At 43.8% G+C, this 144,179-nt stretch overlaps 1 protein-coding gene across 1 annotated transcript; it reads left to right on the top strand.

Annotated features, from left to right (window-relative positions):
• Positions 1–30,285: 30,285 nt before the first annotated feature.
• Positions 30,286–114,534, top strand: suclg2 (succinate-CoA ligase GDP-forming subunit beta). Its single transcript, XM_012841243.3, has 11 exons — positions 30,286–30,415; positions 50,200–50,341; positions 66,854–66,953; positions 68,529–68,619; positions 70,249–70,401; positions 70,858–70,947; positions 72,491–72,587; positions 76,293–76,454; positions 77,710–77,852; positions 104,783–104,903; positions 113,199–114,534. Exons 1-11 carry the CDS (start codon positions 30,332–30,334, stop codon positions 113,309–113,311), a joined length of 1,296 nt encoding a protein of 431 aa, XP_012696697.1. The 5' UTR covers positions 30,286–30,331; the 3' UTR covers positions 113,312–114,534.
• Positions 114,535–144,179: the final 29,645 nt, after the last annotated feature.

The raw sequence follows: 144,179 nt of genomic DNA on the forward strand, positions 1-144,179 counted from the left end.
AGTGAGCGTTGGTCGCGCGTGTGATGTGGTTGGTAAGACCAGAAGAAGACTGCAGTAGCTAATTTGGTGGTTTTTATGTCATTAGCAGAATTGTAATCAGGTGTGTTTGATTAGGACTGAAATGAAATCCTGCAGTCCACTGCTCTGGAGCAAGGTAATGGAATGAACATTAGCATAGCTTTATTCTGCAGTTTTTTTTTGTATTTGTGTTTTTTTTCTTTTGGGGGTTGTAGAGTGTGACCTTTGGTTTGCATATTTGATTAGCATTTACACATTAGTGAATATGGGTACATTATGGAGATCCCTGCGTAAATGACCAGTGTGTACCCTGTTTCTGTATGCCAACAGTATGGTTCTTGGACAAACATGAACTATTTGATTTCTTGAAGATATTTGATGGCAAAAATGTACTGCATTGAACTGCATGGATTTGCATTAAATGAAGAAATCCGCTGGTGTAACTCCCCCCCAACACACAAAATACTTGCATGTATCCTGACCCTGTTTATTTATAGAAAATGTTGAGACATAAGTTGTAAAATGGTGAAAGAACAAAATGTGATGAATATGATCAATAGACAACGCTTTCATTTAATCTGGGACATTTTCAGTTGTTAACAGTGTACAGTTTACAGTGTAGTTTTGTGTACAGTACCTCATTATTATGGGGAAAAAAAACAAGTACCCTCACACACTCACAAGACACTTAACTGATTCCATTGCCGTTGGAAGGAGTATGACAGCATAGTGAAATACCTCTCCACGGGTCCCTTTGGCTCATCTCTAATGTATCAAGGCCTTTTAACAGACTTCTGCCTCTGTGGTCGCTCATCATTTCTGTATCATTTGAGCTGAAATGTCAGAGGACTAATTTGACACTTTTGCCTGCCACATCAGACGCACACAATGCACACAAGTCCCACAAAGTTCCTGAACAAGCAGGTTTATTACTTGGTGGTGAGAGAGGTGTTGACTATTGCTTAAATATTCCTAATAGTCTAAATTTAAAGCATTTTCATAATAATAATACAAATAATAACAATAATGTCTTATTCACTTGGTATGCTCAGATAAGAAGAGTTATATCCACAGTATTTCCCTCAAAGTTGTACATGATAAAAATATAAGTTTTTCAGCGAAGCTTAGAATGATGAACTCACACTGAAGCATAAATCCCACTTCAGACATAACATCACCAATGGGTAAATAACAAAGCTGGCAAGGTTTTAGGAGGGAATGTAAGATGTGTTAAAGATCATCATTACTAAATGCATGCTCCGAGGACGCTCTTTTTCTCTCTTCTTGCTCATTTTCGTGCAAACATGAATTACATTTCCCATCAACCACTGCATGAACAGTGGGTGTACCCCCTCCCGTCGCCTATAAAGATGAGCTCACTGAAAGTGGGAAAATCCCAGAGCCCCTGAAACTGAAACTAAGTCATATACCTCCTGCTGAATTCTTCACCACTGGATTGCTCATTTCCCTCCCTTAATTTCAGTTATAGGTTACTAACACACCGGGTACCCCCCCCCCCCCCCCCCCCCCCCCTATGTACCTTTTAGCATATGGCGAGAGACCAGGAATAGTTCTGACCTAGTTGGAGCTTTGCGAGTTCACAAACAAACTTCTGTCTCCTTCCAGTTTCTTGGGCCTGATCTGGGCAGTGATGGAGCGGAGCGTTCTTCCGGATCTCACCCAGTAAATCTTGCTGTCATCCTCAAGTCAGACTCATTTTTCATCGCGCTATGGTTAAGCTGCCACCACTTAGTTAAATTACATTCCGTGGCTCTTGTTTCTGTAAGATTGCACCCAAATATAATAGTATCATAAATAAACGATTTCATTATAGAACGACAACATGTGAGGACATATAGGAGGAAACAACAGAATGACTTGATGCATTAACATAGAGATGGTAAATGGGAATGGTGGTACCCTGTGACTAAACCTCAAAAACTCAATTATTATTGCCGTCAGTTCTGTAAAACAGAACCTGTGAATGTGAATGCCCAGTGAATTTCAGAATATAACAGTTTTGATGTACGGTACTGATGATCTTATTTGTGATTAGAGAGTGGTCCTGATTAATGCACTTTGGTCCCCCATCACTGAGTTGAAGAAAAAATCTCTAAATACCACAGACGTGACTGTTAAGCACTGATACACATGCACAGTAAATTAGTTAGAATTGGAGATAATTAGTTTTGAGACTTAGCAAGCAAGGTTCATTGCATACACTACTCATAATTGCAGTAATAATGGACTCTTGCTCTCACTCTTTCTCACTTTCTCACTTTCACAGAAACTTTCTCACAAACAAGCAACAAGCATAGCAACGAGCAAAGTCAGCCACACATGAACTGAAGCTATCGTGTGGCATGTGGGAGCATTGCGCTGACCTATCCAGGTTTGAGCTTAGGATCTTGCTCATGGTATTGAATTTGCAAAAATATTATTTAATGTTATTAAATTAGTTTAAGTTCATGTGCGGTGGACTTTGCTCATTGCTATGCTCATTGCCAGATGCCAGTCAATTAAATTAGGTCCCCCCCTGTGTGTGTGTGTGTGTGTGTGTGTGTGTGTGTGTGTGTGTGTGTGTATGTGTGTGTGTGTGTGTGTGTGTGTGTGTGTGTGTGTGTGTGTGTGTGTATGTGTGTGTGTGTGTGTGTGTATGTGTGTGTTGGCTCCTACTTTTGGACACCTCTGCACTTAATCATCGTTTATTCTTTCTGATGTGGATCGAAGAATCTTAGCTGGAGTTTTGTGTATTGATTGACAGGGTGGGACAGGTTGAGAGCTCAAACTTGCAGATATAAGTGGAAATAATCAATTTCCTCTCCATTTGCAAGACTTCTCCATTTGTATAAATGAAGGTCAGACAATCAATGCGTGGCAATAAAAAAAGGCACCACAAGGTGTTACATTTTTGGATCAATGTGTTTACAATCTCAGTGCCTAACAACCTATTTAGAGAGAGCACCAATTTTTCATGCTAATAATAGAGTCTATCATTTTAGGGCTTTGCTATCTGTGATGATGACCCCTTCCAAGGATTCAAACTAAGTCTTAGCAATAATCTTAAAATGGATAATATATGTTTTTTGTAATTGCTCATACTTTAACACATTAAAACACATTTTTTTATTTCCGTCATAGAATTTCACACAGGATTCTCTGCACATCTTCATTTGCGTTGCTATGATAGCTCACATTTTAATAAATTAAAAAAGCACAGATTTTATTGGCTGAGAACAGGGTCTGACACAGGATTCTCTGCACATCTTGTGTCTGACACAAGACTTTTGCAGTAGGCATTTGGTGGTATAAATAAAGAACAGTGGTACAACCTCAGAGGTAGGACTCAGTCTCTGTGACCGACTGAGGTCAGCAGGGGGTCGGGCCTCATGGAGACGCTCAGCCGGATGGAACTGAGTTGATGTTGGCCCCCTGCCAGAAAAGAAAAAAAAACATGACCCCCCTGCTCTCAATTAGGTCTCGGCACAGCACAGTCTCAGCACAGTCTGTAGCACACCTCTCCTGAGCTGTCAAACAGAATTTACGGCTAGCAACCGGATCCTGCTTGACAGGGTGTTTGCATTTTGTATGTAGTTTGTGCTTGTGCTGTCTATCAGGTTAGCATATCTGATAAGTCAAGAGGAGGCATAGGTACACAAGGCTATGGTGTGCTCTGAGAAGATCTCACGATCCCTTATTTGCAGAATTGTCCAATCAACTTCCTCTAGTCTCTGGCTTAGAATAGGCTTAAACAATAGCAAGGCTTCATTTCATGATTCAGCTAACTCTGATACTAAGAATGAATGTGAAAAAAAAATGATCCTTTGTTACATCTTTGATCTTTTATCTTTAGTTTAATTTGCTTGGCAGTTCGGAAATGTTTGAGAAATGATAGTCATGAGGTGTGTCCTCACCACCAATCCTTCCTCGTATGGGGACAGCAGGTTGTTGTACTGGAACAGTGGGAGCAACACATGCCAACACAGGATCAGAGACTGCTCCAGTTAAAAACCTCCTGTGTTTCTGGTTTAAGTGTTTTAAGAGACCATTTAAGTTAAGTTATAGCCCCATGTTTATTTCTTCCACTTAGCTCCAATGACCTTTCATGACACACACCAACGCTACTAATGCTGACAGCCTTCACACTTTGAAGACACATTTGCTACATTAACCTGTCTTTCAGATAGAACAACAGTTTTTGTAATGATACCTGCTCTTTTTTTCTTGCCTCTACACTCCCTAGTTGTTAATTAGCTCCTCTTTTGGAATAGAGACAAACATCTTTCAAACCTCCTTCATGAAGGTGCATCCTGTGTTTTCAGTCCCTAATGGAAGTAGGGAAGGGGTGTTCTATTGTTTATTGTGATTTATCTTGTTGCAAAGATTTGTTGTCTAAAGAATCAATCTATCATGAAATGTCCTGGCCTAGCAGTAGCAAAGCCTCAACTTAGCATTTCTCTCTTGCCTATTCTCTCTCTTTCATTTATGTCTAGTTATTTCATTTGATATCATCTGTATGGTAAAAATCAGACATTAATGTAAAATCATTACATTAAATTCATACCATTACATTACGTAACTATTCCTATTACATTCCGATCATCCTATCATTACTAAAACCTCTCAACTCAAAATGACACTGGGGAATAAAATGTTGCAATGAAATCCGTTCCACTATTTTGGAACTCTGGACGAAGACTGATGACACTGGTGTAGTGGCTGTCAGGCCTTGGTCAGCTGCATCTGATAATCCTGAAGGTGACATGTCAAAGCTGGACTGATGACTCTGCGTTGGCTGGTGCCATTAGATAAGGTCCAGTACTCTCAGCTCCTTCCTACTCCATGCTCTGCCTGTTTAAATGTGATTGATCCTAGGCCCTAACCCATCACAGGACAAAGGGGAGCTATCTCTTATAGAAGCTTTTAATTATGAGGTTTAAGTTCAGCGAGGTGACTAGGGAGTGTAATTATTTCTGGCTCAACTGATGGTGGACACCTCTGGGAAGTTGAGCACCAAATGCAGTATAATTTGCCTCGGGTCATCTCCTTGCAGTTTTCCATTTTGCACCTGTAAATATCAATGGCTAGTTCTTCACAATTTGGGGGAGTGTGACAACAGACAAAAATATACCAGAACACGTGACCGGACATATTACAGGCCCGGTAGCTGATAAAAGTGATTGAAAATGTCCAAGTTTTGTGTCACAGATGCAATGTTACATTATACTGTATGTTATGCAGTAAAACACAACAATCAGGCAACATGTGCCAAGGAGGCAACCCCACCATTTTCCGAGGCATTAGATTTTGGCAGTAGTAGACTGGAACAACAGTGTTCTGCGGTTAACTGAAGCCTTTGCGACGTAGTTTGTCTTTGCACCCAGAGGTCAGAGGGTAACAATTAAGCTCCTGTACCCTGACAGGACCAAAGGGTTGTTAAGTCAATTTCATTTCTGAAAGCTTTTCATTTATTAACTTACCTGAAAGCAAAGCCATGTAATATCACTGACTTGATTGTGACTCCTCATTGTATTGGGACATCCCTTAGATATCAACTAGTCTCTTTATCTTTGTCACAATCTTTTTTTTTACCACCTCTGTAAGTCACTATAAAGGTAACAGCTAGGTAATGACACAGTACCAAATGCAGTTTTTGCATCTGACTATAATTTTGCTCTCATACCTCTGACCTCATTCTATGCAAGGGAAAGCAAAGCTATCATGTCACAACTTGATTCATAATCTGGTGCAAACAACAAACAACAACACATCAACACAACAACACACACTGTACTGTCTCAAAGTTTGTGATGTGCTGGGTGGAAGACTATGAACTGGTGTCTAATGCAAACCTCCCCATTGCCTAAGTTCCTTCTGAAAAACTTAAAATGAGCTAGTTTAGAGTTGTGTGATGAACAAAAAACACGCAATGACCAAGGCCCCTCAGCTCATGAGAACACACAGACACATAAATGAAATAGACTTTCACAGGTATGACTTTGTGGTGATTGTGGTTTCTGTGTAGTTTGCCTGTTTGGTCTGCTATTTGTGTTGCATTCTATGATTGTCTACATTAGGTGCTGCTGCAATCCACACTCTCTTGGCCTCTATGACATGTGACTGCAGAAGACTTTTCGCTCCAATTAACAAACTGCCAGCATGTAAGTATTAATGGAACATTGGGATGCCAACATAGAGCTAAAAATACACAGAGATGGATAATTTGTTAGACTCATTTCATCTGGAGCATTAAAATGAATTTATTCCTGAAGGTTCCAGTTTTGGTTTCACGATGACTATTTACCATTGTATGAACAAATAAGACAAACAAAACATCAGACACTCATATTCGTCAACTGTCAACTTTGTACTTTTCCAGACAATGTCTGTTGTAGTCGTGCCAGGAGGAAGGCGTCCTCCTAATCCCACACGTGCCTCTAGATAAGTCCTAAGTAGCCCTCTTCAGCAGCCTCCCTTCCTCTCCTGTGAGAGGGGGAGGAAGAAAAAGATCATCTCGGACCATCCCTCCCCTCAGAGCCCCATAAAGCACATCATGTTTTATGGCTTCTGATACACAGTGACTCATAATGAGCCCACTAATGACGGCTCCATAAAGTGTGAGTGGAGGAGACAGGCTCAAGGTCGCGGGGCCCACCTGTGCCACCAGCACACGCTCCTCCGGCTGCTTCCCCAATCCACGCACCAGTCTGCCTCTCCTTTTTCCTTCTCCTCCGTGGTTGAACCAGACGTGCATGAGAAGTGACCTTTCTGAGGAGGGGCTTTTGTTTGGTCTTGCGTGTAAAAGCGACACAAACACAAATGACAAAGTCTCACAGCAGGGATTTGCATCCCACCTCCTCGGCGAAGGGGTATTGGTGTTTTGACAAAGAAGAGCGGCACCCCGGATTAATGACCTTTTGATGCAGCAAGTCAATGAATCATGTCGAACCACGACTACAGCATGGTCGATCTTTTGGCCTCTTACTGACTGCAGAATCCTTCACAGCGTGTGAAGATTTATACTTCCTTTCTGCCCCACAGAGCAAATATGAAAAATGAAATCTGACAATGAAAGCTGAATAGTGAAAATCCTCCAAAAGCACTGTAGCACTATATCAATGGTAATCAATATAGATAGTACAGACGGTACCGTATAACCTGCAGATCTATCCATGAAAACAGAAGCAGTTTTAGATGTGCATGTATTGTCATTGTAATACAGTCATAGCATTGTATTGCACAGTTATTGCAGTGTACACTATCTAAATAGAGTGAGACATTTATGAGTAACAGCACATTAATATTTAGTTCTTTCATAAACTAAGGAAAGGATTACTAAACATATCATACTCAACTGGTGAGGTCTGTACTCCATGCAGTTGCAGGCAACAGTCTTCTTGCACATTAGTACATTAAACAAAAGGGCATTGAAATATCAGCACTGAATTATGCCTTAACAGCCACTTTCAAAGTGTACGTGAGGCTCATATATGGCTGAATTCTCACGTTGTTCTGAGGTTTCATGGTGAAATATGTACTTATTAATATCTCATGAAACAAGCTGTGAAGCACAATACACTTAAGTACTGCTGAGAGGGTGAAAAACATAATGTGAAAGGAAAAATGAACGTCAGCGGATTTTGCAGGGGGCTTTCTCAGGGACCACACATAGAATTAGTCATTTTATGGCGTCGCCTCACACCGAAACACTACGGCAATGTAATTGCAATACATGGTTAATGACCTGCCATGATCCACACAGCCAATTTCCGAACAACTGCGAAGACTTGCACTCCGTGTTCTATTTACATTTCAATCGCTAGTTCCTCTGGGTAACGGCTTGCCGAGCAGGAGGTGTGGGCGGAGCCAGCTGCTCCTCATTGACAGCACAGATTTGAATCAGAGGTCCTTAGCCGCCAAAAGAGTTTCCCTTTGTTGCTTTTGGTCTGCCCCTCACAGCAGCATTGATTTATGTGGAGGTTCTGTGTTCTGTGTTCTGTGTTCTGTGTTCTGTGTTCCGGCTCCTTCAGGGATTGCCTCTCGCCTCTCCACGACTCAATTGCAATTTCATCTCGATGTGGGCGCTTGTGATGAATTATGATGAATGTGATGAATTCCCATTTACTTTACAAGCTTCCTGTTCAAATTTGTTTTATTTATTTTTTCAATCTCACCATCTCTCCACACTCTCCATACATTGAAATGAGTTTGGATCGCTAACAGTATTAGCACACAACAATTTCATCTTAAATCGATTCATCCATGCATGTTGTAGCCAGCAAGGGGCCGTTTGAAGCCATTAAAGGCGCTCACTTGAAATATTGTTCACATATTGAAATATGCATATCCTGTCAGCGAGGGAGTGAAGTGAGATGGTTTTAGCGGAGCATCTTTGTCTGTTATAGTTGGTTTCTGTGCGGGCTACAGATAGCAGCCTTTGTTGAGCCACTCATGCAGCTCTTGCAGGCTGTACGTAGGCTGCACTAATGTACACTGACATAAATAGGTCTCACGCATTTGGCAAAGCTTGGTAAAGATATATCTGGATGAGTTGAAATAAAACATCTATTCGCTCTCTCCTTCTCTCTCTCTCTCCATCTCACCAGACACACACACACATACACACACACACGCACACACACACACACACACACACTCACACACACTCCACACAAGCTTTCTCTCTCTTCCCGACTGCTGTTTCTCTCTCTCTCTCTCTCTCTCTCTCTCTCTCTCTCTCTCTCTCTCTCATCTCCGATGGTGTTACTTGAATGTTTTGTCATGTGTTCATACGCAGGCAGAAAACCCACAGGTCTGCACACACACGTCGAGTTGCATCGTGTTTCACCAAGTACCCAGAGACAGCTGTTGTAGAGCGCAGGCTCCTGACCTGGTATTTATGTTAGGAAGTGGCGAGGGTAGGTCAGCAGCAGTCCCATGATACTCGTATCTTCTGTCAATATTGTAATATCTGGGAGCGGCGTGGCTGAAATATAATAGAGATATTTTGGCCCGGGAAGGATGTAATCAATGGGTCTTCTGGCATGTTTTCCAGTAATGTGCATCAGTAACATGACATAAATGATTGGTTAATCATAATGATTTTCCCTCCCCCATCTGGACTCATTGGTATGTGTCAGGCATATTATGGGAAGCGTATTATATTGCCCCCTTAAAATGTGCTGCTTGATCATCATAGTTTATCTGCTGCTTTCAAGCCCAGTAAACAGGCACAGGAATCATTGAAATTTATAATGATCTGCATACAGATTTTTTTATCTGACTTCCCAGCAAGCATGGCTAATGTCAGTGAAACAGTTCACTCACTTCTGAAATATCATATTAACATGTAAGCAGGCCACAGTGTGACATTACAGGTTCAGTCCGGTAACTCAGAGACATTTGAATCATTTACCTGTTTTAATGTTGATTTTATTCACAGATCAAATAGTGAGGGAAGTCTAACCGAATGTCTTGGTATTTACAAATGGGCATCAATAATGCATCTAACTTCTCCAGAGAGAACAGTAGGACAAATGTTGGAAGACCAATGTGCACAGTATAGTATATTCTGATGTTAATGAAAAGACAACATCGGAGACATTTTCTTGTAAAACACCCCCAAAAGGGCCCGGACCCATCTATTTTCACAGTCTCACAGGTCATTGCATGTATCCTCATAAACAGAGTTTATCGAAATCAAACACAAACAGTCGGCTGGACTGAATACAGCAGGGAGGGATTCTCTGGAAGTCAAACTTTGCTTTTAACTTAGTCGTATGCTATTTAAGCTTTTATGTCAGTCGTATGCTATTTAAGTGAATATTTAAAGCCAAGCAATGTTTTAGTTTGTGAAATTCTTCATGATCCAGACCCAGATTTTCACCTGACATTTAGAATACTAACCCATACTTCATCCTTTAGCGTGCTAGAATACTAACCCATACTTCCTCCTTTAGCGTGCTAGAATACTAACCCATACTTCCTCCTTTAGCGTGCTAGAATACTAACCCATACTTCATCCTTTGGCGTGCCAGTATTCCTTCCGTAAAAGAGTATCAAGTACAATAACCCTGAGACTTCCCTTGTGAAATATGACATCAGAACTGATCTTGTATGATGCCGTGTGTTTCTTACGTCAAATCCTTTGACTGTAAAAAAACAACTGCAGGGCTGTTTACATTTTCCAGTGTGACTGTACCTCTAGTAGTACTAGACACGATGGACATGACTGATTATACAGAGAAATAAATTATTAGTGCCATTTCTACCACTAGAATTTCTTTTAACAAACATTTGTTTTCAAAGTGAACTGCTCACCAAGTGTATTCTTCAACTGTATTGCCATTAATACAATATAGACCACAGCACTTATGAGTTTTAAAATGCAACTGTCATTGTTATCAGACTGTTACAAGACACTGAAACAACTGCACAAATGCATCTCCTAAAAATAATATTTTCCCTTGTTGTTTATTCACACGGCACTTTATTCACGTTGACTTCCCTCACTTAGCAGTCACCCACTGGATGAAAGTGTCACGAACTGTTCTGTGATAATTGGCAAGACATTTCACACGTTCAGTTTCACCTTTTAAATGTACTGCGATCAATTTAGCAGCAAATTAACAACTAACTATACATTCAATTAACTGTTATTCACTGCAGTATGGTTAGTACTACAAGGCTTCCAAGGAATGTTGGCATGTGACAGTATGTATAATGATATTGTGTCATGTATGTATTATGATATTGTTTTTTTTTTCATATTTTAAAAACACCACATTATCCTTCTATTCAGAAAATCCATATAGCTGACGTTTGGATGGTTGCCCAATATGGTTCCAGGAAAACAGCGAACTGGGATTGTCAACCCCATCTGGACACAAAGATTAAGTCCATGTTAAAAAGAGGCATGAATGAAACATTTGCCATTGCTGATAGCCCACAGGGCAAATCCACTGTCATTTACATCAATGAGCCACTGGAACAGACAAAGCAAACACATCCTGGCAGGGATGAAACAGTGCTTTTGTAGCTCAGGCTGCAGAGCACTTCATGGTTTAAGGGTCTGCTGTACCGAGGATTCAAAGCTCTGATCTAAACCCTCACATGAATAGAGGGAGCCAGAAACTCATTGCTGCTGCTTACACACACACACACACACACACACACACACACACACACACACACACACACACACACACACACACACACACACACACACACACACACACACACACACACACACACACTCACACTCACACGTACACATCCATAAACACACACATTTGAGTGCTTTAATTTGGATTGACAAAATCCAAATAATGCTTTGAGCCATAATGCAAGCCAAGAATCAACTCAAACGGGCCAAGACACATTATGTTTTCTCTGACGCTTTGCCTTTTGTCATCACTAAAAACACCCAGCCTATAGTTTGTTGACTCCCAAATTCACATAAACGGACACAACGGCTTACACAAACCAATGCGCAGACACACTACCCAGCACACACTCGTCCGTCCCTCACAAGACACAGCCAGTAATACTACAAGAATGACACTGTAAAGGATAAAAGAAAGAGAGAGAGGGAGATGTATGGAGAATGATTCTTGCGAGTTTACATAAAGCACATAAGAATAGCACACCAATCACTTGACCAACCTTTTTCATTATTTCAGCGATAGCTCTACAGATGAAACCATCATTAGAGCAGCGCAGTGCCATACAGTACAAAAGGGAGAAGTGCCCTTTGATCCAGCACTCTCATCCATGTCCACTGGCCCTTTCAAGACTGATTGATACTTTTCAAAAAGATGAGGGGAACACTTCTTCTAAAGACACACTGCTGAAAGAGTGGCATGCTAATGTTCTGTTTTTTTCTTCAGAGCAATGTTGTCAAAAAGTGAAAAAAAAATGTTAAGAAAAAAGAGTCTGTCACAAACATTTTGTGCTGCAGGTGAGGCAATATTGGTCAGAATCACACTATAAAACGTGTTTGTTCAAATCTTTACAAGTTACTAGCCCTTGGTCAAACCACCAGTTGGGCAAGGAAGGGCAGTATGCATAGGTCAATAGATTCCTTGCATCCGGAGCATTGGGGTCTCTTGTCAGAGACAGCTTATGATCAGAAGTCAAATGCAGACTCCGTGATCATAGGTCTACTTACACCATCACCTGGAACGTTTGTACATTCCATTGGTGGCTCTTAGCCGAACAAAACATCCCTGAGATATTTATCCCCATGACTTCTAATCTTACCACCTCCTTATTAAATATGCATGATGAGATTCGTGGCTTTAGGGATGTCAGATCACAGCTTTACTCTGCTCTTCAAATGGAAATTAAAACTTGCCATCATAAACGGTTTGTAAGACCAGATTTGCATACACATTGGGTATAATACTTCTTCCACAAACTAATTACAGTGAGCTGTTTACCAACAGATTTGCTCGACTTTTACAACTTTGATTTGGATTTTTCTTTTTCATTTTGGTCATAATTAACTGTTTGTCTTGTCTAATGACAAGAAATAATTGCAATAAGTTAGTCAAATAAATGCATAACACAATTAATTTCTTAACACATCTATATCTGCATTTATGTGCATGCTGCAAACTTTACATTCTATGATTGTATCTACATGAAGCAAAGTATATACCCACATTCCATTCAGATGAAGACTCTTACTTGAAAGCTGTCCGTGAATGCCTCACTCTCTGGGTTTAGTGCTGATTAAAAGAAGGTTCAAATTACGGCACCAAAATGTCTAAGGCCTTCAAGAAATGTCCCCTTGGCACTAGTAAAGCTTAAACTAACATGGACCAAGGCACCCTCTGTCTCAGTCGATGACTCCTCACCTTAATTGTTGGGGAAGCTTTGCAGCATCACACGCAGGTGAAAATCCATTGCCTTTGACACCATCCAGATACGGATATCCCGCAAGTACCCCTCACCCTGAGGCAACTGTAAAAGGAATCTAGTAGCTGTGGTTTCTTCCAGTCAGCAAATAGATTTTTGACCATCAGGCCATGACCACATGTTCAAAAATTAATCAACAGGACTGAAAACCATTGCCTTTACACTTGCCGTGTTCAACCATTCATAATTTAGTAGTTGCGATTGTAAAAGACGGCACTTTGTTAGGAGGGATGAAAACAATGGCACTTTTTGATTGCAGTGAAATTGTGATGTATATTTCAGCTTTTTGTCCTTGCAAGACGATAGCTTTGCTTACCTAAAAGGAGTTATCCGTCTAAAAGATTCTTTTGGTTTTCTTCTCCACTTTCTTTAATCTAAGTTTTAAAGTGCCTCATCAAAATTGCATGATCTGCTGTCCTCTTGTCTTTGTGTGATGCCTTTGAAGTCTGCTGGCACATCTACTACCTGAATCCTATGTATTTTTCATTTTTCCCAAACCTCCATTTTTCTCAGAAGATTTTAGGTCACCACTGGGCAGTTTTTTCCACTATAGTCAAGAAAGACTTTGTCTTCACTAAAGTAAAAATAGATGTTTATTAATACTTCAAAAACTGTTTTGTATGTAGTTCAAATTCACGGACTCATTGAATGTCCAATATACATTCATTTCAAGAGAATATGTCTAAACATGGATGGAATACATAAACATAACTGGAAGAAAGGACAAAGGCCAACAAGTGGCCAACTTGCCCTTGTCTGATTTCACAGTAAACTAAAGGTAGGTTAGAGAATATATAATATGTCCAGGGCAGTTCGGGGAGACCGGGGGGGGGGGGGTCCTTGGCTATGTGTGGGCCTCAAAGCGCAGAGGGTCATTAATTAAATGCATGCACTCCACTGAAGTGCCTGCCCGCCATGTGATAAAACACGTTTATGGCACATTGCTGTCTGGCCTCTTTTTCCTCTTTTCATCAGCTTGACAAAGTGCACCTCCCCGGGACCGAGCGTAACTCTTCACCCACAGACAGCTTTGGGGAGTACAAGTGTGAGGCTAAGAAGAGGCTGGAAAGCAATGAGTCTTTTTTTCAAGTCATAATGGCACATAGTAATGTCTCTCTCTTTCTAACCAGACTCTCTGTGTGTGTGTCTCTCTCTCTCTCTCTCTTACTCTCTCTCTCTCTCTCTCTCTCTCTCTATTTCTCTCTCTCTCTCTCTCTCTCTCATAGATGTCCTATAGAGCCGGGGAAATTAGCCTGACTGGCCAGGATCGGATGGCCCAGACCTGGCCTGCAGCTACCTGATCCTGGGCTCTCTCCGGAGACACAGGCGCCTCTCCCTCATTAACAGGCTGAGGAGACGCTGTGGAGGGCTGAGACTGCTGATCACCCGAATCTAGCTGTGGCTGCAGTGCCCTGCTATTCTCTTCCCACTCTCTCTCTCTCCCTCCCTCTCTTCTTGCTCCTCTCTTGCTCCCTCTGAACATGTTTACCTCTTCTCCACTCTCTTTATCCCTCTCCTTTCTCTCCCTCTCTCTTTTTCATATCTCTCTCTCTCTATCTCCCTAACTTTCTCTCTTCTTTCTCTTCTCTGACACTGAATTACCACTTATGCTCCCTCTATCCTCATTCTTTCCCTCCCTTCCTTTTTATTCAAATTTCTTTCGGTCTGTCTATCCCCCTCTCTCTCTCACCTTCTATCTTCAGTTCTCTCCAAAACTGTGACTTCATTTGTCACCTCCTTCCTTTTTTATCCACCCTAAAACCAGCCAATTCACAACCCCTCTTCATCCTGTTCCGTTGTTAGTCACATGAAACAGAAACAATATGATGCCACAGTGAACAGAGAGCTAGTGCCCTGGAATTCCCAGAGGTCACAACAGAGCCAACGCCACATCCAGAAAATCCTATTGGTGGGACGCCAGTGCCATAGCACTCCATTCATTTGCGCTACGATGAGACACAGGTGTTACTTTTAGATTACATTGTGCGCTTGTATGAGCTGGGAAATGGTGGTAATCAGGTTAGCTGAATAAAAAGACATGGCTGTCCTCTTCATGAAATTACATCCACTGCAGACACTCAGTAGCTCTTATCCCCGAGTCGGCCCAACAACGACTGTCTCGTCCCTTAATTGAACTGGCAATAGAGAGGCTGTTGTCAAGGGTGACTAGCTGGCCATATCGTTCTGATTATTTCTGCTATACATCACCATCCTGGTCCATTTCTCTCTGGAGGAATTTTACCTCGCTGTAAATACATTCAGCCAAGAAGGAAAAGCACCTGCCATTTACTCCAAATCTATTTATGATCCCTGGAGTAGCTGTCATCTCTATGGCTGCCTGTACTTCACCTTTTTATGTGAAGACCCCTGAGTACATGTTAACTGAGCCTACGTGTTAGCCTCTCAACACAGGAAATTAATAGATACATAGAAGGAAGCGACATCTAGTCCTCATCCCGATATTGTGACGAGAAGTCTATTAGAGTTCAGACGGGAGGTAGAAAAAGAGCAGGCTGTGGCAGTAAATATTGTGTCTGGTGTGCATGTGGAAAGAGTTCAATCAATCTGAAAAATGAAGGTGGCTTAATTGTATCATTGCATATTAAGTCAGACCTGAGGACAATTTACCCTGACACGCACATCTCTCATTCAGTCTGCCCTCTTTCACATGTGGAATTAAAATATTGATGTTTGCCATGAGCAGTTTCTCAAAACTACACACACAGCTTTGCAATCATAATGAGTCATTCAGTGTGAAAGCCCACCACATAAATGCCATGCGATAGGTAGAGATCACTGAGATAATCTTCTTTAAAATAGAATAATGTCTCAGATTTCTTACATAGGTACTACATTATGTACGTACAGATTTAACATGGGTGTGCTCACATCTGTCAGATTGTAAAAGCTGTACATTCAATGTCTGCATGTGTGTGTGCGTGTGTGTGTGCGTGTGTGTGTGTGTGTGTGTGTGTGTGTGTGTGTGTAGGTGTGTGCGTGTGTAGGTGTGTGTGTGTGTGTGTTTCGGTGGCAACCCCCTCTACTCAGATAATCTTGTACATAAGCGCACAGGCTCAGCACATGTTCTACTGATGGTACAGGAACAGAGGAACAATCCCTATGGGATTTCAAGTGACCACAAGCAGAGCCTGCTGGCATTTGATGCTTCCAGGAAGATTCATGGAGTTCACTCGATATTCTTTTTTAACTCATCTTGCATATGTGCAGCACACACCTGCGCTCACGTGCGCAACCAGCGCGTTGTGGTTTTGAAGTAAGGGGGGCGCCATGCTGTGTTTGGCATACATCTGTCACAACATGGCCCGTCCGTGTCAGATTTCTCTTGAGGCTTCTTTGAAATCTCCACTTTGATGTAACACAAATATCAGGCTATCGTAGATACCGTAGGCATTGTCCCTGATGCCCATGCAAAAGACATACAGGAAGGGGAAAAGCAATGGACAATTTTACTCAAAATGGCTGATAAATTTAAAAAAGTACATATTTTGTCAGCCTATGCAATTATGTGGGATTTCTGCTAAATGAAAGACTGAATGAATGAATGGTTCAATTGGCAATAAACAATCAAGTTCTTACATTACTTTACAAAGGACTCAGTCATCCTCACTAACTTCTATAGATGCACAATAGAGAGCATCTGGACTGGTTGCATCACAGGGTGGTATGGGAGCTGCACAGCCAAGGACCGCAAGGTCCTACCCAGTGTGGTCAGGACTGCTGAGTTCATCATCGGCAGGGAGCTCCCAGCCCTGCAGGATACCTACCATACACGATGCCTCAGGAAAGCTGGCAGGATTTTAAAAGACTGCTACCACCCATCCTTCAGACTTTTTACCCCGTTGCCTTCTGGTAGGCGTTACCGAAGCATTCGGTCTCGTACCCGGAGACTGGAGAACAATTTCTTTCCAAGGGCCATCAGGCTTCTAAATGGACAATGATACACTCTCGCCACTTTCTCACTCGTCACTTTACACACTGCCACTTTCAACTACTGTTTGCACTACCAGTAAAATTGCACTACCTGTTACTCCCACACTTGATTTGTCTTTAGGTTAGTATAGGTTTATTAGGTTAGTATAGGTTATTATATGTGTATTTATGTTTAGCATATTGTATTGTGTATATATATTTTGTATATTTAGTAGGTTTAATAGATGTTTATCATAAGTGTAATTTATGTCCAGAGTACTTAAATGTTATGTTATGTTATATTATGATATGTTATGATATGTTATGTTAGGTTGCTTTGCGCTGTCTTGTCTTAAGAATTTCAGTGCCCAGTCTGACTCTGTGTTGTTCTGTGCATCTGACAATAAAAGACTTGAAACTTGAAACAATGAGTGTGAGAGTCAGAACGAATGGACTAACAATTTGATTTTCAAATCTTGCTCATAAATGTAAGGTTTCAGCCGTTCACGTATAAAGGAGAAGAATACTTTCCTGATGCAACCAAAACCACCAGGCTTGAACTCAATCAGAGACCCTGTCAGTTAAAACCAAACAAGGCATTGATTTTAGAGGAATGAGTTTTAACCTCAGAAGAATAGAGGTCCTGAGTTATGCCTCAACAATAGGCTATTACGAATGACACAACCTTTTTCTTTCCTCTGTGGCCAACAGGTTTTGATGACCTTGGTTACTCACTGAACACTCTGCCTTGGCAATCTGTAACTGTTAGCTTCAACACCCTTTCACTGAGCGCTCTCTCTCACCCATCTCATTGTTTCAACTCTGCATGGACTTGTCTTGGCGTAAGCAAAAACAAGATATTGCTGTGATTTCGAATATTTACTGCAAGAGCTTCCCTGTGGATCCAGAAGTGTGTCTGTGTGTCTGAGGTCTATCATTACCTTCCTCTCACATCATGTATGAGGGCATGGATTAACACGAACACGGACAGACATGTCATCACCCATGCACACCATGCTCTTGTAGACAAGAAGGCACTCAGACAGACAGACAGACAGACAGACAGACAGACAGCTCGGCAGCGCCACGCTTATGGAACAGCCTCCCTGACCACCTAAGGGCAACGCAGACGCTGGACTCCTTTAAAGCTGGACTAAAAACATTTTTATTCAGGAAGGCATTTCTGGCCTTGTGTTAAATCGTATGTTAAAATGTTAAAAAGTTTTCTATTATGCTTAAGTTAATTCATTTTTATTTTATTGTATTATTATAGTTCGTTTTTAATATGTTGGCACTCTGAGATTATTTTGAATGAAGGGTGCATTACAAATAAAATAAATAAATAAATAAATAAATAAATAAATAAGACAGACAGACAGACAGACAGACAGACAGACAGACAGACAGACAGACAGACAGACAGACAGACAGACAGACAGACAGACAGACACACACACACACACACACACACACACACACACACACACACACACACACACACACACACATACAGAGAGTGACAGAACTAGACAGAAAGAGTAAGAAGACAAATATTATGGTACAGTAGCTTCAGTGTAGGATTCCTTGCGGTACCCTGGTCGTGTTACAATAATGGAGCGTACCTTGGCCTATGGAGGTCGTTTGGAGGTGAAATTCTTCTTCCCCCTCTCAATCCAAGGCACTAAAATGAGTACCTGTCCTCAGAGGATTTCTGCCATAAACACACTGAAGGAATAGACGAAGGCCTCCTTTACAAAGAGACACCCAAAAATCGGAGAAAAGAAGGTATGCTACACAGACCAAAAGATGTAGCTATGCAGAACAAGGGCCTTACATGCTTCAGTGGGGAAAATAAAGGATTGCTGTCACCAGAAATGACTTTCGATTTTGAAGAATTAAACAGAAGGACTATCAAATATTTCAGACTTTTTTTTTGCCAAGCAAGTAATGTATTACCTTCAACTTCAAACTCTCCATCTGATGTGTTGAAAGAAAAAGAATGTCAATTACACACCTGAGGAACTTGCAGCTACCAATCAGTAAACACTAATTAAATGCAATGAGACTCCTGAAGAATCTAAATTGGAAAAAATGAAGCCTCGAAGAAAAAGAGAAACTGACAAGGCATGCATTCAAACCCACACAAAAATGATACGCAGCCTCAAAGCAATCGCTGCAGAATTTCATTTAACTCCATTCATTTATGTCATTACAGCACAGAATGGGCAGTTATTATGGTATAAGCATCTGTGCTTTCCCACTGGGGCACACCAAATGTCATGCACGTGTAACATGATTAAGGATAGCAATATGGGTCAAAGTAAATAGATTGATACCTTAAGGGTTATACATGAAAAAAACATAATATTGATTTTTTAAATGTCTAGAATTTGACATCCAAACACACATGCATAACCATATGGGCCACTTTGGTACAGCTGGTTCTCTTTTTTTTTTAACATGGATGTTGTGTCCTCCATTTCCTGTTCTTAAGAAGAAGAAGAAAATACAACCAGTCCCTTTGGTCTTCTTCTGTTCTGACATGTCTTTCTCATCTGGAGGTGCAAGGTCGGGAGGAATGTGCTCCTTCCCACATCTAAGAGGGCAGTGCTGGGGATGGTGAGGAGCTGACAATATGCCCGGCTCGTTTCCCAGAGACTCCGGAGTAAATCAGTTATTTCTTGCTCCAGGTGCTTTTTCCTGAAAACAATGGGGCCTCATATATGAGGCCAATACACCTTTCCACTCTGACTCTGTGCTTATAAAAGCATTGTGATGACATGACTTTATACATACACACTGAGGCGGGTGAAGGATGATTGTGTCGCAGGTGCATTTACACAGCGGCATTTCAACACACCTCCCACAGACAAATGGGGGGATTTGTCTTTCTTCGGTATTTGTTCGGTTGCATCTGGTGGTGGAAATCTCTCTGGCCTCTGCAAGGGAAAACAAACACAATATCAGCATCAGCTGCATGGAAATGACGCAATACCAATGCAATATGCACAGATGTGTGCATGCATGTGATTCAGGGTGGTGAACCGACTGTTTTCTCATTACATTGTTTTAAAATGAAGTGATAAAACCCAGTGCAGTGGGTCTCAACTCTCAAGGCTTCTACCCCTGGGGGGAGGAGGGTTCTCGTCCAGAAATGACTCACTGTTTTATTGTGCTGCTCACCGTTTCCATTAACAAATGCAATCAGAGTTTCTTTCGGCACGCCGCAGACTCTGATGGAATATATTCATGAGCGCTGAAAAATGAATGGGCCACACTTATGTGATCACATTAGGGTAAAAGCCCACACCATGGTGGTGCATCCAGGTTTGGACACACTGTGACTCCCACATGCATGGTCCTCGAAAAGGCTCGCGGGACGAGCTCCATCGGAATTTGCTCAAAGCAAAGGTCGAAAGAGGGAGCGAGCATGTCTCCAGTGAGCCTGAGGTTCTCTGGTGCGGTGCATGGAAGTATGGAGTGAACACTGTGTGCTATGTGCCAACATGTGGTAGTGCTAGTGTTAGTGCTAGGAAGAACAAATGTGATGAACTTTTAAGTGAGCACTTCCATCAAGTGTAGGGTAGAGTCAGGTGAGGAGATGAGGGTGACTGTGGGAGAGGAGTCTTGGGTGCTGCTTATTAAATCAGAGTTCTGTGAGTTATGGTCCAATCAGCAAGCTTGGAAATAAAAAAAAACGTAGCAGTTTGTAACCTTGTAATCTGTTTAGTCACATGGATTATAAACTTCACTTACAACCACACTTAGAAAATGAATGTGAATAAGTATGTTTTTTATATGCATAATTACATACATATGTAACAAATATAATGTAGGAGTCATCTGGAGATACAAAAAGTAATTTGTATTCCTGCTTCCTGTTTCTCTTTTTTTTTCATTTTTTCCCTTCTCTTTGTAATTCTACTTTTTTTCTTCACAGTCACCATGTGCTTGCTCTCAGGAGGTGCGACCGCAGACCCTGTGCAGTGCCTTGACAGAATGTTCAGAATAATTGATTTTGATAACACTTTATTTGGAGAGTCTGCCTGCAGAGCGTAGACAGAGTATTTGTAACATTTCAACAGTTTATTAGTTGATATTCAACAATTTAGCTGTTTTGCTTTGTCTATAGATGTACCACAGATAAAAATGTTAATTAAAATCTCCAAATAAAGTGTGATCATATCATATAAATAAGTAACGTTGAAAGTTTGAAATGTAATTACATGGGAATGGTTAAGGAATTGTGAAAGGTTGCATCACATGTAAACAGAGACCTCAAAATGATGCCCTTGAACTGGAATCCAAACTGAGTGAGAATAATGAGGCCATTTTGAAAGACTCGGGCTGCTGGTGGGAATTGAATCATGTTTACCCTCATGCTGAAAGCAGAAATCCAAATGAGACCAGTGAGCCTCTGCGTGATGATTAGGACACTGAAGACTTTCCATGTGGATAGGTTACAGACAGAAAGCACACAAGACACAAATTGACTACCTATGTTTTTTTTTTTAAGCCTTACCATCTTTATTTTGTACTTAAAAAAAAAAGTATTTATAATTGTCTACATTTGCCATTGTGAAAACAAAGGCAGGAACCTAAAAGGACTGCTTTGAAATCAGGACTCAACAACCATCTGAGGTATGAGGACACTTGTGCTTTTCCACCACAAATTCTCTCCTAACATCCACTCAGGCAATAAGTCACATTTCCCACTTCGCCTTTTTTTTTTCCATTTCTGTGCCAGCGCTCCTGAATTCATAATGGCCTGTGATTTACACCAGGGGCTGCTGACTTTCATATTCCTGTAATTTATGTTTCGCTAATCTTCACGAAGGATGCTCATCAAGTGCTTATACCTTGCAGAGGCACGGTAGGTAAGAGCCCTATTGGTATGTGTCCCTTGCACGACACAACAGGGATCCGTTCTCTCCGAAACGGGGGGGGGGGGGGTTAGGACCGGGTGTGCCAAGACCTTGGCCGGTCTTGTCCCCTCTCCCCCCATTACTGTGCTGCAGGGGTTGAGGGGTGGATAGGACCCACCTTTAGGAGCACCCTGGCCCTTCCCTTCCTCGCAGTCTCCTCTGTGTAGATGGTTCTCAGTGGGCTCTGTTGGCTTGACTGCATGGGCCGGTGTTTTGGTGGACTCTCTTGTTTTCTCTCATGTAATTTGCACATCAGGGAGAAGTCTCCTGCTGTGATGAAAGGGAAATGATTCATAATTCATGTGGTTGTAAATGTGGGCACACGGGCTAATAGGCTATGTGGCATTATGTAATAAAATAGAGTGTAATGATATTTAAGCATATTTTATTGCCCATTATAGAAGCCAAGCCTCACTAATGAGATACAGACTTATTTCTACACACGGCTTGGCAAAGACTTTACACCCTCTTCTGGGGAGCAAGAATAATCTTCCTTTGGACCTCTTTAAAAACGGAGTGCTTAACGCTGACTTAAAGCAGTCCAGCTCTCCAGACAGACAGAAGGGTGGTTTTGAATAGCCAGTGAGTTATTCAGAATTTGACGTTTTGTTCTACCCTGCAAAACCTTGCGTTTCATTTAAAGATGGGATGTTGTGTTCAGTGTTAACAGACACAGATCGTCAGATACAGCCGACTCCTGCCTGCCTCTGCCCTGACTGGAGATATTTTATTTGATTAACGTTGGATGAAACAACTTCACAATATCTTGCAAGAAAATTAAAGGAGACATCAGGGTAAATATGAAACTGTGCGCGTCCAGGGGGCAAAAACACCTTCGCATCTGATGCCGCCAGAGGTACAGTAATTAAATTGCCCCCCCAACATCCCACCTCATGGCTCCACCTCCCACCCCCCCCACCCCCCCAAAGATGCAAGCAACCCTTTTGTGATTCTGAAGCAGTGTGCTGCTCTTGTCAGCTAGGCCATCTCCTTAGTGAAGGCACAAAGAGCATTATGCATGAGGCCCAGAAGGTCTTTGAGCGCGCTCAATGCTGTCACCCTGCTCCCTGATGCAATGTCACCAATCCATCCTTTACGGATCATATTCAATACATTTAACCCACATCAAAGTAAAGCAATTAACATGTAATTAGAAGGTGAGTCTGCAACTACTGCAACAGCTGCCACTTCTGAATTTAACCTCTCTCAGGTAAACTTCTGTTATGTTCATGTTCGTGTTTATGATTCTTTTGAAGCATCAAAGATGGACATTGAAAATCCATCCCTTTCTGCAAGAGGTTCCTGAGGAAAAAAAGGGAGAAAATTCATGAAGGGGACATGAATAGGCTATTTTGAAAGTATAAGCCGGGTGCATTCTGCAGATATGTCAAGATGGAGAGAGAAAGGCCAGGAAACACAGTGACACATAAATGGTGCTTTCATTCCAGCAGAGAATTCACTTAGATGGTTGTTCCTGATTAAAAAATTGAAAAGAGGCTGCCCATGAGGGTGCACCATGGTAGTCTTTTGCACAGACAGCCAATAATTTATATCAACACGGAGAGCACACTGTGGACAAGCAGTCTGCACCGAATGCTAACACATGTGGTGACCTGTACTATATGTATTTAATATTCTGCTTATAAGGAATGCACAAAATGTCATTCAAGATGAGGACGTGATGAAGACCGTACCAAATCACCATGACACTCACAGATCACAAACGCAACATGCAACACTGTAATGAATTAGCTCAAAAATAGCTTTACGATTTATGTTGTTTCAACAAGAACAACGAGACTGTCACTCAGGATTCAAGAGAGACAGAAAGGCAATAGTGAGAGTTCGGACAAGTATCGGTTTTGTGTCAAAAAGCCACTTGGAAGTTAGATGTCTTAATCTTCCAGCTAATGGCCCTCCAAACAGTTCCTTAATATTCTCTCCCCATTCGCCAGCAACAGGGGGTGTCTCTACAAGGTTAATTATTTGCAGATCTCCTGAGGTTCCTTAACTGATGTTCGCATAAGATAGCCAATGAGGTGCCATCACACAAGGCTTCAGAACAAGGTGAATGGGTCCTCAACATCAAACTTGCTTTCCCATGATCATGTATATATGTTGCTTCTTCTGGGAATTACTGGACATAGAAATGGGTTGTACCAAGCTTTGTGGATGCAGAAAGCAAATGTATATTATTTTATTTTAACCACTGGGGATAAAAAAACATTGTTGAAGTAACTAAGTGTGCGAAAGCACTGATCCTCATGAAATTGTAGAAAATACAAAAAAATCCATTTGTATTTTCATTGTGTCTGTGCTGGCTTGAAAAATGTAATGTTCTTTCTTCAAGAGCACCACAGAGGCTTCACTTGCCTTTGCTCCTTAAAGAAAAACAAACATTTACACTCTAATGTATTTCTCAGCAGTAAAATTCACTCTTGAAATCACACTCCATACAAGGCCCATTTTCTGCAGTTCCAGTGCACTCATGGTCACAGCAGTGGATGTCATGTGACTCCGTGCCTCCCAGCATGCATCCTGCCTCCCATCCAGAGACCCGGCGCGTTAGAAATTTCATGATTTATCACACCAATATCCCCCTAACCACCTTTCTGACTGCTCTGATACCTTTATTGACATCTCCCCAGATCCTATGGACTTGTGCGGCCCATGCATTTTTCATTTCTGCCCTGGGACAACACAGCTCGCATATAGTAATCATAATAATAAAGATTCCTCCTAAAGCATTTGCTCAACGGTTTTACATGGTGCCATTACCTTTAATGCTAACGCTTTGAGCAGAGCAGGGGGGGGGGGTTGTCTTCTCTATCTTTCAGCTCCATGTTAAAGGGTGATTTTCCCCCCTGGCACACTGAAAGACGACAGGATTCCAGCTACGGTCACGGAGGGTACTGAGAACAGGTTTATTATGACCGCCCAACCCAACCAGACAAGCACTGGGAGATAAATAATGTTTAAAGTGTGACCCTCTCTGCCCCCGGGGTGGTGGCATGGCAAGCGATGGAGGGGCATGAGAAGTGGGTTTTGCTGCATGAGGTGCAGCCTCATATGCACATTTAAGCAGCCCACCACACATTCCCCCTCTGTGTACTTGTCCATGGAGGGTGCAGAAGCGGCAGATGTTGTGTTTTATATTAGCCCATACATCTCACGCAGCATAGTGTGGCAAAGCAGAGAGAATCTAAAAGGAAACAGAGTCCTGCAGTCAAGAAATTCACTTTGAGAAGTTGCACAAGTACAAGAGACCATACCTTGTTTTCTCATCCACTGAAAGACATCTGAAAGATGCAGGGTATTGATTTGAGGGTTGTTCAAGCAGCGAGCTGAACGACAATTCAATCTCCAATGAAATTAGCTGCAGCTTCTCTCCTAAGCTTTTGCCGTGTGTGTGTGTGTATGTGTGTGTCTGTGTGGTAGCACTTTCATTTCCCCAACATTTTTTTGTACAGTGTTTTCTAAATTCCATTACATTCCCTGTAAACACAACCAAAATTATTCAGCTGTGTTGAAGGCCAATAAGACTCAAATCTCCATCGTTGTGTATGCAGTATGATGACATATGCAAAGTTTGTGATACCTCTATCAGGGGTCTTAATAGTATCTTTTCTTCCATTTTAATTTTCCCTCTAGGCAGCAAGTTTGCTCTCTGTGCAACTAAGCTCTGGGATTCCCAGGTTGTTGACTCAGCAGTTAAGTGTATTAATTTCCCAGCTGCTGAGTTATTTCATATTCCTCTGGATAGACAACAACACCTTCTAGTGACTGCCTAATACCACACAAATCTGCAAGCAAACATATAATAAGATTGAACTTGAATCCATTGCTTTGATGTGGATAATGGTCTTTGTAACAAGGCCCACATGGCTCACCTTGTGCGATGTACAATGTGATGATCACATGCTGTCCGCCATCCATGAAGCAATGACTTGAAAACTGTCCATCAAAAAAACCTATTGTGAAGTGAGTGAGTGCAGAGCCAAGAACACTGAAACAAATCTACTCGCATGAAGCACTGAGAGATCTTTAACACGAGAGATAGGAAGGGCCGCCAATACTGAGCTCCTTGCAGGATAGACAGGCTTTGCCGGGGATACCCCTAGGCTGAGGGCTTGTTTTGTGAGTCAGTCTACAGGAAAAGGCAATAGGATTAGGGCCCTGTCTTTCTTCTGCACCATGCTATGCTAGGGAAGCTAGCTAATGAGACGGCTACCTCCTTGCTGTCAATGTTTCATTGACTTCTGAGGAAGGGGGTCTGTGGCTACAGGGTCTAGTCTATGGGCTCACGCTGGTGCCGGAGGAGCGAGGTTAAACAAGTTGATCAGAGGACGTGTCGAGGTCCTCCTGGCAAACCCACGCCCATGCGGTAAACTCTCAGGGTCGATAGTCTAGCTTCCTACTGGGCTGAGAGCAAGACCACCACACCATCATGAAAGATCTGTCACTCCAGTGCTCTTGGTGCACATCGCCTGCTGAGGAGAAATTGACTGTAGGTTATAAAAAAGAAAACAAGAAAAAAAAGTCACTCTGCCTTTAACCGAGCGTTGGTACTAGAGAATGGTAGGTGGAATTACAACAATAAGCCAAAAACAGTTTTGTTTCCCAGTAAGTGTATTCTAGAACCAGTGCTGAAAAAGAAAGTACTTACAGTGTCCCCACATCAAAGTTAAAAGACCTCCAGGTAGTTAGTTTCTAAAGGCTATTTAATGAGCTTTTAGAATAATAGCTGTTGCTCTTACACAGTCTTGGTGAGAGAAGGTTTGATGAGCCAGTAGATTAATAGTTCTGTCTAATGAGTTCTGTCAGAAATGTTTTATTTAAAACATTCTGATCCATTGATACCTTTCTGTCATAAACCAGGACTCAGTCAGCTCAAATTTCAAGTAAAAGACTCATCTGTAACTAAATGCAACTTAAGAGTTTTCCATGACATCCGTAAGAAAAACAGATGTGACCTCTGGCACTCTGTTATTATTAAAACATCACTCTACTGAAACATCTTCAATAGCTGCAATATTTTCCTTCCATTTATAAAGACTGACTAAACTAAGCTTACAGATGTCAAAGTCAACCTGGTGAATTTTGCTATTATATTACTGTTAGTGTGCAGTGTGTGATCCGTGTCCCAATATCAAAAGGTAAAACAGAAGATTGACGGATTGACATTCATCAGGCTGTCACTTCGCTGCAGTTCCACTCTCCACTTTGCTCCAGCAGTTATTCAGAGATTACTGTATTTAATATGCTATTAACATTTTTTGATCCAGTGCATGTATAAGATATTCTAAAAAGACCACAAAAAAATATGACTGCTATTGTCTCTATAAGTCTGTGTATTGCTATGAACAGTTGATGTCAAAAGGACAAATGTATTTACTCCTAAACCACAAGAAGAGAAACACAACTGAGCATATGGACAGGAAGATCAAAAGGGTAGGAGAAGGAGAACTACATGAACTGTCTAATGTCAATGATCCATAACACCTCCTTCTCTGTCTCAGTTCCAAGTGCCTTTTGCTGACACTGATAATTTTGAAGCAAATCTCTCTCTCTCTCTCTCTCTCTCTCACACACACACACACACACGCGTGCACACACACACACTCTCTCTCTTACTCTTTCTGTCATAATCTCCTCTTTTATGATCACTTTGCCCTCTCTGCCCTTTGAAGATGTCAGGGTAATGAGAGCTTTAGAGGATTGGTCGAGTGGGTTATTTACTTATTCAGTGGAGCTCACATCCCACTCAGTCGTGCCCCCTACACAGAGGACTGAGGCATGCCTGCATGCGTGCAAGGTCAAAGGTGAACAATGAGGATACTGAGCCATATGTATTAGCTAATATCAAAAGCTTTGGCTTGCAATGTATGTTCTCTTCTCTCCAGCTCCAACAATACACAGCACACCACACAGCAGAAGTGCTCTACTATATCATCAATTGTAGGCTTCAAGGATAACACAACATTCTGTATCTAGCTATGTGTTGTCCACATGCTTCTGTGGTACCGACCTAAAATAATTGGAAATGTATTTGTGACAGAAAGAGCTGATTCAATCCACCTATATCGTTCATGTATTGTAAGCCTTTCAAGCCTCCACGGTCTCTTCAACAGTCTCTTTTCAACATGTCATATGGCAAAGCTTCCAGTTTGGTCAGGCCACTCTTTTTGCTGAAGGAAATTCGTCTTTTTTTTTTTCGTATTTGACATCTTTTTAACTTCTGTTTGGTCTGCTGAAGAGGAGCAGAGATTCTGCAAGTATTTTGAGCAACCTTCTGTCAGAAAAAAGGTAGGCTTTTCCTTCAAAGAAATATTTTGGATTTCCTCACTAACATCCACACTGCTGAATTGCTATTGTGAACTGCCACTTGACTCAAACAATAATTTCAAGGTTTTTCCATTTAGTCATGCTGACACTCATATTGAAGCATTACATGAAATTCATAGCAGTAGTGGTCCTTATTCACTTAGGGCACTTGTTGAAATTGAGTTGGGAGGTACCCTTTGTAACACTATGACCCAACCACTGAATATTACCTGTGTAGCCTATACCAGGAATCGGTGTTGGTTGTAAGAACAAATTATAAAGCTTTAGATTATGGACAATAATAGTTAATAATATGGACAGGAATTTATTCAAGCCCTCTTAAAATGTGCATATTTGTAGTATTTGACTTATGGTTACTGAAACATTTTGCAATATGTCTTTGAAGACTAGTCTTTTTTAACAGAGGAAAGCAGGCATCATTTACTACACTGCATGACCCTACTTGCCATTTATTATATAACAACTTAAGTATACGTTTTGTTACATATCGTAAAATGTACGATTATTAGTTGAAGGCATATGTTTTAAAACAATGCTTAATGTAGTATTAACATTTATAACAGGACAGGGGCATACACTATCATAATAATAAGTTGAAATGTAGCCGCAAGCAGCGATCAACAGGGTCCAAGCAGCTGTGCAAACTGCCCCAAGTAGCAACAGGTTGAATGATTTGACCGCTTTTGAATTATTTGATTTTCAAAATGTTACTTGAGGATTTAAAGAAAAAATACATTTAAAAGATAGACCGAACCATGTCAGGGGAACAGAAGAAAACATATTGTAGTGACATGGCTGATTTGTTTGAAATTGGGCAAGTAGGTCCTATATAGCCTACTATTGTAAATGAGCCTACAAAATGTCGTCAAAACTGGCCATTAACACAGGCATGTATTGGTTAGCTGTCGATGGCCATTTTGTTAAGTCAAATGGAAGTAATTTAATCATTCCTGGCAAAATGGTTTTCGATTTTCGAGCATACCAAGTTTCATGTGGATTGATGAAGTCTAAGTAAACTATATGGTCGACCAAAAATGGGTGAAAAAAATGGAAGAATAAAAAAACGTTGACCATGACTTCCTATGAGTAGCAGCGGTCAAAACTAGACATAGGGTGCATTACATGATCGCTGCATGAGATAATGAGTAAGAATTAAGTGAAAATACTAAATTTAAAAAAGATATTGAAAACAATATTAACCAATATTATTTTACATTTAGTCATTTAGCAGACGCTTTTATCCAAGGCGACTTACATATGTGCGACTTACAATGTATACACATTTTACATTTACACTGATGGCACACTGCACATCAGGAGCAATTAGGGGTTCAGTGCCTTGCTCAAGGACACTTCGACAGGGAATCGAACTAGCAACCTTCTGTTACTAAACGACTTCTTTACCTCCTGTACCACTGCCGCCCCTTAACCTTGTAAAAACTGACACTCTCAATGTTAGCCAAAAAATTATAATGTTTTAATTATCGAGCTATTGCCCAAAAAAGTGCTTTGCTCCTACCCCACTTCATGGGGCGCTAGCACGAATGGACATGCCCACCTAGGGACACAAACCTTACATTCTGTATCAGCCATGTGGGCCAACAATCATGCCAAGTTTCATGTGGATTAGTGCAGTATAAGTATATGATCTCGTGGACCAAAAATCTGTGAAGAAAAAAACAGAAAAACAAAAGAAAACCAAAAAAACTTTGACAATCACTATATGACCGCCCTGAGGAGTGTCAAATATGTCAAATATTCCACTGTTGCAATGAAGGCTACTGCTTGCTTGCGTATTGGCATAGATGGGTTAGATTCCTCTCCTAGATTCTCTCCACCTCAAATTCAAATAGCTGTAATGGCATGACCGTTCATGTACGGTGTTGCAAAGCAAGGTGTAACATCAAAGAAAACACACATACGCACGAATGTCACCACGAATTGCAACTGCAATTATGATTCCTAGCCCTGTCGTCATTATGTTATCGAAACCTGAGGGTCTGTATTTGAATCAGGATTTGAACTGTAAAACGATGTCAGCCTGTAAGTCTACTTGATAAAATAGTTTAGCCAACCTGCACTGTATGGACGTCTTAGGTTACGCCCTCTTCAGTGAGCCCCCCTATCAGCGTTTCACTTTGTTCCAGGATTGTACGCACGTGCGCCTTTTCTGTACACACTTCCGGCTCATCATGGCGGCATCCATGGCTTGTCAGGCTGTTGCAAAAGGTCTACGTGGAGCAAGTGCCAGTTGCTTGTTTCTTAATAAAAACAAGGTAATGCTTAATTACTTTCTATTCTCATTATAACTGCGGTTCGTACTCGAAAGTCTGACTAGTCTTCCGAGTGTCACTTAAATAAATGCCATTGCAAGCTGTGCTATCAGCTGGTTCATAGGGTTCATGTTGAAAGTTTAACCCATCGGAACATTTAAGTTATAATATCACATAACTCAGCGTCCACCACGATAGAAAGAAAATAAAAAAGCTAATGCAAGAATGTTTTGCAGTGCGTATACTTGCAGGGTAGTTCGTTAGCAACCGAGCTATTAGTTAGCTAACTTACTTGGGCAACGTTTGCTAAGTTACACAGGCAACCTTAACTTGAGGTTACCAGTCAATGTCAGATCAAGTAATAAACCATAAACTGCAGGACCAATGACGATGTGGAGAAAGGAAATGACCTTGAGAGAATCAAGCTATAGCACAAAACTCCATCATGATTTACCTGTCCTTGCCCTCTCTTCTACTAGCAACAGTGTGACAGTTAACTAGCCAAATTGATTAACTAAAGTTTGAGTGGTTTGGAGCGTTTTATAATGCAATTCACGATGTGGAGCTTGTAACTGCTCACATCAACGCAAAGACACGCTTTCCTGAACATAGTGCAGTATATGACTGTTCAATATGGTGTACTCAGGTTCGTCTTTAGTTGGTGGATCTACGAGTCCAAGGAATCTTGCACAACTGCTTTTCTAAGCTATTGAGTGGATGCAGGGAAGATATTATTAAAACATCGCTGATAATGTCGTATGTTACTACAATGTAGTTAGAGACTTCTATGAAGAATGACAATTGCTGTGAGGAACAACGTGGGATTGTTTGATTTATGGATAGCTTCATTGATTGGTTTAATTGTCAGTCAAATTGTCAGTAAAAAGTGTCAGATCCAACATTTTTAAATGACCGCCCTCTTTGTATGAACGATGTTCCTAGATTCAGATAGGCTATTTTAGCTTGCTTTGCCTAACTTTGCATAGATCTTTGGACTGGACAACCTTTGCACTGAGCTGACACACATTTATGTTTACTTGTAGTTGGTGACTGGGCTCTCAACCTTTGGCAACAGTGTAAAGGGTAACTGTGTTATCAGACTTTGAAATGTATTCTTGATAAGAGACATTGTGACATTATCAGTATTGGTGTGGTTTGTTGCTCAGAACAAGCATGTTAGCTACTGTGTTTATTTAAGAGTCTTCTATAAATCGTTGATGATTAAGAATTATAATTAAGAATCATTCTCCATCTTCCTCACCAATGCATTCTACAGACTAGATGGCATTTAATGTGCTGTGGATTTGTGATAAATGGTCATTTTAAATGGCCATCATACTGCCAGTAGACGTTTGCCCTTTGGTACCAATTTATGGTTAGGTTATTAGTGACCGTGGTTACATGGATTCGAATAACTGCCTTAGTCGGACTGAAATCGCATTATCCGTTTCATGTAAGCACCTTAGTCGGATCGTAGTCGGACCGCACATAGTCGGACTAACACCCCTGGATAACTCGATCCGATCCAGTTGATAGTTCGACTATTGCGGCATGTAACGGTGAATTGGATAAGGAACTGGACTTTGCGTCTTTGCGCATGCTCCCTCTCTCCCTGCCAGGTCGTGACCCGGAAGACGAAAGAGGGATAAGTTGTCTCAAATGTTCATACTAATGACACGGTTTTTTATGAATATCCTGCAGACTGTCTCACAAGCTTATTCTTGTTGATTATGAACAAACATAACAGAAGAGGACCGAAGATATGAGCACCTTTACAACCCCTCCTTAAACACGTATAAGGACGTTCCACATTTTATTTGCTTAAAACAACAGCAGTACTGTCAAATCAGCTGTCACTCGGCTATTACCTGACCAAGGTTCCATGGCAATGTTCCGAAAGCCCATTTTTCCGACAGCCCGCTGTTCCGAAATTGTGAGTACAGCAACGTGAACCACTATTGCCCACATGCACATCCCAATGAATCACACAATCATAAACATTTAAATGCCTTTATTTCACAAGCATTAACTTGAATTCAGAATATTATTATACACACATGCATTTGCATCGCGATGATACAAAAATATTTGTATGATTGCCAACGCATGCATGCTTTGTCAGTGCTTGACAAGATCTGCGTAATGTCCTGCGACAATCTGCCAGTGATTTCCTTCGCATGAGTGGTAGCCTACCCCATATTCAAAACCAGAGTAGGCTAAGTTAACAAATATTGCCTAGGAAAAGTTATATGCGTGATAGCCCGGTGAGCGTCTCCGCTCTGCTGTGCAAACGAAATGCTTTGAGTGTTTTGTGCCACTTAAAATATTTCTAAATTTTGCCAGGGGGACTATTTTTCGGAATATTGAGATTTCGGAATATCGGGCTTTCAGAACACTGGGCCGTCTCCCCTGACCAATACCTGTCAAACTTGGTGATACTATTCACAACTAATTTGTCCTTCATTTTATCAAATATGATGAAATTTGGTATTGTGCCCGCGAGGCACGCCTGACTTTAGTTGTGTTCAGTTATCTGGCGCTGAAAAAAACCACGAAAAGGTACTGTCAAATCAGAAAGCAAATCAGCTGTCACTCGGCTATTACCTGACCAATACCTATCAAACTCGGTGATACTATTCACAACTAATATGTCCTTCATTCTATCAAATATGATGAAATTTGGTATTGTGCCCGCGAGGCACGCCTGACTTTAGTTGTGTTCAGTTATCTGGCGCTGCCCTCTAAAGACAGAGACGTGACAGGTGGATCGAGATATTTTCCCGTAAATACCTTTACCTAAATACCTTTATAGACAACATCGATCATACACTCCCATTGCACTCAAACAACCACACTCAAACGAGGAGATATTGTATCAATTAGCCTATTAAGTACTGTATTTATTGATTGCAAAGAGTTCAACGTTACAGCAACATAACTTTGCTCCGGTCGCTAAATCTGATATATCCGTGTGCATCATCGCTCTCCCTCTCTCTCTCTGCCACACCCACCCTGTAACCTACGTGTTTATACATTATAGAAGCAAGACCATTATATTGTAACAAATCACGGAAGCGTGGTATATTTGTTATGGCTTTTTATTAAACACAACACACTGTCACAATGGCACGGGCTTTATGCCCACGAACAGACTGTGCTACCGTCACCCACCTGTATAAGCTCTGTCCCAACACAGAACAACGACATGTAATTAGAACGGTAAGGAACATATAGCCTAGGGAACGTCATGCATAACATAAAGTATAACAGTATGCGCCCGCTGCACGGCATTACGGGGCGACTATGCCGGCACGTTATAATATTCTACCTGACCAATACCTGTCAAACTCGGTCATAGAAAAATATCATGAATGCATATTTATTACGATGGGGAAACTATAAAATCGGAGTACGGACAACTAATGCCCAGCGTTGACGATGCAGATATAGAGCTGGAAACAGCTAAATGAGCTACAGCCCAAATGCAGTGAGCTTTATCAAGCCCTGGAAAGTTCGGCACATTTGCCCGTTTCCACAGCGTCTGCTGAGCGGTCATTCAGTACAATGGGACGTCTTAAGACATATCTTACGAAGTACGATGACTGACAAAAGACTGACTGGACTTGCTCTTATGAATATTCACACAGATTTGGAAATCGACAGCGAAGAAGTACTTAAGCAATTTGATGCAACTGGCAGAAGGGCAATGCGTTTTGGCTGTAACCCATTATTTGCGCGCGTGTGTGTGTGAATGTGCATGCGTTTCTCTCGCCTTTTATCTTTCACCTTTGAATAATGTAACTTATAAACACATCGGCCTGGCAGAAACAAACAAACAAACAAACAAACAACCCAAGAGGCAACACGCATTTCTGGACCGATGAACAGACGCGATTCATGCTCAATCAACTGTTGTTGTTATTGGTAGTGGTGAAGAGGTCAAGCGGAAAGGGCTGTATCACCACTAGTTGTAATAAAAACAGCGCCACCTATCGTATCGGATATGACATGCTTTCGGCCAATGATTCGATTTATTCACTGCCATGTATATTGGGATAATAGCACCTACCCTCGAAAGAAAGCATAGTCCGACTAAGCAAAGATTCGAATTATACCATCATGTAAACACACTGAGTCTGAAAGCCTGAGATTAAGGATCTCTGTGGGAACGAATGGTAGGAGGTTGCATCAGACTAATCAGATATTTAGTTATCTAGTTAACTATTCTAAACTTCTAATCAAATTGACATGCAAGAACCACAATTTAGTCAAAGCTCAGTGTTACAGATGTTTGTAGAACATAGAAACTAGTTTTGTGTGTCCTGTACGGCAAATTGTGTGTCCTGTTCTGCCATTTGTCAATCCTATTTATTGATTTATGTGTATTTGTAAGATGTTAAATAGCCATAATTCCTGAAGGCACACTCCAGTATGTGGATCTGGAGAGTAAAAACACAATTCTTCATGTTAAAGTAATAATTGTTTCAGTTTTTTCATGAAGTGACATGGCTATTTTAAATACACTACACTCTGTATTGACAGTAGCCGATATGAAAATGATGACTGGATGTATGTGCAGTATTTAGCGAGTTGCTGGATAGGTTCTGTTTGAGCTCATTAAACAACAAAGTACCTCACAGCATTCTGTATCAAGACTTTTGACTGATGCTAATGTCATAAGCCAAATACATTGACCATATCATTAACACTGTATCTCATTAATGTGACATAGCTAGTCCAGCCTGATGAGGCTTGCAAGCAGACTCTCAGGTTAGGAAGTAGGGTTAGGCACAGACACTCAAGTAATCAATGTCTTGTCATTGTATATATCAAAAAGCAGTGCATGTAAAATATTTGATTTTGTTGTATTGATGATTAATAGTAGACCTAGGCTAATTGTCCATTTTGCCTACTGGCTACAGTAAACCTACTCATTGTATACAGTTGTGCTCATAAGTTCAATTTGTAAAATATTGGTCATTTTTCATTGTAGAAAAAATGTCTTGTATTTGGGGATAGTGGTCAGGTGAAGCAATTTTTTTAATCACACTATTGATTGTAATTAGTGCCTGTATAGATAGTCATTGAGTTTCTTAGGAGAGACCCCTACACATTTCATCCAGGGATTCACTGACTTTGCTGGATACTGAGTCATGGGGAAAGCAAAATAACTGTTGAAGAACCTGCGAGAAAAGGCAGTTGAACTTTATAAATCAGGAAGAGGATATAACAAGATATAGAAAAAGATGAAAATGCCAATCAGTAGTGTTCAAACTCTGATAAAGAAGTGGGAAATGAAGGGTTCTGTTGATACCAAGCCACAGTCAGGTAGGCCAACAGATTTAAGCCCTAACTGCCAGGAAAAATGTTTTGGATGCAAAAAGAAACCCACAAGCAACTTCAGCTGAAATACGGGCTTCTCGAAAAAACAAGTGGTGTGTTCCGTTACAAGATACACAATAAGGAGATACTTGAACAAAAATGGGCTACACAGTTGAGTTGCCAGAAAAAAGGCCGTTACTGTGCCAACGCCACAAAACAGCCCACTTACAGTATGCCAAACGGCACCTAAACGAGCTTCCAAAACAAAACATCTGGAACAAAGTCATTTGGAGTGAGGAGACCAAAATTGAACTTTATGGTCATAATAAATAAATACTGTGTTTGGAGAGGAGTCAACAAGGCCTATGCAGGTGGAATTCTGATGTTTCGGGGCTGTGTAAACTACAGCGCCACAGGTCATTTAGTCAAAATTGATGGTAATGCAGCATGCATGTTATCCGAAACTGTTTAAGGGCAATTTGCATTTATCAGCCCGGAAGCTGCGCATGAGATGCACTTGGACTTTTTTAACATGACAATGATCCAAAACACAAGGCCAGGTCAACCCTTCAGTGGCTACAGCAGAAGAAAAAAGGTCACGGTTCTGGAGTGGCCATCACAGTCTCCTGAACTCAGTATCATTGAGCCACTTTGGAGAGATCTCAAACATCCCAAGAACTTAGGGACATGGACGCTTTACCACTTGACAGAATAGAGGGCCTCATCCACAACTATCGCAAAAGGCAGCAAGGCATTGGCATTGATGATAAATTGGGTCTTACAAAGTATTCGGAACTAAGGGTATTTAAACTTTTGAATGGGGACCATCTCATCATTTTTTTCATTGCTATGATTTGTTTAATGATTGCTATTCTGTGATGCCTTAGGGTTTAATTCGAATCCCACTAAAACTATAATAAATGTGTTTTGCCTGATCACTCAGGTTTTCTTTAAAGAATGGTACACATCTTACAAATTCTTCAAGGATATGTAAAACTAGGTATTTGTAAAAGCCTCTGTCAAATAATGTATTATGACATCCCAATAGCAGGGATGCCTTGCTTTATATTGAAACCTGAGGCTGTGTCATGCCAAGGGGGCATTTATGTGAAAGAGTAAGGTCACCCCTGTTAAACCCCTGTTTATGTCTGCATAATTAGGTTTAAGCTGTCATTTTGGCAGGGAAGACAGCTGTTTACTGTAAACACTACAGGGGAAGGATGCCAGTGGACCAGCTCACTCTCTTCTGAGGACCGAGTTCTAACTGGGTTTGTTGTCTTTATGGAGGAGGATGTGTTTTTCTTTGGCAGGGGAAGGACGAAAAAAAAAAAGGAATAGTCTTTACTTGATGTCCATCCTTCCATGATGCGTTTACTGCTCTCTGATGCGGAACTCAGTGCAGCATTGCAGTTGAGATCCAGCTGCAGTTGATGCTCTTTTTCCCAGAGCTTTTGCCTTGGTTCCGACTTTACAGATAATTTATAAATGAATCTGCTAGTGTCAATGTTTAATAAACAGTGCAAAGCTCTTGCCATCCTGGTTCTGGTGTATTTGTGTATCGAGGGGCGATGAGGCTAGTTGTTGCGGCTATTCATGAGTTGTATAGACTCAGAGTACAGGTGTGTTTCTTCTTTGGCTCTTCTTAGCAGGTCGTGTAGGATGGTTAAGTTAAAAAATGAAACATTCAGAAGCTGCCTGATATGTATGTGGGAGTCTTGCTCTTTTCCTCCTACTTGCAGTGCTTTAGAAATCTTCTGCCAAGACCATCTCTTCTCTCTCTCTCCCTCCTCTCAAGCCAAATACACAGACTTACACGGCAGGAAGATCCAGTCTAGTTTTGTATTCTGTACTGCTTAGTCAGCATATATTTTCATCTTGTTGGTATAATGAGACGTAGCTGTGGTAACAGGGGACCGACCTCATCTGTCTGGAAGAAGGCTTTAGATAATGAGAAAGTACACAGTGCCAAGTCATATTACAGTGCACGTCTTTATTGAAAAGTGTTTGCCAACACTTGCTTAAATTCGTATGCTACCTTTCTTGTGAGGAACTGCAGATTGTAGTACTTGATCAGTTGTGATTTAGTGTGTATTTTGTAAAGACTTTGTCCGTTTTAACCGTTAAGGGGAAATACCAAAAGTATGAAATTAGCAATTTTAGCCTAGCTAAGAAGCTGATGTTGAGCATCACTTCAGTGAGGCTTGGACATTTCCCCCCAAAACAATGATCAGGAAGATCGCTCTCAGCCACTCCTGTGCTGTTAGTCCCGGCATGTCCACCTTAGCCAGGTCCCATAAGTTTTTTGGCTGGAGTACAAGTTTTTCTCCTCTGGTCTTGCTGACAAGATAAGAGTAATGATCTAAGAACATCCAGTCCCTTGGCCAGCAGTTCATGCCGCATGACTGACAGCTAGCTATCACTATGATCCAGCCCATTGGGCGATGACAGCCCATTCCACAAGGAATTCAATTTGAGACGGTTTGTCAATAACAATGCAAAAGAGATTACAACATTTTTTTTCTTTTTTTTGGAGGAAAGATGGTTCGGAGGAAGGGAAGCTGATAAATCAAATCCTCTGGACTGCAAGTCTGGAGTGTCAGATAATCCTCAGGTTATCCGCCTCTTTTTTATCCCCCCTCCCACTCTCTGCTAATAGGAGTGCTGCACTGCGCTGCATTTTGGAAATCACTTGCAAAGTTTGAAAGTGTCAAAGCAGCCCTTCACCTCATATTGCTGCAGCAGTTGGTGCTGTGTTGAAACAGTGGAGTCGACCGAATGAATCTCTGTCTTGAATATTTTAGTGGGGGCTTGGGCGGGGGTGGGGGGCGGACGTGGGGGGAGAGGGGGGTGACTCCTCTGGTGCCTGGAACTTCAAACGGCGGTCGGCTTCCCCATCTGTCTACTGCATGAACACATTTACATTTCCTACCCGCAAGGGATACAGTAGACCAAGTTTGCTGTAACTGGATTTGAATATCATTTCGCCAAGGTTAATAGCCATTTCTGTTACTCATAAGAGGTGTTTAGAATTTTTCAATAATTTAGAAGGCCCGCGATCATTCAGAATATTTTGGCAGGCTCCAGTGCAGTGCAACTATACCCTACAGGGACTCTGGTGTTAGAAAGTATGTTTTTCAGGGTGATGAGAGCGATTTTTAGACACACTCTGAAGATGCTCTGTCAAGGACATCTGAGCACAATTAAACATTGAGGAAAGGAATGTGGTAAGTAAACTCGATTAGGCACATCTTCCACTGGGTGAACCATGGAAGCAACGCCTGCTCTACAGCTTCCAGCTCCTATGTTACTCAGTATTGTGTAGTTGGTTTTCCCAGCAGCCCTGCTTGGACAGCTGTGCAGCATTGGCCATGCGTGTACAAAGCATAGTTTTCACACTCCAAGTCTATTTTCGTCACTTGACAGAAACAGTATGCCTTTACATTCTGTGCAGTGTAATTGCTTGTGTGCCGCCTCCGTTTTGAGTCACAACGGATGGGAAAACAGCAATAGCAGTCAGGTCACAGCTCGTCATCTGTGTGTCGGTGCTTTAGCCTACAATAGCCTTTACATGGCCAGATATTATACAACATCTGTAAGGAGTGGATTCTTTTCCCCATGTGCTTCCTTTAGCAGTGTTTGGTTTATTTCTGGGTCTTAGCACCTTTTCGTCACTCATCAACCCCATTTGAATCCCACAAAATCATCTCCTAATGATATTCCTCGTTAGGTATGCTAATTGCTCAAATTGTAATCCGAGGAGAGCTGCTTTGCTTCGAGACCCTCCCTGGCTCTGTTAGATTAGGCCTCGCTCCGACTTCTCAAGGATGCAGATCGCAGTGATCTAAATCCTGCAGTACCTGCACATCTCTTCCCTGCCTGTTGTACCAGTAGCTGCTTACAGCCAGAGATGTTGCATTAATATTATATGACCTTGTAACTTGTGAACCAAGTGAAATGTTAGAGCTAATTGGCAGGGACATCATGATTTTTCCCGCTCCCTAGTGATGACATCCTGCTAGTTGCTAGTTGTGGAACTTCCATGTACCAAATTAAAAGTTTCTGTTTTGGTTGAAAGATGTTTTAAGCATTTCAAACAGTTCCGCCTTTAATAGTGTTGCCATGTCTGACTGTCTCAATGAGACAAGCTTAGTCATATTGTTTTTCAAGAAGCAAGGCTTCAGGGTAGCCGATAATTATTTGCTACAAAATTATGGAAATCACCAATTTGTAGGTTTTGATGTCAATAAATCTGTAAATCATTAGGTGCATAAATGAACAGATAGATGATTAAATGGCACTTGCAGTGAAACAAAGTTGTGTAATAGGAATTCGCCTTTCAGATTACACACACATGTGGACTGAACAAATCAATTATGCACAATCACCCACATGAAAATACATTAATTTCTTTAATTTTCGAAGAAAAATGTCCCGTAAGGATCATTCCTGTTAATTAACTTGGAGGCCATTCAGAGTTGCTAATTAAGGAGAGCTGTTTCAAAGGTTCAGGGCTTAGCTGAGATGCTGGTAATGAGGATTCTATCCCCAGAGATGCAGTAAACTGTTACTGTATAGGATTGATCCAGGGCACTTGACAGATTTTCTTTAAGAGCCATTCTAATCCATAATAACTTGGTCAAATACAAAATGGTAGGAGTCACATGCTGTGGACCACAGCTATTCAGAATAAAAAGTTTAGCTGATTATATTGTTTTTTCAAAGATTGCGTGTTTGTGTGTGCACACATGTGTGCTGATGCAGCAGACCATTAGAATTAGTGAAAGTCTTAAATAAAGTGAAACAAAAGGATGCAGACTTCATTATTGCCCTAATGCTTAACTTTTTCAGTGCTGGCTCGTGAGCGACTTTTTAAGAATGGTTTCTCAATGAATGGAATGTCAAATATTAATGTTAAAATGCAAATGGTAAATATAAATGTTAAAAGGAGACCAGAGCAAGATAATAAATACAAATTGTAGAATGTGGAGGTGGACAAAAAGGTTAGTAAAAGTAAGGCAGTAATAAAAGTAAGATGAATGGTAATAAAATGGAAAAAAGGTTTTGAGGTGGGATTTGATGAAAGTGACACAGCAGTGGACAACAAATGAAGTGAACAGCTGTTCCAGAGACTACGGATACTATAACCATAGATACTATAACCAAGAATTTGCAACAGCCAAAAGCCTTTGCCAGTACATTGTGTACTTATGGTAAACTTTGGAAGGACAAGAAAACTGGACTCAAAATTGAACTTTGAGGAAAACCACAGCTGAAGAGTTCCGTGAGTAGTTGTTAGACCCAAGATAGCGGTCTAGTGACTCCATATTCTCTTATACTGCCAATGTGCCTTCTTCAAACCTCTGGGAAGTCCTTGAGAGGTTTCATCACTTCAAACCTCTTCCTTGGAAAAGCTTCCTATTGAACATCCGTAAGCCCCCACTTCCGATTCCCAAAGAAAGACTTTAGCAGGTCAATACAGATTTGTAAATAACCTCTCATGAATATGAAAAAAGTTTTTCCCTATGGTGGAGAAGCATAAGCTTTTTTATCCTCTACCTCACAAGGACTCTTAGGAGTCGATGCTCTATTGACATATTGAGTTTTCCTCTCGCTGCCGTTTTAATGGAGATGCTTTCTTTCAACCTCTGAGACAGGCTAATGATTATAGCCTCCTCATATTAGCATGAAGTACTATACATTAGGGAGGCCATTTCCATACTTTTTTCTTTACTCACCAATCCTACAAGTACACAGCATCCATGTCATTTGTGGATCAGATGTTGATTTTCCGCTTGTACAAGGTACAGATGTTGATGCTAGTAGGAGTTGCAAATGCAAAGGCACAAAAACAACGGGTGGCGGTACAGTATGGAGCTAAAACAGAGTTTGGAGTTTGGCATTGAAAAAAAAAAGAAAAATTGAACATTGCCATTGGAACACTTGTATTGAAATTATCTTTGGGCACTGAAAATATGTTTTCTTTGTTTCTTCAGGTCAGCCTTTTACAGTGCAGGATTTTATTTTTACGCTTTTTTTCTATGTCAGTATTTTTCAGTGTTAACTTACTGTCTCTGTTTTGGCGTGGAAGGAAAATCCCACAGAAGCCATAGCCATGGAGTTCAAAGGGACTTCTCATCCACAAAGAATCTGCATCAACAATATAACACCTGATGAGAAACTACCATACCTAGCTAAACTGGACACTTTCAGGATGGATTAGTGTCCTGACATTGTGTATACTTGGTGAAATATTGCCTTAATTTTATGCTAAATACCCTTTACTCTTCATTCTAGCATTAGCTAACGTTAATGTTGCTAACTAGCTAGCTAAGTACTTGCTAAGATGGCTAATGTTAGTTTGTTTACTAGTGGCAACAGTTGCTAAGGATAGAAAAGTCATGCTTGTAACCCATAGTGCCATAGACGTTGGCTCAAATCGTTGAAGACGGTAAAAATACTTGGATTTAATTGTAGAGTAACAGTAGGCATATAAGAACACGGACGAGAGCGCTGTGAATTATATATCGTACAAGTGTTCACTCTCTCACCTTTGGTGGCGCCTGTTGTGGACTACAATACATCACCTCAATACAACATCTAATAGAAAGAGGAGCGTCTGTATTTTTGATGGTATTGAAAATCATACCTTTGGGATTTCTAAATACCCCGGTATACCGTAATACCGTGAAACAGTCCAAGTGTGTTCCCACTCGAAATGACTACTTGAGGGGGTGTTCATGTGCAACTTCCAAATGGGCAACTCTATCAGAGGCCTGCACTTCTGCAGGAGTACCGTGGGTCCAGAGTGGGACTTATTTGGAATGCGGAGTGTGGGTGCGGGTGGGAAGAAATTGAAGTGGGAGTGGGAGAAAGACATGACTCACAGGAGTCCCGCAAAATATATATATGTATAAAATGACATAAAAAGTATCTTAAACTACAGAATTGTAGAAATGTTATTAACATTTGCAGGAGAGCAGCACAAAATAACCCATGCTTTACATTAACAGGATTGGTGTATTTTTATGCACGGCACAAATTTATGGGAGTGGGCACGAGCGGAACTGAAAAATCCATCATGTGTAAATGTCCACCTGCGGAATTTTACAGGCAGGAGCGGGACAAAATATTACCTAGATTGGTGGGAGCGGGACAGGATCTATACAGGAGGGCGACTGAAAAATCCATCCCTCACAGACCTCTAACTCGTATTTTTCATAATTCCAATAACATGTGATGGCAGGCCTTTTTAACAAGTTAAGGGAGTCATTAAACCGCATGACACATTTTTTTTTTCTTGCGGTAGTCACTCTGCTTCGATTTTTTTTAGATCTACTTTGTGAGTGACAGATTAGATTAATAACAGCATTGGCAATGACACACACTTCGTTAGCCACACTCTGGCTCAGTCGAGCAGTCTTGTCGAGGCTGTTTATTGGTTGGCTGAGTGTCGGGAGCCAGGCTCTGACCTTCTCTTCAAATGGAGCACTTATTACCCCAATAAATCCCTAAGAATTAGAAGACGCCTCTCCATCAGTGTGTGGGAAGGAGCTTATGACATTGTAGTCCACTTACTGCAAAAGAAGAGGGCTAAGCACTGTGTTCGCTACAATCAAGAGCACCTCTCTTAAGCTTAACACCCAACCCTAAGCCTCACACAACGCTTACAAACAACACTCCAGGTTTATACCTATAGACTATGCATCTCTCCGTGGTGTTAATGCGTTCTCAAAGGAATTAAAGCCATAGCGTATGCCATGTCATTTACACACTGGCGTTTTGTAAGTGAGGGCGCCGCAGGTTGACTTTGGTGCAGTGAGAGGGTGGCGTTATGACTTTGGGGCCGTGGGTGAAGCACCTCTGCCATCTGCTCCCTCAGTGCAGAATGGGATGCGAGTGCTGCCTCAACTCTCCGCTGCCCTTGTCTTGGACGAGCACAAAGTCACATCCCACTGTGAGCGCGTTGGGCCATGACACGTTTTATGAAATTTACTATTCATGGTTATCATGATTTTTTTTTCCTGAGTTGAGATGGGTGGATGTCGTCTTGTTTTTTTCCCCCAATTTAGTTTTCTTTTTTCAACGTAATTGATGTGAATCTGTTTGCAATCTGTGTTAGTTGTAGGGTATTTCACTAATTAACTATTTATAAAAAACTATTCACACACATTAATAGGCAGTATGGTGCAGTATGATAAAGCTACTGTACCACAGTGCATGTGTGATGGGACTTAGCACGATCCTCACGTGCAGAGAAGCACTCCCCCCTCATGCAATTTGGAGGCATGGCCCGCAGGCAAACGCTGATAAATGTTTTTATGCTAGGAGTAATTATTATGGCTTATGTCTTACTTCCCCCACACTTTCCTTGTAATCATCTTTAGTTTCATGTAGCTCAAGACCATTTTGGCTTTGTTAACTGGTTTTTCCTTTGTTGTGCGAGTTCAGTCAGATAATTGACTCTTAAGTGTCAAGTGATAATGGACAATATGAGGATTTTGTTTTTGGAGTGTGACAGCATTGACAATGCTGAGTAATCATCAGTGACGCTGGGTGTAGCAGAAGCATTGTGTTTAGCCAGAATCTTTTATTTTTTTACATTCAGCGTTATATTTTAAGGATGAACACCATTTTGCATATGCAAGAGCAGATACTCAAGATGGTGTGTTCAAGACGGGGCGTTTCGTATTCCCCCTCACAAGTCGCTAATCTGAATGCATCATTTTGCCCCCGGTCAGTTTGCCCCGGATACAAAGCTGCCCTGGAAATGAGCGATGTTTGCGGGGTTGGCCCATAGAGATGGTGCGGTAATCAGTGTTGAAGGTTTCCCTGTTGTGTCCTATGCGAGACTGGCACAGTGTTCGAGAGAGAAAGAGAGTGAGCAAGTGAGTCTTGTGCGCACTCATGCATACCTGTGGAGGCCAACTCCTCCATTTCTAATTTCCTTCCAAGCAGGGGCTGAGTTATTGCTTTTTATGTTTTATGATTTCACTGCGAAAGAACATTCACTGTCTGTCGCTCTCTCCCATTGCCAGAATGTCTGGAAGCTTTTTGTCCTTGATAGGCTTTTCTCCCTCAGCTTATATTCTTCTCTTTCTCTCTAATTCAAATTCAAGTAGCTGTATTAGCATGGCTGCTTATGTACGGTGCTGCCAAAGTATGGTGTATTATAAAGTAAAAAAAACACTGAAAATGGGACAAAAAACAAGGTTTAAGAATGAAATGGAGTTATCAACAAATACATGCAAACCTAACTGGGAAGGAACACACAAACGTATAAACGCATAAGTGCGGATTCAAATTCTACAGACCAAATGAGCCAGATCAAACCGTAAATGGTGATACCACTCGCTGTCTATCAGGTCATGGCAGGCTGTGATAAACTGGGCAGCCAGAGGAACTGTTTACCTCTCTCTCTCTCTCTCTCTCTCTCTCTCCCTCTCAGCTGACTGTACTTTTTTAAGTAGGCTGCTGGGTGGATGGGTGGTTGGTGTATGTGTGTGTATTCATAGCTTGTATTTAGATTGTCTCCTGAGCACTGATGAAGATAATTACTGTGGAATGAGTGTCCCGAGGGACAGCTACTGTCTGCCACACGTGCCGTCCTCCAGTCTTCTGGGACCTGCCCCATCCCTCTTCTCCAGGTGCTCCCTGGCCAAGCATTCCCTTTCAATAAACCAGTAACCTACAAATGCAAACTACTCCGGAGCATTGAGGAATTACGAGTTTGACCCCCTTAAAGACTCCCCTTCCCTGAGGTGTCGAGTAATGTTTCAAATAGTTGTTTATATTGGCACGTTTTCCTCTGACTAAAACGGATACCACCATGAACAGATGACACTGGTGTTTATGGATTGCTACTGAGATTAAGCAGCTTTTACAGCTGTATTAAAAATGGAAACACTGAATAAGATGTGGACACTGGTAGCAATTCCGATGGAGTGAAACTTATGAATTTCCCTTGTAAAATTGATAACAGAAAAGCCACCAGGGGCGGAAAATGGCTGATGTCTTTATGATGGAGGAGAATTGCACTGGTTTCAGTCCCAGCTACACTTACCTCCTGGTATCCCGTAGGTGTCAGCGGACAAAAATAAAGTGCTTTTCATGTGTTGCCTCTGTTTTGCTGTGCCCCAAGGTAACTGACAGTGCCAGAAGGGACGCCAGCAGACCCATTTCTCACTCAGCATCTGCTATTTTAGGGAATTTCTCTCTCTCTCTCCCGCTGTCCCTCTCCCCCTCTCTCTTTGTTTCTCTCTACCTTCCTTTTTCTTCTGGCGACAGTAGGTTCTCCTCTGATTGGTTTAAAATGTGTCGTCAGCTCCCTCTCCAACCACTCTGCAGGTATTGTGAAGACTAAGTTAGGGTGTTATTAAGGGTGAGTTCCCACTTGACAGGAAGGAGCAAATCTGCGGAGCAGTATGTTTCTGTACTTGTCGGGTCACATTAACATCTTTCTCCCCATTTTGAAGGCCTCGCACTGTTAATTATCCACTCAGACTTGCTTAGGCTTTTTTTTGTGCATAGTGGACATCCTTCCAAGTATTTTGGACCCAGTGCCTGTTGTTGGTCTTTATCAGTCTGTTCCCAGACTGCTGGGTTGTTTTGTTGTGTTCATTATCTTTTAATGAAAGTCCTTTTTTATTTTTTTATTTATCGACATACCATTTTAATTGGTATGCAGTGATGCTCATCAAGTTATCCTCTTCAGTAAACTTGTATTTTATTTTTTTTTGCATACAGTCAAGGCCCTGGGGGTGAAACTTGACATGGACATACACACTGCGAGTCGAATCGACGTACACCCTCTTAGACCAAGCTTTGAAACAGTGTGTGCATACTATTCTTTTCTGAGCCTTGCCCGCGAAAGCGGCAATGAATTCATTACAATCAGGCTCAAGGCTTTTGTATCTAAAAAAAAAAAAAAAAGCCCTGTCCTTCTGTACTCAACGAGGCCAGCGCTAAAAAGGGAGAGAGTTGTGGAGGCCTCTCAATGACTGCTACAGTCTGGCACTTAATACGAAGATAAATGCTGCGTTTAGACTGCCGACGTATTAAGTGGGACGGCTGGAAATTTTCAATAAGGCTAGGTGAGTGGAGCAGTTCATTTTATATGCCTTTGTGTGGCTGTTTTTTAATACCTTGTGTCCCGCCACTGAACCCTTTACAAAGCTGTGAGGCTGATAATGAGAGCGAGGTGGCAGATGCGGACAACGAGCTCGCTGTGCCTCGTAGGCCTGGGAGGAAATAAAATGAGGCGACTCTGGCTCTCTAGACGCTTCTCTGATTAGCCCCAGTATCGTCTCCTTCAGGTGACTGAAGCAAGGGGAGATGGAGATCTAGTCTACAAATAATGAACTTACCAAGAAAACAAAGGCATTCACAAGCTTTCTTGGGAAGGGGGCTTCACTGGGGACAACTGAGCTTGATCAACTTACTTTTAGGTTTTACTTTCTCGCTGTAGTGAAGCTATAGAATGGCTATTTCACCCAGGCAAATAATATATCTTTGAAGACATTTTTACCTTTGCATACCTTTACCTTAATTCCTGGACACCGTAAACATATTTTTGTAATATTTGGGAATATTTTGTGATAAATCCTTCAGATGTAATTCACAATTTGGCTGTAATGTGAAAACTGAATCGGAATGAAAGCCATTGTCAGCCATATTGTGATCCCCCATAAAGGTGTCCAGTTGTTGCAGAAATGACTAAAACACACGACCAAACACAAGGAGTTAACCAGGATCTCAATGTTTTATTGCAGAGATCTGCAAACCTAAACCTTGCCCATATGCTCATATTATGTCCCATAGGCGTCAGTGTAGGCTACTGGCTACTTAGTAACACAGTAACTGACTTTTGATTGATGGACAGTGGACATTGACACTTCATGGACTACAGTGTACTGACTCTTAACAAACCATACGGTTTTAGAAATGTAGCATTGAAATGTTCTTTAAGCATATTCTATGCAGATTTATCAGACCATGTAGCTTCCCCTTTTTTGAAAGATAGGTTGTCAAAAACGTGAAGGGCTTAGTCTAAGTTGGGCCCCACCCCAACTTTTCTCTTTCAGTGGAGTCAAACGCTCTGGATCTACTTTTGTTGACTAGTTGAATAATTAGGAGGTTTGCGGAGGGTCTGTAAGAGTGTGTCTGTATTGTTGAATGAAATGGGTGGGTGGGTGTGTGGGGGTTGTGTGCTACCTCCCCGTGCTCTCTTGCTCATGCGAGGAGAGACCGCGTTCGCCACGTCTCCCCCTCTCCCACACTCATGAATGATGGAGATGCAGGAAGCTTCATTTAAAAGTCACGCTGTGGCCTTGTCAGCCCTCTACAACCACCATGTCAAATGGCACCGACCCCCCCCCCCCCCCCCCCTTTATTTTATTTTTTAAAGTGCCCCTTAGTCATTCCTCCTCCTGTCAAAATCCATTTTTTAAAAAGACTCCCAAAGAAAGGTTCCTTGTTTGATCTGCTCCGTAGACTTTGTTGTACTTGAAGAACATTGAATTATTTATCAGCTGTGCTTGTAGTTGGATTTTTTTTTTTTGTGGTGGGGATGATGCTCACAGGAGTCATTAGAAACACAGACACTGGAGCAGGGAAGAAATTATTTTAAATTACTCAAATAACCTGAAGTCCTTTTGATGCATGATTTCATCTGCTGTTCTTTCCGAGCCCGTGAGTTTGTTATGTAACTCCTCTGATGCAGGAATACGGTTCACTGTCAACTTGACACTAAGTGTTTCTACAACAGCTGCATGGTTTTGCCAAGGGAATGTATTGTCACAGATCATTAAGAAACCATGGCTATGGAGGGTTTTCTTTCTCCAAAAAAAACAGCCTGAACCTTTGCAACTCTGAAAACTCCAGTGTAAGGGGTTTTGTTGCTTGGGCCCATGCTAACGTCAGGAATCCGGGGAAGATAGCCTCTGTATTTGCATGTTAGCTTCTTACCACAGAGCCAAGAATGATTAAGTTAGGGAGGTCTGAAGGACAGCCCGAGGCTTATTTTTCATTCCGCGTCCTTTTCTCACTTTTAGTTCAATGGCTTTGTTCTCCCTTATGAAGTTGGCTTTGTTGTTCCACACCATTGGGATAATGGGGCCCCCCCTGACGGAACAAAAGGAAAAATTAACCTTACTGCCATGCATTTCATATTGGGTCCGATGTCTTTTTAATCACAACAGCAGCTGGAGTCAGCGGTAGGCTGGTTTGCTGAGCAAACAGATTGTGCCTAGATGACACCTGTCTGACCCCGTCTGTATTCTCAGAGGGTATTGAAAGACAAAGATGAGAGAGGCTTGGGGGGGCGCACTGTGTGCCAAGATGGGTGGTTCAGAAGTTCAACTTTATCAAGTCTGCTTCACTTCATACACCACGCCACATCCTGTGTTTGAAGCCCACCCTCAGTTTATATCCAAGCACTAAAGAGCATTCATTTGCAGTGTGGCAAATTTAGTAGATGTAACAAGTTTATGTGATGTCCTCACCAGAAGGGACAAGAACTGCATTCTGTGGTTTATTAATAAATAACACTGTGGTCAGTGTAAATGAGCTGTGAACTCGCAGTCCTGTAGTTGTAGCCATGAACATCTTGTTGTTGTTGTTGTTGTTGTTTTTGTTGATGAACTTCCATTTTTCCATGCAGTTGACACACTTCACAGCACTTTTCAGTAACTAGAACACAGTTGTGTCACTTAATTTAAACTTATTTCAGTTTAGGTTCTGTGGTGCTACGGCTTTTGCCATTCGCAAGTAACCAGTTCACCAATAGCAATGCCGGCACTTGATTAAAAAAGGCCGCTCATTAATGGAAGCAATTAAAAGCTTGTTTTTGAGGTGCAGGGAATCGTGTAGGCTATTACTGAGGTACGAAACGCGGCAGAGCCAACCGGTGTTGTTCAGATTTCCTGTCTCCCCGTCTCGCCCAGGTTCAGAGCTTCACACAGGAAAGATGAATCAATGAAATTCCCCCTGCAGCCATCGTCTAATCAATAATCACAGAAGTTTAGTTCCAGTCTGCCATTTTACAGCAGTTCCATTGACCTCATGCTGGCTACAGTTTAATGTCTGGCAGGTTTAATGTACAGGCGCTGGCTCTGAGCACCTCTGTGAACCATTACCGTTGAAGGGCAAAGAAATTAAGAATAAAAAAGAAGGTCAGTGTTTGAAGTGCCGTGCAGCTGTGATGGGACTTTTCGCTTTTAGTGTGTTTTTAGCTTTTAGTGTGTTTAATGAAAGTCACTTTCGTTCGTTGCCATTAATTCCCGATCTCCTGTCTCAATTAAATGCTCAAACAGTCCTGTTTGATGGTTATGGCATATGGATCCCTCGCTGTCTTTGTCTTTGTGTCTTTGTATCTTTGTTCCTGTGGCTCTCTTCTCTGTCTTTCTCTCTCTCTCTCTCTCTCTCTCTCTCTCTTTAGGCTAATTCTCATTCTTGTTTTCCCTCTGCAGTTGGCGCGAGTGAGCTCCAGGCGATGGCTGAATTTGCAGGAATACCAGAGCAAGAAGCTGATGCAGGAGAGCGGGGTAACGGTGCAGCGCTTCTTCGTGGCGGACACTGCCCCCGCAGCCCTGGAGGCCGCCAAGAGGCTAAGTGAGTAGCGCCTGCGCGTTAGGGAGCCCCGGGTTTGACTGGAGAGGGCCCTGTGTGTGCAGATGAGTCTGCGTGGCGGCCAACAACAACAGCTGATGTGTTATAACAGTCAGCATGCGTGCCTCTTTGTTGGGGTTTCTGTGTGTGTGGAAGGGTGCCCATGTTCAGAGGTAGTCAGAGATTTTGATGTTGGTAATTTATGGCATCAATTATCTCACTCCTTTCTTTTCTTTTCTCTCTCTTCCTTTCTTTCTCTCTCTCTCAAAATCTCTCTCTTTCTTTGTTGCCATCTTGCTGTTTTTGGTCTCACACAGTAATACCCCCTCATTGACACATCCACACAAACTTTCACACCCCTCTGAATATTTAATTCATACAATCCACTCCAGCTTCTCTCTCTCTCCCTCTCCCACTCTCTCTCCCTCTCCCTCTCCCACTCTCTCTCCCTCTCCCCCTCTCTCCATGCTTACCTTTGCTTTCCAAGAAATGTGCCACCTTTCTCAAGAAGGAACCTGCTGCGAGCCTTGGCTGAGATGTGTCTCGGTCTATCTCCAGTGTTTTAACAGCGGCGGCCGTCGCCGGATGCAATGCCAAGATAAACACACCACGGCACCCCCACTTGCACTCCCCTTCGCTCAGAGAAGAGGGGCTGAGCATGGGGCAGTGGTGGTGGAAGGGGGTTGGGGGGTGTAAGTGGTGTCGTGTGGTGTGTGTGTGTGTGAGGGGGTGTAGCCTGGAGCTGGTCCAGATGCTGGGGCCTCCCTGTGCCCAGCCTTGGCTGCTGTAATCTCAAGCTTATCTCTCACTGCACAATGGGCCGCACCACTGTCCTCTTGTGCTCCCGCTGAATGCTGTAATTCGCTGTGGCCCTTGTGTGTGTGTGTGTGTCTGTGTGTGTGTGAGTGTGATTCTGTGTGTGTGTGTGTGTGTGTGTGTGTGTGTGTGTGTGTGTGTGTGTGTGTGTGTGTGAAACTGTGAGTGTGTGTTCACGTCTGTTTCTCGCTTAAACAGCTTCACCGACTCAAAGCTGCCATTGATGCCTCATTTGTTCTTAGATTCGAGTGCATGGGGGTGTGTGCATGTGAGCATTGAGGGGTAGGTAAGTGTGTGTGTGTGTGTGTGTATGTGTGTGTGTGTGTGTACTGTTTTGCCTGCACATTTATTTCCATTCTTGCGCAATTGGGCGTATTTGCCCAGACTCGTGTGCGAGCAGGGCCATTTGAAGCCGTGCGGTGGCATGGGGCTCTGATTTCCCCCACCATTTATTTGTGCTGCGATAGCCCTTGGTTCTGTGGGGAACGGGGCCTGCGCTGTGTCTGCACTGAGGCTTATAGGCAAAGCCAGTCTCTGACATCCTCTCTGGAGAGACAGGCATAGCGAGAGCCCTGGGTAGCCCGGGCCTGATGGGGGATTTGAGGTGACCAAGCATGACCCAAATGGATTTCTGGGCGACGCTGATACGGCTGTGAGCCTTGCCTCTCCGGAACAGCGTTCTCTCCATTGGGCTTACCTAGCCATGAAGCAGTGAATGTGACAGCTCAATTGGTGTGCCGTAGTATCTCACCCCATACACACACACACACACACACACACACACACACACACACACACACACACACACACACACACACACACACACACACACACACACACACACACATACATACATAAAGGCACAACAAAACACTGGATGCTGCAGTGGTGAGATATCCTTGTGGTGACATTGATTGATTGTGGCAGGTATGGATTCTCCCCAAAACAGCGTGTTGTATCTTAAGTCATCACATACAGTTTTAGGATTTGGTTTCCCACATCTTGCATACGTAGCGGAAGTCACATGCTGTAAAGCGTCATATTCATAACACAGATGTAAGCATGACGCCCTGGCTACAGTCAGATAGGACAAATGAATGAAAAAGACTGCATTCTTTTCTCTCTCTCTCTCGCTCTCTCTCTCACACTCTTCTCACCACCCCCCCCCCTCTCTCTCTCTCTCTCTCTCTCTCTCTCTCATTATCTCTCTCTCTCTCACACTCTTCTCACCACCCCTCTCTTGCTCCATCCAGCACCTGTCCAGGCCGGCATCCATGTGCCTCAGTGCCAGACAGTGACGTTGAGGGGGTGCTCATTTTAACACACCCCGAAAAATAAAAACTTCCCTCCTGCGCTCAACGAGGCAAGCCTGATGCTGACCTCATCAGTCACCTCGCACATAGAGAGAGGCACGAAAAAGAAAGAGAAAGTGTATGTATTTCTGTTGATATGTATATTGTGAGTGTGTGAGAGATTATACAGCCGGCGCCTGTGCCTGCCACTGCCGCCGCTAGTACGGGAGAACAATAAGAGGGAGGCTCACATATAACGCGTCCGCGTGCTGATTGGAAGATGGAGTGCGAAACTTCCTCGGCGTGTGCCACAGGGCATCATAAATCAGCGCGCGGCAGCCATTCTACACCTCATCCAGCAAAAGCTCTCCGCACCGAGCCGTAAACATACACTTTGCAAATGAACGAAGGGAAAGCAGCAAGAGGAGGAAAAAAAAGAGAAAAAAAAGGCAGGAAAACCCATCAAGATGAAATGACTTGCAGAAAAGTGGTTTCAGTCTTTTTGACAAAGGTGCTGAGGAGCGAAGAAAGTGCTCGGGCGAAAAAACACCTTATCAGAAATTCATAAAATGTTATTTCATTCAAGAGGCGCCCGTCGCCAAGCTGAGGTGTGATCTCAAACACTGTATTTGTATGCTGGCTTTCAATGTAACCCTTATGGTAGCTTGCCATCTTTAGAGATGAAAGCAGGACATGGAATGAATATAAATGCTTGTGGTCTCCGCCTCATCCTGTTCCAAAGACACACACGCACACACACACGCACACGCGCACGCGCACGCGCACGCGCACGCGCACGCGCACACGCACACGCACACAGACAGACATAGTGCCTACCTAAATGTTCTACTATATGCCTGTAATTGTTTTGTCCACTTTGTATAGCATATCCCTACTGACACACGTATCTGATGACCTAATCTTGATGGATTTCAATCACAATATTCCAAGTTTCCTAGCACCCAAGTCAGTCTTCATCTGCCAGGGTGTTTTTCTCTGTGCAGGGATTGAAGAGCCGTCGATCGTAAAACATTCTTGGGGACTGTTATCTTTTCCACCTTTAGTGCGCTTGATGGATGTATGCATCACGCAGGCTGTACACATGCTCTGAGCTACTACTAATTGAAATCATATGGTCTCATCATATGGTGTCCATATTATCTAGGCCTAATGGACGCTTTGTCCTTCCCTGTAATGGATGTGTTTACCACACTGCATCAGATGTTGCAATATTTACTTTCCATAGTTAATATTCAATAGCATTCACAAACATTAACGCATTCTTTTATGGTGTGTTAGGATAAATTATGATTATTGAGAAATGTCAGAAAGTGTTGGACTCTCCAGTTTTCTGAAGTTGGACGGTAGGCTCTGCTGTTTGTCCTTTCTAGTCTCTGCGTTCACTTTCCCCTGCTCACGTTCTCATTACTCCCCCGCTCTCCACCTCCTCACAACTGTTAATGGTTATTCAGGAGCTTCCTTTTTTTTTCTCCCCCTCTGTAAACAGAAAGACAGGCTCCACAATTAGCTAGAGAGAGTGATCATGTTAATTCATTTCACTGCGAAATGAATATTCAAAGCAAACAGTCCTGTTTAATGCATGACAGTCAGGTCTCCTGTGTGCTTATTAGGGGGAACTGGTAGTTTGGTACGTCAAAACACAGCATGATCTTTAAACACTTGTGGCCTTTCAGCAATCATAGGTGGCAGGTGCGGAGACCTCACTTATCGCATGGCAGATACTGACTTGTTCTTATATTTCCAAAAGTTTTTTTTTTGTCTGTTAATTGCTGATGACGTGTCACAAAATCAATTTTGGTTGTTAAACTTTTAGATTATTTTGAATGTGATAAATGTATTATAATTTATTTATTGTAATATTTATAATGTGCTGAACCCCCTTCAAGGCATGAATTCCAAAGTACAGTTGATTGTATGTTTAGAATCTTAAAAAGAGCCAATAACATGACGGAGGTCTCTTGCCTGTTGTACTCACGATTTTGGCTAAAATCTTTCAATTATAGAATTTACTTACGGGAAAGGAATTCACGGTGTTGTGGATGCAGACTTAGTTAAAAACGAAATGTGAATGAAGATTGTGTGAGGACATTTTTTTTTTAAATCATTTAGTCTAATTGAAATTAAATTGGAAGGACTGGATTGGCTCCTCTGTGTACCAGATAATTAGCACACAAATTAAATTCAGTTTTAATGATTTACTCAATTTTATTTATTTATTTATTTATACCCTTCCGATAACAGTATGCTTTCTCTCAAGGTGATTTAGAGAGCCTAAGGCTGAACCCCCCCATGAGGAAATACTTGTTGACCGTTACAAAGAAACCTTGAACCAAACCATACATTACACAAATCTCAATCACAGCCTAGGGTCAGGTGCCAGGCAAGGTCTTTTAGAAAAAAAAACGCATTTAGTTCCCTCTATCTATGTTTTTCTAGGTATGTTTTTCATGAAGCGCTCAAGCTCTTTAGTCTGAAAGATAACCCCTTTATTCTTCAGTGAGACACTTTCAGAAAAGATAAACCTATGGAGGCCTCCGATGTACTAATGAAGAGAGGGGCCACACTCTCAAGTATGCACTCTCTCCTACTAATGGATTGGCAGAAAGGTGGACGTGTTTTGGCACTGAGCCATCTCCAGAGTCTTACAAAGAATGAGAGCCTTGATTTTCTCCACTGTGTTCCTTTATTCTCATACTATGTTTGACCTGATGCACTCTCGGACTCAGCTAGTTCATTAGCTGACGTCACATGGCCCACCTGCAGCTTTTTAAGAAAACACAGCCTTTCTCATTCTTTGTGAGACTATGAAGGATGGCTTGGTGCCAAAACGCGTCCGCCTTTCGTTATGCTCCCAATCAATTGGTAAGAATGAAGTGTATGCTTGAGAGTGCAGTTCTTTTCTTCCTTATCAAAGTCGTTCTTAACTTGCACCCAAAGACAATTTAATTGGAGTTGAGCGCGCCTGCTTCCTTGCTGGTCTCTGATTTACTGCATTGAGAATATAATTATATATCTTGAATAGATTGTATATGGGCGCTGTTAACATGGCGAAGATACACTGAAATGGATCAGAGCATTAACGAGTTGCCTATTTTGTAGTGATGGTAAAGTAATGCGAGGCAGGTGCTGATGATGCTGTGTTTGTATGGGGCACCAGTACTCTCTCTCTCTCTCTCTCTCTCTCTCTCTCTCTCTCTGTCTCTTCCTTTCTCTCTCTCTCTTTCTCCCCCCCTCTCTCTCTCTCTGTCTCTTCCTTTCTCTCTCTCTCCCCCTCTCTCTCTCTCTCTCTGTCTGTCTCTTCCTTTCTCTCTCTCTCTCCCGCTCTCTCTTCCTCTCTCGCTCTCTTCCTCTCTTCCTCTCGCTCTCTTCCTCTCTCTCTCTTCCTTTCTGTCTCTCTCTGTCTTCCTCTCTCTCTCTCTTTTCCTCTCTCTGTCTCTTCCTTTCTCTCTCTCTCTCTTGCTGAAGATCATCTGTAGCATACCATATGTTTTCTCTCTGGAAACGCCACTCCACCGAGCCCCCACCATCTGGCTCGTCTTCCCTCTTCTCTCTGGAAGGCTTCCTCAGTCATGCGTGGCGTTTGTGTACCCCTGCCCCCGTGCCTGTTTGTGTTTAACATCTCTGTGCAAACGATGAACATGTTTCTCTTTCATATTTATTTATTCACCAGTGCCGCTCTGCTGTTGTTTTTTCTTCCCCCTCCTGTATGTGTATATAGTGTGTGTTGTGTTGTGTTGTGTTGTGTTGTGTTGTGTTGTGCTGTCCCTCGCCAATCTGCATGGCTGAGGAACACTGAGGCTTTTAGTGCTCCTCCCTGGCACATAGCTGGTGTTTGTCAGCTGGTTCTGAGACTCTTCCTCTGATGTGGGATAAAAGACTGTTGAAGGATTCTTCAGCGTTTATGCAAATGTGTCCATTGGTGTCATGTAGTTTGCCCATCCAACTGTATCAGCCTGACTGCCAAAGTGGTGTGTGTGTGTGTGTGTGTGTTTGTGTGTGTGTGTTTATGTTTATGTGTGTGTGTCTATGTGTGTGTGTGTTTGAGTGTTGGTATGTAAGAGAGAGTTGGGAATAGTTGTCGTAATGGGGTATGGGGTGTTTTTTTTTTGTCTCTCTGGTCTATTTAAGCCTTCTTTTTCACACCATTTAAGCCTTCTTTTTACCCATGTTTGCGTGTAGACATGTTTTCCTGTGTGTGCTTGGCTTGTGTTCTACACGGAAAAAGGACTGCTGTAATAACTGAACATGCTGAGCCCTCGGATCACTAATAGAATCTCTAACAACACAGAGGGAAAACAACCCCCGCCACACAAAAATAAGCCCACAATACAAAAATCAGCGAGTTTATGGATCATAAAGTGTAATTGTGTCTCTGATTTGTGTTGCAGTGGTAAACCAATTGAAATTGCTCTCAAATGATCCTGTAAATGCATTCGGAGGGGCATGAGCTCTGTTTCGGGGACCTCACAAATCAAAATGCAATTTTGGCTTCCTGACGGCTGTGTGGTATTGATATTATGCGTGGCATATTACGGTTATTCACGCCGCAGACCCAGCTACCTCGCTGTTGAAGCCTGGGAGTTGTTCAGGCCCAGGGTATGATGCCATTATTTTGGCGATGTTGGCACTAAATTTAATGTTTTATTAGTGCTGTTGTATGGTCCATTGAGCAGTAAATTTGCAAGAAGGAACACAGTGGTATTTTTTTTTTTGCCAGTCCCTCTGCGAATTTCTCGCAGATTTGACGTTGGCCTCATTGTTTGCTTCGGCACAGTCCTGCATAATGTCAGGTCTGTGTAAGATTATGTTTGCCTCCCAAAGAAAGCCCAGCCATCCATTATGGGAAATGATTTGGGAGTGTAACAGGGTTCACAGCAGTGGCACAAAAGCACTGAAAACCAGACCAGTTTTCAGAATTTCAATGTTCACTTAATGGCTATGTTCATCTAGATGTCTTTTGTCTTTGTTCTGTATGAGAGCCTTATTTTGTGTGGTGGGGAAAGAAGGACAGTGTGTGTGTGTGTGTGTGTGTGTGTGTGTATGTGTGTTTTATGGTATGGTCAACAGTAGAGATCAAGATAGTGTGACCTTCCCTCTGCCCTTTGTGCTTTGGGATGAGTTGGTCATGTTTTTCGTTGCGGACATCAACAACATCTAAACTCCCGTCCTCCACAGCAGCGTCGCTCGCTCCTCGAGCTCCCCCGGCTCTGTAAAGTCTGCTTTTATGTCTCCCTTTGAAACCCAGGCTGTGTCTTTTGAGGAACACTGACACTCGCACTAACAATAAGAGGCTTTCAGGGGTTTTATGTCAAACAGGCTCCTCACTCTGCCTGGCATCAGGTAGGGGAGGAGCAGCACGGCTCAGATCTCCTCCCGCCTGTGATAATGTGGGAGAGTGGGAGCGGCTCAGATTGGTGTGGCCTCAACATGTCCTCTGGTCAATCCTGGACTCTCTCTCTCTCACTCACTCACTCTCTCTCTCTCTCTCTCTCACTCTTTCTCTCTCTCTCTCTCTCACTCTTTCTTTCTCTCTCTCTCTCTCTCGCTCACTCTCCCTCACTCTTTCTCTCTCACTCTCTCTCTCTCACTCTCTCTCACTCTCTCTCACTCTTTCTCTCTCTCACTCTTTCTCTCTCTCCCTCACTCTCTCTCTCTCACTCTCTTGCTGAAGATCATCTGTAGCATACCATATGTTTTCTCTCTGGAAACGCCACTCTCTCTCTCTCTCTCTCTCTCTCTCTCTCTCTCTCTCTTTCCCTCTCACTCTGTCTCTCTCTCTTCAGGCTGGACAGGTTAAAGATAGATGTGCCCAAACGTATCATTCCCTTGATATCACAGTTATAGAGTGATGAGACTGCTTTACATGTCTTGACCTTCAGATGGACGTGTGTGTGTGTGTGTGTGTGTGCTTCTGTGTGTGTGCTTCTGAGTGTGTTTGTATGTCTGTGTAATGGTGTCTGGCAGTGGCACCGCATCTGAAGCAAAGTTATTATAGGTTTCCATTTTCAAATTAATTTTTATTTTGGAAATATGTTTGTATTCAATCTGAATTTCCTTTTAGGTTTAGTTTCACCAGTGATTTCATTAGTTTCAGTTTAGATGTTATTTCATGGACTCATTTTAGTTTTTGGAGGTATCATTATAGTTTCTCTTTTAATTAGCGATATAAATTGTCAAGGATTAGTGTGGCATGAAAAATTATCTTTTTTATTATTGAAGCATTCAGTTTATATACCATTTTTCACTTTCATCAGTATTCCAAGACTTAACTAACATGTGTAATAGGCTACGTTAGTTTCAGGCTGAAAGATGCAGCCTGTGAATCGATTTCGCAAAAGGTTGTTGATATTTCTGCTCAACAGCCAATCAAATTATACCCCTCCATTCCACACACCTGAAGCACCATGGTGATTGGCTAGGATTATTTATAACTCGGTCCAGCTATGTTTGTTTCCCATTTACAGAGCCAGGAATGTGTACGGACTGCTGAGTTTTTTTTTGCGCAAAACATGAGGAGCAATTTTGACAATTTAAAAAAATTGACCAAAAGTGTGTGGGAGTGGAATCGCAGATGTCCTTTTAATAAATATAAAAGGCAAGAACACGATTAAATGTTTCAACCATTTACTTCAGGCAAACAATATGACGTGGGTTTTCACAATCAACCCTACCAGTATAGATAACTAAAAAACCCTAAAGCACTTAAAGGTTGTGTGAACTTAAAGGTTGCCAGAAACGACACATTCGTCACTCACGCTCTGTCTCACTATATCTGATGTTGACTTTGAAGGTGAAGTTATTTGGGGGAATGTTCCCTTTGATTTCTATGCCACAGATGCTGTTATCTGAATTTACCATAGATTCGTTTGGACCACCTTCACTATTAAATTTGAAATGGTCCCCATACAGGAAATATTTCCTCCCTGACATATCTGATGTCTACATTTGATAATTACTACTGCTTCTACCATTAGTTAACAAGTGTAGGCCCTGGCATGCTATAATCGCCATCTTAACATTGTTGGTTATAGCTACACACTGTATACTGAATTTTGGGAGTGTGACACCCTTTGCCTTGTATGGATACAATGTCCGCTGTCTTGAAATGATAACAACAATTCTTTTTTGTCTTTAATTTCACATTTTCTTTGGGTAAATTATTTTATTTTAGTTTCAGGAAAATATCTCAATACCATTCGTTTTAATCTTAGTTTTAGCTTTCGACAATAACCCTGGTCTGAAGAGTGTCTGAGTGCCTCTATACCTCTCCTGAGCCGAGTCTCCTGCCAGCACCTATCCCCCCCCCCCCCTCCCTTATGTCTGAAGTAGTTTAGAGATGAGAGACGCGGTGCTCTTTTGAGGGGGGAACGGAGGCGGAGCAGGATAGCGGGAGCGCAGCAGGGAGGCTGATTGACATGGACATGAATGTTGACAGCCAGTGAAGTGTACCAGAGGGGGAGAGAAAGAGAGAGAATGAGAGAGAAAGGGAAAGGCAGTAGGCGCGTGGGTCTTATTTGGCGCCCACCCTTTTTGAGGCTGCAGCTGGGTCTCCCGGCCATGTTGGATGTGCGGTATTTTCTGCCCCCTCTACGGGTGCCCGAGAGTGGAGATTGAAACCTGAGATTTCATTGGTGCACACTCGCCGTATCCCTGTCTGTTTCTCTCCCTCTTGCACGCAAAGGCACAGTAGCTATTTTCATATGCGTTTAGAAAACTTGGCCTTCACTTGACAGAGATGTTGAGGTATAATGGATACATTGAACACATTACATTTGTTGGCTGGTTATAACCAGGCCAGCAGTTCCAGATTCTTTCCTTCCTTCCTTTCTTTTGCCCTCCCCGCCCCCCCCCCCCCCCCCCAACCCATCTCTCTCTCTCTCTCTCTCTCTCTCTCTCTCTCTCTCTCTCTCTCTCACACACACTTTCTCTCTCACACACTCACTCTCTCTCTCACACTTTCTCTCTCACACACACTCTCTCTCTCTCTCTCTCTCTCTCTCTCTCTCTCTCTCCTTTTTCTTTTCATGACCATAACACTACAATATTGCCAAAACATTTGGATTGGGGGTTGTACACACTTGCCCTTTTTTCTTTCTCTTTCTCTCTCTCTCTCTTTTGTGCTTTCTTCTTGCCTCACTCTCTTGCTCTGTCTATAGATCTGTGACGATAGCCTTGCATTCCACAATGGAAAAAAGAAAGTCATCTTGCAGTACAGTCTGATTAGGTAGTGAGGGATACAATGAGAGTGGCAAGTTTTTCTGCAGACCTGCAGGTACCTCCCCTCATATTGCTCCTTTCCCAGCATGCCTCAGGGTGATGGACAGAAGAGCTTTAGCCCCCTGAGAAAATCAGTACGCTCGCCTGTCATGCGAAAAGACGGATGGTGTGTGGAATTTTCTTGGCATCATTACCTGCCAAAAAGATGAACTCCTGGGAAGATCATACGCAGGAGACATGGCAAAGCAACGGTCTCTTTTTTTCTCCCCAAGGTTATTAACAGAGACATGCGCAAACAACCTTTTCTTTCTTCTCAGGTCTCTATCCTCCTCCTCCTCTCTCTCAGTCTCTTTAGTCTGTGGTCTTCGGCTCGCTCTCCCTTGTTCTCACAGTCTTGCTTGCACTTGCACATGAGCTCACTGTTTGTCATTTCATGGGCTTTGTAACTTCAAGGGTGTTAAAATGAGGCTGATACATTATTAAAAATGTTGAAGGACTAACCAATGGTTACTCTAGGGCCAGTGTACCAGTCATAATGTTAGACCATGGCAGGCTGTAATGAAATCGAATCTAATCGAAATCTTGAGTAGATATGAGTAGAGAGTCTGATGACTTTTGAGATGAAGGGAGTTCAAATGGACCACAGCCTCTTAAAATTAATAAATCTGAAATACAATGTAATTATATTTTACTAAGCATAGGTCCTATTTTAGGATATCTTGAAGTTTCCAGTTTAAACGGAAATCACTGACATGGACAGATATTAGTTTTTTTTAATAAAAGATAAATGATTTGGCATCAATGGCAAAATAGACATTTCACAGTTTTGAAAACTGAGAAAGAAACATTCAAAGAAAGTTCACAGTTGACCTCAGCTAAGAGGGGAAGAATACTTCACTCCCTCTCGAGACCTTCCCCACCATTTATTTTTTTTACATCACGCACATGTGCACTTCCTGTCGACTTCTCAGAATCATTATCTGGGACTGGGCATGGAAACCAGGTGGACAAGTCTAACAAGGAGTCACCTGTCAGCTCGACACTGCCGTCGGAGTTTGATGTGCCACCACAGGTCTGGGTCACTGATCAACCTCTGTTGGACCTCGGAGGGTGACGGCATCATTAGTTGAGGCCCAGCGGTGTGTGTATTTCCTCCCCGCATTCGGTCCGGTAAATCTGCAGTGTGTGCAGAAGCCAAAGAAGAGACACGTGGCACTCGCTCACCAGCAAACAAATTTAAAAGGCAAAACTATGACGTTTTGTTTGTTTTGTGCATGGAGAAGCGTTTTAGAATTGAACCGTAATGACACTGGTTGAGATCATGTCTTATTATGTGAGGTACCTGGCTGATCGAGGAGCGGGTCTTCTCAGGAAAGGAAGAAGTCAAAGTCAAAGTAGTCAAAGTCAAAGTAGCTTTATTGTCAATTTCCTGCATGTCAGACATACAAGGAATCGATAAAAACATTTCCCACTCTCCCACGGTGAAACATATAAAGTGCATAGGCACAACAACAGATAAGACAAGACATTTAGATACATATAGATATACATATAAATATAAAAAAACATACAGATACACGTACAGCAGCATTTTAAAGCCGAAAGACAGATAAAGATAAAGTTAATGGAGTCATTTTAGGCTACCACATACCAGTTCATGTGCCACCATGTAGAGCGTTAAAAGGTTCCAATGTAGTTCAGGCAAGTGCGCACATGTTTTTAGCCCTTAAAAAGCAGCGAGGTTACATAGCAAGCTTACAAAAGACATCTGGAGTAGATGGCTAGAGTCTAGATGGAGAATCAAACACCTAGAGGTCCAGAGATCGTCTGGAAGACCATCTGTTCTGCCATGTGCAGAGTTGTGTGCTACATGTGAAATTAAGATTGAGATTAAAACGCGGACGTCCTATCTAATGGAACTTACATTTAGATCCGAATAGTGGCATGTGTTCACTCTGTTTTCCGTCTGTCTTCTTTCTCTTCATTCTTCTGTTTCTGCTCGCGTGAAATTGTTCACATGGGAATGACACCAGAGAGCTTTCCTCCCTCTTAAGTTAAGACTGAGTCTCTGTGGATCGACTTGAAGCCTCTCTCTCTCTCTCTCTCTTTTTTTTTTTTCGTTCTCTCTCTCGCTCTCTTTCACTCTCTCTCTTTATTTCTATCTCTGTCCCTCACTGTCTGCAATGTTTTTATTACCTATTTAAGTTTCAGACAACTCTGTCTTTGCTCAAAGCCTCATGGCCACCTCTCCCTGAACTGCTGTGAACGGACAAAGTGTCTGGAAAAACATAAAATGAAAAAAAGAAAAAGAAACAGGCAGGAAACGCTTGAGCAGAAATAACAACCTAATGCTGACTTCTGTCGTTAGTAAATAAGATTCAAGTTAATTTGCGTTCATTAATTGGGAATTGGCTGCCTTGGGATTTCCATGTTGCTCCAATTATATTTGATGTGATGTAGTAACACTGCATTCTTCTGTTTTTTTACTTAGAGATAAAATACATATTGTGGTGGGGATTAATTATTTTTGTGCCATGTCAAAAAAAGGACCGTTTTTATAGCTTCTAATGTTGGCCTAATGAGAGTTTGTGTTTTGCAATTTTAAAATATGGCTTTCCTTTTTACCTTTAGTCATTCATAACACAACAACTCTAAAAGTCTTATATCAGCAATATGGCAAAGCTCTTTAGATGGTTATTACGGGAGATAATCAATATGTTTTGACAAAGTAAAATGCTAACATACCAGCGAATGGCCTCCTGCTGAATGAGACAATCTTGTTTTTATGACTTCCTTTATTGTCTTATGTCAGCAGGTTAATTCAGATAGGCCTAAGATATAGGATTTCCATTGCTCTTTGCATAAGGTAAATGGTATGGGCTTGTTATCATCTATGTGTTTGGATTTACAGGATGACCAGCTCTAAAGCCTATTGCAGCTTTACCTCTCCGTTTGTTGGTAAGAATGCAATTATGTCCCAGTAAACCCTGTGATGCATTGATGAATAGCGGTTATTATTCACAAGTATGCCTGGAATGGGTACTTGCAATGCAATCAGTTTGTGTGGTGCTCTTAAATTCCATCAGCATCTTTTCTTGCCTTAAAAAACAAAAAAAAGCTTCTCTAGTCTTCACCTGTTTTTTCTTTTGCTCTAGGCTATAGGCTAGTGGCTGATGTGAGCATTGTTTCTTGATAAAATCCCATAAGTCGTAACACTGAAGCAATGTATCACCCCCCCCCCCCCCCCTTGCTGGGCTCACTGGGGAGCTGAACCCGTCCAAGGTTTCTCCACCATCCCGAAACTACTGTGCCCAGGTCTCTGGGTCTCTAAAGCACACAGGCCTGTACGCCAGTTTCTTCAGTGTCAAGCACTGACTGATCGCAGGATCCTCGCAGAGTATCTGATGTTTCCTAGACTAGGCATGACTCACCTCTTGTTATATTTAAATAATGCATAAGATTGGCTTTGAAGGATGTAGGTGTTCTCACAAAGCTTATTTTATGCTCTTTGTGCAATGCATGAAGTGGATATGCCATGTAAACCTGTTCCCATACATACCCTGTCAAACTATAGGCCAAACGTCTGGACTTTTTTTTTGTGGCAGATCAATTGCGGAGTGCTAATCGGCCTCTTTCGTCCCACAAATAGCTCAAACGAGGACAGTAGTAACATTCTACCACGTTAATGGCACATTAATGCAGGGGATGAGTCAATAACCACCCCCGAGGACAATTAGCTTAAGATCGAGTGATCCAGACGCACACACACACACACACACACACACACATAAGCCCTAAGGTCAGCGCATCCTTCGACATGACAAGGCCATACAAACACTTCTTGTCATCCACGGCCAGTCCTGGCTGAGGTGAAGGCAGTTTTATTTGAGTCTTTTCAGATGCTGTGATTTCTGAGATGTTCCAGTAAGTGTGTTTGTGTGTGGGGGAGGGGGAGCTGCTGTTTAATCTGCGGAGGATGCAGTCTTTCGGAATACCCAAGCAGACCAGTGGAGGAAAGAGATGATCCAGTTTATTTATTTTTTTGGATGGTCTAATCTTGAAGCCAAAGGTTTACGTCGATTATTGTGTGTGTGTGCGCGCGTGATCAAGGCCAATTTTGCAGTTCATTGATTCTGGTGAGATAAGTCCACCGGTTAGAGAGTGCTTATCCTCTTCCTTGCTCAGATAAGAGAGCATTATCCACTCTCCGTTTTGAGATTTAAAACAGTCCGTCCTGCTTTTATTTAGCCTTTTTATCACCTCCACAGTAATGTGTTTCCAAGCCTACCTGGTCTATATAAATGGACATAGGTGGTGGAAAAGGCTTCACAACGAAGCATTGAGGTCTCTGTGAGACATCACTCAATGGTGGCCATTCTCCTCTCATATCAACCGTTTTAAATGGATTGAAATGAAATGCTGCTAAATCTCACTTTACCTGCCGGCGTGAGCAACAGCACCTGTTTTCCAGCTCCCATTTCTCTCCAGCGCCGTTTTCTTCCTTTCTTTCATCATGCCATCTGCACACATCGCTGGCCCCTTTCGGAGATCGCTCTGTTTGTTCGCAGCAACCTGTTTTTTCACTGTCTTGTTTCACCTCTATTTCCCCATTTTCATTTTTTTTTTCTCCCCGTCTCTTTAAACAAAAAGTCATTTTCTCCTTTCCATTCCCTCTGTTGTAGCACATGGCCGCGGGACATGCTATTTCATCTTGCTTTGAACTCCTTTTTAATTTTGTGCTGCAGCAGTGTTTTATTATCATATTCACTCATTTATGATGCTCAACCTCTCCACCGTCGTGCGTGAGCTGCCCTTTATTTTTATTTTTTTCCTCGGCTCGCTCGCCTTAGGAGGAAAGAGGAATGAAAGCTCTCCCTCAGTGCGATGTTGGTTTAATCCTTGCCACCTTGTTAGCTACAGATATCCGTTCTTACACACACTCTCTCTCTCTCTTTCTCTCTCTCTATCTCTCTCTCTCCCCCTCTCCCTCTCTCTGTCTCTCTCTCTCCCCCTCTCCCTCCCTCTCTCTTGCTCTCTTTTTGCTCACACAAGACTGAGTATGTGCAGCTCATTCCTGCTGCAAGGCCGCCGTGGCTTTGTGTCAAATCAAAGGTAAGTTCCTCATCTGGATAATGACAGTTCAGGATCAGAATCTCGTCGGCCGCCATTATGATACAACATCTGAATAGAAACAGATTGAACGCTTAAGGGGACATGCAAACATTGAACGGGTGGTGTAAAAGACGAGGGTGTGGTGGGTGGGGGGAGTGGTTGACATTTGCAACAACTTCTTTGCTAACTGACTCACTGACTAATTGAGCAGCATTTGTAAAGGGTGCCTTTGCCTCTGGAGCAACCCCGGTAGTGAAAGCTAGAGCTTAGGATTTAGTCTTTTGCCAGACTCAGATTCTCACTGAGAGATGGCCAGTAGTATTTGTATTTCAAAATACAAATAAAACAAGTGAAGGATTGAAGCGGAAAACTTGACTACCCACAGCATTTTATGAATGCTGAAAGCAGGTTATTACGTTTGGGTCCAGTGATTATGCGTCATTATTTTTGTGGGAGGCTGGCTTCTCGCTGGCTCCCTGTCGATGCGTAGCTGTGCCCTCAGAGAGAGAGAACAGCCCGTGTCATTAGTGGCCCTGTAGAGGGAAGGTGATGTGAGGACTGGGACCGTGTGGGAAAGGTTCAGCCGATCTCCATGGGGAGAGCTGTGCCTCCCCCACAGCGTCTCACCACACCGTGTCGCATCCCCCCCCCCCCCCCCCCCCCCAATCCTGCTGTGCTCACACACCACCTCTGACAGAAACATGCTTCAGTACGCTCCCTCATGCTCTCAAATACCTAGATGCATTACACGTGCACGCTTGCACACACTCAAGCTATCTTGTAGGCCTGCATACACATGATCGCGCACACACAGAGATATGGTGCAGTCTGAGATACTAACACACACTCACACCCACACACACATCTACACACATATACACACACACCTGCCATAAATCAGCCTAAGGGCAATGGTGGAATGACATTTTACAGTGTGGAAAGGGGTGTAATATCGCCTCTTGATGTGCTGATTGCAGATGTCTCTCTGTTCTCCCTGCACCCGTATCTAAGGCCATCTGATCACATTCTCCTGCATTGTCCCTCTGCTCTCTTTCAGATGCTAAGGAGATCGTTCTGAAGGCTCAGATTCTGGCAGGCGGACGCGGGAAGGGCTTGTTTGATAGTGGCCTTAAGGGAGGAGTGCACCTAACCAAAGAGTAAGTATGCCTACTGCCACATTTTTTGGAGAGAGAGATTGATGGTAGACATGCCTAGCCCTACTCCTTGTGTACTGCTATCCTGGAAGGTTTAGTTACACCCCTAATCTATGAGACTTGTCCAATTTTCTCAAGTTTTTCCATCCGAATATTAGTCTTAAAGGCATTTGTTTAGGGATTAGCCACCTTTTGGTGTGGAGAAAGATTTTAGTCTTTTCACATCGTAGTTTAGAAGAAAGGGCTGAGTTTGTCAGTAGAGGCTCGTTGTTTGTACTGCAACTGCCATGACGTCTCCTGTTTTAACTCCCGGTCCCGGTTGTGCCACTCGCCTCCAAAGACCCTTTTGAACTTTGTTTATCTGAGGAGAGCACCCAGCTCATTAGCGGCTCCTGTGTGGTAGTGCACCAGTGGCTGCTCTCGCCCTCTCAGCGGAGGTGTTCCGTAAGCACTCCCAAATCAAACGGCACAGCCTACCGCAGTGATGTAAAGAGATTTAGTTCTGTCAGCTCAGATTTTTATACAGCTCACGTGGCTGATAGGTGGACGAGTTTGCCGTTTTGGTCAGAGAGTGTATTGGAAAGGCAGGAGAGGTTCCTCTTCCTCAGGCATCTCTGCATCACCATCTAATTCACATCGGTCTCTCATCAGGCAGTCATTGAGATAGGCTTTTCCTCTAAGCAGGTTGGATTTGGGAATGGAGCCTGCAGAGTGTTAACTTGTAATAAGTTGGTAGACTGTATTCCCCTCATAGGATAAATGCCCTGTTATTTAAGCCTGCTCTTAGACATAGCTACTCTGGAAGATGTGCTGCAACTGCATGGATAATATGTCCAATTCGGGTTGCCTATTATATCAGAAAAAGCACATAACATGATGCATTTAGACCAGGTACAACCTATGTAATATCCTGTAATATTCAAGTGTTTAGTCATAGTCCTTTACGTGAAATCTGTGACACCCCAGACAAAGCATGGACTATTTAATGAGCATGTTTGAGTCCCAAAATGGAGACAGTGTTTTTTTTTGGGTCCAGTGTTCCAAAGTACTGTTCAGGTGCCTGTGAGAGGTCAGGCAAAAGACCTGATTTATGATAAACAGCCACGTCATACATCACGGTCACCCTACTTCCATATTCAGGCTAACTAGACTGAAAAAAGGAAGAGAAAAAAAAGCAGATACATCTAAAGTTGTGTTTGCCAGCACAGTGATATCTATCAGACGAGAATAAAACCAAGAGGCTTCATTTATATTCCCAGCAAAATGGGAAACTGAGAGACCATGGAATGAGTCCAACAGTGCTCAGATTGGCAGAGACTCTTAGAGACTTATTTAAAGAGACGTGTGGACATATTGAAGAATCTCAAAAAGCGATGCCTTCTATCCAGGTACCTTTTCATTATAACAAAGACTGCTGAACAACAATAAATAAAAGAAAAAGAAAAACTCTGAGAAAGCAACAAACTTTAGAAAGGCAAAGAGACATTTTATGTAGCAGAAGTTGGGGAGACTTTTTCCACACAGCAGGCTGTACTGTTTGAATAACAACCTGCGTTTGGCCTTCTGCTTCTTTGTCAGCCCTGCAGTGGTGGGGGAACTGGCTAAGAAGATGCTTGGCTACAGCCTCACCACCAAACAGACCCCGAAGGAAGGAGTCAAAGTGAAGACGGTAAGTCTGGCCACCCAAACAAAGCATCGGTAAAGGCCAGTGTGCTGGTATGCTTACTCATTCCAGGCTAATTTCTCATCACTTGGTCCTAAACTGCACTGGTGCTTTTTTTTAGTTAGCAGCCACCCACATTATGGGAAAGTGGTGTATTAGTCTTATTGTCCTTCATCATTTTGTTTTCCATCTTTTTGAGGAGTCGATGTTTTTATGGCAGTGATTTGTTTTCGTATTCATGCTGTTTTGTGTGACGGTTCATTGCCATAAATAATGCATTCGAGTCAGGTCGTCTTTAACGAAGAGGTGAGTAAACAGCCATTTCCATGTGCCACTAACAAGTAGGAATATCATTTTCCTCACACATACTGCAGCCTTCCCTCCCAAAACAAATAAACCAAAAAAAGCAGACAAAACACATTTTCAGGTAATGAAGCCTTCTTGCCCTCAGCTTGTGTGTTTGTGTGTGTTTTTTTTTTCTTCCTGCCTGCTGTGAAATATTGCCTAGAGCTCCCCATTAAGGTATGCTTTCGCTTGCCAGTAGCTACTTGGACAGCTGGCAGCTCCCCTGCCTGGCTGCAAAGTGTACGGAAGGGATCAAATGAGTGTCACATTTGTTACTCAAAGAAAAGAAAAAGAAGTGAAGGTTGACAAAGACAGAGATTTGCAGCCAGCTATCAGAAAGATGTCACATTGAGACATAAGAACAGTTGAGGTGAAATATGATAAATACTAGCTCATGCCCCCATCCCCGTTTTTTTTCTGTTTTCTCTCCAGTCTGAAGGCATGTGTGTGTTCGAGCCAATCACATAGGCCCCCCCACTCAAACACACACACACACACAACCCCCCCCCCCCCCCCCCCCCCCCAGTCACTGGGGTGCCTGTTTATGAAATTGATTGTGTTCTCTGGCAGGTATCAGCTCTCTGCTGCTCCCATGCCTCCTCCTTCCGATCGGGGTGCAGATCGGGGGTAATAAATATGGCTAGAGAAAGCGTCCACTCCAACATGGCACGCGAGATTGAATATCTGCCCTCTTAAGAGGCTGTAATTGCGATGTCAGGCTCTGTTTCCCTGAGTGGAGGGAAAAAAAACACAGCCAAGCTGTCTGTCTGCCATTGTAGCCGATCTGTATAATGTGGCTTTATTCACTCTACAATGCCGCCGCAATCCTCTCCAGACTCCACATACCGCTTCCCCATGCCAGGACAGCAGAAGCGAGAGAGGGAGAGGGAGGGAGGGAGGGAGAGAGAGAGAGAGAGAGAGAGAAAGAGAGAGAGATGGGGAAAGGAAGAGAGAGAGGCTCATCCTTTAGCTGTTTGTTCAGTCTCATTTAACTCTCATTTGTAAGGAGTTAGAACAAGAGCATTTGCCATAAACCAATGCTGTACCCACAGATAAATCCCCCCTCGTCGCTTCTAGCCTCTCTCTCCCCTTGTGCTCCCAGTCGCCCCTGTCCTGATCTCTTATCCCCCTCATAGTTTATAGGCTTTTTTATTTAGCCCCACTGCTCTCCCGTATTTCTTTGGCATTTCCTGGTACTGTATAGGCTTCTGTGAATAGCCATAGAAAGTCCCACGCATCACCTTTAGCCTGTTCTTTACCCCTCTGAGTCATCCCTGTGCGGTGTGCTAGGTGATGGTGGCCGAGGCTCTGGACATCACCAGGGAGACGTACTTCGCCATCCTCATGGACCGCGCATGCAATGGCCCGGTGATGGTGGGCAGCCCGCAGGGCGGGATGGACATCGAGGAGGTGGCGGCCAACACGCCAGAGCTGATTTTCAAGGTAAGGGGTTGTTGTTTGCAGTCGTCATGGAGACAACTCAACCGTGCACCAGCACACACACACAATGACCACAAAGCCCCAGGCGCTGGGCGGGAATGTGGCCAGTCCCCAGTCTCTTTCCTCTCCCACCTTTTTTTTTCTTTCCTTCTCTTTCTCTTTACCCCTCTCTCTCTGTCTCTTTGCGACTGAACGCTGTTTGTTCGGAAGATCACAGTAAAGCCCATTTCCCTTTTTTACTCCTGTCGCTGGGAGTGTCGTTTCCTCTATGACTGATCTCTGTGAGATGGGAGGGTAATTATAAAGCCATGGCAGGGGCTGGCCCTGGGTTCTCTATTCTCCGTGTGGATCACCACCACTTAATTGCTGCTTTCCTGATTTAATATAAACAACCACTTTGTGTCAAATTACAGCTGATGTTGGCCTTGTGCTCCCCCCCCCCTCTCTCCCCTGTCACAGGAAGTCATAGATATTTTTGAAGGGGTACGCGATGACCAGGCGCTGCGCATGGCAGCTAATTTGGGTTTCAAAGGACCTCTGGAGAGACAGGTAATCACCCGAGCCTTGATATGCAGCCACTTTGCTCTCTGAAGTCTCCACAGTATATGTGGAGTAGGAAAGCCTGTGGTCACCAACACCACAGCCCTGTTTCAGTCTCCTGTGGGCAGCGAAACAATGCAGTGCTTAGAGCTTAGACCAGAGAATTAGGAAAGTCGATTGGACAGTGCCATACCCATCTAAGCTATGTTCTATGTCAAACACAGTAGAGGAAGTCGATTCACATTTTTAGTTATTTCATGAATGTGGTAACTACACCACAGACATGAGTGCGGTTATTTTGGTGAAGACTAGTTTCCATAGCATTAAGCATCATTGGAGGTACCAGCAAAGTAGGCACTTGTGAACATGGAAGAATTATTATAAAATTATAAGAATATATACTTATATTCATGTATCTCTTTGTAATTCTGTGGTGAAGTCTACATAAGCAGGCATCTAAAGTCTAGCTGACCTCTAGGGATTTGATTAGGAATTGGTCACTGTTATAGGTAAAAGATGGTAATGGTCACCATTGTTCAATAGGTACCTGCGTGACTCCTGAGAGAGAAGGGAAAAATCTCAGCCAGTTGTCTAGTAGCACTATGCCATGCCAGTAATCCCATAAATGTACCCAAAGCACCATAAAAATCGAATTAGTTCAGATTGTTAAATGCACAAAACATATAAATCAGCTTAATGAATGTGTTTTCAAAGCAATGAAATAAACAGTCAGAGAGATTTCTCTCTGTGCCACTTGAATGTGCTTGTGTCACAAACGGGCTTGATTTGGAGCCGCCTGTGGAAATGGAAATAATTTGCCACGTGCCTGCCGTGTCAGCTCGCTTCAACGCACGCTGTCTCTTTGTCATAGCGACATCAGCGTCGAGTGTCTGCTCGAGTCTGTGGTAATTACAGCGCCTTTTGGTCGAGGGGGGAAAAATGTAGTTTAAATACCTTTACTGCTTTTGAAGTGCTTTGAGGTGACAGAAACACCTTGCCTTGTGTGAAGGTGAGATGCACTACAATGTTCACTGTCAGGTGGCTGGTATAATCGAATGAGCCGCCTGTTGGAAGGGGCACAGAAACATGTAATTTTAACTATTGAATCTTTGAAATTCGGGGGCTTTGTTGCAATGTCATTCACTTTCAAAGTCAGCACTTTGGAGACTAATGCAGTGATTTACATTGATTGGATAGCGCACTTCCACCCTGTGATTAAGAAAAGCAGCTGCACAGCTCTCCATGAGCACTAGCAATAGTAAATCAGTGTTTCTCTTTGTTTCATTGTCTTAGAATTATGAAGTGTACGTAAATGTATAGGAAGTGTCTCAAGTTAAGCATGTCATTTAAAGGCTAATTGGAGATACAAGCCCTCACATTCAGTGTCAAAGATCACACTGGCCGTTCTGATCCTCATTCTTATCTGGCCCGACACTTGAAGGTGATTCAACGCGATTTATGTTATGCACGCTCGCAGCTGCGGAGACGCAACGAGGCCTCCTGCTCCGCAATGTATAGTTGGGTAATTACTGTCCCTCTGTGGGTCTGGCAGGCGGCGGATCAGATTAAGAGGCTCTATGATCTGTTCCTGAAAGTCGACGCCACTCAAGTCGAAGTCAATCCTCTGGGCGAGACTCCCGAAGGACAAGGTAACACCTAATTTTTTTTACTCTTTTTTTCTGTCTGTTTCTCTTTCACAGTTCTCAGCTCAGCCTTTGCCACTGCAGAACGTTCTTGTCTGTCTGCCTGTCTGCCTGAGTCTCTGTCAGAGTGTGAATCCAGCGGGGCTTGGATAGACTCGAACCGAGCTAGGCTGTGGCAAAGAGGTGGCTGCTCACAAATCACAGATTACCTTTCTCTGATTAACCTTACCCAGAGTCTGAGCTTGATCAACATAAAAAAAACCGAAAGATTAAAGAAGCATTTGGTAGTGAATTAAACTGATGGGAACATAGTATGTTATTGGTACAAAAGCAAGATTTCGTACAAAGGGGTACTCTCGAGGTCCTGCAGCCTTCTCCGTAGCTTTAAGATAATACGCGAAAAAAGCCCAGCGGGTAACAGCGCTGGGGAAAGTCCAGACACCATTCACTTTTCCTGTGCTACAACAGTTCTCCTGGCATAATGAGCTGGTCCTCCAGGGCACTGTGCTCTAAGACCGACTCTCCTCTCTTCCATCGCTCCATCTTTTAGAGGCCAAAAAAAAGGAGCGTCTTCTGGAAGATAAATCGCCCTCTAAAGCCTGTGTATCTCCTGTTGGCCATTATGGGGATTCTTGGCTCTTTAGGATTTTGCACTGTTAAAAGCTCTGTTTTACTGGCTTTAGTTAGCATACCTTAGGCCGCAGTGGTTTTCAACCCCATGATTAACACTGCTGAGAGTGTCCATCAGAACAGCAGGAGATAACAGAACTAATACAGTAACAGCACTAATAAAACTAACCTCAAAGCATCTTCAACTGCTTTATGTATGTGTGTTTTTTTTATGTTGTTGACTACAGGTAATGTGTTGTTTTTGTGCCGTTGCTGTTTTAAGGAAGGTTTTTTTTTTTTTTTTGGCAAGAGGATTCTTCAAGGGTGTAGAATGAAGCCCCCTCACTGGGCACAGCCGTCAGTCCTGACTTACATAGTCTCCATAGTAACATAGTTACATACTGCACTGTAGTATTGGACAGCTATGAATATTAGGTCGCTCTGTAGCCCCTGATGGATTCAGTGTAAGTATCGCCTTCCTTTTCAGTTTTTGTCATGTGTCTCAGGTTTTTGGTTGTCTAATGGTTGTCTAATGACAGACAGTTTGAAGACAGTTTGAAGACAGTTGACGGTTATTAAGCAATACTTCAAAGCAATACTTCAGCCAGCTGTCTTGAAATTGTAACGATTATCACTTGAATACATGCTTTAAAGGCGGAAAAAGGCAGCCTGGTACTACAGCCAATTTAAGTTAAATGTTTTTTTGGAAAGCGTCTTTGGGTACTTAGAAAAGCGCTATGTAAGTCTAAGGTATTATTATTATTATTATTATTAGTTGCTAGTGGGAGAGGCCAGTCCCAAACTTCTAAAAATGATTGTCATCTCCACCTGCAACCTGTTTTGCCCATGCGTAGCACATTAGAAGGATAGGTGCACTCCTGCAGTCGCAACATTCGTCGGAGGTCGGTCGGTCGGAGCTTCTAGTGTTACTATAACAGCAGCTTGTATTTCACTAGGTTTGCATCACCACCCTGTCCTTTGTGCAGCACCTCTATATGCTGTAACTCTGTTGGAATAACTAAAATTCACCTTCAAACAAAACTGCACCAGATTCACAGGAAATGAACTGGACCTGGTTGCTTATGTAAGGCAATCACACAGTGTCTGGAGAGTGCTACAGGTGCTCTTTTGAAATATATGCAGTTTTATGGCCAAGAAACAACATGGCTCCATCCTGCAGATACTTTGCTCCAGCAAAATAGTACAGGCTAGCTACTATGGATACTCTGTCTTGAAGTGAACGCTTCGATGAAGCTTACCAAACAGTAATTTCCTAAGAGCTGCTTAACAAATCAAATGCAGACAGTCATACCCTTTCGCACGTAAGAAGACTACCTAAGGATTGCTTTCAGACGTCTGTGGTAAAGTCTGGAGAATGCCCGTGACAAAAGAGCATGAAAAGAGTGTGAACCACAGCGGCGGGGCAGACACGTCCACGTGCGACTCGGCCCAGAGTTAGAGTTAGAGCGTCGACTCCTTGGCTATTTTTCTTCCCTTATCGGGGGAGGAGAGCGTGTACATCAGAGCCTTTATTATGTCTGGGACCATCAGCTCCGGCTGTATATCCCAAGGATGAGCCATTACAGCAGGAATGTGCTGTTAGCTCCAGCGGGATCTCCTCTCATTTTTCCTCGGGGCCGTTATGCAGTATTGATAGATGGTAGACTCCAGTCACCGGGCGTGTAAATGATGGTGTTACGGAGGAGAGGAGGCTTCTTGGAGTACAAATCCCAAGGAGGAGGTGCATTGTGCCTTTTTTTAGAGAAAAAAGAAAATCTTCACAACTTTACCTGCGGCTATCTTTTCGTCTATCCATAAAGGAGGAATGGAAAAGGATTTAAAAGATTCATTCACTTTGTATATGCTTATGCATAACCTTCATGTACAATGTGGTTAGTATTCATTTTTGCCTCTAGTGTCCTTAAATAATAATCAAATGACCATTGTACAAATATTGTTTCGTCTTGGACGTAAGGAGCACTTGCAACTGAACTTTCATTCATTGCCTCGTCGTGAATCGCATGTCAGAATAAACGGCAGGACTAACCCTTTCACTTGCTGGTCTGTGCAACGAACTATTGTGAAATAATCCAGTTTTCAAATGACATGAAATTTCAGCTGTTATAAACTGCTTCCATTTCTGCCTTTATCTCCACACACTCCACAGTACTGTTCTTTGAATCACTCACAAAGTCGTTATCGTGTAGACATGAAACGTGTATCAAATGGTAGAGCAACCCTTATGCTTCACAGTGACGCTAGTAACTTGTTTGTAGGACAAAGCAAGTAGGAGAAATCGTGTTTCGAATACTCATCAAATTCAACAAATGTAGCAATCATTGGTCACTTCCTCACCCATTTCACAACTTTGCGTCATAGTTGAATGGGTTGGTGTTTAGGTGTTTAGAGCCTTATATCAAAATGAACAATAGGACTCACGCTCTCAGATATGATGCTTGTTGCTACTCTGCACAACAAAGTATAGTGGAGTAATCCAATTTTGAAACAACAGCAAAGTCCAATGATGTTGCATGATGTATACTATTTTACATTTACATAGACATATATATATTTTTATATTGCTAAGTCATAGTTCTGATATCCCCAGATTGCAGACATTCTTGTCTATATATATATATATGAAAGGATATCCTGCCTGATATCAATTTTGAGAGATTTTTTATAGGTGTAAAAATATTAGGCTTTAATAGGTGCAAAATGATTTGTCCTTAATACGAAGGCTAATATAAAACATATGCAAGTAATATGATATAGAATAATGTCCAGAAAAAAGTAAAATATAGCATGTATGGCTCATTTAGACGTTTAGTCTAAAAATACCCTAATGCTAAAAATAGCCTAGGCTTGTAGGAGTTAAGCAGTAGGTGGTATTCATACAGTAGGCTCCATTTAGCCATGTATAATCATCTCTGCTAGTGAATTAAATATCACAAAAGAGTAATGACTAAAGACAAATCAGACTAATCTTGGCATTATTCATATGTAACTTATGTGTTTTCTGTTGGACTGGTCTGAATGCGTAATTTTTGTATTTTGTGAAAAAAATATGCTTCCTTGTTTCTCTCTATTTTTCTTCGATAGTGGTGTGCTTTGATGCTAAAATAAACTTCGATGACAATGCTGAGTTCAGACAGAAGGCTGTCTTTGCCATGGACGACATGTCAGAAAGTGACCCCACTGAAACCGAGGCCGCCAAGTGGGATCTCAAATACATCGGATTAGATGGAAACATTGCTTGCTTTGGTGAGTTTTTTTTATTTATTTTTTTGCCTGCTGCTCTTCATTCTCTCCCTCTCTCCCTCGCTCTATCACTCTCATACACACCCATGCACACACAATCACGTTTTGGCTCGCTCTTCTTCCCTCACATTCACACACAAACACACACAAACACACACCTCTGGTTTTGAAACTTTCTTCCCCTTTCACTTCCACAAAGGGCGTCATGCAAATCAAACTTAAGTGGAGACAGCTCTCAGTGGGCTTGAATCCAGTCACATTCATAACCGGCTTTTTAAAAACTCCAGAAGGAACCTGCCGTATCCAATGGCTTCTAATTAGCATGAACCCGCCAAAATTCTCAAGTGAGCAGGATTGTTAGCGCTCTCATTAAAGCGGTCCCACACTGTAAATCAAAGCGCCTTTTTTCTCTTCTTGTACCGCGCAGTGCCGCTTTGGGTGATGCAACACGTCTCCCCTGCATACCAACAGACAGAGAAAATAGCACAGCCCTGGAGAAGGAGCACAGGTTAGCGACTCCTTTGGCTCCAGAGGATCTGTTGAAGAAAAATAAAACACACGCACACACGCGCGCATACACACACACAGCTCGGGCCAGATGAGTTCCTTGAAAGGCTTTGTAAGCCAGCAAAGTGACAGCTTTTAAAGTGAATTTCCCTTTATCGGGACTTTCTTTCAGGGCGCTTGCCAAGATGCCCGTTCGGTTCCAATAAACCAAATGAGGTGAGATGTTTGTAGCAAGGCTTGTTGGGTTTAGCCGGATGCGGACGATTCGCTTGGCTCTCGTACAGCACGGCAGCCGTGAAAATGTTTGATAGGCAGACTAAAACGTCTCTGAAACAACATCCTCTGAAGAGCCTTTCAAAGCGAGGTAACTCGTTCTGAATTGAAGAGCTGAGTTACCTTAGTTTTTCCTTTTATCCATTTACATTTTTCATCTAGTAATGCAATGTGACATTAAACATCCCTTTTTGATGCCATTAAATGCTCACTCCCTCACTCGCCAAGCATGAAATGGTCTTAGTCATTCAGTCTTTTAAACCCATAAATCCAGTTAGTGTGATGCTTTATGTCTGCAAATACTTAAAATACTAATTGTGAATGTATATTGTGTTACCCTTCACACTTTGCAAAGGTTGTTTTTTTGTGGTAAGAACCCCAGTAGTAGGGTGATTTGACTCATTCTTCTCTTTTGACCCGCTAGCTGAGGTGGGGGTCACACAGTCTCTCTCAAATCAATTGTGGCTCTTTTCCTCAGTGAATGGTGCTGGCCTTGCCATGGCAACCTGTGACATCATCGACCTCCACGGAGGCAAACCTGCCAACTTCCTGGATTTGGGGGGCGGCGTGAAGGAGAATCAAGTCTACCAGGCATTCAAGCTCCTCACTGCTGATCCAAAGGTACGTCCAAGAAAGGCCAGCCCACGCCTGCACTCACGCTCCTATTCAGAAGGCAACAAGCCTGTCTTAATTACAGCTGTGGTGCCCAGCAAAGCAGCCTTCACAACTCATCACGCCTTTTAAAGAAGAGGGTGGAGATTTAAGTACTTACTTGGCTGACTGTTTTCTCACATTCATGGCACTATACAGTATATGATTAATTTCCAAGGGGCCCACTGTCTGTTCAGTTTTACGAGAAGTGGGAAGAGTACTCATTAGTGGCTGCGGAAATACTAAAACACCAACCACCAACACAGCGTACACCATGTTCTGTGTTTCAAGTCATTATTTTAGCACTGCTCTACACAGTACACATCTCCCAGCTCTTCTTGACATGGAATTTCTGTTGAAATCTAGCTCTCACACAACAGCTGTCTTTGTTTATTTGAGTTACTCTACCGGCATGAGATTTTGCGTACACGAAAAACATTTCAATGCGTGTTGCTTTCTGATGTGTCAGCCTCCATTGCTGGTTTTATGCACACCCCTATCAAACTGAATTTGGACCTCACGTCACCCTCTTGACAACCTCAAGTCACTAATTATCACCCAGATATATTTTGAAGTATTCACTGACATTATCTTTGCCAGTGGAGCACTTTTTTCCTTCTCCTGTGACCCTATTACACTATCTCCACTGACAGGAGCTTAGCACAGTTGTTGACTCGAGGTGGCATTTATGTAAAGAAATACATGGAAATGCATTTTGTGACATTTCGTGAGCCTCCCTGCCTCTGACTCCTTTACGTCACTCCAGACTGACTGTATGAGCATATAGGAAGAAATGTGTGCTTTTAAAGCACCATTGGGAAATAAGGTTTATTTTTTTTATTTTTTTAGAAGAGCACACTGTTTCAGTCTTTGGAATATGCAGTGGGTATATACTCTCCGAAGTAAAAGAAAGAACAGAAAAAGAGAAGGGCAAGTCTAACACTTAAGCTCATGATGTATAGTTTCGGACAAATATCAGTGTATTTATTTGTTTTGCCCAAGCATGGATCCATCACAGTGTCCTGGAGAACAACAAACAGAACCTGAGAGAGGCGTGTCTCATGCCCCAATCTGACTACACGGACAGACTCATTCATTACTCTGTCAAACAGGAGTTATAATGGAGATGAATGCTGCTGGGGGAGAAAAAATAAAATAATGAATAAATAATGAATTATGCATTTCTGTTACTCTGGAGCTCAGTGTGTTTTTCATCCTTCTGGACTACAGTCAGACCTCTCCAAAAATCAGTGTTTTTGGCGCCCTGAAAGTGATGAGGGGAGCAGAGGCACCTTCCATCTGGCAGAGGCAGAAGGGGTTAAACCTGTGCATAGCTCTATTGGAATTTCAGAGTGGGATAGTGGGCCACCTCAGATCTGAGGAGGGGATGTTCTTTTTTTTTTCTGGCATGATGAAATCCTCATTAGCATTGTGCCCATGCCATATCTCTTAACTGTGGGTAATTACGTTTACATGTAGTCTACCCCTTCTCCCTCTTTTTCTCTCTCCCTCCCTCACTCCCTTTCCCTCTTTATTTTCCTTTTCACAACCATACTCCGTCAATTTTTGGAAGCGGCAGTGTGCTTCAAAGGGCCCAAACCAACCAAAACAATGACACAACAGATGCCAAAAACATTTTTGATATTTTACCAATCTCGACACAGAGCTGAATTTGACATTGATTTTTAGGGGTTTATAAGATGCAATGGAATGTAATAGTGTGATCTTGAAGGCAGCAAATGACTTCTGGGGCCCAGGACACTAAAGTAATTCTGTGTAAGCCAAAAGATATGATCAACAATCAAATAAAATTCATAAACAGTAATAAAGAAAACTTCTCAAATGGTCCCCTTTTAAACTACGAAAATGCTTGAATAAAAAAGCAATATTTTTTTGTTTCATGTTAATTAGCATCCTTACTTGATGACACTTTTAACAGCAAAAGTAAGCATGGTTATGTGGGGTCCCTAAAGTTCAAAATAAAGTTACTTATAGAGATGTATATAGAGAGACCATAGGCACTACACCTGTTTTCTGTTTCCTGTTACTGTAAGAAGCCTTTTGATCCACATTTAGTGTAACAGAGAACCTTGAAAGGAATGGCGTCCTTATCAACACTAAGGCTATCAGTGCTCTTTAATGACTATAAATGATGGAAAGTGACTATCCCAGTTCCTGAACCAGCAGAGCGTAACCATCTGACAAATGTGCCACCACGAAGACACCTTTGCAACCTATGTGGCCATTTCAGAATGCGTTATAAGAGGTGCGAAAATTTCTCATTGGTTTATGAGCATGCCAGCTTGGCTTTCTTGGCATAAAGCCACTGATGTGTGATAATTTAATACCATGAGTTCTTAACATGAAACAAAAAAGGGCATTGCGTAAAGCGTTTTTGATTACTAAGGTACATTCCTTTTTGTCATTTTATAACAGGCACTAAGAGTTGAGCACCTTCTATGGCGGCCAAGGCCTCATTTGGGTGTGTCTGATCAAAAAGGTGTTTCATGGAAATTGTTTTGAGGAAAGTACATTCCCACTTCCTGGTTTTCAACGTCTGACAGGCACTTCTAATCTGTATAAAACAGCATGTCAAATTTATAACGCCACATACATATTTAGAAAGCTGAACCGAGGTAGGTGATTCATCTCCATCCATCATTCACTGTTCACCGTCACAACTTGAACTTGGGAGTGCAAAAAAAGAATGTTTCAAGGTACCATCTGAAACAACTGGTCTGATATAGCTGCCAAAGTTACCTAATGCTTTTAAATCTCTACTTGGCTTATTGGCCCTTTGAGTGTATTCACTTTGTTCTGAATATGGACTATTGTCGTTGTGGGATCAATGCTTTTCTCTCGTTTTTCTGTTGGAGTTTTGCTGGGTCTGTTGGCCATTAATTGGTGGGTATTTCAGTATTCTTGCGAGAAAATACTTTGAAGACAACCTGAATCTTTTTGGCTTATTGATACGTGCACATAGCAGACATTCTTTTCTCCACAGAGGCGGAGTTAAAGTAATTAGGCTATGCATTACTTCTAACCTCTTCACTTACCTTTCCAGTATGTTCTACCTAAAAGATGTCCAAATACCTTATATACCTTGCGTTCAAGCGTGTTTCTCATGCCCGTATTTGTTAAATAGTGTAAAGACCACAGAAGTGCTTACACCTTGGAGACTTGAACTGTGCTGGGCTGTTATCATTAACATTAACATGACATATTTAATCAATTCACAAAGACAATTTAACAGTTTAAATATTTGAATAATATGCACTGATTTGTTGGACGTGAATCAAACATCACCGCACAAATCAGAATTCCCCTTGTTATAATTGGCTCAGAAGACACAAATTCATCAACACACCAAGACTTTTTATTACCTGTCCCATAAAGGCTTTGCTCTATTCTAGCTCTCCTATGTGTGCATACATGCAAATAGCAATTCTGCTCAGCCACAGCCTTTGATGTTGCCCTATTTGAGCAATATCATGACGTCACGGCGCCTAGCGCGGATCACACAGCCTTTCAAAGTAGGGCCTGAGTATTGTAAACCTCACCTACTTTTCCCCCTTGGATTTAGTTTTCAAACAACATTAAGATGATCAACTGATGTGACACATCTACTGAGCAGACTAGGCGAATTGCAGCTAGTGACACTTTTGTTGGTGCTTTTTATGATATCTTTTCAGCCACTTCTGTTTCTGACATTGTCTTGTCTTTACCAGTCTTTTTACTCGCTGTTGTTGATTGGTATTGCCTCTCAGTCTCTCTTCAGAGAGGTAGGCTCACTGGGCTGGCAACAGCTCCACTGCACAGGGTAGGCGTTGGGACAGCAGCTGTCTTTGGCAACAGCTGCCATACTTTACAGGAACTTAGTTCCATGAGTTCAGGTACGCACAATTTGCACAGGCAGTTGGTGTCCTCAGAGGAGGCGAAATCGAAATCACGTCCTCTTCACATTCGGTCAGGGTCAGGAACTGGCACCGATGGTAAAAAAGGGCTAACAGGTTCCCCCAAGGTTTTATTTTCCCCTCTTTTTGACTTATTTTGACCAGGCGCTCAACACGATTTTATTATAAAATAAAATCACAACACCTACAGGCCACACACAAATTTCCCACCATTACCTCTACCTGTCAGCTGAGGTAGGTGCCTAGTGAATATATGCTTTTGCTTGTGGTCATTTTGTGCTGAAGACTGTATTTTATTATAACTATTTTTGTGTGAGAAAGGACGAACACTGGGGAAAGCATTGCTCTTAGCCAGTCGTTTGATGAAGGTGCTTGTCTGGGTAATTGTCACCTGTGAGCTTTTCAACCTGCTCAGTAGGGCCGGCAAGGGCGCTCCTCGGTGATGTGTTTATTTAAGGTTAACAAGGAACAAGGTGTGAATGAAACAGACACAGAGGAAAGGCCTGGCTCACCTCAGCCGCAAGGTGGAAGAGTTTGGGAGAAGAAGAGGCGCTCCTCACTGACGTGTTATTTAAGGTTGACAAGGAGCCAGGTGTGAACGAGGCAGGTCTCAGCCGCAAGGTTGAAGAGTGATCGGGAGGAAAATAGTAAGGGGAAGTGAATGTGAACCAACACGTTAGCGTCAGAGCTGTTGAGTTGGTTGACCTCCACCTGGAGTGTGTGTGTGTGTGTGTGTGTATGTGTGTGCAAGAGAGCGAGATACACAGAGCTGCACATGTGATTTATTAACACACGGCTGACCTCAGATGAAGGTATGCACTTTCGCTCAAAGTTCCGCGCATCCGCATGTGCTCCCTCTCCGCACTCCCACCTCCCTCAGTGCAAAGGTGCAGAGCAGCCAGAGGTGCCTGTTCCCTGTGTGTGTGTGTGTGTGTGTCTGTGTGTGTCTTTGTGTGTGTGTGTGTGTGTGTGTGTGTGTGTAGGCAGAGGGTGGTGCGTTTAATTGACTCTGCACTCGTCACTGGGGGGGGGGGGGGGATGAGTGGAGCCGGTCACGTTTTCACACAAATGCGTCCCAATAACTCCCTGCATACATTCAAAGGGCCCTTTTATTGTGTGCAGAGGCCGCTGTAAAAGAGCCGTGGTGAAAGATTGCCCGCGCCTTTGATCTGAAAATCCTGTTGGACTGTCCCCTGTGCCTCACTGCACTTAATCCCTCCCAGGAGAGGGCCAGTGGCACAGCATCAAGCTCACGGCCTGGCCAATGATGGAGGCACGGGCCACGCTGGGCTGAGCGGGCTGGGCTGAGTTTAGTCGTACCCAGGATTACACACACACACACACACACACGCGCACACACACACACACACACACACACACACACACACACACACAGAGACACACACACAGACACACACACACTGTGACAAGTGTCTATTTTTAAAACATCACATTGAAGTTGTGACATTAATCCCATCCACTCCTTGAGTTGCTTCTGGGCGCTTCTCTTTGATTCTTCCACTTTGTGTCGTTCTTCTGCTGTTGCACACCACTGTCCGAGACCCCTCTCCTGTTAGAGTGTGTGAGGTGTGCTGAATGAAATTGTCATTCACACCTACGCCAACAAAACACGGTTTCTGTAGGCACACAGTTGCTCTGTAACGTCCCAGCCTCCCTGGCTCCTGTGTCCTAGGGGGTGGATGAGAGTAGTTTGATGCGGACGGCATCCTGGCTCGCAGTAAATCAAGGAACACAGGGATGATGGGGGCCACCATAGTGACTAATGACTGATCGAAGAGTGTCCTGCTGAGAGAGCAAGGCTTTCCGTGTCTTTCATCTGTGCAGAGATTAATTTCCAGCTTTGTGTGCGTGTGCGTGTGTGTGTAGGTTTTTCCCTCATCTATATGTCATCATTCTAATCTTAAATGTGCAATTTTGGTAAAGAATCAGTGTTGTGATGTGATGACGTGAATGATGTTGTGAAAAAGGTTTGGCGAAAGCCTGGCATTTGCATTCTGTGCGGTGTCATTAACCGCAGCCGGTGACTGTGACGGCAAACACAGGAGGACTTGCAAGCGGAACAGCGGGTCAACCCCAAGGCCAGCACCGCAATGCATTCATCAATTTGCCCACCTTCCGGCGCATCCTGTTTAATCAGGTCATACAAGCAGGACCTGTTGTGGAGACGGTGAACAGACTAAAGAGGAGTTTTTATTTACAGTAATGCACCTGTGTTTTCGCTGCCCTTGACATCATTCACATCCGTTCACATCACATTGACATGGTTAGGGCACGCTCTGCTTTGAGGAGCTAAGGTTGCCTCATTTAAATCCTTACAGATGGATGGCAATTAAGAGACCAATAAAGGAGGAAGCATTCTAGTTGGCTTTAGTATGCGTGTGTGTGTGTGTGTGTGTGTGTGTGTGTGTGTGTGTGTGTGTGTGTGTGTGTGTGTGTGTGTGTGTGTGTGTGTGTGTGTGTGTGTGTGTGTGTGTGTGGTGTGTGTGTGTGTGTGTGTGTGTGTGTGTGCGTGTGCGTGTGCGCGCGCGCGCGCGTGTATGGGAAGAAAACTAGAGAAAGTTAGCGTGAACGAAAAGAGAAGTCACCACAGCCATACTTTAAGTTTTGTAGCTGTCGGGGTAGTGTCTGCTGTTTGATCATCAGTGTCAGCAGCAGCTGGCTGATTAATTGAGTTGTACACATAATGGCTGTGTGTGCGCGTGTGTATGCATGTGTGTATCTGTATGTGTTTGCTTGCTGACAGACCCAGCGTGGTTAACAGAGACGCTATTTGAACTCTGCTTTTCAAGTTAAACACACAAACTGGTGCACTATCATGTTGAAGCACAGATCGAAGGAGCCTGTCACACAGTTCAGAGCTGAAGTGCATACTGAGGAGCGAGCACTCGGCACCAGACAGGCCTGCAGTGTGAGGCTGGGTTGGTAATAGGACTTTTTCATTTGTTCAGGATTGGTAAGATACATGGCAGTGACATTGGCATACTGGCATATATCATAATAATAAGAATCCATGTCTGTGCCTATATATCTATATAACTTTCTTATTAATTGACAATTCATATTCATACTCCGTATACATTATGTCTGCATTATGTGATTGAAGTTTTTAAGAAAACGTATTGTGTCTTCTACACTTGTGTAGTGTCTAGGGTCATGTTTCTCTACACTACAAATGAATATGTTTTATGATGAGACAAGTGATATTTTTAGATGATATTTGACTCCCTTGGTGGTGAGTTCATGCTGATGAAAAAAAAAAAAACGTTCTTGATAATATTCACACAAGGCTTTGTCTTTTCAATATCTGCATGGCTTTACTCTCAAAAAATACCCAAGGTGTGAGTCCCCTGCGAGTCACGACTTCAGTGTCACAGCGTGATCTCACGCTCAACTCTTTGCAGGCCTTAACTCACTCTGCAGAAGTGCTTATCTCCACCTGACTCCAACAACTGCAAAAAGAAAGAACAAAAAAATGTGTAAGAAAATGTGTAAGAAAATGTGTAAATGGATATCAGTTTAGAGTTATTTTTTAAATGGAAACAGAAGAGATATGTATATTGCACTCACTCTCGGGGTGTGTGTGTGTGTGTGTATATATATTTATTACATGAGCATATGGAAAAGGAAAGTCGAATGGTTGAACTGTAATAACTTTTGTGTTCTGCTTTCCTGTCCAAATGCGGCATGCAATCAGTCTGCGGTGTCACTCTCTGAAGTGCCTCGCCCGCCGCACCATCCAGGAGGACAGGCGTAGTTCGTTTTATTCTCCTCTTCCTGCGGCCCCCTCTGTGCAGGGAGACTCTGGCTCATCCGTTCTGCTCTTTAAAAAGGCTCCATCGACGGGCAGCGGAGAGCAGCGCCTGTCATTAATTAGCTCCTCACTGCCTTTGTCGTCGTCGTCCCCCCCCTCTTCCTTTTGTTCAGTACTGCAGTCAGCCAGTACTTTATGTGCCTGGCATTAAGAGAGAGCCCAAGCTACAAGTGCTTCTCATCGAGCCAGGAGGGCGGTGTGTGTGTGTGTGTGTGTTGTCTCTGCTGGAGGTGGCCGCTCGGTGAGATGATGAAGCGTCCTGTGTGCCAGCGCCAGCTTCCTCTCCGTCGGCCTGAGCACCTGTCGTGTTGTAGCCCATCTCAGGAGCACGTTTCTGATACGCGTCAGCACTGTGCTCCTCATCAAGTGCAGCTCCTGTGCAGCTCGGCTGAACTTCCTCTTCGCTGTGTCATCACTACACTGACACTGACTGTTTTTGTTTTTTTGTTTGTTGTTGTTCTTTACTTTGGCTCTGTATCCACTCCCCCTTTCCAGTGCCATCAGATGATCTTTTTAAGACAGTGGTGTGGGGTGATCCAAACTTCATTTTATGTGCTTGTTAACTCAGCCTGTTAATGACAAACAGTGTCGGCTGTGTTACATTTAACTCTAAATTGTTCAATTGTTGTTCAGTCTCAACACTACTTTTGTTTCATTATTCATTCTTAGACTAAAACGCACCATTTGTGACCATAAAGTGTTGAAAAATGAAGTAGGAAATAAGTAAATTGTACAATTGTGGATATAGTCTTGTAACTAAGACTGGCATTTCAATCACTTTCAGCTTCCACTCTAGCTGTTGTTAAATCTGAACCTGTCTGCTAATGAAGGCCCTTACGTAGCAGGTGGGAGGGAAGAGCTGGAGACTTCAAGGTGGTCTGGGTGGGTATGTGTGGGTGTGTGTGTGGTTCTGTGTTGGGGTTGCTGGTCCCCCGCTGTTGGCCGGGGCCCTGGGATGTTGTTGTTGTTTGGGTTGCTGCATGTCTGTCCTGCTGCCAGGAGCACTGATGTGGCACTGATGTGGCAGATGAGGCTCTGGCCTGGAATGCATCCAGCTCACACACACACACACACACACACACACACACACACACACACACACACACACACACACACACACACAGCTATGACCGACACACACATACACACCCTTAGCTTTGATTCATGCATGTACACTGAGTATATAGAGCAGACATGGTTTGCTTTGACCAGTGAACTAGTAAGGCTTATGTACACAGCATCTATCCTCTTTGGGCCCTGACTACATTGTTGCCATGTTCAGGGATGAGGATTGAATTAATAGGTCTACTGCTGTGCAAATGAACAATTAATCCTGTTTCAAAGGACTGATGTCCTGTGTGAGTTTACTGTCCTTGGGAATACCATCCTTGATTAGCATGACGGCACATGAAATATTTACATTTTACCTTTTGTGTTTGTACATGAAGCGATCAATGACTTCCCCCGCAGAGACTGCATGGAGTCTCTAAGCAAACAAAACATGCTGTGTTCTTGAGGTCTTTTGAGCAATCACATGTTGCCTTTTTTTTATTCTCATCTTGGCTGGAGGTTTTTATCAAGATTTCATCCGATATTCGCAGCGGTAACATAACTTTTTTTTTCATCTTTCACTGAAGGTTAATTCTGGGGAAGGATTGTGTTGGTCTGATCGATAGATCCACAAGCTGAATTCTCACATTTGATTAGAGCTGTTCAATGGTGTTGGACACAAAACTCAGGGAAAGAAACCGCGTTGCAGGGGAGGTTAAATGGATCCAGAAAACTGAATACTCCCATCATCAACAGTGCATTCACATTTTGTGATATTTGTTATTTATTTATTTATTTTTATCAATATAATTTCGCTCTCTTTTGCTGCACTCCCTCCAGAGTTCCTCGGAAGTAAACGCTTGATTGAAAAGCCTCTTGTCCGCTATTCTTCATCCGAGGACCAAAATCAATAGCAGACCCCGAGATTGCGCCTGGACTAATTGAGCCATTCTCTTACTGTTATTGTGCCATGAAGCCCTCAGTCATGTCAATGGCCACCCCCGATAGAGCACTAGGGTAGCCTCAGACTCCCTGGGATCATCAAAAGGGGAATGCAATACATCAGTAAATGAATGTTGCTCATAGCGTGGCTCCACTTGGAAGGGAAGTTGGGCCATTTGCTCCCATTCTCTCTCTCTCTCTCTTTCTCACTCCCTCTCTCTCTCAATTCAGTAAGCTTTATTGGCATGGCTGTCAGTACAATATTGCCAAGGCATACAATCTAACTTATAATAATAACGATAAAGGGAAACAAAATAATTCAATAAATGAAGGTAAAAAAAACATATATGTCTATATAAAGTGTAAATGTATTATTTATCATTGACAGTCATTTGGTACTGTCTGTCAATATGTGGCAGGAGTGCAGATACTGGGAGGCTAGTTGTGTGCATTCACTATTTCACCCAGGAGGAATGATCATTTTCTCTCTCTATTTATTTTTGTAAATCCAGGGCAAATGTCTTCTATTCTTGAGAAGTGGTTTTCCCTGATGTTTTTTGTATTTATTACAGGAAATGTAACACATCCTCCACTACCCAATTACTACAGTGAGTGTAGACTCAGTCTTCTCGAGGTAGACGTGTTTGCCTGTGTCTACCCTTTTCAAAGGCAAGGCTATGTTCACTGAGTCTGTACCTTGTCAACAACTTTCTTAATGGATGATTCCTAATTTGTAACAATCATAGTCACAATTTGTAGTAATGTTTTGTATTTCTCTGTAGGAGTTTAGCTTATTTACATGTTAAATTTAGTCTGTCTAATTGTTAATGTATTGTTCTATTTTCTCTCATTGACCTCAGCTGCACAGCAGTGTGTGGTACTGTTCTGGTGTTCTGTTCTGGAGGTGGTACTGCTCTGGTGTACTGTTCTGGAGGTGGTACTGCTCTGGTGTACTGTTCTGGAGGTGGTACTGCTCTGGTGTACTGTTCTGGAGGTGGTACTGTTCTGGAGGTGGTACTGCTCTGGTGTACTGTTCTGGAGAGGGTACTGTTCTGGTGTTCTGTTCTGAAGAGGGTACCAGACTTTAGCTGCTTTCCTTTGTATGCCAATGAGGAGAGGGTATCTCCCAAGCTCTGCCCTCCAACCCAGAAAAGGGCTATTTCTGTTCACTCCTAAAATGTTCTTACAGAATTGCAAATGTTTGCAGTCCAAATGGATTTCAGTTTGGCTTTTGTCCCAGGATTCAAAATTATCCTTGTATTTGGTGCCCCACATTTCACTTCCCTATAGCAATATAGGTTTTATTCATGAATCAAACATATTTAGCAAAACTTTATTGAGGGATTAAATGGAAATATTCCTTATCATCTAATATGTATGTATATATGTACTGTATGTAATATGTAAGAAGTCTTTGATTGCAGTGTCAAATTGGCCAGATAAAGAAATGGTTAATCCTAAATAACTACTTATCCTAATAACTAGAATTTTTTTCTCTGGGAAAACCATTATTTGTTTTTTTCCCATGTTATTTGTGAAGGCCCAGGTTGTGCTGTACTCCTCTAGAATAGAGAGCCTTTCCTCCTCCTCCTCCTCCTCCTCCTCCTCCTCCCCCCCTCTATCCCACCTGCACTTCAGGCTTCCAACACACTCACCACCAAGCCAGAGAGTCATAAAAAAAAGGTTTTTGCGAGTAGGTGAAAGTGCGCTGGAAGTTTTTTGGCATGCTCTAGGAAGTTTTGAGATCGGGGTGCCAGAGATGAAGCCAGATGACCGCTCACGCTCTAGCCCGTGCCTAGAAGCCAAATAACCTGATATCACCACGTCCACCATAGTCTAGACCACGGTGGTTCATTTTCACTGGTCTCTACACACTCAAACAGTAAAGCTTCTGCTAAGGTTTCAGGTATCACCCTGAGCAGCCCAGGATTAATCTTATAGACATAATGTTGCTGAGGTGGAGGTTGTGAATGATTTATGTCCATACGAATCTTGATTTTTTTTTAGCAAAGATCCATGTCATGATGATACCTTTTAAAGCTTAGAAGTGACAAAGGGGAATGCCTGATTGACATTTAAAGGCACTAGCAAAGGATTCTATTTTGATGATATGTGCTGTTAAAGGTCCCTGGAGGATTTATCGTGTTGCAATATGTCACATCAAGGGAACAAAGCACATCCATCAGAAATCTTGGTCTGGTTACCTGATCTGATTAGAAATACATGATTTTGGTGATAGTCCAGTAATTCAATGACTCATTTATTTTATCTCCAATTTCAAAGGGTGCTCATTGCATCATTTTGTGCGATTCAATCATTTTGCAATTGATAGGAATGGTCATGTTAGCAATTATTCCACTGCATAACATCCTTACACCTCTCAAATAACCGTTAGAGGTCAGGGAGTCGTTCAGTCCTGTTTCACAGTTAATAAACTATTAACACTTATAGTACATTTCCTTGACAGCTGTACTTGTACGCAGGCATGCATAGAAAAGGTTTATGGGTTCTTCTGTTCTTCTCAATTTGCCGTATTTCACTTGATCTTTCCCAGCTCTATTAAAAGAAAATATATGATGACATTCATATGGATTCTTTCCCACTGCTATTGACAAATTGAAACGGTGCTTCTGTTATGCATAATCTCGTGTTGTGGTTCTGCTCCTTCTGTGTCCAACCATTAAGCTCTTTTCCTCTCATGATGCTCACCCACACCCTCTCAAGCTTGTAAATGTAGAGGGAAATGTCCCGGGGACTTGTCAGCAGTCCTTGGACTCATTAAAACCATGGTGTGCCTTGGCTACCGTCTCCGAGCCCGTTTCATGCATGTGCGTTTCCGGTTCCATTCATTTCCAGAAAGCTCAGCCACTGCCATTAACATCTGGTCAGTTGCCCACACCCTCTTTCAGTCACGGAAACATCAGTACCACAGATGCTGTTTCAGCATTTAATTGTGACCTTCCATCCATCGTCCACCCATCTCATGTCATCTGGGACACGAACACCATGCAGGCATTTCTACTCCTCGCCCACTGTCCACTACTGCATACTGCTAATCTGGTGTTGTGTAGTCATCGCGTCACTATTAACTCTGAGCCTGTGATGCTTTATGGCTCATATGCGTATGGCTGTCATTTTGCCCTGACATCTATGCATGTCTGTCTGTCTGTCTGTCTGTCTGTCTGTAGATGTAAATGCCTTCTGTGTTTGATCGTTCAACGAAAAAGTCTATAATGACAACCAGCGACTTAAGTGCTCTTGAGTAGTATTGAACTATCAGAGAAAGTCGAGGAGTCTGAGCAAGACTGATAATCATAACTGAAGATTGTTAGCTTCGTATCTCTTTGAGGCTTGGATTAAAAGCCAAGGTTTATGTCAAGGTGAAAGCGTCTCAGAACCCAGTGTACCATTATCTCTTTTGTGCCATTGCCAATGACACACACACCCGAGGAAAACCACGCAAACGTTGTTTTTAAATAACCAAGTGCTTGTGGAGATTAGATGATAATTTACTGTGCTGAGAGAGCAGGCATTTCTGCAGCTAGATCGTCTCCTCATCCTAACTTGGGAAAAGCCTCAGCGGTGTGGACGTTGGGGCCGTTCGCGGGAGATAGTATAACAGTCACACAGTAAAGGGCCCGTAGTCCCTTAGCTGTCATAATCTAGGATCAGAACCAGGCTTGGGCTGCATATCCGTCCCCCCCCCCCCCCCCCCCCCCTCCTCCCTCCCTCCCATGTCTGGAAAGGGGCTCATAAAAGAGGCACCAGCCTTCTCCCCTGTCGCTCCTCCCAGGCCCTGGGTCCTGGCCATAATTAATCTGATGACTTATAGCATGTTTGATGAGACCAGACGGGTCTGCGACTATTTTCCCACTGGCTTCTCCTTCATCGTATTGGCTTCTGTCCTCTGCTCAAGTACAGGGGAAACAAATAAAAATGCATGGTTTTGAAAAACTGTCCTAAAAATATGAAATAAAAATAAAAAACCTTTCAAGTCATTGAAATGCCTGTCCAAGCCTGTGTGATCGTTGTATAACAAAATAGAATTAGCATTGTCCTAAAATAAGCAGGATCAATGAGATGTGGCAACAGTCGTTTAGTGGAGGAGATGGCTGTGACACATGATCCAGCTCTGTGTATTACACAGACATTTCAGACCTGCTGTTTGCTCTTCCTCTCCTGATGTTTGCTGTGTATGCGGAGCCACACTGACTGCAGTTCAGAGAGATTATTGTCGCTGTAATTGGCTTTTCCCTGCTCGATTTGATATGAGGCACTTGTCTGATCTGTGCACCTCTTTGCCTCGGAAATGGGAAGATGATGAGACTTGCCCAAAATGTTTCTTTCATTAGACGGCAGTGAAGTCATCACACTCGAGCTAACCTTCGGCACTGAAGGGTGAAGCACTCCATGCAAATGACGAGCAGGCTGCGATATAATAAATAAATCAAATGAAATGGCCACACAAGCATGCATGACCCTATATGTGAAACTACCAGCTGCAACCTTCCATTAGCTGCCATTCATTTGGTGTTGGTACGGCTTCAAATCACAGATATCTCTGTCTCTGCTGGTCTGGCTCTCAAACAAGTGTTGTTCTGTGTGTTTATCCCCTTGGCTTCGCTATCAGCCATCGTAAAGAGGAAATGCTCGACATGCCCTCATATCCCCCCCGTATCTGAAGAGGCATCTGCTGCTGTCAAATAGCAGCTGAGATGGACAGGAGATGGCTGCGTTTTCTCCCCATTACTCACCCCGGCAAGAACAACATGCACCCCTGAGCAAGCTGTTGCACCCCAGAGAGCCCAGTAAAAAAAAAAAAAAAAAAGGTAATGTCTGCTGGCAGTGGTGCACATGTTAGCCTCATATTGGGGGGTGGGATTCTCATTCCTCCAATGGAGATGCATGTATGTGGGGGATTACCTGATGTCAAGAGGTTTTTTTTCTTCCTTAGCTTCCTCTTGAAAGGCCTACTCTTCCCCTCCCCTGGCTGTGAATGGGACTTTATTTTTAAGGGATTTGGTTTTTTTCGGCAGGTCAGCGCTGCAGCATCAGTTGATAGAGCCTTTCACATTTCCCATTTTTCAACCCCCGGTCAGGGGCTGTCTGCCAGCGCGGCGGCGGCGGCTCCTCGGTTTTAAAGCACAGGAGTGATTACACTGTCCATCAACAGCCACTAGGACCCACATCAGCCGCCAGATTGATGTTTGACAGAATAATTAGAAAACTGTCTCTGTCTGTAATCACTGGAGCTCATCTTTTTCCGGGGGAAAGGGCTCCCGGTGCCTGTCTCCTCAGCCGCCCGCACAGCAGGGGGAGGCTTGGAGGGGTTGATCGGTGCAGGGGGTATGAGGTGGTGGTTCAGCCCGTCGTCGTTTACTCTGCCGAAGCGGCATGTGTTAGGAGTGAGGTGAAGGAGTGGGGAGGTGGAGTTGGGGATGGGGCTCGAACGGTGGGGAGGATGAGAGTGGAAGCCATGGCCCCACCTTTTCCTGCTGGAAGCGGGGTTCATTAGCCTGACCACCACCGAGCTCAGCGGACGGGCGGCGCCAGTACCTGTGGAGAGACATGTCCTGCCACAGGGGGTGGGGGCTTTGGTTCAGGGGCGGGCGAGGAAGCATACTCAGCGTGAGGCCTTTCATCGACTTTCAGGCTCTAAATCGCCGCGTCTCCCAGGCTCGACCGCTCTGCCCTGATCCTTCTAATACCCGAGCAAACCTTTAATGGCTAATTGATATGCCTCCGAGTTATGCAGATTAGTGCTGCAGCCTTGCAAGGTCTGAGGCATGCGTCAAAGAGCCTTTCAGGCGTTCCGAAGACGAGTCGTGTCTGCTGAGGTCTCCCGTCTCTGCCAGAGGCCGACTCCATCAACCTGCTTGGCTGATGATCTCTGCCTCTGAACACATCACACAGGGACTCCCTACACAGGCGAGGAAAAAAGCTCCCCAACACATCCAATCAGTGTATGTATCCATGTCGAGCTTTTTGGAAATTAAATCTTGATTGCATCCATCTGTTTGCCCTGATTTGTGATATTCTGGCAGTGGTTGCCGAGCTTCCCTGGGCCCTGTGCAACCTCGGTGAGGGGGAGGGTTGCGGGAGTCTGCAATATGTGTATTCTATCAATTTTTAAATTACTCATTTGGTTCAAGCCGTGTCGCACCAGAACCCAGTCATAGCGTTTCAATAAGTGCTGTGATTCACTGATTCGCGCAGATGAATAACAAATTAGTGGTCTTAAAAGGAACTATTTTTAGAGGGGGGTCCAGAGAGGGGGAAAATGCAATATCAAAATAGTGGTCCATCCATCAGGATTAAAGCTTTCAGGGGTTATTTCATCCTGGCTAAATTGCCTCTCTAGCTAAACAGTACCAGAAAAGTGAATTATTGGGTTCCTCTCGACGGTTTTGCTTCAGCTTTTCCTAGCTGCCTTTAAATATAGAGCACAAATATGTTTCCCCCTTGGCTTTTATGGGATCTTTTCTGAGAAGCCTCAGTCATTAATAACAGAATGTGTGAATTTATACCATATTTCTGTCCTCTTTGACAAATGGTTGGGTGAAATCGGTATCCTTAGGACACACCAAAAATACATCACTTCTACATAGAACATGGCATGACACTTTATGTGTTCATACTCTATTTTAAGTATGACTCATCGAAAAATACAAAAAAAGAACAGTGTAGATATGCATTATCAGTTTTCAGCTAAGTATTCAGATAATTCCCTTTTCCCATTCTAGCTCTATTGGTAGAATTTAGCAGGTTTAGTATAGATGTGGAGGTGCATCGTTCATTGTTGATGATGATTATGTTTGGAAATAGAATTTTTATATTATGAATGTTGGTTGCAACCTCATTGAGTTCTTTTTTTTTTGCAATTTACGATTGGAGCTGTGCTCTGCTTTTTGTACCTGTAGTGTCCTGAAAGGCAGCGGAGCATTAAGAGTCCATCAGCTGCCCATTGTAAATACTCCCCACCCACCCCCCCCACCCCACCCAACAAATCCCATCCCATCCCATCCCATCCCATCCCATCTGCACTGAACTGAATGCTCACTGGTGGCACTGCCTGACCTTCATGCATCTCCTCCTTGCATGACCTCTAAATCATCCAACCCCAATCTTTCTCCTCCGACCAAGGGTGTCGGGAGCAGCATGATGCAATACCATGGCTGCACAATACAAAATAATTTTACGTCAAGTGCACACCAACAAAAGACTAATGATCAAAGTTCGTTGCTCAGAATCTCTGGTCTCTTGTCCCTCTTTGGCTGATTTTCTGAGGTTCTGGCTCCATTGTCAGTCCTGTCTCTGACAATACCTTGCTTCATTTCTGACATTTCTCACCATCGGGTGAAACAAACAGTTGAGTACCTCCTTTTAAAGGAGGTTGTACTCCCAAAAAAAAAAAACAGAGGGGTTGTCTCTAAACCGTAACTAAACTAAGATGATTTGCCTTGCAAAAATGCACAGCTGCCCTTTAAAAGGCTCATTGGCTCCCAAGATCAGGTGCAATTGGAATCAGAATCATTTGGATAATTGACCTTCTGTGTGAATATATTTGAATAAATTAATTTTGATTGACCATGCAGCAATACGAACAAAGTGGGAGTGTTGGTCTTTTATATTCAGCTCTGGTTTGTTGTGGCTGCTCTCTGAGGTGATTATGTATGCCATTCGCAGTGATTATGCATTCTTTCAATTTAATAAAGCAATTCAGAGCTCAGAGCTCAGAGAAGTGCAGTGGCAGAGTTGTGTGCTGATTGAAAGAAGAAAGGTAGGCGAGGGTGGAGTTCTCTGAAATGCATTTGCAGCTATAATCTCACGAGGCCGCTGCACAGCCTTTGAAATTTTTACAGAGCAACTTGTTTTTTTTTTTCTGTAGGATTCTGAGGCGTTTGTCACCTCAGCCGTGCACAAAATATATATTTTCCGATAAGAACGGACACCTCTTTGATAAATCACACAGCCCTTTGAGCCATACTTCAACAGGGCTGCAGTGTCATGCTCAGGTATGACTAGCTAATCAGCAATTAGTTGGAACACTGAACCTAATGGTCTGTTAAATGTCGTAAATCAACGCTAAGAGGCTGTGTGGTGTTCCCTCACTAGCCACCATGAGCTCCTCGGCACCTCTGCATGGGTATCCATCCCACAGGACTCCTCTTGACAGTAGCATGACAGGAAGAGCATATGTGTCTGCTCCATATGCACAGTGTTGTATCTCTACTGGGACTGTGTGTGCGCTAGCTCTGTCTCTGTCAGCTGACATTAACCCTGTTTGATAAGGTAGAGGAATATTTACATTTGGCTGTCATCGACGATGGTGGGTGATCCGCCCCGGAGATGAGAAACACACTGCAGCCCACGCAGGATCTGCTTTTTTGTCATGTGAAACAGAGCGTCATGGAAGCTCTTTGAAGGAGTATGTACTCATAAGAGTACAAGCTGTGTGTATGGGTGCAGATGCACACTTAAAAGGTCACATGGTGCGCAGTACAAAATGAATTCCACATCCTTGACTGACAATTACCAACGTCCCTGCCACCGTGCTGCCACACATAAAGCCTCTCCAGCTCCCTCTCTCCCTTTCTCTTTCTCTCTCCCTCTCTCCCTGTCTCTTTCTCTCTCCCTCTCTCCCTTTCTCTTTCTCTCTCCCTCTCTCCCTTTCTCTTGCTCTCTCTCTCCCTCTCAGTCAGCCGCTGCATTTCTCCATTTCAATGCTCCTTTTAGAGCTGGAGATCCCTTCTCAAGAGACCCCACTGATCGCCACTTTGCATTCGGCCCATTCGGACCGCTGACTCTGCCCCCCCCCTCTTCCCACCTCCTCTTATAGAGTTCCCATTTCCTCCCATCTGATTAAAAAACATGGGAAGTGAACACAGTGGGTCACCAGCGCACCACTCCCGGACGCTCCGAACGCGCTACCAGCGTCACCTCCGCCACCAGCTCTTGCTTTCTTTTTTCAATGGCCTCTTCTAAAGCCACGACAACAAAGGCCTCAGTGGAGCCGCCCGCCGTCATCTCCATAATAAAGAACCGGAGTCAGGAGTGCTTTCATTGCTGAGCTGTGAGACTTGGGACCCAGGGAGCTGTGGAGCGTGTGCTTGTGCCTGGGCCCCGGTCCTTCACCTGAGGCCTGGGGTGAGCTCCAGAGTTTCCAGGTGCCGTAGCCGCCTGCCTGATGAGTCATTATGCCGGAGCAGTGGAGTCAGGCCGGAGGAAAAGAGCTCTGCCAAGTCATCACCAGCACACCTGATGGCCGCCCACACACGGAGCACACCCTCTCAAGCTCAGGGCCTACCCTCGGCTAGCTGTGGAGAGCTTGTGCTGAAGTACGCACATGCATTTCTGTCATATATATATATATTCAGACGTGCTTAGTAGAATCACTTACTTTACAATTTTTCCCATTTTTTTCCTAAATGTAATTTTATGTCAAAAGGGAGCATGGCATGCAGTATTTCCCAGCCTTTTCCCAGAACTGTTGTTGGAACATGCATGAGACTTGGTTAGGGAAAGCTGATGGAGAATCCAGATGACTCCAGATGTCACTGCTTTTTGGCTTAATGTATGCTATACTTGCTCTTGCCATTTTGACCCGTCTGTGGCCTATGTCATGGCTCACATTGTTTGGCCAGTGTGTGTTGATGGGCCTCTCATTTCCTATTCTCTGTCTTGCAGTGGTAGGTCATCTGCGGCACCTTCTTGTGGATGACTGTTGTCATCAGTTGAATTCTTTTATGGGCCACCACCTCAAACATGAAAAAAAAAAAAAAAAAAAAAAACTGAATTTAAGCCCACTATTGCCAGAGTTGGTGTTTCTGTCACTGTCATAATGATTACTCCGTTAACAAGATGGATGGTGGTGGAGGTTTGCAAAATAAATGATTGGTCTTTATTGTGTTGAAGAGGGTGAATGGTGCTTTCATGATTAAGTAATGAGTATTCCTGTTGGTAGCTTATGTAGTGCTTTAAGTTTAATCTGTTTTTAGGAAAGAAAATGTTTCTCAAGACATTGTTTGTATGCTTGTTTGTATGCTTGAGTTATTCAAGGTTAAGGCCTTTTGAGATCTGCGGCCCACTGCCTAATTGGCAATTACCGTTACTTTGGTTTTTCTGGAGTCGTAGGGTCACCATGGAGAGAAAAAGACTAAACTCTTTCACAGTGTGCATGTGTGTGTGTCCAGTCACGTAAGATGCAATCTCAGTCTGTCTCTCTGTCTGTCTCTCTTTCTCTTTTTTTTCTTTTTTTGTGTCCTGCGCCAGCAGTTCAGGCCAGTGTGTTCTGGAAATTGAATGACGGACTGTCTGAAAAGACAGTCTTGCTCATCTGCCGCGGGGGCCATCGATAGGCAGCTGTCACTGTTCGCAACCTCACAGGCGGCCTCACAAAGCACGGAAGACCTTGAGGGGGATATGGTCGGCTCGAGTATCAATTCACAGGGATGTTGCGTTGACTCGCTCACTCCCTCCTCGTCCTCCTCTTCCTCCTCCTCCTCCTCCACCTCCTCCACCTCCCCCAGACCGCCTCTGCACTGAACGGCTGCAAACCCATTTCTCCTTTGATTGGTTTCCTTTCTTTGGCAGAAAAGAGCGAGCTGAGCCGACGCTCAGATGAGACCTAGGGGAGCTCATGTGGACGGATCTCTCTCTTTCTTTCTCTCTCTCTCTCTCTCTCTCCCCCTATTTCTCTCTTTCATTCTCCTGTTCTCTCTCTTTCTCTCTCTCTCTTTCATTCTCCTGTTCTCTTTCTCTCTCTTTCTCTCTTTCATTCTCATTTTCTCTCTCTCTCTCTTTCTCTCTTTCATTCTCTTTCTCTTTCTCTCTCTTTCATTCTCTCTTTCTCTCTCTCTCTCTTTCTTTCTCTATCTCTTTCTTTCTCTCCATCTCTCTCTCGTTCTCGCTCTCTCTCTTTCTTTCTATCTATCTCTCTCTCTCTCTCTCTGTGCATGGTAACCTACCTTGTTTATAGCCACATAGTTGTTGTCTGAGGGATGTTGGCGAATGGAAGTGGCACCATGAATGCTGCAAGAGCTCTTCATGGTTCATTACCACAGAATATGCAGTTGACAAATTATAGAACTCCTATGAACATGTAATGTATGTTCATACTAGCATTCAACCAGCACACACTTGATAAAACTGTTTTGTGGGACTGCTGTGATGTATTATGCCGTGTTGTAAAGAAGGAAAACACAAGAATGGCATATCTTAGGAAGAGCTATCTTGGGGTGGTTGTTCAGCATTTTGCAGATTTGATATTTTATTATTAATGAGTTCACAATCCATAAATGTGTGTGTCTTGTTTATTTACTAACTCTTACTCTTTGCATTGCAAACAGAGAGTTAGCCCATTTCTTTGCCTGGGAGAGAAAGAGCGAGTGCGAGAGAGGCAAGGGGAGAGAGAGGAAAAGAATCTTACACAGTCTATTGATCAAGGAGTCAGCTGCCACTTTTCAAGTGATTCCTAACAGGAACTGAAACTTCTAATGGCGGTGTCAAGATGTGTCTATGTTTGTGAGCTGATTTTTTGACATAATGCTTCATCTCTTTCACTCTGGGCAAGGAGGAGCTGTCATGCTTCAACAGGCTGGATAATTATTTCCCTCTTATCCCCCTCGCCAGGCCCAGTCCCAACATTTAATAGGAGCCAAGCCAGGCCCGGCTCGTCTCTCTCTCTCTCTCTCTCTCTCTCTCTCCCTCTCCCAGGTGTTAGTGCCAGAGGAATCACCCATCGCAGAGAATGGGTTTGTGGGGAGGTAAACAGCCCCTAGATCCAGTAAGATAACGCCAAAGGAAGGGAAAGGGAGCCAAAAGGAAGCTGAAAGAAAAAGGACCCCAAAAAGACCCCTATTCTCTTTGTTATGGCTGGAGTCACGTGCAGTTTGGCACGTGTCCTGGGCTTCTTCAACTTCTCCGAAGGCTGTTGTTTCTCATGGCGCTCAAGGTTGGGCAAACACTTATGGAGATAATGATGGTTGCAAGTGAAGGTCTCCTGGTGGGGGCGTTTGCCAATAGTGATATGTAGCTGTTGTCATCCTGTAGTGTCATTAACATGAGGCAAGAACCCTGTACCAATGCTTTCAATGTTAATATTTAATGCCAGAAAAGCAACGCTCAGGATATCCATCTGGCTATTACTGCGTAACCCGACATAAGCGCCCTTGCGTAATCCCCGTAAGAGCTGACAACAAACATCGAACAACAAACTCCCTTCCAAGAGATGGCTGACTTGTTGCTCCTGACCCCTTCCTCATTTACCTTTGACCCCCAATGGTGAGAGCTCAGACTCACTCCCTGGCGAAGACAGAGTGACAAAAAAATTTAAATAAGCATGTCGGAGACCAGACTGGCATCCTGAACGGCCTGCGTAGGACAGATAACGCAGAACAATGCAGCTAATAGGCCACCGAGAGGCGAGCATTTGAGCTTGGTCAGTACAATGGCCTCTCCTCCGACAAAGGATGGAAGCCTTTCTCTGGCCAGATTAGCGGCGGTCAGCGGGGGCACAGTGCTGTTAGCGTGGGGCACAGATGTGAATGTGGCCGCGGTGATAATTCAGTCCCATACAGCATCACCGCGCTCTGCCAGGCCCATTGCACTAATGCCGTGCTGAATGTGTAAGGCTCCCCCTTTTAGGTTTTGTTTTGAAAGCAGAGACAGGCCTTTATATAAATGTTATTGTTTCTCACAATTATCAAATTGTAGTCATTAAACACAACAGCAGACAGGATTTGTGTGTGTGTGTGTGTGTGTGTGTGTGTGTGTGTGTGTGTGTGTGTGTGTGTGTGTGTGTGTGTGTGTGTGTGTGTGTGTGTGTGTGTGTGTGTGTCTCTCACACAGGCTTCAAGCAGTATGGCTTGTTATCTTCGGAAGAAGCCTAATTACGCAAACAAGCAGAAAAGATCACCATCTACCTGGTCATTGTCATTATGTGCTTTTACCTTTAGATGAAGATGTGCTCTTTCTTGCTGTTGTTACCATTTTGTTTCCCCATCTGTGGAGGGCCATACCATAAACGTCTCACACCAGGAGAAACGAGCATTCAAGCTCTCCCTTCCTTCTGTGCAGCACAAAAACGGGCCCGTTTTTCTACAGGGCGACTCCTCCGCGTTCCTGGATGTCTCTGTACCGGCGGCAGCTTTGCAAATAGATTTCCTTTGTAGTTGAGTACGGTTTACGGCGTGCATAATGCTCCTCAAAAGACTGTTTCAGCCGCCGCGACGTTTGAAGGCACGGAGCCTTGACGGGGTGGCGTGATGCCATTATGTAGAGTCTGAATGGGTCACGGCTCTCAGGTGGGCCGCCGTAACGGGGCCCGCCCAGGCTCACCGAGACTCTTTCAGGACGACCGCGGTGCCTGCCAGTCCGGTGTCTGATCTGGTGATCAGCACAGATGAGTCTTGTTCACATCTTTGTCGAGCCTTGACATTGTTTTTTTTTTCTTTCTTCTCTGCCCCACATACAGTTGGAAAGTGACCTAAAGACGCAGGGTTTTGTTTGTTTTTTCTCCCTTGTATAGACTCAAGGCAAGCTCCCATCACCACTGGTACCACTAGTGGGATCAAACATATTGCATTCCAGGCAGGATTCGATCAGAAGCTTGGCGCAATTATATCATGTCTGTGATGGACTGTTCATCAGGATTGGCATCAAACCCAAAGGAGATCCCGTTTCCTCTCTCCCCTTGCCTTGAACCGATGTGAAACACAAAACGTACTCCACCAATCGCACAGAAAACTAGAACCGATGTGAAACACAAAATGTACTCCACCATCGCACAGAAAAAAACTAGAGCACTGAGACTTGGGCATTCCTAATGCTTTGGCATGAAATCACTGGAAGCCATTGGGTTTCTGAGCTGTGTGCCTCTGAAGGCGTCTGTCCGTTCTCTACGGCACGCTCACAGAGTTCACCAGAGTGTCAGGGATACGGGGGCCTGGAGATCGGCACTCAGTCACACTTGGTTATTTGGGGAAGAATGATCCAAAACGGCATGCAACTCAGCCTGAATGCAAACACGTGGCTCGCTGCTTTTAAAGGACCTGCATATTAAGGCAAGGGATTTAAGAGTAAGTTAATAATTCTCCAGTTGCTTGAAAGCCATAGCCAAAAGAGTTAAGTAATATTGATTGGTAATTAACTATTAATGCCAAACCTAAAAGCCGTTACATGTTCTTGTGTAGGAATCTGCATTGATTCAAAACACAGATTGCCTAATTAATCCTGTTGATGTGAATCAGCACTTTGTCTGGTTATCAGGCTGACTTTTCAAGTTCCTGTGGTCTTGCATTTAAGCATAAAGGTGTAAACAAGAACAGCCCCCCCCCCTCCCTCCAAAAAAACCCTTTCTGTCACATTCAGACTGCACAAAGCCTACTGTGTGCTTCGCAACTGCATTTACTTGTGTACAGCAACGCATAAATCATGTCCCATGTATCATTAATATACATAGATGTCAATAGGAGACGCATGAGTGGAAGAAATATGATGGTGCTCAATAAAGCCGGAATTGAAAAATGGGCTTCTGATGGTGACAGAGCCAAGTCCTTTCTGTGCCCGGTGCCTCAGCCACTGCACCTTGATCTACAGTGCCCTCTAGTGGTGGTCGGACACACTAGCAGACACCCTCTACAAGCCCCTCATGAGGTAGCTGCCATGAGGGACATCCCACTGGGTGCCTGGTCAGTCCGACCCCAGAATACCTGAGGAATGGGCAGTCTCTCCAGAGTGTTGTCAGAAACCCGCAGAGGGGAGAGAAGGTTGGATGCCAATTGTGTACAGTGGATTTTCTGGAATGATGGTTTTTATTTCTGTATTAAATGACCCAGATTACATCGAACCTCACATTAGAATATTTTTATACTGTAGATATAGAATTGTAGAATGTAAGGTAGAATGAATCATATTTTACATGCGTCAGGCAATCATTCAGTCAATGAGTGATTACCAAGCTAAAAATACCATGCATCGACTGAGATTATAGTGAGAGTTGTCGTGTGTGTGTGTGTGTGTGTATGTGTTTGAATTTGTGTTGATGTTGTATTGATTGTCGAAACACACACACACAAACACATTGGACATTTTGACGGGTACTGAAGGAGATCAGTGACAGGCCTGGGTTTGAGTGGAGCTGCAGTATTGACACGTTTCAGTGAAATCTCATCTGGCACGACCAGATTCGAGCTGTCCACTGCATTGAACTCCCTCTCTCGCCGTCATATCACCTGAACTTGGCTCATCCAGGGAAAGAGCACGCCCAACTGCGGTGTGGAGTCCTTGGCTTTCTCCATATTACAATAACCTTGGCCCACTCATCTGGTGCTTGATAGGCCTGTGTAATGTAGCCAGATCCTGTCTGTGGAGTATTGGCTTGTTCTGTCTTATGCACGCACATGTATTTGTGCTAGAGAGAGTGGGCGAGGTGTGTGTGTGTGTGTGTGTGTGTGTGTGTGTGTGTGTGTGTGTGTGAGAGAGAGAGAGAGAGAGAGAACACGTGTGCATATGGCTTTGTGGGATGCTGTCACAGAAACAAGAGGGCATTGTCCAGCACCTCTGCTGTTAATTGTGCGGTGCCACTGACAGTGATGAACAGGTGACCCTGCTGGTTGACTGTTCCCTGTGTTCTCTTTGGCTGCTGACAGCTGGCATGGATTAATATGGGCCATGCTCAAACCGCACACTGCACACCACACACCACATGCACACACGCGCCATGTTTTGCGCTCTAAGGGCATACAATGACAACTGTCACCTCGTGAAGAATGGCCTGTCTTTCTACTCATTATGTACGTAGACTCTCAAAGTTATTCACAAGTGCCCCATATTTCATGTACTGTACACACCTACACACACACACACACACACACACACAGAGAGAGAGAGAGACATATATATACTGTATATATAGATAGATAGAGATATATATATATACATACATACATACATACATACATACATACATACATACATACATACATACATACATACATACATACATACATATACAGTACATTTTAAAGTTGTTGGATTTGTTACATTCTCACATAATCTAAAGGTGTGGAACTGGCCTTTGTTCTGTGAGGCGCTGTACTCTAGTGCCAGACTGCTCCAGACTAATTGTGAGTGAGATGTCAGGCCTTTACATCTTCACCCTGCCGGCAGTGTGTCTTCAGGCAAGAAAAGGCTTTTGTCGAGGAGAGGCCAAATCCCTCCGCTTCATTTAGAGCATGCAGAGAGGCCTCAAGATCAGAGGGATCAAATCCACACGCACACACACATACACGCACGCACACACGCATACACACATACACGCACACACACACACACATACATGCACACACACACACCCAGACACACACACACACACGCACGCACACACGCTTATACACACACACACACATACACACATACACACACACGCGCGCACACACACATACACACATATACACACACACACACACACACACACACACACACACACACACACACTGTGTGACTGTCTGCCTGCTGCTGAGAAAGGCCCTGTCTCCATGCTGAAAAAGCCTGTCAGAAGCCTTTCCACAGTTCTGAGTCAGTGGCCAAAATGACTGGGATTGCCACGGGAGCTTCTGGGTGTCAGGAGGAGCCCCCAGTAACCTTAATGGGAGCAGCTGGGGTTTGTTTTTGTGTGTATTATTCATCTGTTTACCCTCTCTTGCTTTTTTCATCAGTCGTTTTTTGTGGTTTGTCGCTAACAGCAACACCTTGACTTGGACGTTGAATAGTGATTGGCTTGTGGCAGGTGCCTCCTTTTTAGGTTTAGATGATACAGTGGCATGTTACAACTCTTCTCGTCCAGCGCTAGTTTCTGTCTCCATATCTCAGTCCACTACTCTCTCTCTCTCTATCTATCTATCTATCTATCTATCTATCTATCTATCTATCTATCTCTCTCTCTCTCTCTCTCTCTCTCTCTCTCTCTCTCTCTCTCTCTCTCTCTCTCTCTCTCTCTCACCATCTTTCTCACTCTCTCTCTCTCTCTACACCCCCCTACCCTGTGTTTAGACACAGTATTTGCCTTGAGTTGATCTGTTTGTGCTGAGATTGGCTTCTTGACCAGATGGAAAATTGTATCACTCCTTAAATCACACCTTCACAATGTGCCTTTTCTTCAGGTGGAGGCCATATTGGTGAACATCTTTGGGGGAATCGTGAACTGTGCCATCATCGCCAATGGCATCACCAAGGCATGCAAGGAGCTGGAGCTGAAGGTGCCTCTGGTTGTGCGTCTGGAAGGTATGTGTCTGCTTTGTATCTTCACAGCAGCATTCATTCCCCTTACAGTTCTCTTTACCTACTCCCAGGCTGAAGGGGATCGTGGGTACAAAGTTTAGCTGACATTGGATCAAAAACCCGGCCTGATGAATAAATGAGCCTCTTCATTTTTTCTGTGAGTGAGAAGCAGCTTGGCAGCTAGAGGACTAAACGTGCTAAATGAGGAAACTCTTGACAAATGCCACGTTTGCAGCATCAGCAGCATCTGCTAACAGTCACAGCCAAGTCCCCCCCCCCCCCCCCATCCGCTTTTAGCTTGTGTGTCAGCGTCACCGTTAGCACCATGGCTCTATATCGTCAGCATTGGCAGTGTTTCGCCCACAGATTTGTTTGTTGAGCTTCAGGTGCTAACAGGTGCTGTGTCTTGTTGTGTTGTCTGATTTAACCCATGCCTTTTGTTGCCTAGCAGCCTGTGTTGCTCCAACACACTCACTTGGGCAGGCATGTTGACAGTGTCTGCTGCTGCTGCTGTTATTGAAATGTTTCTATCAAGTATTAATAGCTGCTGTCCATGATGACTTGTTTTGGTTGTTTGAAATAAAACCCATTCGATATGTAGATTAACACCGTCGTAATGCCACGTCCTCCTGGTGGTCTCCCAGCCGATTCTCTTGATGGGTGTTATACAAACCAAGCAAGGACATTGTGCTGCTCTTTTTGCCTCCTGTGAGCACTGGTCTGCAGAGGCATGTTTCGACAGGACAAAATGGGTGAGCAGTTCTTCTAGGGAGATTCACTCCGGAGGCCATATTTATTTGTTTGGTGTCTCTGGCCCTTCGGCGTGATGGGAACTCGCACCTCAGGGCTGCCAGCCCTATCTCAACAGAGGCAAAGGGCGGAGAGCTGCCCTACAGTCAGGTCATCTGGCACCATGCCCTCTCAGGTGTTGATACACACATTCTTTTTTCTTCCCTCTCTCTACAACCACCCCCCCACCTCCACACACACACACACACACACACTTCCCTCACCTTGTGCGGTGCGTGGGCTGTTAGTGGAGTGGAGCGGAGTGCAGCAGACAGCGCTGATTGTGGACCTCTCACCTGCGTATGCTAATAGTGAGGTGGCGGAGCGACGGGAGGCCACGCGGCCCCAGCCCATCTGGTCATTAGGATAATTGGCTGAAAACAGCTGACTCCTGTGTCCTGCGAAAAGTGACGAATCCTCCACTCCATTAGCTCACCGTGCTCCATTTGTCCCCTCCGAGCAGCCTCACACACACACACACACACACACACACACACACAGACACACACACACAGACACATACTCATGCCCTATACATGTGGTGTTTTTGGTTTTCTCAGGGAGGGACTACAAAAAGGATGCAGATGCATGGAAGTGATCAAACCAAACAGCCAATCAAAGTTCATGGTCCGTATTCAAAGTCACCAATCAAAAGAAGCAGAGACATCAGCCACTGTCCCCGCCTCCAAAGTCTCAAAATTCAACTTGACGAGCGAGCGACTGCAGATGCGAGCGCGTGGGGAGGGGTCAATCGAGTCCTCGTCACAGCCCCGCACGACCGCATGTGTGCACGCTACCTTGCGAGGGTCGTTTTCTGGTTGCGGATGCTGCTCTGCGTTTCACGTGGTCGTTATGTGCGCGGAGTTTGAGACTAATGAAACGCCGTAGTACAGTAACGCGCAGTCAGAGATCAATACAGAGTTCTGTTCTCTCGTCTGCTGCTCATCGTTACTGACAGCGCGTCTGTGAGATTGTTCCCCTTGGTCGGGGTTAGAGCATGTTAAGTTGCGCATCGATTCAGACACAAACTGCCAGGGAGCAAAAAAAAACAGTACTGTACGTCATTCCTCTCACAAAGTGAGGCTTGGATTTGTGTGCTAATGTTAGACTATGTTAGGGATAGATGCTCAAGTACTGCCAAAGCAAGGCTGTGAGTGCAAACCAGCATCCTAACTCTGAAAGGACAAAAGACAGCAAGATCTTTATTTATCTTCCAAGTCTATGAAAATGAAGATGTTTGGCATACTTTGTGGTGCACCGAAGGTCATAGTCATTGACCAGTCTTAGGCCGCAGCCTTGGTCCATTGACATTAAACGTCATCCACCCTGAGAGTGACATCAGAATATCCAGCATCACTGCGAATCAATCTTAAGGGGTTATTTTTCTGCCAAGTCCCCATGGCTCCTCTCCCCTTCCATTGATTGTAATAATGGCAAGCTGTTCTTCAGGAGGATTAGGCAGGGATTAAGTGTGCCACTATTAATTGGGAATCTTCTCTCTCTCTCTCTCTATCCTCTCTCTCTCTCTATCTATCTATCTCTCTCTCCCTCTCTTATATCTGTCTCTGTAACTCTCTCTTGCTGATTTGCTCTTCGGGGCGAATCCCCCCAGCGAGACAGTCTGCCTGCCTGTCCGTCCGTCACCCCGCAGAAAGCTGACGAGGGCAGATCGCGTGCGACGCTGGGCTGAAGCGCACGCGTGTTTCCCAGTCGCGAGTGCCTCTCCCGTCCAATTATGTTTGTTTTGATTCACCGCGGTGTGCTCAGCCACATGTATTTAATGATGTTTAAATGGTGCTAAAAGGCTGATTTGCCTCCATTACTGGGGACGCTAGTAAGGGTGCCTTTTTCATTTGACCGCAGAAATGGCCTGGAGCGAGTTAATATGCACTGAACATTTATCAGCATCCAGCGGGCCCCATCATCTTGGGAGGGGGAGGGGGGGAAAGAGGGGACTGTGGGGGGGATTTCCATCTCCATAGAAGAGAGAAAATTGCAAATGTTTAATATTCCAATTTGCATGCTTCAGAGCGAGCTCCAGCGGAATGGGCTGGAGTGATACACTTCCTGAATAAAATCTACCAAATGTCTTGCATTCTCTCTGAAGTCGTTTTTTTTTTTAAGTGGGGACGTGGTCTACTCGACTAGCATAGGGAAACTGTATCAGCACCTGCAGTGGTGACTGTATCATTATGGACACATGTTGAAACCGAGTGCAGAGTTCTTAACATTGTCTCCGAGATTAGTGCCAAGTTACAAGAGGAATCCTGACAGTTTATATTAGGTGTCACTATGAATGTCAATGAGAAAGATGTGTTTTTGTGTGTGTTTTTGAGCGAATGAGTGACTGTGTCTGCGTGTGTACCTGGTGTGTGTGTGTGTGTGTGTGAAAGAGAGAGTCGTGTATTTGTGTGTGTGTGTGTGTGTGTGTGTGTGTGTGTGTGTGTGTGTGTGTGTGTGTGTGTGTGTGAGAGAGAGAGAGACACAGAGAGAAAGAGAGTCGTGTGTGTATGTGTCTGTGTGTGAGAGAACGAGAGAGAGAGAGTCATGTGTGAGTGTGAGAATAGAAGGGAAAGCAAGAGTGTGTGTGCGCATGTGTGTGTTGTGTCAGATAAAGTGCTGTGCAGTGACTGACTGCTGCCCCCTCTCTGAGAACCGGCCGTCTGCGCGTTTCCAGCGGCCTCACTAAACACCCCGCAGGGATCGCCTGGGCCCACTTCGAAAGCGATTATATTCCTTTAAGCCCTGATACTCCTATTGATTTAGAGGGCCCGCTCCGCCTGCTGTCTCTATGAAAGTGGAGGCAATTTAGTGTTTAAGGGGGGAAATATGGACGATGTGGCCACCCCTCCGAATGCAATTAAAAGAGACTGTGGATCCCACAGCGGTGCCTATGACGGCTTCCCCGAGTCCTGACAGTATCATTACAGCTGTATTAGGGGGATCTGCCAGCACAAACACACTCACACACATCCAAACACACTCACAAGTACACACACACACACACACACTCACACACTCACACAGGCACACATACACTCCTCACACAGTACGCATGCTCAGAATCCATCAGCTTTTTGTTTTCAGCTTCTAACCTTTCGCATAGCCACACACACACACACACACACACACACACACACATAGCGACTCTCTCTCGCTCGCTCACTCACACACACTCACAAACTCCCTGTGACTATGTGTTAACTTAAGAAAGGCTGTCCATCTTCAAACATACCTCATGGAGAGTTGAATGTGAAGCGCACACACAGACCTCTTTTCACATGAAAGCGTCACTCATCACAAACAGACTGATGGTTCTGCTAGTCCTTCTCAACTCCACTCTTTGTTACCAGTGGAGCAACACACACACACACACACACACACACACACTATCCTGTAGTACTCGTTCCCATTTAAAGACCACAGCTTCATTCATTCATCCATCCATCCATCCTCTAAATGCCTGGCATTAACATTAAGCTGGAAACTGAAGCCTGCTGGTGAACTTGTGGTGATTCGGAGCAGAACACGGAGCTTAATGTAGCCATTGAGTCCCCTTTCCCAAAGCCAAATGTCTGTAGGTCTCCCAGATCTGGGTTGAGTTTTAGCATGCGTTCTTCCACATGCGTCATCTCTTCTCCAGTCATTTCTGCTCTCTCTCTCTCCCCTCTCTCTGTTTCTCACCTCTTTTTCTACCCTTTTAAAGGGTCTTTTTGTGCAAACACTCCTCCCTATCTCTTCTCTTCCCTTCCCTCTCCCCTTGGCTTAAAGGGGCCAGTGCCCTCGCTTTGTGGAGCTCTGTGGTCGGGCGGTGAGAAGGTCTTTGGCAGCACCTAGTGGTGGCAGGTGAGCACTTCCCCAGCAAGTCTGAGTACAGATGAGGGGGAGAGAGAGAGAGGAGGGAGCCCTCTGTTAAGCTTAACCCTGCTATCACTCAGCCATTCACTCCACACACAGACACACACACACACACACACACTCACCATCAAACACACACGCTCACATATACTCACTTACTCACACACACACACACTCAAACACACATGCTCACATATACTCACTCACACACACAAGCAATGCTAGAGTATGTTCGATTTTATACTTAATGCCATAGAGTAGCCATACGTTTACACTGAAACATTTAGAGGTGTGAATCTTGACTGGCCTCACGATTCGAATTGAAGGGTAACGATTCGATTATAAAACGATTGTCGATGCATCACGTTGCATCTTGGCCATGTTTATTTTCTTAATAAATACAAGCACTCAGATTTGAACTCTATTTTCCCTTTAAGCTTTTTATTGGACAGCTGTTTTAAGAAATGAGAGATTCACGTTACAGAAAAAGCTGTCTCCTTTTTCAAAGATTACCCAGCAGTAGGTCTGTCTAAATACAAAATATTTTGTAGACTACTGCTTTGTAAATAAGATTTCTAAAAATGTAATTGGTTTCACATTAATATAAATTAGGCCTTCAGGATAATTCATGTACCTGGCTTGCATCAGCAGACATGGAGTGTGTATTGCCAGTATCTGTAAGGTCCCCTTTCATTCACTGACATCTATTGGGGTCATGGTGGAAAGATTTGTTTACAATAACTGTACTTGGCTAGTTTCACTAGACCCTAAGGAATGTGGCTATGCTATTGCCAGTGTTATCTGTAAATTCACTTTTAATTCATCATTACAACTGCATAATGCATTAAAATGGGTTTCAATGAGTTGTTTAAATTAATGATGCTGGCATGCATATTATTCAATTACGTTGTTTAAAAAGAAAGAAACTATATTTTTGTGCATCGATGCAGAATCTTTCACTTCCGCACGATTAATTCCCCAGCTCTACTAATATTTCTTCCCGTGTGTACAGTCGTTGAGCCAAATTAGTTTTTAGCGTAGTTATGGATGAGCTAGGAAGATGTGGGTTTCGATCAACAGCTCCACATCAAGGTGTGATATTCCGTGTTCAATAATGACTGATACCTCGTGTGCCGTATTGTATAAAGCACCCGTTGGCTGGCCTTCTCTAAATCAATGGATTGTTTTCTGCCAGGCGTATGCAACGTGTTAGAAATTAGTGATTATGTGAGCGAAGGAAAAGCGCTGAAATATTAGGAGTTAAGTGGGGCTGGTAATTGAATTCCTTGTGAAACTGCTATTGATCAGAACATCCACTCTCCTGAGATAGATATCACCGTAATTACACTCCAGGCCAGCAGGCTGATGTGCAACACCAGTGCCCTAGAGTCAGGGTCACACACACAAACACACACACACACACACACACACACACACACACACACACACACACACACACACACACAGACCCACATACACACAAACAGTCACTCAGAACAAAGATTTATTACTGTATTACTCAGGAGTGGGCAAGTGAAAGCACAGAAATCGTGGGAGAGACGGAGAAAGGGCTCCCTACTTAGTAGACTTATGCGTTTAAAGAAGGGCAGAGTTGGGTCCTAGGTCCGTTATTTCAAAAGAGCAATGAGCTGTGAGCTACACGTGTGACGTAATAATAAGCTGCAAACGGCGCAACAAAAAAAGGTGGTGTCGAGAAGAAATTGCTCTTTATATGTATGCACTCATAGGACGCTAGCTAGAGGAGGGGGAAACCTTTGTGGGTCAGGGGAGACTTGTGGGTGTGCTGTTGAATTTGTCATATCACCAGGAATTCTGACGTGTGCTGTGATGACAAGCCACGTATCATTTGTTTGGTTCAGACATCAGCACATGTTATACAAATATTTAAACAGTTAAATTGTCATTGTGAAATGATTAAATATTTCGTGTTTAATTAATAAAAGCCCAACACAGTTCAAACCTCCAAAGTGTAATCATTGCCGTGGTGTTAACATTATTTAACATACAGGCCTGTGGGCCTAACAAACACACATGAAAGCAAGCTACATGAGATATTATGGAAATTATTTATGTAGAATATGGTGGAAAGGTATGTGAAAAATGTATTTATTTAGGGGGGAAATGTCCCGTTAACACGTTAGAGAGTGACATCATTTTAATCATTTTCAGGACACAGCAAAGACGTCCATGAAGCAGGTAATATTTAATATCCAGAGCGAAGTGAATAAATCCAAATGGCGAATAAACCAAGCAAAGACTCAAATAATATTAGGAAACTTGGGAAACTTATCAGATGACTTTTGGTGTCTACCTTGATGAATTCCCTTCCAAGTTCAATGCAAACCAGGTGACCAGCAAGCAGTACAGAGAGGAGGTGTTGAGTTAAATGACGGGTCAGTTAAATAACTCAGTGGTCAATCTTATGCTGTCAAACTGTGTACAGATTAGATTAGATGTGCCTTCCAGAGATGCAGGTGACATTTCAATGAAGGAAACGGCAGAGCACCTTCCTCAAAACAATTTCCATGCAACGCCTCCCTTTTTGATCCGACACGCCCAAATGAGGAGTCGCACCTCCCTCAGAGGCACTTAGGGCTGTGCACATGTTATGAAATTACCTAATGAATGAGCCCTAGTAATCAAAATAGCTTTCCGTGATGCATTTCTTTATTGCACGTAAGAGCCCGAGGTGCACATCTATCCAATTAGGGGCCCCAGAGTGCTGGAGCACCGGTGCTTTATGAAGGCCCTCCCTGCAGCTGTACCCTCACCTGTGAAATCACTCAGTGACAGCATCAACAGCTGGCCCTCTGTTGTCTTCTCTTTCTCTCTCTCTCTCTCTCTCTCTTCTCTCCCTACCTTTCTTCCCTCGCCCATTGCACGTTCACTCTTCTCAGTCTTTCTCTCCTTCTCCCTTACACACTCTCACACAATCACTCACTCACTCTCCCATTAAACAGAGAAGACACACCATCCTACTCTATTATTCTCCCACCTTCTCTCTATCTATCTCTCCCTTCCTCCCTTGTTTTTTTCTTTTCTTATCTATTCCTCCGTGATTGTTTTAGTTCAGTGTGTCTGGCTGGATGCCCTGGCTGCTGTGTGGTGGGTGCTGTGATGCAGAGCAGGAACCGGCTGGGAGTCAGGGAGTTTGGGGGGGGGGGGGGGCCTCCTTGCAGCGGGTTGGGTGGGAGACAACGGAGCAGATTTGTTGGCTGCGGGGGGTGGGTGGGTGGGGGCGTAGGGCCTGACAGAAACCCACTGTGCGTTCATCCGGGCCCCAGGGCAGCGGCCCAGCGGGGACCCACAGCAGCTGCCTCTGATCAGCCAAGGCAAGCGGAGTGCTCCGGCACCCCCCGGTCCTTCACCAGAGCTGGGGCCTGGGTTGGGTGGAGATTTGGCCCCTGGCGGTTTCCGCTGGTGAAGGCGTGTGTGTGTGTGTGTGTGTGTGTGTGTGTGTGTGTGTGTGTAGTGGAACAGCGAGTGGATGGGCATGCATATGTCTCTCCAGATGTACTCCACAGTATCTGCATGTGTGCGTAAAGAAAGAGCTGCTGAGGAGCCTATGTCTGTGACCCAGTCATCATGTCTTCTCTCTCTCTCTGCCTCTGTGTGTGTGTGTGCGCACAGGGACCAACGTTCAGGAGGCCAAGAGTATCCTCTCAAAGAGCGGGTTGCCCATCACATCTGCTGTGGACCTGGACGACGCCGCTAAGAAGGCCGTGGCCAGCATCAAGAAGTAGAGGCTTGACCATCAGCATCCAGGACCTTCACACACACACACACACACACATACAACATCAATGTTTAAGTATTGCAGATTCATCAGGTTAGCTCAGGTTGGTCTACACCACTTCACCTTGTGTCCTTTTTTTGAATCTTTAATACACTTTGTTTAATATTCTCATTCACTCATGCTGTTCATGGTGTCTTGGGCAGTGTTGCATTAAGGTCCTCTTCCCTGCAACATGTGTCTCGCCAACTCACCAAATTACACAAAGGAAGGGAGAAAATTGGTATGCAGTTTTAAGTAATTGGGTGCCCTTGTTTGCATGGAAAGACTTGGAAAGCTGTTTGAGTGTTGGGAGGTGATAAATATTCGCTGGGATTGTTATCAGGATCGGGGGCACAGATGCCAGCTCTGTGTTACACTTTAATTACACTTTAATTATCACTGTGATTCATTCTCTCTGTGGGCCCAGACATGGCCTCTGTGAGTGGCTGAGACTTCAAACACGCCATCTGAAAAGAAAGCTGTTCCTCAAGTGACTTTAATAATAACTCATGGCCTTGTTTCTTACATGTGTTTTTTTTGTTTGTTTTGTTGTTTTTTTATTTAAGCCTTAATGGGAGATTTAACAGAGAGGTTTTTGTTATCTGCTATTCTATAAAGTTCAAACCACAAACACCGGGGACATGTGAAGAATGCCAACTCCATTGTGTTCTTTTTTTCCTTTTTTTTTTTTTTTGCCAATCCTGAGATACACCTTTGGTTCAGAAGCACATTTTGTATTCCTGGTGGTAATGTTAAGAAGCTGGATGCATGTGTAACAACCCTGAGCGTGGTTCTGATTGGGCCCCACAGCTGTGTGTAAGCCTTTGGTAGCCAGTCATAACAAGCTGAAGCCAAACCAGCCGTCAGTCGAAGAGAGAAACATCAACAGGCTCATTTTGTCAACTGCTCATTCTTCAGATTTTTAGAAGAATATTTCTGGAGGTTGCAGAATCAGATATTTTTGTAATACCGTATGTAATTTCAAGTGTTACATTTTGACACGGAAGTGCACTAATTTGTGAATCGAGTTCAAGAACATTCCTGTTATAGGCCATTCTTGTTTATCTGAATAACAATATATAATTGTAATCTTTTTTGAAATCATGAATGTATTTTAAGAAGCAATATATATATACTCTACAAATGAATTGTCTTAAAGCGTCCAAATAAAGAGGAATATAAGGAGAAGAAGCGCAGGCCTATGGTTTCTCTTTCCTCGTCTGCATGAGTGTTTTTGGTGAGTGTGAGTGTGATGGGCTAGGATCAGATGAATGTTACTGAGTCATGTGAGCCTTCAGCTTTGGCTGCCTGATAAAGGGTGGTCACTGGCATGAGCTCAGAGGGAAAATGCTGAGTCATCACTTCTTCGAAGCTTCGCTCTGTCATGGTGCACATATTTAACAAATCTACACTGGGTGTTTGATATCCAAATGCTGTGCCATGAAAAAAAATCTGCTTCCGCTTTCAAACCTTTCCTCGAGTGACCAACTGCTGTATTTCTGATTATGGAAGAGTGTAAGTATGTGTGAGGTTGTGTAAGAAAGTGAGTAAGTCTCTCCGTGTGTGTGTGTGTGTGTGTGTGTGTGTGTGTGTGTGTGTGTGTGCCCTTCATGGCTCAAAGTGAGATATCCAGACCCCAGTGCTGAAATCCATCCCTGTCTGACAGCCTGAGCTTTTGATGGATTATCTGTCACGGGATCTGAGAGGACACCCAGGCCGGATCAGATGCCCAGCACGGCAAGGCCAGGCCAAATCTCCACTCACATTCATTCACGCACTCACTCACTCTCCTCTTCCTCTCTCACTCACTCCCTCTCCTCTCTTCCTCTCCCTCTTCTCTCTCTCTCTCTCCCCCCTACTCTCATTGTCTGCTCTCCCTGAGAGAAAATCAAGTGGATTGATCTGAAGGCACTCGCTGTCAAGCGCTGTAATCAACATATTTGGGGGCCTTTGCGGTCTGTTGTCTGTCGTCTTGCCCCTTTTTTTTGTTGATTTTTCGACCTACCTCTGGCTCATAACATGCCAATCGCAAAGTTTCCACCGTGTGAGATGTTATTATAGGAAGGGACAACCTGCCCATTTCACAGTGGCTCTCTAAGAATGGAGTAGATGGTTCAATAATTGCTTATTTCATGGTCCTCTTGCACTGTCAGAAACCTGTCCCCTGATCGATTTAACTGTGGAATTTAAGGGTTGTTAGAATGTGCTCTTGCGCTGACATTGTTTAATTCCACACCCGGCACGGGTCATCGAAAAAGTGCATGCAGATATACTAGCTGAAATTAGTGCGGCGGCGTGGCACAAATACAGATGAGGTTGCGGCTCGGGAGGTGACGCCGTAGATTAAATCATTTACCCCGGCCTTTTAAGTCGGCTCAAACCTCGTGAGAATATGCAAGTGATAGACTAGCCTCACCAGCGCGGCTAATGCCGTTGCCGGCAACTAATTAAAAAGAATTGCTATGCCAGGAGAGGCTTTTCAGACCTTTTGTAGGTGGTTTTTATTTATTCCTGTAATTGTCCATTCAGGAATCTGAAAGGTTTGTTGAGGTTTGTTTTAACCTTCAGAATTGATGTCAAAACTGGTAATTGCCATTTTATGAATCTGCCTTTTCATGTTTATCATGAAAACCAGAGTGCTAACGCTGTGCAGAAACTATTTGTTTTGCACATCACTGAGACAATAAGGTCAAGCCTTGGCTTTCAGGAAATATTGGTTATTTATTGTGCAATTTAGAGGTAACAACTACTAATATATTAGTTCATAAAAAAGCAATACTCTTATAAATTGCATCCGGCGATTGTTCAGTGTCTTTCATGGACACAGGTCGTCCCCACATTTACACGCCTCGGCTTGCTGGTTTTGTTGCTCCATTGCAGTCCGGGGGGTTTATTGAGCTCTCTGAAAGAGGAGCAGCTCATCTCCGCTCCGACCCACACATTGTCCTTCAGTGTCAGTGGATGGGATTGCTTCGCCACCATTTTAGGTTTCTTTTCATATAGGAATAGAGCTCTCAAGAACTGACATGTTTCATTGCTGCACCAAAGCTAAAATGGGAGGCGCAAAGCTCAGACAGGTTTATGTCAGGAGTTATGGGGGGTGTTAGCATGACTTAATGACAATGGCGGATAAGCAGAAAAGGATGCACTATGGCTGTAATTGAGGGGCTTAAAAATCAATACCAATTACCTTCAGAGCCTTCTTAACCTGAAACCCAGTGTGAAGGTACCAGGTTTGTAAGTTAAGTTATTTTGTTAATTTACTCTTTAAATTAATATTTTCTTTTTTCCCACTTGCTCAGTCAGTCTCTCTTCCTGGAAAGCTGCGGGGAGACGGTCTAAACTTCACCCTGGTGTGGGATTTGAGCTTCCCTTCTTCTCTAAATGCCCTCATTAGGTTATTATTTGGCTGAGTAATCCACTTATCCTGAGCTTCAGGTGTATAACCATCTTTTAAGACCCTGTTGAGCTTTTCCATGTGGGCTCCACAGGGGGAAGGGCAACCAGCCGCTCAACCACCAAATTGCATTGCTGTTAATGGCATCTAGCATCGGAATAGCGCAGTTGAATTCCGCGTTCGCGTTTCTTTTTCCTAAACGGCGGCAGATTTGGGGGGGGGGGGGGCTGAATGTGACATTGGTGAGCGATGACTGTGATGGTTCGCCTCCTCGTCTGCTCGCGTGCTCTCTTGGCAGAGGCACTCCTCATTTTCTGCCAGTGCCGTAGCCTTTCAGAGCCAGCTGTGTGTTTGCATTCACGTCCGTTGTCATCGAGCGCTTAATGGCCCCTTTATTAATTAAACAGAGGAGGCAACAAAGCCACAAGCTCAATACACTTCGTCAGTCAAGCATGCGGCCTTTTCAAATATTTGTGAGTTCCTTTTGTTTGATAAACTTTTTTTTTTTTTGCACCGGCAAACTTTTGACTGTGATTGTGTGCTTGTGTGTGTGTGTGTATGTGTGTCTGTGTTTGTGAGCACTCTCTGATCCAATTAACTACAAAGAGGTACCCAGAGAGATAGCTTCAATAAAGAGGGAATAAACTGATGGCTGACACTAATTAAAAGCTCATTTCGTGTGACCTCTGAAAGCCTCCCTAATTAAAACAGAAGCAAAAGCAACATCATTTTGTTTAAAATTGCCTGATAATTAGATGTTGCCGCTTCCTGGTGGAGTTCTCGGCAGGTGTGCCGGTGACATGCACAGACACACCGGCATCGGCGCCCGCACTTGTGTGACTCCTGCGTTGCCAACGCGCACGAGAAAGAGAGTGGGACAGAGGGCCCTAAGTAAATATGACACACTTTGCAAATTACACAAGTTAAAAAGCACATTCTCTTGAAATTCGCAGTTAAACATCCTGCCTGCATCCTGTTCCTGTTCCTGCACACCAAGTCTCCTTGTTTTGTGTTTGCCTGAGGTACGGTATGATATTTTAGAGCGTTTACAGGTAAATACTGCTCTGTGTTCAGCAGAAGTATGGCCATGGGGCTCATTTCTGTTCTTCCCCATATTAATCATCTTTAATCTCCCCTTTAGGGTGCATCGCTTAGCAGGTGCAGGTTTCCTAACCCCTTCCCTAAAAATAATGCCGCCTAGGCTCTGAAGGTGACTTTCTTCCCCGCTTACGGGCGTAAGCAGGGGATTCGGTAACGTCTCTCGCTCTCCTCCCACCCCTGCGCTTAAGGTGAATACATGAAGAACCGTGCCACGTCAAATGTTATTTCCGTCAAACGTGTTTAAGCGTGCCGTTGCGGCGTTCCGTGCGTGTTTTTCTCCGGCGTGCTGGGGAAAGTGGCCTGTCAGTGGTTTGTTTTCTTTCTTCTTTTTTTCCAGAGGTAGGGCGGAAAGCAGAGGTGTAATGAGAAGATGAAGTCTGCAGATGTGGCGAGACAGCGGCGCAGAAGGTCTGAAGGTGATGAAGTTTGGCATCCTCGCCTCGCTCCACCTGCACCTGCACCTCGCACCCCCCGCCACCGTGCTTTGATGTGTGAGAGTGAATGTTAATGAGCTCTATGTCTTGTGTGTCTTGTGTGTCTGTGTGTCTGTGTGTGTGTGTGTGTGTGTGTGTGTGTGTGTGTGTGTCTGTGTCTGTGTCTGTGTGTGTCTGCATTGGTGTGACTGTGAACTGAGGCGCGTTAACAGTTCTATGTATCTTTCTTATGCTTGCTGGAGGTGAGAAACTTAGTTAAGGAATGTACAGAGAAACCTTGTTTCACTTTCTATACACCTTTGCTGCCACCTGAAAATTGAAAAACCATAGCAAGAAATAATCCATATAGCGGATCAAAGCTCAACAGTATGGCCTCCATTGCTGTGGTTTAATGGTTTACTTACTGGCTGTAATGTTGATAAAGGAAAACTTGATTTAAAAAAAAAGAGCTTCAGCTCTTTTGGCTTGAAGCAATTGCTCATCTCAGACGGGTTCTCAGAGAACAGTCACCTAGCAACTGCTACTTTGAGGTCCTTTAAGGTGTTAAAGGACACAAAGGCCACTCTGTGTTTGTATTCCTGTGAGTCATATCTTTTTGCTCAACCCAAAAGAAGTACTTTGAAGGAAACAAAAGGAAAATTTTTGTCTGACCTTGCCGAGCGGAGTGTGGGGGTCACGTCTGTCATTTTGTCTGAGACACAACAAACAGAAATATCACCTTCAAACAGTTACAGAATGCGTTGCGCTCGAGACCGGATTGGCAGATCTCTTCAAAGGAGGCGCAACAGAAGGCAAAGCCGCTGTCTGCAGGAGTCATCACAGCCCAGGCAGACATCCACAGTTTCGAAGATCTCAACACTCCACTGTGATGTGATGAGGAGCAGTTCATCGAACACCAGTGTGTGTGTGTGTGGGGGGGGGGGGTGTGTGTGTGTGTGTGTGTGTCCTCACCGTGGCTATTGGCCAGTGAGGCCCTTTCTCTCCTACATGACTACTACACATCTTAAACACTTCCCATTGCACAGTTCTCCATTACCCAGTTCAGGCAAGGTCGGCGGGCGAGGACTAAGTGCCTGGCTCTTTCCAAAGACATGCCCGTCAGATTAATTCCCTCCCGCTGAAATATCTGTCACTCCTTTGATTGCATTTCATGGAGGCTTATTTGTAGAGACAAGTACCTTTTTTCTATTTTTTTTTTTATTTCTTCTTTGAGAGAGTGTTTTTCTCACACTCTCTCTCTCTCTCTCCTGCCATGTCAGTTATTGGGAAATTAATGAATGTATGATGACAGTCCTTGGGGATAGCGATGACTACTCTGCCCCGACAAATTTACACGTCCGTCCACACCGCACCAGGACTGGGAGGTAGGTGGAGGTGTGTGTGTGTGTGTTGGGGGGAGGGTGGTGGTGGTGGGAATATTTTAGAAAAAAAGGAAAGGAAAACAGAAATGAAAACGCACAGGTCAAAATCTCATCTCCTCCCCGAGATTAAAAACTCATTTCTCAGAGCCGTGTGTCTTTATTGAGCCTGATTTCCTCGCCCCTCCATGCAAATTGATCTGTGATTAGGCTTCCTTTTTCTCCTCGCTTTGGCGCCGCTCCGAGGTTAGGACACCTTGTCCCTCGTCGCATTTACGCCCGGCTGTAATAGAGGAGCACAAACTCACCGCTCTTCCGTCCGTATCCGACTGCGCCGACAGCAAGCTCTTCAAACCTGAGCCCAGCGCCGAAGCCCCCCAACACTCTATAGCCATCTTAGCTCGCTACTCACATCTGAAGCTCCCGAAGCCTCCATTTTGTGAAGAAAGCCAAATATAAGACAATTAGAGCTCTTTATTGTGTCTTGTCAGAATCTGTTAGCTATTATCTGCTGTTTTGGAATAATGTGGCTCGATCAGAGGCCCAATGGTCTCTCTTCTTACAGCTGTGGGTATGTTTTGGATTTCAAAAAGAAAAAAAAGGCTGTTAATGTGTTCATTTAGTCCTTCAGTATCCTAGTAGCCAGGCCTGGGGTTTCCCTGTTAATCAGTTAGGCACTAAACAAAGGAAAGATATTTAAGGTCTCCAGCGTGGCATTAAAGATGTCCATTTCCGTCAAAGGCCCTCTCCAAACAGGGGGAGGCCAAGCTGAGTGATGTTAATCGCAGATATTGTATAAGCGATAATTGCTACTCTGGGAGGCTTTTTCTAGTTTGGGGTAAAATGCTAGTCTGCGTTCGACTGCAGGCAAATTACCTAAAGCTTGCCTTTGAAAGGGAAGCGCAGTCATTTTCTAATGTGACCCCAGCATGATGTAATGATTGTAATGTAATGCGAAATGTAATGATTGCACAGATCATCAAAGGCCTAAGTCTGATGCCTTTTTTTAAAGATGGAGCCTACAGCTGGAGTGGCCAGATAAGATGAGATTCGATATTCATATGGGGTTGTTTTCTCATTAACCTTAAATTATGCAAGCTAATGCAGTTCAATCTCTTTCTTTTTTTTTCTTCTTTTTTTGTTAAAATACGTGGAGTTCTTTCAAGTAGTCGGCATCTCCGAAGGGTCATACGTGCTTTTAAGTCGTCGTCGTCGTTGTATTTCAGTTTTAATGAGTCCGTAACTGTTGCAAGGACCAGCCTGGACAGTCTGTCACACATGCAGTGTTTATTGAAACTTTTTCAGTGTCTTGTTGCATTCTTGACAAGGTCATGGAGTCTAGGGGCTTGGTGTGTGTGTGTGTGTGTGTGGGGGGGTTCTAATCCTGTTTTCCATCCCTGACTACAATATGCTTAAAATCCTTGTGTGTTTGCGTGCTCTTATTTGGACTCGGTGTCTGGTATTGATAATTGCCTGAAGGCATTTCTTTTAATAAGTCAGGATATTTATCTCTCCCTTTATCAGTGTCCTCATCAGATCAATAGGTATTCCTAGAGTCAGATAACTTCCTCAGAGATTTGTAAGAGAAGAACCTGGATTTTTTTTCTCTGTAGTGTATATTACACTGCATATTCCATGGTATCACAGTATTGGCAGGTGTATTGTAAAGAGCATAGAAAATAGTTCTTGAAGGTTAAGTCGTAGGTCAGCCAAGACAGCAGGTCTTTCCCCAATGGGAAAACCGGGCAAGTTGTTCCAGCCTCATTTATCCTCTCTGCATAAATATGTACCAGATTCACTCTCAGCTTTATCAAACGTGGCATTTTCCCCTTCGGCTATTTTCAGGATGATTGTCTCTTTAGCACATGTTAAATCCCTGGTTAGCTTTCTTTAGACAGTCAGGAAGTGATTTTTCAGGAGGGATAACAGGGCCATTGTCTTCCTAATATTAAAGCCCTGCTCCAGAAATAGAGCTCTGTTTGTAGGGCAGTAACTTGGTGTTACATAGCCTGCCGCTCATGGGCAGCAGGCAGATTTATCGAAAAAGGGTACAGTCTGGAACTAATAGGGGTTCTGGCTTGTCCCCTTGTAAGAACCCTAAAGTTCATCTTCCATCAGTCTTTTGAAGTTGGAAAAGAGATCTATCTCTTTTATTGAGACTGTTCCTGCTGATCAACTGGCAGAGCAAGGTGCTGACACCAAGGTCATGGGTTTGATACTCAGTGATGTCACATACCTACGGAGGTGTTAAATGAGCAAATGTAAATGTTAAGTGACCAGTGATGGTTTATCACCTGTGAAAAATGCAGAGGAACCAGTGTAGAACCTTTGGTACCTTTTGGACCCCTTGAGTATATAGATTCCAGCAGAATCACGACTTTGGTCGTGTGGAGTTGGTTCTGAAGATCAAGGCCTCTTGGATCCCTAGCTCTTGACACGTGTTTGTAGGCTGAGCACCCCCACCCAGCAGTCTCCCCAGGTCTGTCCCCTTAATGATGCCAGCGAGCGTCCTTCAGCAGATGCCCAGGCCCTGGCACTGGGACACAGGTCTACCGACACCTTTAGCCTCCCCTACACCTGCTCTCCTCGAAACCCCCATGGGTTAACACATATCATCAAATATTTATTAAAAAACACGTCTCTGAGCCCTGTAATTACACACGGGTTTCATGCCCCTCTATCACCTGCGCTGTGACATTATGCAGTCTTCTCACACGCACTCACACACACACACACATGGATGTAGAAACACACACACACACACAGCCACACACATATATGGATGAAGGGAGTGGAGGATGGGAGTCAAGCAGAGGAGAGAGATGGCAGGGAGGAGAGCAGCTCACCAACGTGATCTTTTGAATGCAGGCTGGTGCCACCTCTCATTGAAACTACCCCCTCCCCCTCCCAGCCTATCCTTTCATTTAATTGCCTTCATTTGAACACCATGTAGATGGAAGATGGCCTCTTGTATAGCTGACCCAAGTAATGTCAATATGCAAACAAACAATTATTGAACAGTTGCTGCTGTGTATTACAACAACATCTGCACACACGGACGCCAGCGGAAGGAAAAACAAGCACAGTAAACAACGACACAGGGAGGCTCGCTTCACGTTTGGGATATTAGTTACTTGCCAATTGCTTAAAAAAAATGCTACATTAAGCACCTAATTTTGCCGCTAATGCGCGAGCAGATGGATAATGCCGGGGATGAGCAGCGCGCCCCGACTGCCTGCGTCTCCTCTGTACCAGGGCAAGGGCAGAAGCAGGTCCACACGCTCCAGCACTCCCTTCTGTCACCTAACCCACCCCACCCCCACACCCACACCTGTCATAGTGCCTCTCTAAGTGCAAAACGCATTAGCAACCTGCTGATCCAGCTAACAGCAGGCTATGCTCTGCGTATGCTCTCTACGCATAGGCGTTACTCATGGGTGGGTGGGGGGGAGGGGGTGGCACATCCCACCCAATATTCAAAACAGTTCAGTTTGAACAGTTATGAATACATTTGTCGGAAGAATTTGAGAGAATGACCCAAAGCAAGCGGTCTTTGTGGGGAAAGTGACGACTTTCCGTGCAGAAGTTTCCTGTCATGGATATAAGCATATAAGGAAGGGGAGAACAATACGAAAGAGGAAGCTGACGGATGAGTTAATTGGGTAAACACTTGTGCTCGTACATTTCAAATGTTCTAAAGCTTTCACCAGCTGACGATTCATTATTCATTCAGTATTCATTCTATGGGTATCACTGTTGAATCTCAGGCTGAAAAGAACCCGTACATTCTTGGCTAAATTAGCGACTAATTAAAATGTCATTTCTTTTATTCATGGAGAACAAGGAGTAATCACCAGACTAACATTTACTCAGTATACTGTCACTATTACTATAGTACAGTGCCCTCCACAATTATTGGCACCCCTAGTGAATATGAGCAAAACAGGCTATAAAAAAATATGTCTTTGCTGTTTATCCTCTTGGTCTTTCACTCAAAATATTCACAAAAATCTTACCTTTTCATTGAAGTAAAACTATTGAAAGAAAAAAAAACTGTTAACATTAAATCAATATTTTTCCCCAAATCATGTGTGCCACAATTATTGGCACCCCTTAATTTAATGTTTTGTGCAGCCTCCCTTTGCCAAGATAACAGCTCTGAGTCTTCTCCTATAATGCGTGATGAGGTTGGTGAACACATGGCACGGGATCTGAGACCATTCCTACATGCAGTATCTCTCCAGATCCTTCAGATTCTAAGGTCAACGTTTGTAGACTCGGCTTCAGCTCATGCCACAGATTTTCTATGGGATTTAGGTCGGGGGACTGTGATGGCCATGGCAAAACCTTTATTCTGCGGTCGGTGAACCATTTTTGTGTTGATTTTGAGGTGTGCTTCAGATCACTGACCTGCTGGAAGGTCCAAACACAGCCCATTTTAAGCTTACTGGAGGGGGCTGTTAAGTTTTCATTTAATATCTGCTGGTATTTGATGGAGTCCATGATACCATGTATCCTAACAAGATGTCCAGGGCCTTTGGAAGAAAAACAGCCCCACAACATCAAAGATCCGCCACCATACTTCACATTGGGTATGGGGGTCTTTTCTGTATGGCTATCTTTCTGTCTACGCCAAACCCACCTTTGATGTTTGTTGCCAAAAAGCTTTATTTTGGTCTCATCTGACCATATAACTCGCCCCATTGAAAGTCTGACTTACATTTGGCAAACTGTAGGCGCTTTAGTTTGTAGTTGATTGACAGCAGAGGCTTTTTTCTGGCAACCCTCCAAAACAACTTGTGGTGATGTAGGTGGCGTCTGATGGTAGTTTTGGAGACTTTCTGACCCCAAGACTCAACTCACCTCTACAATTCTCCAGCTGTGATTCTTGGAGATTCTTTTTCCAGTCGAACCATCCTCCTCACGGTGCGTGGGGTCGATGTACACACACGTCCTCTTCCAGACTGATTCTTAACATCTCCTGTCGCTTTAAACTTCTTAATTATTTCCATGATAGTGGAAATGGGTATTTTCAACTCTTTAGAGATTTTCTTGTGTCCATTTCTTGATTTGTGCAGCTCCACAACTTTCCGTCGCACATTGTCCACTGTGTTCTTGGGTCTTTCCCATAGTGATTAATGACTAATGGAATTTTGCCTGTGTCACCTCATATTTGTACGCCAGTGGAACAGGAAGTCATGGTTGACCTCTTAAGAGTTCCTTATCAAACAGGTGAACTTAAAAATGTAAAACATGACTGGAAATATACTTCAGTTAGATTTTAATTATAAGATTTTTCTAGGGGTGCCAATAATTGTGGCACACATGTTTTGGGGAAAAATATGTATTTAAGGTCAACAAGGTATTTCTTTCAATAATTTTACTTCAATGAAAAGGTAAGATTTTTGTGAATATTTTGAGTGAAAGACCAAGAGGATAAACAGCAAAGACATATTTTTCTATAGCCTGTTTTGCTCATATTCACTAGGAGTGCCAATAATTGTGGAGGGCACTGTACTATAGAGAGCAGCTGGCTAAATGTTTCAAGAGCAGCAACACTGGCGAGCGTAGATGATTTGACCACTATCCTGAGTTGTAAGAAGTTTTTCAAAGAAAATCCAGACCTATATTTCTACTATATTTAAATGAAAAAAAGGTTAGTGTTGTAAATCATAAACTAAAAATAAAATATAATTTCCCTAAGGTCTAGTTTTGACTTTGACTCTAGTTTTGATGTCTCCAAAGGGGATCTGATTTAATATCAGGGGAAACATCATTGCCTGCTAGACAGTACTAGGCTATGATATTTATATCTGTAATGATTTGGTGTCAACAAGTGGCCTTAAAATAAAACTTCCTGGCCAGATGCCATGGTAGTGATATTGTAGACACAATTATTTTCATTGAAATTTATATAATTCTGTACATACCTTTACAGTCACCCTTCAGCGTATAGACGTGCAAATGTACATGTAACATGCAACATACAGTTGGCCTAACGCTTCACCATACATACAAGCAACTATATGCTTATTCACAATTCGTTCAGTGTAATGTGCTGTAGAGGAAAACTGCAGGCAATTGGAAATCCTTTTTTTGACACATCTGGTGAATGGAGGTTGAGAATGAGTGTGGTAATGGCTTTACCACTACAAAAAAGGAAAGGTGGAAAAAAACGAGATTTCCTTCAGGCTGCACCATTTTCCCCCTCTCTTTCTCTCTCCTGCTGAAATGCTCAATAGGATAACTCATCCCATCAAATATAAATGGATCTTTGGAGTTGACTGGAGAGGGGAGAAGAGAGGGAGAGAGGAGAGATCTTCTGTCATGGGAGAAGTCCTGGTGGAGAAAAACTTGCTAATTAAGATGCATGAATTATTCAAATGACTCCATGCTAATTAGCATTCTGTCAACAAACCCTTCCGACGACAGGTTGTCAAAGCACATCTTATAACAGGTCTGGATGGCAGGCAGGAAGGAGAGGTTGAAGAAAAGACTTGGAGCTGAGCTTGATGGAGGGCCATGTGCTCCTTCCGTCAGCATAATGGGGCCCGCTCTCCCCCTTCTGCCTGGAGCTCTCCAGAATCAGCCATTTTCTCTTTGTAGCTGTCATGTTTGTTAGCCATGTTTGCGGAAACATAAGACAACAAAGAAGAACGATATTTGTTTGACTGTGCACACATTCAACAAGTGAAATGACTGTTTTGAATAAAATGGTTTTGAATGTGGAAGAGAGTAATTGCTGCAGTAAAGTGCAGTCAAATCATATCTGGGCCAGGAAGAGACACCCTGGGAACATTTTGCACATTCAGCCGAAGTAAATTATGCAGAAACATTGAGCTCATATAGTCTCTTTGAAATGCTTGGCAAAGCAGAGCAATTTTATACTTCCCAAAAATGTAAAACTGAGGTCAACAGAAAAAAAGAAAATTAAGAGATGAAGTTCCCAACTACAACACTATTTAAGGACAGTATTTAAATCACATGGACTTCTGCTTACACTGAAAGGTTGGCCTGACAGTATGAGGACTTCTGAGCGTTTTTGTCTTCAGTGTATTATGTGGTTTTCATGCAGCTCTCTGTACTTCTGGGAGTCTGAGTCAACATGACTATTGATTCCCTGTCATCCACGCCAGTTGTTCAGCTTCAGCTCAGAGGTGTAAGGAGTGCTGATGGCTTTTATTTTGACATGGTTGTCGTAACCCCACTGTGCATTCTTCTCGTGTCAGTTTTGTGACGAGGGAGCACAGAACGTCAGTATTACATTTTCTTACTTGTTTGTTTGTTTGTTTGTTTGTTTTACTCTTACACAGGCCTTGTTTGTTCGGTTCCATGTAGGTTTACTACACCTGTTATTGTTTTTCTTGCTGTCAGTCATATTTTGAATGACTGCAGGTACAGGGACTTCATTACTTCTGAGTCCTTAACTGGGAATAACTTGGAGGCCATTTTGTTTCAGGTTTCTTTGAGGAAGATTGATACTGAATGCAGGTTTGGGTTACTCCGTGGTCGGTGTTCATTTGGAAGCACGCTAATTTGAAACGCTGCTGCGGAGTGATACTGAGTCGGTTCAGCGAGAGCTGATACTGTTGATTAATGCCACTCTGTGGTTCGGGCGGCGGAGTCATGAAGGCTGTATTCCGAGCTCATTACAGGAATCACTTTCTATTCCAACTCATCTCCTCTATGCTCACCTTACCTAGAGAGGGGCGACTGCTAGAAAGAGAGGGAGAGGAATGGAGAGAAAAAAGGGATGGGGAAAGAGAGAAGCGTACAGGGGTGTGTGTGTGTGTGTGTGTGTGTGTGTGTGTGTGTGAGACAGAGCGAGAGAGAGAGCAAGAGAGAGGAATGTCATAATGAATTACCAGCCCTGTGTGCTTTGAATAAATAACAGGCCAATTCCACATCATAAATATTACCGCGGCTTAATGTCCTCTCTGCGGTGGGCTTAGGGTGGGGGCTTTTTTTTTGCTGTGGGGTTTTAGGGGAGGCAGGGGGTGGCAGCGCTCTCAGGAGGGAGGCAAGGGCAGCTTAATCCCTGAAGCGGAGAGGGTGGATCTCTGCTCCCTGTGGACTCATGTGCCGCAGACTCCAGCCTGGACAGGCAGGCAGGGCATTCATCATCCCTGGCCCAACAGCTTCCCATTGCCCAACCTCTGCCCCCCCACCACCACCACCACCAAAACTGGTGTGCATTTGGACTTGGCCCACATACACCGTTATTATAACGTACCTCCAGCTTTAGGAGTAGAGGCGTGAGGCTGAGCTTAGTGTGATTCAGTTATCATGTCAGAGACATGCAGATGTTCACAGTGGGATTTAGATATGTGGAGGTCCATTCAGGCTTTTCTTTCCTACCTTATTCTTTCAGTCCTTCACTATTAAGTATTTTCTACCTCATCTGTCTTATAACATCAGCAACATATAGTAATTAGCAATCATCATCAAGAGCTATTAATTACATTAGCAATTAATTACCCATGAACGGTGAATCAGTAAATTACTCAGTAACCTACTTGAACTCAGCATTTAGGAATCAGACACAAGCAGCATGTCATCAGTCGGTGATGATCCATACCAGACGTAACGTTTCTTCTTGTGTGAACACCAAACAACTGCTTTTGAAAACATCCACAGCTCTTCACTAAAGTGGGCAGGAGGTTTGAGAGATAAGCAGAAGGCACCACAGCGGTGACTTGGAACGAAGGCGTGAGGGGCGTTTGTACATTTTCTCCCCAATTAGCGCCCGTTCCAGAGTCTTCCATGCCAGTTTCTGCGTGAGGCCTCCATATCCCAGCACCAAGCTGGGCCGAGGGAGGTTGGCTCTCTCCCCACCATTCTCCCTCTGCTGAGGCAGCATATGCCTGTCAATATACCAGTGTGAGTCCTTATCATCGGATTGAGGCTGTAGAGGTAATTGCCAGTCATACTGTGTGGAGAGGGTGGGGATGGGGGTCTCTAATGAAGAAATTATAGGCTCTGCTTTTCTGGTGGAGTCATCAGGTTTGATCTTATACCCCTACCATCCAAATCCCATTGCCCCCCTGCCCCCCTACCCCCCTACCTCCTATCCCAGCCCCATCTCTCTGCTCACTGTACCAGGACTGCTTGTATGTTTTTTAGCTCCGCCTCCCCCTTACCTATGAACACACACACACACACACACACACACACACACATCCACACACATCCACACACAGTCCCAACCCACCGTGGCAGCCTGCCTGGAAGACTCAGAGTGGCACCAGGCAATTACCACCCAGGCCCGGGGGGAGAGCGGCTTTAATTCCTGGCCGGTCGTGAGCGTGGATCAGGGCTGCGATTGGCCTGTGCCGTGCCAGACTGATGGATGCCTGCCTGCTCGGACACCTGTCTGAGGCACAAGGAGACGGGGACGCAGCTGAGGAAGATGCAGAGAGAAAATGGCTTTGCATGTCTTTTTTTTCCCTTACGCCCAGTATTTCATCTGTGTCTGTGTTAATGTCATTGTCTGTGTGTGTGTGTGTGTGTGTGTGTGTGTCTGTGTGTGTCTGTGTGTGTCTGTGTGTGTCTGTGTGTGCATGTGTGTGCATGTGTGTGTGTCACTGTCACTGTCTGTGTGTGTGTGTGTGTGTGTGTGTGTGTCAGTGTCTCTGTGTGTGTGTGTGTGTGTGTGGCGTGGGGTCGTTGTGTGACAACACTTATCCTTTTGTAAGTCTATGTTTTTTTGTGGATGGTCACAGCTGTTATTCATATATAATTTCTTCTTGTCAGAGTGATGGTGATTAGCTGGGGGAGTGTTTTGGCCCTGTCACACTTAAGGTCATCGCTCACTTCTCTAACATGACAGCATACCGACACACACACTTCATCAGTCAATATTACATGAGTCTCATGTCTGAGGGGGCTAAATGCAGTGGTGTTTACTGACGCTTGTGTCAACTAGTGTTAGATGTCAGCAAAGGAAATGATATTACCATTATATATATACCTTATAGTTATGTACACAAATATGTACCCTTTTACTGATCTGTTATAATACTGTTTGGGTATTTTTATTTTATTTTGTCATTAACCTATGCAATAAATTTCACTTGTAGAAAGGAAATGCAGTTGACTCTATGTCTGTTTTATGTATAAGAAAATGAGCTCACTGGCTTCAATTGTATCTGCATATTCCCTGCCTGTCTGCCCCACTCTGTATTGTCATGCCTTTTTCATGCATGAATGTGTGTGTCTGGGCCGGTGTATACATCTCTGTGTGTAATTGGGTATTCTGTTTCTTAGTGTGTCTTCTCTTCTCCCCCCCGTTTACATGTGTGTATGAGTATGTCTGCATGGTGTGTATGCAATTGTGTGTGTGTGTGTGTGTGTGTGTGTGTGTGTGTTGCGATGCTGAGCTCTCTGGTGAGGTGTGGTGCAGCTGACAGGCTGGGCTCTGGACAATATAATTTACCCCAATTAAAGCAAAAATATGCTCAGATATTCAATGCAATGCTTTTATTGTTACCTCAACTTGACTCAGATTGATTCAGAATACATACTTGAATTAAATCATATCACATCAGAAGCCTAGCCTATTAACTCATAAGATAATAATCTCTTCCAAACTTTAGGTTAGGATATGTTGACAATTTGAAAATTTAAAGTTAGTGTTACGTAAAACACTATCCGCTGACTATGACATGAATGTAGGCTAAGTGAGTGAATGTAAAAAGTAAAACACATAATCAGCCCCTAAGATCAGTGTGAATTTACACCTTTAGGTTGTCATCCATCTCACCATTTTGGTAGCAAAGTCATGTTTTAGGTCCTTAAAGTCCAGATTCTGCGCTAGCTTTCATCTTGCTTTTTATAACTAAAGTTTCATCTAAGTTTAAATAGCTAGCTGTTTTTCTATTTAGCCAACTGGTAGCCACTTAAAGTAACAAATAGCCTACTGTAGTGGCTAGCTAGCCAGTTAGCTAATGTTAACCTGTACAGTAGTAGGCTACAAGGACCACATGTTGACTAACGTGGCAAACGTGTCCCACCTTAGTCTTTTGATGCCTCAGCATATCTTTTAGAAACTTAGCCACTTTGCCTGTATAACGTGATTTTTCTTCCTATGAATACATGTTCAGACATGTTTACCCTACACATTGTAGCCTGAGGATAAATGGATTGACTGCAAGCATTGTGTATTCAAAACAAATAATGCAAACACATAAATAAACATACAGTTGTCAAGTATTCCACCAATCAATGGCCAACATTTATGAGCGAGGATCACTCTCTCTCTCTCCTGGGTTGGTCACAGGTCAACTTCCCCTGTTGCCCCCACCTCCACCCCTCAGGTGCCAGGCCTGGCCGGGGCTGATGACCCTCTGCTTTAATGACCAATATGTCCAACCACCAAGACAGATGGCGGGAGAGGAAAATATTTCTAAGGCCAGTCTTGTATACGCAACCCCTGGGCCGCAGCACAAGCTGGGTGTGAGGGGTGGTTGTGAGGGGGTAAGGGCTCGGGCAGCAGAGGGGCACAAATTGGAGAATAATGTAATAGAATATTTGATTGGCCTCCAATGGGCACGATGCTGGGAATGGTGCCACGGTAATGTGTCCATGTTTGGCTGGTACTGCGCAGCGTCTCATTTCTGAAATCGGACGCGGGTGCTTCCTGTGCCTTCCTGGCGAGGCGATGCAATGCGAGCAGGTTGGGCGGCGTAACGAATGTTTGACCACCGGGGCTGCTGGGGAATTTGGGGGGCGATGAATAAATGGACGCGTCTGCTGCTGAATTAATCATGACGCCCCAGCTCTCCCGGACCGGCTGGACCCCCTCCACCAGGAAGCCCACACAAGACGAGCCCAGAACGGACATATTTGCTTCCTCATGTTTGCTCACAATGTCAGCCTGGTTTTCGTCTACTGTGTCTTAGTGTCTATTGAGATATCTCTGGACCTTGAGTATGTGTGTTTGTGTGCATGCATGTGTGTGTGTGTGTGTGTGTGTGTGTGTGTATGAGAATGACAGCATTGGCAAAAGACTCACAAGCTACATACCAAAACTACAAGAAAACCTTTACGCACAAAAACCAGACTGTCTTAATGGTCTCATTCTTTTATCTCCACTTTCTCTCTCAGAATACAGCTGAGCACAAGAATCCCACGAATTTCCAAGATTCGACTTAATTCTGTGCAAACTGCTTCTTTGCTAGTCTGCTGAACAGCATCCCTGTTCATCTCGCTTGAATGGGTAGTCACCAGGGACTCAGTGTGACTGTGACAAGCGTCTGTGAAACAGAAAAAGCCACTGATGCATACTCTTTGCTCAAAAGAGTTGCTTTTCGCTGGTTTCCCTGTAATAGTGAACGAGTCAGCATGTTTTCCCAATGATGGGGGAAAGGATCTGAAGACCTGCATGGTTATGACAAACTGTAGGTCCCCGTTTCTCTCTCTCTCTCACGCATTCACTCTCTCTCACACACGCACACACACACACACAGAAGAGCATAGAACCACTCAGTGTGGTACTCAATGATTTATCTAGTTCCATGGTTATTTCTCTCTGTTTGCCACACACAGAGAACATCTTTCTTGCTCTCTCTCTTTCTCACTCACACGCATACACACTTGCTTGTGGTAGTTCATCAGAAAAAAAAAGAACACCAGCCGTTGCAAAGAGACTGTGAGCGATCAGATTAAAAGGGCTGACCCAGCAGTGCGGCCAGAAGAGCAGGGGTCCCTGTGCGAGTCACAAGCCACATGGGGTCAAGCCTGGAGGTGAGATGTTTGCCATCCGGCGGGCAGCGTCAAGCAGCATTGAGGCAATGAGGGCTGACAGACATTGGCAGGGCCAGTTTCCCCAGCTGAGGGCAGGTGGGGGGAGGACAGAGGGGATGCCCCCCGTCCCCCCCTGCCCCACCACCACCACCACACAGCTACCATCCCCATCCTCCCCGTGCCTCTCCCATCCGTCCAGCGGGTCAGTGATAATGTCATCCATCAGGGGCCACTGTGGGCTGGGGCCATCCGCCCCGCTCCTGTCCAACAGGCCGTGAGGGAGCAGACGTGGCGTGGTGGGGGGCCATGTCGCCCTTCATGAATTATGGATCTTAAACAAACTTACAAGCCCTTGAGTCACTCACGCGGAAAAGGCTTCTCAACCCCGCAGGCACTCACCACAGAGAGAGAGAGAGAGAGAGAGATGAATATGGGTGAGGGTGTGTGTGTGAGGTGGGGGCATTCTGACAGCACGCTGTCCATCTGCCCTCCCCACCACCTGTGTCATTCCCCCACCAGCCCAACCCGACAGCACTCCATTTGCTCACTACACGAGATACTAACCCCCTAACCCTGCACACACACACACACACACACACACACACACACGCTCGCGCACGCACGCACACCCCACATACACACACACACACACACACACACATACAACACGACAAGCTCTGCTTGTGCTCACAGCGGGGGAGTGGGGAGGGGGGAGGGGGAGTGGCTGGTGGGGCGAAGGGCATCTCACCACTCAGGCCACAGAAACAGGGTGGGAGAGAGAGGGGTGGAGGTGTGGGGGCGAGATGGAGTCGTCCATTAAAGGTGTTCCTCCCCAAGATCACGTGAAGGGCACGCTCTAGGCACTCTGCTCGCCTGCCGCCCGCAGTGATGTGGCATGGTGGCTGGGTTTGTGCTTCCCCTCCGTCCCCTCTCCTCCCCACCACTGGCCACAGGCCTCTGCAGGGGGCTGATGTGCCCAAAATAGGAAACTTATATGTAAATCCTGTTTTTGTTTGTCTTTTTTGCTTTTTGCTGCCCATACATGTTTAAAGAGAAAAACAAAGGAAAAAGTAATTATCAGAACAAATATTGTATGCTTGTCAGCCCTTGTTATTGCTCTAAATTCATACACATGTAGTTTAATTGAGATCATAAAAGTTAATGCCCTCATTCTTTTATGCTAGTGGAGTTTAGCACCATGTTATCATGGATTTGATATACAGTTCATCTTGCTTCTCAATTTCAGAACACAGGTATGTGCAGGCCCGTTGTGTGTCTTGCTCTGGCCTGGGTCAAGATGATCTCTTTTTTTTTTATTATCCTGTCAGTCACTTCTGTCTGGGTGTTGTTGAATGAAACCTTTTGTTACTCATTACATGGCTAATTGGCTAATCTCTTTTTACTTTAGACTGCACTAGCTGTTGTCCTGACTTTGGTTGCTTATGGCAGACTCGAGCCCAGTGACCATGCGCACCACTCTAACTCCCTCCTCCCACAGTCCTGTTCTTCTCCACCGAGCCTTCAGCACTAACAGGGGACTCGGTGTGTGTGTGTGTCTCTGTCAGGGAACCCAACCTGAAGCCCCGGGCTTTAATGAGGACCTGACTGGAAAAGAATGGAGCATTATACAGATCCCTGCTTGATCCAGAGGGATTAAGACTATCCAGTGACCATGTGCAGTCCACAGAGTCTATCTCCTGGGAGCACGGCGCACACATAGCCTTCTGATGTTCACAACCACAGCACAGAACTATATAGCACAGCTGTGTACTTTCCAGTCAAATGAAGCATCGGTTGAAGCATTATAAAGTGTACTGTTTGAATCATGCATGTGATTCAATTTGTTAAATCCAGATGACACAAGCTGACCATGTAGCTTTTGTGTGTCTTTCATTTTTAGCTCTCTCATCTCTGGTCAAGGTGCTATGAGGTTTGGAATGCGTTTCAAGAACTAACTGCGCTGGGACCTGAGAGAGCCTCTGGCAGGCAGACCCACTTCCTGGTGTGTGGGGGCGCGAGAGGAACTAATGAAGGGGCTAAAAATAGCCTCCGCTGTCCACTGACCACCCGTCCGTCCGTCTTCCCGTCCCTCACATCCGCTTCCCGTGTACCGACTGAGCGAGAGGGGTAGAGATGACACGCCTCGTCCCCCCCCCCCGAACATCCTCATCAGCGCGAGGTATCGATCACATTTACATGATCTCACAGCGCGATCAATGCCTGGCGGCGGCCGACATGTGCTTAAAGTGAAGACAAAGGATTCCATCTGTGGTCCGTGCCTCCTGCCTGACAGGGGCCCAGGTGTGGGCTGCACACCGAGAAAATGAGGCGAGCGGAAGGCTATTAGAGGCAAATGCCTGGAGTTAAGGGGAACAAATAACAACTTTGTTTCCTTCATTCCCAGGGCGAACTATATCTCGGGGAAATCATCACTGAAGACACATATGGTCCGAACGCTCACTCAAACAAAAAAGTGTTTTGTTTTGGTATATGACCTGCTGTTGTGTTTAGATAAAAAAAAAAGAACAAAAAATTACCCACATAGCATGTCCTCCATGGTTCAAATTCACTTGAGACAGACCAAAAGAATTGTGTCCACTTGCCACTACGTCTATGTAGAGCATTTGCAGAAGTAGGACAGTATTTCAGTATACAAAGATACCTCTAAAAGATCTGACCTCGGTCCACAGAGTTCAGGTCTTCTGTGGATTTTTGGCATGTCCTACTTGGGTACATGCTCTAAACTGATTAGCACTGAAAAGATGACATCTGGAGGGATCCTTACATAATATTACAAAAAGGTGGGAATCAATGCCCAATATGTGCACACTAAGTGTGTTGGTGTGCTTGATATGTTAGTTGTGACATGGAAAGCGGAAAATCATTTTGATGGTATCTCTTCTTATAGTGTGCTGTCCCCACACCGAAATTACAGCCTTCATTTATTAATTCCTCACATTGAGTGTGAATGTTAAACAGACATGTCTGGTTACAGCTCTCAGCTAATGAGTCTGAGATATTCGCCGGCAAAAGACATTTAGTTTGGCTCAAATTAAGCACACTCTTGGTGCCAGTTCTATTGATTGCATGTGACATGGTTCAGCGGTGTTTCCGCAGTCAGTGAACCTTTCATAAGTGTGTTCATTTATTGGGGCTGTGGCGGTGTTAATAAGGCTTCTCCTAGCAGCACAGCTAAATAAACCTTGTGGGGGTAGGTGTGTTGGGCAATGACTTTGAGACTTTGCTAGCTGAGAAAGCGAGTAGGCTACATTTACCTCAGCATCAGGTTTTCAGCCAAAATCTATAATCTACATAAGGCTGTTTCCCTCCTCTTAATGCATTTCAGTGATCAGTTCCCAGACTGGGGATTTATGCATTAACTACTCATATTGGCTGCCTTTTGATCAGTGGGTGAGCCAACAGAGGAGAGAGAGAGAGAGAGAAAATGGAATTCATCCCTTAATAACCGAGTGAGAAAATGACTAAAATATCCCATCTGCTGGTGGCTTTAGGCTGGCGCGAGCGGTGCCCAAGAAAAGCCCCGAGCGCCAGCGGGAGGAGCACATCTGATGCCCCCCTCATGCCCTCCTGCCTTCACAGGCGAGAGTGGCCAATTAAATGAGCCGAGTTAAGCTGGCTGATTAGTATGCATGTTATCAGTGTAGCACCCTCCACCCCAGGTTCATGGTGCCTTGGCTTGGCTCAGCTCCTCTCCGCCCCTGCTGCAGTAGCATTCCCAGCACAGCCTCTGAAGGAGACTTGTGTGCTGCTTAAAATAGCCGAGAGAGAAAAGGTTTAGCGCTGTCTATAGAATAAAGTCGTCCGCAGAAAGATCTGTAAATGTTTTAGTTTCGATGTGATTTGTGAACGTCAGTATGTGTAATTTATGTCACAAAACTCTTGCAGCTGTCAATGTTCTATAATTAAGGTATTCTGCGCCAGGTTGTACACTGCAGACGTGGGAGACCTTTCGGAAAGAGAGAAAAAAAATGTTTGATGAAAACATGGATGCCCACACGCTGCAGTGAACAAGAACTGAACTAAAGGATTAAAGTCAGTTTGTCACCCCTATGGAAGCCAGAGTCGAAATCCTCAGAGCAACTTTGGTGCAAATTTATTAATATGATTTACATAAAGTTAAACTTGCTGCAGCCAAGGAGGCCACTCTAAAATAAGCCTGGGTGACAGAAGCCATGTGTTATATATGTCACGCCCGAGGCTGGCTCACTCTCCCGGGACTGCTGGCCTGAAAATGACACAAAAGTGAGGAAAGAGGCCCAATCCAGAAGAGTCATTCATTTTCTCTTCAGTTTAAAAAAAAGAACTGGATGGGGACGAAATCATTGTTGCAGAAATGGTCACAAAACCATTATTTTTGCCTAGGCAGCTCTGTTAACTGTGTAATCTTTGTGACGAGGTGACGGAGGGAATGCTCTTGGAAAATGTATGAAGCCCCGAATACAAATGTGACAAAAAAAGAGAAACAGAGAAAGACACAAAAAAGGAAAAGCCTTTGTGTGATTGTTCATGTGGCAGAAAAAAGGCCCTGTTTTAGTCTTTGCCATCGATTTCCTCGCATTCGGTGCTATCCATTTTCTACAATCTGTAACATTTACACTCAGGTGCAGCTTGGGTGACAAGCAGATTACAGAATGCTTTTGGGTCAATGGTAGGTTCAAAACCATGAAAGATTGATGAGAGCTGCAAAAGGGAACCAACCGACATACATGACACAGACTGAATTAGAACCATCCTTGGGGATTGATGGCCAGTGTGAACCCTGAGCAGGACCTTGGCACGCAAGGTGCTTTCACAGGAACCTTAAAGAGCCGAAACAAAAACACCCTGTCAGCTACACACAGAGACACGTGCACTAAAACAACTGAACAACACTGGGGAGTAGCAAGTAGCTCTGCGCTTTTATCAAGCATAACTGTGAAATTATATTAATACACTTACTCTGAGCAGCGAAGGGACTAAAAGGCTAACAGTGTCAACACCCCTCTGCGCCCTGCACACTCCGATGAACTGCAAGAAGAGGGAGTGAGCGAGAGAGAGAGAGAAAGAGAGATGCACGCCGGGAGAAAGAGTTTGTTCCCCCCTTGTTGCGCTGCGCCATCATTAATCAACAGAATCCATGCAGACTGGGTCCCTTGCTTATGCCAGGAAATTCATAACCACAATACCATATTAATTACCCCGGCAAGAGGGGAATGCTATATTTAATATGCACACTGCGACGCGTGTGTTGCAGGGCTTTGTTTCAACCCCGGCCATCGTGTCAGCGGTAATCAAATCTTAATGTTGACAACAACACGCACGCCAATCAATAAAAAGGGAAAAGTGTCCTCCGGCTGAATATTAATCCCTTTCCTCACACAGAACATATCTGCTTGTTGGGCTATTTCTGTGCATGTAAGTGTGGTTGTGTTACTTTACTTATGTAACTCGAATGACACTTGGGGGGTATTTAAATTACATATCATGTATACATCCAATTTTGAGGACCGGATTAGTTGGTCTTAAAATGTAAAACATAGATACTTACATATATCCACACATCCTCTCTCTCTCTCTCTCTCTCTCTCTCTCTCTCTGTGGTGTGTACATTTACATACATATGTATTAGCTGACTTAATATTATATAAAGTGTAGGAATTTTACACACACTGAGATGTACCGAGAATTATTCTGTGTGCTTATCCAGTTTATTTTTTAATGTATTTAAACCTAAAACAGCTCTTCTGAAATATACAGGTAAAAGATTACATGTTGAGTTATTGTTACAATTCAGAGTCAAAATATCTAATCAAATATGTGTCTGTCAGTGAAGGACAAATCAGTGCTGTATTACCTACTCCCTCCATCATCCCTCTATAGTAGAGCAATGCTGACCCCTAGTGTCAGCATGAAACAAACATTTTGCTCAGCTCCTCTTGTGTCTTAAGCTTCAAAAGGCTCCTTTTAAATCTTCCCAGTTTAAAAGCAAATTAATTAAGTACAGGTTGAGCTGTTTGATGTAGAAAATAAAAACAAGGTGTTTTTATTTTCATATGACATGAGTTTTTAATGAAATCCCCACTGATGTCCTCTGCCTTTTGTGGAAAGTTCTAGACATTATAGACATACATTTTCCTTTTTTTTGTGTGTACTTGTTGATTGCTAGGTTAGATTGAATGTTCTTGGCAGAAGATAATTTCCTGACAACGTACTCCTTCACAAATCAAACAAACAAAGCTTCTATTTTTTTACGCACCCTCTTCCTTTGTTGTCAAGGGGCTTGAAGTTCATCGTTTTTGACCCCCATGGGTCCCTCCAGGCACTGGGAGGCTAATTAGCTTCAATCAGTGTGAGACCAATGAGACAACGGGGGCATAAACAAGCAGCCATCATTCTCCCCCCTCAGGATTGGCTACCTCTGTAAGGAAATAACACTTGGAGACTTGGAGATCCTTAAATCTGGAAGGCTGATTGAAAATGGCCACCGATCAACAGCTTGGCTTCCCCATGTCAGGCAAATGGTGCATAAAGTGCATGTTTCCTTGGGTGGGAGCGTGATGGAGCCAGAGACTTTGGCGAGGGAAACGGCCATCTTTGGCAGAGGAAGATGTAACGTGTCCAACTGGCCTTGGGAGCTCGTATCAGGGAGATTGATCAGGTGGTGTTCACTCAGACCAAAATGAGTTCTGGTGAAGTACACAACCTCAGTGCCAAACACCCTTCACTCTCTCCCCTCTTCTTTTTCCCTTGCTCTCTCTACCTCTCTCCTTGGGCAGCCATGTTGGTGATGCTCTCGTATGACATATTGAGGTAATAAAAAGCCGCTCCTGGGGGACCATCATGCTGGACTAATTAAACAGTTCCATAGCGACCTTATTGCGAGAGGCAGTTGCTATGGAGGCGTAATACATCTTCTGGGCCCTGTGTCAAACTAGATTTCCCTTCTCCAATTTAAAAGAGTGTAGGGGAAAAAAGTTGCAAGGTCATTACTACAGAAGGCCCAATTACATGGAATAATCTTCTCAGTAAAAATGAGCTCCAACGACTGTTAGCCCAGTGACACTGGATCCACACTAGTGAGATGGTGCTTGTGGTGCTGGTGCAGGTGAGTGGAGAGGGGTGGAGTGCCATTGGAGGACGCTGGGAAACAGGGACTACAGCTGGAGAAATGCCAGCTTGGAAAAAGAAAAGAAAGCGTTTCAGTGAATAAAGCTCAAGGAGAGCAAATGTTCCTTGAGTGTAAGAGAGAACATTTGTGGCAGGGTGGGGGCGGGCGAAGGGGGAAAAGACCAAATGAAAATCAAGAGGGCCGCGAGACCCAGCGAGAGGCATATGCATTTTCATTTATGGAAAATGCAAGCCCCCCCGCCACCCCAAAAAAAGAAAAGCTAGACACAGCAGGCGTTAAGGACGGCAGCTCGATATCATCTTGCGACTCGTGGCTCTGACATTTCGTTAAGTATAAAAGATGCAATAGCTGTAAATGCCTCTGTGATGGAGCGAATCCCCGCGGGCCAGCAGAGAGCTGTGAACGAGGTTTCTTTGTGCAGTCTGTTTCTCCGACTCCGAGCGGTGTGTGTGTGTGTGTGTGTGTGTGTGTGTGTGTGTGTGTGTGTGTGTGTGTGTGTGTGTGTGTGTGTGTGTGTGTGTGTGTGTGTGTGTGTGTATGTGTGTGTGTGTGTGTGTGTGCCTGCTTGCCTGCCTGTGGAAGGCCCTCTGGATGGGCGCCTGGCTCATTTTGCTGGACGGGGTGGTAGGCTGTGGGAGGAAGAGGGTCACGGTGACAGGCGAGTCAGCACCTGTCATAGGGGGAGCGACACTCATCCATCAGCCTCCATATGCTGCCCATTAAAATCAGGTGTTTGCACACCTGTCTGGCACAGAGCGATGGCCGTCCGACCCAGCCCACAGCTGTTTACGCTGCTGCAATTTCAGAGAGCGCAGCGGAAGAGTGGGGAAGGCAGAGGACGGGCGTTGGCCCCCGGAGCATCTCTGTCCTGTCTGGTTTGTGTAAAGATCGGGAGATTTCAGATGGAGTAGAACATGTTTCTTTGAGCCATCTGTAAAAGGTATTTGCTCAGAGAAAGAGAGAGAGAAAGAGAAAAAGAGAGAGAGAGAGAGAGAGAGAGAGAGAGAGAAAGAGGAAGGAGAGAGGAGGTCCAATCATAAGAGAACAAACAAGAGAAGTCAGAGAGAGGGTCATGGCTGAAGGATGAAGGGAGAGAGGAAGGGGTGGAGGTGGTGGTGTTGGGGGGGATACTGAAGGTGAGCAAACAGGAGAGGAAGGAGAAAAAGGCCGATGGATCCAGGTGGGCATAAGTGGGGGGTGAGACAAGGATAGAGAAAGAAAGACAAAAAGAAAGAAAGAAAGAAAGAGAATGGGGGTCCACTGGCCTCAGGGCGTAAGTGGGTAACGAATGGCGGGTGGGTGGTTGTCTGCTGGGAGGCCGAGGCCTGTGTCCGGCTGTGGCCCACATTCCGGTCGGGCCCCTGCGAGTGGAATGATGAGAGCAGAATGACTGTGTCAGTGGCCCCCTCTGCCCCACCACGCCAGCGCCTTCAAGTGCACATAATAAATACACTCCATCACCGGTGGCGTCGCCACGGCAGAGGCCAATAGCCGGGAGCGGCGAGTGGAGGGGAAATTAATTATAGATGCACGTTAAATTACTTTCATTACCCTCCCCTGGTCCAGAGATGGGACGCGGAGTATGTGATGACTGATGAAATAGTGTTTCAACACATCCCCTAGCAGTGTTCCTTCTCCTGACCGTGTTTCATCCTCTCTCTCTCTCTCTCTCTTTCTCTTTCTCTCTCTCTCTCTCTCTCTTTCTCTCTCTCTCTCTCTCTTTCTCAGTGCTGCATGAGCAGCATGAAACTAGTTTGTCTCTTGCCGCTCTCTCTGTTCTATTCCTCAGAGGCTTGTGCAGGAAAAAAGCAATGTCAAACGTTAGTGTGAATAGATAATGCATTGGAAGAGAGGCGGCGGAGGGGAGATGGATAGCTTGTTGGGGGAGCAGGAATCTGAGCACACTGAAATGACCTGGGATCCATCACTGCTGGGGCTCTAACAAGGCCAGGCGTGAAACACATTTTGCCCCAAGTAGGGTACCTCTTTGGAGGAGGCATTATATCATGTACACATTTAAGTAAGGGTCATCTAGACATTAAGAACTGCAGGGTGGGCTAGTCTATAACATTTAATTGTGCTATAATCCAAATGACTGTAATAACAGGGTATTTATCATATGGAGTTCCAATTATACATACCACACATTAAACCATTGTTACTTCCCAGTCATCTCTTTTTAATCTGTATTTAATCCAACACTTCGTCGTATCTGTTGGCTGTGTAATTAATCTCTCGAAATGATAATACACTTTATTTCAGTGTTACTGATAACATGCAAATTATATCAGTTGTCTCATCATTTCATGCACCAAGACTATAGATCTGCCGGAAGAAACTGACCTATACTGAACAATGACAGTCTGTGGAAGCAGGAGAACGTTTTCATTTTCTGAAGCCGAGGTACTAAGGTCGGTACCTCTGAAGAGGCCAGTGCCATCACTGTTGTGGAGTGGGATACATCTAAAAGAGCCCATCTGAGACACAGTTCTGGATTTGTGTAGTACGACAGTATTATTGTGACCCACTATGGAGAAGGATCTCACACACACACACATACACCTGCTCCTCCCACTAACACTAAATGGAGTTTGCTTTGGAGAATTCAAATCAGCTTTGCTTTAGCTAGTATCTTTTACCACAGTATTCCTGTTAACATCAGAAATGGTTTCAGCAAATATTTATATACTATTTGAATTTCTTGGAATCCCATTCATGGACTTGCTTTCCCTAAATAATGTCACTATCACAACTGTAAATTGCCTCAAAAGTCAAGTGAACAAAAACACACGAAGCCCAATTCTGAGAGTACACATCTACTTTCATCAACTTCTGCCATTTCTGTGGACGTGAAAAAATGACTCCATATGGAGGAATATAACTTGACATTTAGAGGATTCATTTGATTATCCCCTTTAACATGGCTGACATACCCACACCAATCTCATGGGTACTCCATGGAATGAGGTAATGAACAAAATAGAAATCCCCGTGACCCAGGCAATACTTCACTGGCCTCTGGGAAGATTGCATGACATTTAATTTGACACTTTTGGGAGGAAGTAATAAAACAAATAAAAGAACCTTGGAGATTAACCTATATGTCACTCTTCACTGTGTAGGGAAAAATTCAACTGGTTGTCTAAATCAGTATCCTATCAGTCAGCCCAACATACAATCCACGCTTTCATAATCTGAGAGTGTTTGACTTTGAAATCAAACGCAAAAGTTAACATGCCTGTTAACATCATACAAATTTGTCAAACAAGACAAATCGCTGTTGGTGTTAGGACATGCAGTGAGCAAGTTTTTTGCAACTCAACAATCTAGCTTTCTTTGATAATATTGTCTGTCCCTTTGAGTAGAGAACCTTCTGAGTGGATATGCATAAGGTTCTTCTTGGTGACGCATCAGCATTACGTATAGCACTGCCACCGTCTAGGGCGACCCGTCACACAGCAACACTGTGCAGATACAAAGTAGATACTGAGTCGATACAAAGTTGTGAGACAACGGAGGCTTTCTTTGTAGCTCTGTCATATCCAACCTCTCTACACGTTTCCCGTGCCAGCCGAATCGCTGCACCTCATCTCCGTCGACACACCAGAGACTTCAAAGTTTTTTGAGCTGCGCGAGCATGAAGGACAATAAGCAGGAGTCATCAGAGGAACTGCAGGGGGGGGGGGTTGCAGAGTGTGACAGGGATCGCCGAAAACACCAACTGGAGACAAAGAGAGACTGTGTGTTAGTCACAGGCCAGACTCGCCTCGAGTCTCGAGGGGGGCGGTGGTATCCCTTGCCTTTTTCCCAGGACCTTGAGCTGGGTGCCGGCTAATTTATTGGCTTGGTGGTTTGCTGAGTGCGTAAGAGACGGCGCTCGGTACAGAGCAGCGGCCCACAACACACAGGCCTTGCTTCATTAGGTAGTCACCCCCTTAGCTATGACATTTGAAAACTTCTTCCAGAGGTTTCTAATTGGTGTGAAAAATCGGCTTAAGTCACAGGACAGGAACACTGGCTCTGTAAATCTTGATTTGGCACACGTGGTTAATGCCATTGTGTCATGAGGCCTCAACAGCTGCTGGAAAGCGATGTATGGGATGTACAAGCTGGTATTGTTGTTATGGTGGAGAAAAGGTATTCAGAAACATGTTGACTTAGTAAAAATTTAACAATTAAGATAAATTACAGTTATTTACTTTCCTACAGATGAAGCTGTGTCCGTTCCTGGAGTTGTACTGATATTAACACACAGATCAAACTACTTAGATAACAAATATTTGCCTGTCATCTTCCTGTCAACCAGCGTGGAAAAGCCAGTGTAACTCCTCTGAAGACACATCTTACACTGATTTTTTGGGGGGGGGAATGACAAAACTACTGAAAGACATTTCATTGAAAATGTAAACTTTAAAAGCTCAACATGGATTTCTCAACACATTTGTGTTTTCAGACTTGGTGAATTGATTCATATCAATGTGTCTTTATTCAAAGGGATTTCCTTTTCATCCTTATTCAAACCTATGATTTGAAGTGCAAGTACAAGGAGAAATTAGTACGTTTTTTTTATGTATCTCACAAAGGCCCATGAAAATGTTTGTAACAAGCTATTTTAGTACAGGCTTCAGTTTTATCACAATCTTAGTCCTTGATAGAAAAAGGCTGTGGTTATT

Source organism: Clupea harengus, chromosome 5, assembly GCF_900700415.2.
Source record: "Clupea harengus chromosome 5, Ch_v2.0.2, whole genome shotgun sequence".
Classification (NCBI taxonomy): domain Eukaryota; kingdom Metazoa; phylum Chordata; class Actinopteri; order Clupeiformes; family Clupeidae; genus Clupea; species Clupea harengus.

What these genes read in the sequence shown, in the direction of transcription:
- suclg2 (XM_012841243.3), top strand. Translation starts at nt 30,332, where the DNA reads ATGGCGGCATCCATGGCTTGTCAGGCTGTTGCAAAAGGTCTACGTGGA. An exon ending in CGAGACTCCCGAAGGACAAG is followed by an intron (nt 72,588 to 76,292) that starts GTAACACCTAAT and finishes TTTCTTCGATAG; the next exon opens with TGGTGTGCTTTGATGCTAAA. An exon ending in TCCTCACTGCTGATCCAAAG is followed by an intron (nt 77,853 to 104,782) that starts GTACGTCCAAGA and finishes CCTTTTCTTCAG; the next exon opens with GTGGAGGCCATATTGGTGAA.